Genomic DNA, 144,179 nt, shown 5'->3' on the forward strand with positions numbered 1-144,179 from the left:
ATGTGTTAATCTTATCAAAATGTACAGCCAGTTGTTTTTTCTTGTAGTAGATATAGAACTGTTTTAAATGAAAGAAGTTCTTCCTCAGGAATTTTAACTGGGTAGTTTTGCAAAGTCAATTTACAGTAGAAACCTACGAAGCAATTGTATCTGTGGTCTCTATCAGAGTGAGACTCCTGATGGTTTTAATTTGTTCTTGTGCCACTTACAGTATTTACTGAATATCATTTCAGCTTTCTGACTAGTTGTCTCTGCTAAATTAATTTCTTACTGCAAATCAAAACATCACAGTTAATTCCTTCATTTCTATCCTAAAAAAGAAAAATGGAAGAAATTTCAAAATATCCTTTAAAAATTGAATGTGTTATTTGGCTGGGTCTGAAACATTGAGGAGCATACATAAATGAAATAAAATTCTCACAGTTATAACTTTATTTAGATGCTTCACACAAGTTAACACTGCAAACTCCTTAAATATTTATTAATTTTATTATAATTTTTTTTAATCATGGTTATTCTTCCTGGTTTTTCAATCCACTGTTCATGTTATAAAACTATGTGAAAAAGAAAAAAAGCACAAAACAAGCACATATGATGGTTGAAATCAGCATCACAAGGTTATCAACATGATAGATCAAATACTAGTAGTTATATTTTGGAATATATTTGGATTTTGAAGGTGCTGCAGTTGGGAAAAGATTTGAAAGCTAAGAAGGAAAAGCAGAATTTAAATCTATATAAATAGATTCTATATAATAGATTTCTACATGGAAATCTATAATTTAGATAACTGTTTCTCTTATTAAGGGTCCTTAACAATTAGTTGTTTTATACATTCTTAATTCATTAAAATATGAATTATTAATTCAAATTTATAGGTATTATTCTTAATTATTCTTGCTAACTGTTAAAGACCACAGATCTTATTCAGGTTTCCAAATGCAGGGTGAGCACTTCTTTCTTTCCTCAAAGAGACAAGTGCACTAATGCTAACTGGCTTTTTTTTTCCTTATTACTACAGGGTGAACATGGTGAGAGTGGATTTGATGGCACTGATGGAGAGCAGGTAATCATTAGTTTAAATGTGCAGTGCTATTAAAGACACCAACCTCAGGGTTCAAAGGTACAGATTTTGTGCCTTGAATGGGTTTTAATGCTGAACAGAAATTCTGTTGTTGGGTGTTTAGAATTCCATATCTGATTGAAGCTGGATTCTGCCAGACAAAACTTGAGAACCCGATTTAGCAGAAAGAACAACCATTAATTTTTTTCTTCTTTCTTTCCTCTGAGTCTAGGGAGAACATGGATTTCCTGGACCTTCTGGAGACAAAGGCAGCAGAGGAAAATGGGTGAAGTACTCTTTACAGTGCTTGCATTTTACTGAAACATCTTTCCAAAGTGTAATGCTGTCTGTAAAGCCTGTGAGTTGTTTTTAATAGCTGCCTGTTCTCTAATAAGCTGTCACTCCTGCTCTAAATCAGCACAGCTCCACTGACTTCAACAGATCTGGCCCTCCACTGCCACAGATACTATTTATACTTGTACCTGAATTGTTTGTGCTCTTTTTATGAATTTAGGGCATAAAAGGCCCCAGAGGAGAACCAGGTGAACGAGGAGAATCTGGTCTACGAGGAGATCATGTAAGTGCATTCCTTTATTTTTGTTATATTTCACTGATTTGCACCTCGATTTTGGGATGGAGATGTCTGAAATGTGATTTGAAGAGTTTTTCACAGTCCTAGACAGTGCAGTACTCTGCATGGAGAATGGTGTATTCTAGGAGTTCTGAACTTTTTAGATGTAGGTGGACTGATGTGTTCTGATATGTTGCTTGGAAGGAGGTTTTTAAGCCTCAGGGGTCTCACGCTTGTTTCATGAATTTTTGGTTTGTTTTTTTGTTTGTTTGTTTTTACCAGAGGCAACATAACTCCTTTTAGGGCTATTTATCATAGAATGGCTTGGGCTAAAAGGGACCTTAAAGATCAACTAGTTCCACACCCCCTGCCGTGGGCAGGGACACCTCACACTAGACCAGATTATCTGGTGAAAAGACCAGGTGAACTAGGTCAGTCTTCCTTGTTGGTTCCCACCCTGCAGAGGAATTTTAGATCACTTGAAAACCCTGTGCACTGACTCTTGGTTAGCAATTTATAATGATGCAAAAGCAAGTTACTTCTTCATGTACACATTTTTTCCTTGCATGCTCAAGAGACCTATATAAATGCACTCCCTGAGGACTAAAATTCCAGTGCAGACAGCACACTTCTTGTGCCACAACTTTGTCTTTTCACATATATTTCAAAGACTTTGTTCCAAACAATCATACATTGTGCTAACTCCTGTCTTTAATGCTTATATTGAAATGTTCAGGTGTCATGATAATTTGCCTCTTTGAGAGATAGAATTTCACCTGATCTAGTATTAAGTGGCTAAATGGAGCTCCATTCTAGTGTAACCCCCCATCTGAAATTCATGAGTTATTATCTTAACTCTATTAACTATATTGAATCAACCAGAATAGTTTCACATTTTCAGTTTAATTTGTTGCCCATTAGTAATTTTGCTTTTAATCTCTGAGGAAAAGAACTTTGTGGACTTTGCAGAACTTCCTATATAGTGTTCTTACAAGCAGCTTCATTTAAAATAGCCTTTTTAGTTCTTGCTGTCTGGAATTACAAATCTAATTAATTCTATTTCTGTATCCTGCCTCTGTAGTCAAAGTAATAAAGATGTGGTAACTGAAAATGCTGAGCTTTCCATTGATCTTTTTCAGGGAGATCCTGGAGCTAACAATAATGTTACTGGTCCAAAGGGTGAAAAAGGAAACCTAGCACCACAGGTAAGCATGTTGTTCTATTTTGTGGGGAGAGGATTTGCATAATTGCTAATTTCTATTGGCTGTCCAGTGACCCAGGAGGTTTTTGTTTGTTTGCATTTTGCCTTTAGTGTTTGTCTGCAACACAGAAAGCCTCAGGAACTGCTTGATACAGTAAAAAAAGATTAAAAAGTTTAAAAATGTTTACAAAGACTGTGGAAATATTCTCATAATATAGAGCTAAGGGAAAATATGAATTTCGTATAAATATATTATTCTACCACAAATTTACATCAGTAACCTGAGAGGCTTCAAGATATGGGTTGTAAGGATACTGTTGAAAATCGTGCTGGGAAAAATGCACAGGGTACCAACAGGCTGTACTCATTTTGTTAAGGAAGTGCTATTGCCTCAGGGTGGTGGGTAAACTTCATTTTGATCTGTAAATAGAGTAAAAGAGCTGGGATATGTCCTTTTATAGTGATGTTTGAGTTTTTTAGCAGGTGTTTGAGCAAAACTGCAAGAAAGGAAGCATAAAAGAAAAGTGCAGCTTGTGTTGCCATTACACTTTGTTTGGAAAGAATAAGAAAAGCTGATTAAGTAGTTGGACAGTAGTATATAAATGGTGGTGAAGAGAGCTTAAGTGGGTGGCAAACATATGAGAAAAATCCCCTATTTTAGAAGTCTGATTCTCCCTGAAAAAGTAGGGTTGTATGCACACATGTACTGCTTTCAGCAGTAGAAAAACTCTGAGGGTTACTTTTTGGAGAGTAATTGGGTTTTGATGACTCTTTGGAAGCAAATCTCATCTTATGTAGTCCAGCTGAAAGGCTGAAGTCAACAAAAATGATTTCAAGGAAGCCTTAATGTTGGCTGTTAGTAATTGGAAATCCAAAGCAGACATGATCTGTGTGGTTTATAATTTTTGACTAGAACAGCATTAGTATAACACAACTGATTGCAATGAAAATACTTAGAAGAAGAAGAAACAAAGAAGGAATGTATAAAGAAGAATGTGTATGTACAAGAAAAAGGAAAGAGTGTTTAAAGAGCTTGGTAATTACTTTGTTTTGCAGGGAGACCCAGGCCCACATGGAGTCCAAGGAGAGCAGGGTGATGCTGGCCCAGATGTAAGAATAGTAATCAATATGGGGTGGAAATAACTGATAAAAGATACAGTGGGGTTCCCACTGTAAAACCCATTTTTGTCTTCTTCCTGTTATCCCACCCTTCAAACTCCTGCAAGGAGAGGGAACAAAAATCTTCTTAAGTTTTCATAGTGAAACATATTTGGCTTCAAATTTAGTAGCTTATATATATTGCAATGTGTTTTCTTCTCTTTAAAATCAGGAATTTGCATTCCTGTTAATTTCAGGTCTGATTCATATGAAGTCACAAGACTTAAACTCCATTTCTTTTTCAATGAACCTTAATTGCTTCATGATTCCACCCTAGATAAATACATCTCTTCTTTCTGTCCATGACTACAAGTTTTCTATGTCTGTTCAAGCATACAGATAAGCTCATGGCAGCTGAGCTGCTCATTTTTAGTTCACTGGAGACTAGAAATTGTGAAGCCCCCTCTTCTAGGCTGTCAGAATGGTGCCTAATGCCAAAGTCTGGCATGATTACTCCTCAGTCAGGCTGCAAAAACATCCTAAAGGCCTCTGGTGATGTGAGGTTTAGCAGTAGCATTCACTAGAGCTGCTGAGCAGTGTGCAGCAGGAAGCGGTGCAAACCTCTGGTCTCACAGGGAGAGAAGAGGGCTTTTGTTCTGTTCTCACAGAAAAAAAGCCAAAGGGCAGCTGACTGGGAAGATGTTTTCCAGAATTTTGTTGAAATGTCTTCCCTCTGCACTCATTAAGGATCTAAAATCTTTCTGCTTTTTGGAAAGACTCGTGTAAGAATTTCTGTCCCAAATCCACCCTTTTCTCATTTTTTTACCTTAAATCTTTCTGTGAAAATAATCTTTCTTTAAGCTGTATTTGATTTTATTGTATATATAATGTGTTTTATGATAAACAGCTGTTTCACATATTGCTCAGTATTCTGGATGTAATCTCTCGTGCCACTCCTTCCTAGGGCGCAGCAGGTCGAAGAGGCCCTCCAGGTATAAAGGTGAGTGGCTGACACTGCAGCTACCTCTTTATATGCAGCTACATGGCCAGCCAGAGTGTTTGTTCCTCTTAAAGGAAAAATTTCATTGTGAGCCAACACACAAGTGTTTAATAATCAAAAGTCTCTTTCAAGCCTTTGACTCTCAGGTGGATATACTAGAGGCCCTCCTGACTTGAAGGATTTAGAATTGGAAAGGAGTTTTCATCAAAATAAAAGGACACTTACTTTTACTATTAGGGCAAGTATGGGAATGAAGCTAGAGAAAAGACTTTCACTAAAGATGACAGGAATGAGTAGTCAGGCTGCAAAGTCTTGACAGTTTATTCCTCCTTTGCTGCATGCACACAGAGATATGCATGATACACACATTCAGCACAGATAAAATTAGGGCAAGTTCTACATGATGCTTTGCTCAAAATAAACTTAACAGTGTTAACTGCAGCTCTGAAAGTTGGCTCAAAGCATATAATGTAATCAAGATTTTGGAAATAATTTCCCAAGTCAATATTTAAAAGTATATAGGATGTACAGAATGGGTCAAACCCACTGCATGCTGACTGATCATTCCAGGAAGATCCTCTGGTGGAAAAAGGCCTTGTGTCATTGAGAGATGACAATCTCTCTCTCATTGTTAGGTGGTAGCCTTGGTTCTCCTAGGCTTATACCCCACAGAGTCACAATGAAAGAAAGCTTTCCTGAGACGTACTTAGTAAAGACATCCCTGCAGTTCTCCTAAATGATGATTCAAATAATGTTCTTGGAAAAGAAAACTTGTTTATTCCAGAGTATGAGTTACAAAATACAGTTATCAAAGCAAATCTAAAGGCAGCTATATTCAAGGGTGGGTTAGTGCAAGTAAAAATTAAATTCTGGGTATTCTCAAGTACAGATTACATGATCATTCTAGAAACTCTTGCTTTAGCACAAGTGGTTCACATTTACCCAATCTCTCTGTAAAGTTGCTGACACAGATAAAGAAGATGGTATATGCCATGGTATAGCATTTCCCCTTTATCTTAGTGCATATAAACCCAAGGAAACATTACAATTTTGTGTATAACACTGTCAGTACCAGAAGGATGGAATATATCCTGAAGTCCTACCCTGTGTTGGAGTCTGGGGAAGAGGTAGAGTTGTAGCTTCTGAATGAAACTGCAAACCAGCATTTTGAGTAGGCCAAGTGTAAAATGTTAATAAATAATAGCAAGAACAACCACAGTGGTGCAATATAGAACATAAATTTCAGCAAAGGAAAAAGACTACTAGGAGGGGGAGTCTCTTTTATGGCAGTATTATTTCTTCAGCAGCACAATGTTTGATTTGTTTCTAATTTCTGGTCTTCCTGTTCCTCTCCTGTTGAGAGGTTTTGCTATACCTTTGTTGCTTTTTTCCTGTGTGTGGCAGCCAGGTAACACAGATTTTTTACATTTAGAGTTATTCAAATTAATATTTCACTGGGAAATGTCAGTCAGAAGTAAGAGTTCTGCAAGTTCCCTAAACTACAGTCTGGTCACTTCCCAGCTTTTTGCAGTGCACATGTATGTCTCGTGCCAAAACCCCTGTCTCCACCTGGTTTCTGAAAGCCCCAATTTGGATTTCACTTTGAGAATCCAGAATTTTCACTGAGGCATTGCAGATGGGAATATACTGGAAGATTTTGATACTGTCTGACAGCAGGGAGAAAGCACCATGCTTTGCCTATTGCCAGAATCAGCATAACTTGAAAGAATATGAGCTTTTTACAGTTGTTTCCTATTTCTATCTCAGAAATTCTTTATAGGGTTTATGAAGATATTTTAGATTAAAATATTGAAGAATGTTCAGCAATTCTGCCTCTTAATTATTCCAATCCTTGCTTGATCACTCAGAAATTCATTTCTTAGGTAGTTATGAAAATTGGTGCCTTTTTTGCTTTTCCCCATTGGATTGCAGCTGAACTCTGATGAATGTTTGCATTACTCTGTCAGGTTACAATAAAAATAAATAATCCAAGTAAGCTATGGGGGTAACAGGACCAAAACTGAAGTCAGTGGAAATCGATCTGTACCATATCTTGGTTGTACTGACAAGCACAAGAACTCTCATGTGGCTAGAAAATAAGAATGTTTAAATTGTTTAGTAAATTCACAGAGTACAGAATTAGTTTTTCAACTAATTGAACGTCAGTTGAGACAACCCTCTTCATCTCCATGGAAGCCCCCTCAGCCAATGGTGAGGCCACCCTTTTGTAAAATGGCAGGGAACAAGAGAAATGACTGAAACTCAGAGCAACAGAGAACTTTTAAACTGTTTTCATTCAGGTACTTGAGGATGAGCTTTGACTTCCAAAAGCATAATAAAAAAATATTTTTCTGGGTCAGTAGGCATTGAAAGGTAGGTATCAATCAATGATTGAATGCATGTAAATACTGTTCACTGAAAAGGTGTAAAAAAGGAATGGCAAAGAGAATTGCACACTCCTGTCTTCCACATCCCCTGGAGAAGCAAGATGGAGCAGGAAACCCTGCAATATGACAGTGGCATCCATCCTTGGGTGAGATTGTGGGTGTTGTGTCTTCCCACTGAGATCTCTTGCATGGCAGGATGTTACAAAGCTGCCACAGGGCACAGCTCTATCAGCAGAAGTTGTGAGAGCTTCGCTGTGAAGCTTTCCTGATGTCTCTGGGCCAGGAAGCAGAACTATTTAGTCCTGATGTTTGTGGGGACTTCAAGGACCCTTCCGTGGACCACAGCATCCTGCTTTGTAAGGAAATACGATATGGCCAGTCCCTCTGGAACAGGAAGCTTTTGTGCTGAAATGGAATAAAGAAGAATCTCTCTTTCAGGTAGATAAGATAGATATTGGTGATGATGTACTTAGGGACAAATAATCAAATTAGAGACAGTGAGACAGATTTACCCACCTAAGAGCTTGTTTTGGGTTTAGCTGTTAATAAAAGGCACTGAAATAATACCGTCATCAACAAAGTCATTAACTTCCCTTGCAGTCTGCATGAATACATTGCTGTTCACCATATCCTGAGAAGGACTCCTCCCAGGACTTGTAGTTCAAATTATCTGTAACTTTTTTGAAAAAGGTAGCCTCCTTTTATCACAATAGTTGAAACAACATAAAGAAGCACAGCTAGCCATACTTAACAGTCAGAAGTAGTCAGTGGGCAGAAGGAACAGGTATGGTGTGGTATCAGAGACGTGTTTGTCACAGACAAGAGCAACACTGCAGTCTGTGTGCTGGAAACAAAGCAAAATAGTGAAGAGCAAAAGGAGAATAAATTAAAGGAAGGCAAGAGAGAGAAGAAAAGAGAGGGGAGAAAAAAGGGCAACCACTTTTCTGAGTTTTGATTCAAAGTAAATTTAAGGAGCTGAAAACTTTATATTGGTTTTGGATTCTAGTAGAGTGTGCCTAAGTAATGTATCCATTTTCATTATAGTCAAAATTATTTTTGTGGAAATCTATTGCTACATGATTTTTTGCATCTGGAAATAACATATACTTACTGATGTTCCATTTTACAGTGTTCTTACTCTGGCTATAAATTAGCTTTCTTTTTTGCTTTTGGCTTTTTCTTCTGTTGTTATCTTTTGTTTCATTCATATGGTGGAGAATGAAAGTTCAGCCTTTAAATTCATTTTTCCTCAGAAGATTCTTTCCAGAACCATCTGTTTCCCAAGAATCTTCAGACACATGTTTGTGATTTCTGCAGTGAAAGGGGTTCTGCAAGGCCTGGAATATCTTGGTGCTAGTTGTCACCATTTTACTCAATCTAGAAGACAGTGAGTATTTCTTATGGATGTCAGCTAAACTGACTCATCCTCAGATGGCAGCCTTGTGGAGATGGGAGCTGGAAGAGTTTTTTTCCCATCATAAGGGAGATTTGATTTGCCTCACTGAATAACCAGAGTGAAAGATGGGGAGTAAAAATGGGTCTAATTCTAGTGTGATTGTGAAGTCACGATTCCCCCTCAGAGAATCCTTCTCCATGGGTAATGGGAAAGTTCTGCCCTTGTGGCCTGGCTTTATGACTTTGGGTCTTTGCAGTGGACAAGGGTAATTCCCAAATATTGCTGACACATGGTGTAAAATGTATTCAGCAAAGTAAAACTGACCTCTTCTGCTGAAGTTTTTAGATTCATCACACCGCCTAGAAAACTAAGGAAAAGCTACTCTTCTGCTTTTTATTTGAGTTTTCTTCAACAGGAATTTGAAGCTGTTGGAAAGCTGTTTGAGAGCATTGGGAAAGTTTCTATCAACTGATACTCTGTACAGATATGAAATTATTATATTTTGATGTGCAAATGACAGGTACTAATTTGTTTGGGTTTGTTGTTTTCTTGGGTTTTGTTTGGCAGGGTGAGCAAGGAGATCTGGGGGAAACAGGTTACTCAGGAGAAACTGGTCTTCCAGGCCCACAGGTAACTAACAGAATTTCTGAGTTGTTTTTATGTTAGTTATGGAGAAAATAAATTGTCAATCTTGGTATTTTGTTTGTATTTTGGAAAGCTTTGTTGACTTCGGCTAATGAGTATTATGAGTAAGACTTGTCCTTGGTAAATCTCTTCTGTAACCCTGGGGAATTAAATGTGGCAAGTTACATGGGTGCAAGTGAAACTAGAAGAGGAACATGAGTAGCAAAAATAAGTGATTTAGCCAACACATCTCCAACTTACATGATATTATCAAGCAGATATCTTCAAAATGAATTAATTAGAAATTGCTAGCAATAAATACATAAAATTTATTGCATTGACAAAACCAGTGAGAAAAGCTTTGTGTTTAAAAACTTTTCTAGGTGGAGTCATTTTGAAGAGAATAATCATGGCAGACTTACAGTAGCTTCTAGTTTAAAGATGCTCTTAAATACTCTAGAGATGCTTTTAACTTTACGTTTTAGGATGGAGAAGACATGCCTACTTAATAGTAGGTTGCTTATGGCTCCCTTGGTATCTTAGACACCTCAGTGAGTCTCTGAATCAGGCTGGCAGGCAGTGATTGTCTCAGCTGCTTAACACAGGCAAATTCTTAGAATGAAACAGCCAGAAGTTTTACCTGTAAGATAAGGCTTGTGAAACAGGCACTGGGATTCTGATTGTTGCAGCAATCTGATTGTCTTTGGAAGGCTGTTAACATTGAACTGACTTTTTGTTTCAATGGTTTCTTTACATCAGGGCCCAAGAGGACCACAAGGCATCAGAGGACCTCCAGGACCACAAGGCATGTCAGGCCCTCTGGTTAGCATTAAATAATATATTCCAGCTGTGCACGTTAGGCCTTTTCATTCTCGGTGTTGATGTTGTTCTTACAATGAGTTTTCAAAAAGCTCATAAAAAGTAGAAACCAAGGGCTTTTTGCTGTAATACTTAAGGAAACTGATTTGCAGCCTCATATGATAAAATAACAGCCCTGAAAATAGATTTAGGTGTGTGAATAGCAAGTGCCAGAGTGTGATGAGGTTGTAACTATTGAGCACTGCTGAACTTCTCACTTGTGTGATGCTGTTGATTCTGTGGATTCTTGTTCTGGAATTACACCATTGTAACTCAAGACTGGAATGTCCTATGCTGTCAGCCTTGGTCATCTGTTTCAGTCAAGTAATGATGCTCATGCTTACATACCCAATTATATATGTGCATTAATATATCTGTGCATATATGCATGTATTAACTAAGTATCTATGTAGATAGAAAATAACATTTATGTCATATTTGATAGCATGTTGAGAATTTTTTGGCAGTTGTACAGATGGCAGGAAATAAGTGGAATGATTGGTTGACCAGTAACTTACTTGTGTCCCTCAAAAGCCTAATATTTTTACTGATTCCATAGTAATTTCAAGCGGCAATGAATCCTTGAGTGCAGTGAGCCCTTGATTTTGTCATTGTGCGCCTTTTAACTGGTTCTTCTTATTACAGGGTAGTCTGGGAGCTCCAGGTTCACCTGGCTCTGTTGGAAAGTTAGGTGCAAGAGGAGCAAAGGTAAAAATTTTTAAAGTATCTAATTGCAGCAATCTAACAGTGTCATTCATTCAAGAATCTGACCAAAGAAGCATGGACTAACAAAGGGTTAGTTCCATACTGCGAAACGTGCAGAATGTTAAGTTTTTAAGATATTTTTAGCTTGCATGGCAAGACAAGTGATGTGCTCAAGGTAATCTTACACATATCAGAGCTATACTAAGAAGGTTTTAGTGTTGCCATGACCACTGTTGTAATTGCTCTTGTGGTGATGGTTCTGAATGAGACCTGGATTCTCACAAAATGGAGCAGAAGGCAGTATTGACCCTTGAATTTGTTCTATGATTCCTAGAATCTGCCCAATCCATTGAAAATACTCACCAGTGAATCATAGAATATCTTGTGGATAATGGTTGGAAGGGATCCATGAGAATCATCAAGTGCCACTCCCTACTTCTTGCAGGACTACTTAAAACTAAACCATAAAGAGCATCATCCATGCTGCTTGAACTCTGACAGGCTTTGTGCCATGATCACTTTTTTGGGGAGCCTGTTCCAGTGATTAACACTGGATCAGTGACTTCACCCTTGGGTGAAGAAGTTCTTCCTAACCTCCAATCTGACCTTCCCAGTTCAAAGAAGCTGCTTATGTTAACCTTGTTTTTCTAAAGATTCCAAACAAGTCCAAGGAAGCTTGACTGTTATGATGTCTGTTTTAGAGGAATGAGCATGTTGAGATGAACTGTATAGGCATGAAGTCAGACAGAAAGGCTAATAACTAACAGCTTGTTCACGTTAGAGTTCACTTACTTATAATAAATGTTATCCTTACTTTCCTTTCATTTATGTGTGTTGATATGTGAGATTTTATTTCATAAAAATAACTCAATTTAGGTGTTGTTGCATCTTTGAATCTAAAAATCACAAATAAAAAAAATCACCAGTTAGCTAAGCCTTTCAGCCTCTTTGAAGAGTTGTAGCATTTAGCTAAGCCTTTCAGCCTCTTTGAAGAGTTGTAGCATTTAGTGACAGAGAAGTACCAGAATGTCAAAGTGCTACTATGAAAAACATCACTGTGTGAAAACATATTAAAACAGTGACAAAAATTGGGAAGATATATAGGAATCTCCATCATACATTCCATTTTCTCAGTCTGGTTTCATGCTGTTTAATATTAAGGTCTTTGTTAGAAGAATGTTCAATGAGAAAGTGTAAACAAAAATGGAATTGAAGAAAAGAAACCTTGCAAGAGGACTAAGAACACAATGCAGACAGCCTGCCTGGGAAATATAATTTGCTATCAACAGGTGCTTCAGGCTGGTAGAATTCCAGAATATATCCTGCTACCATTAATATATATTTTTTCAAACTCCACTTTTTTTTTCGCTTGTAATTCTTTATAACAATGGGAGTTGTATTGAACAAAGGCCTTTGGGGTTTAGCCGCATGAATGCTCAGCATGTTCTGATTTGCCAAGTGCCTTCCAGTTCCACCACCAGGAACAGTCCATGAAACATGGTCTGTAATGGAAGGCTTTTGCCCAGCATCAAGTAATCTATAAAATGTATAGGCACACTTCAGGTTAAGAGACAAGTTTGTGTTTCAGAGAGAACTCTCCTGAATGAGCCAAACTAATGGTTTTTGTGTTTCAATTATAATAGGGTGAACCTGGTGACCCTGGAGAGAAGGGCCTAGTTGGACCACCTGGACAGAGAGGCATTCCTGTGAGTCTTTCTGCCATAATTCAGGACTCCTGTATTTTAATACCTATCCATCTGAATCAGTACCCTTCATTCCCTTCTATTTTCTCTATTTGATACCATTAAAATTATTTCACCTTTGGTTCTCAGTTTCCTTATGGACACCAGATTTCTTGTGGGCTAGAGAGAATATCTTTTCCCTCAAATTCTCTAAAAGTGAGAAAGTATGATAAATGTAGGGCACACAGTGGAAAGGAAATATGACCTCTGTCCTTGTTTTCCCTCTACAGTTTTTGCCATCATTGCTAGTGGTTTTAGATTGTGTTTTGGTAGCTTGTCCTACTTCATCAGTCTTAACAGCGTGGGCACCTCATTGTAATGGGACATCTTTATTCCAAAATGAAATTGGATATAAACCTAATCCTCTATTAAAAGCTAACTCATAGTATATTTAACCTACACAGGGCATGGATGGCAGAGATGCCTATGGTCCTGAAGGAAGCAAAGGAGCAAAGGTGAGTGCTTCAAGTCAGAGAATCTCTCAGTCTCCTTTCTACTGTGCCATCAAACATGACCATCCATATTTAATTAAAAAGAATGCCAAGTGCATTTCTATGGTTCGGTGAGAGGCTCAGGATTACCACAATCCTTGTGAGACATTTTTCCATAGGACATTGTTTTGAGGACCACTCACTCTTATTCTTTCCCTGATGTGTCTATATGTGGAGGATTGTACTTCTTGGAGTACACAGTCCTTTCTTCCCACTTCAGCCTGCCTGACCAGTCACTGTTACTGGCAAGTATTGGTAGGCCAGCCACTAAAGGACCTTTTAATTTTTCTTCTTTCAGAGGAGGGATTCCTCAACTACGAAGTTGGGGCTGATACGCTTCAAACACCGTTGCTGTTTTAATGTGAAATATTCTTCTTTGTTCTCCTAAGGTCAGCAGTAAAATCTGAGGATTAACTTCTGGATTCCTAAGAAATTCTTATCATTCCACTCACAGTGCTGAAAAAAAAAAAGTAATTAAATGCCTACATCCCTAAAATTGTGTAAGAATTCAGCTAAAATAAAAAGTATACAGAAAGTATGAGGTCAAAATCATGGCACCAGTGGATCAGTCCATGAGCAAAGTGGTCAGGATGTTGGAAACAGCTGCAGTTCTCCTTTCAAAGAGTTTGTGCAGTATTGCAACTAGTCCATTCTTGTTGCTTGTGAAACAGAAAGGGTCCAGTGAATCTCACTGGTAGGCCCATCTATTTCACTCTCCCTTTTTGTGGGAGAACCAGAGTGTTGCAGAAAGCTGCAGAAAAGATATGAAAGGCCTTCTAGGAGCCTCTCCAATAGATAAACTCCTTTTTCAAAAATGGCTTTTTGGTAAAATGGCTCTTGATATTTCTTATTTTCCAATCTCTTTTCTTACCTTCTTAGCTCTACCAATTTCCTTTGATGGCAGGGTTTCAAGGGTTACACATACTTTATATGCAAGAGGACAAGGACATACATAGGTAGTGTGAATTCTGGTGTTTAGGAAAGATACGCTTCACTTCTGATTGGTTTTTGTGAGAGCTTCTGTATTTCTCATGGGTGAACAAAGAACACACTAAAAACTGAAGTAACTGAAAACAGTTGATGACTTGACTTCTAGTAAGCCAAGAAAATATTATGGTATAATTTTTTAGTCTGGGTGGTACAAAATTTTGAAACTACATTCAAACACTGAATTCTGAATGTTATACTTTACTCATAATTGCTCCACATGAATTCCTCTACATGTTATTAGGAGGCATGAATAAGTTTTGATAAAACACTTACTTGAGAAATGGAATATTCTCAAAAATTTAGAAACTGTTGGAAATTCTTAAAATGCTGCTGTTTTAGATGAGCAAGGTATTAATCTAAAATGGTGTCATTTGAGACCAGACTAGCAGCCACTATTACTTGGATGAGTTCTAAAGCTGAGAATAATTTTGAAATTGTTTTTGGTTTAATGACATGAAACTCTAAGCAGATTACATCATTCCAGATTCTTACGAAGTCTTTGTCCTTTCTTTTCATAGGGAGAATCTGGATTCATAGGACATCCTGGTCCAGAGGTATGATTACATGGGCGTTTGCTTGCTTTTTGTCTTGTTTTACATTATTCTTATTTGGAAGAAGTTACCTATGTTTCTGTCTGTCTTCTCCTTTCCAACAAATTCTGGATTTCATTAATTTTCAGGGAGAAGAAGGAGATCAGGGCATTCCAGGAGCTGAAGGACCCAAAGGAATTAGGGGTAGAAGAGTAAGAATGATAAATCTGCTAACTCTGTGAGAGTTCTAAAAGTAAAACCCTTACACCCAAAGTGTTTCTTACCAAAAGTTTTTTTAATTGGTTCCCACACTAATCTTTTATTGCCATACCTTGGGCAAGAGGTCTTGAGAGAATGCAGGTCTAAATCTTTATTAGTGATGGTTGCTAATAATTCTTAGGAGTGGTAGTCTATGAAAATGCAGGATCCAACTCACAGTATTATTACAGAGTTTATCTGCCTGATAAAATTTGGTACTAGTGCATGCAATTATAAAGAATAAAACTTTTATTTCTATTTTTAGGGTAATGCTGGCACATCAGGTTCCCTGGGAGATCCAGGTGACCAAGGGCCATCAGGACCTATGGTAATTTTATTTTTTTTTAAATAAAATTTTTATTTTTAAAAATCACCCTTGAACTGCTCTTGAATTTACTATTAGATTGATGGAATATCTAATAGTGTTTCACATGGTAAACTATGCTTAATCGGTCTGGCAGTTGCCCAGAGTTATGTCTTGCTTGTGGGTGTGTGTGCACAGGAGCACCTGTTGGAAATAGAACTGCAACAATACAATGCTGGCCAGAATTTCTTCCATAGTACCTGGTATTGTCTTTAGGCTGGGTAAATATCTAATTAGAAGAACAGAAAATACTGAAATATAGAACTGAATAGATCTGCTGAAAGCCAATGCATTTTTTTTAATTTAAAAAGAAAAGCCATTTAAAATCAAACTTGAAGTTAAAGGCACTTATTTAAAGCTTAAATTGACTATAACCTGTTAATCCATAATACAAGTAGATGCCTTGATGTACTTTTCCAGTGTCTGTGTTCTGCATTTTATACAACAAAATGTTTTATTCTTTATCTAAGCAAATGAAAGGATTGTGGATTTCAGTAGGATTTAGGACTAGCCCTTTAGGTAGTTAGGAAAATCTCTGTATTTGTCTATCTTTACCCTGTGGCAATTCTGAAAATCAGCTCCACAGTGACCAGAAACAATCCCTACTGTTAGTGACTTTCTTGTTTACTTTCTTAAGCTTACTCTTTCAGTTTAAATGTGGAACATTACTGGTAACAGTATCTTCACCTGTAAAACATGGCCCACAGGATGTGTACAACTTAGAAAACATTTTTTTCCCTTCTCTTTACACGGTGTTGGTTAATGAATGTACCCATCCCAATTTATTCTATGATGCTGGGCACAGAATGGCTAAGAGTGCCTGCTGGAGTACATTGCCCTCTCTGCTACTTGGCCACTCACAAAATTTATGGATAGACAGATCTTGTGAGCTGATGATCCACAGCTGTAGGCCTTGCCAGTCCATGGTACAAGAAGTCTTCAGAGATATTTCAAGTTCAAGATCTCCTCTTCAAGTGTAGAAATGAGAATAGAGCTTGGGATGTATGGGCTTGGTGGGATTACTGCAGTAGCAGTGAATCAGTGAAGTGAGAAAGTGGGAACGCTGTAAGAAGTGGAAGAGATAGGAATGCAGGAAGAGGTACAGGTAGTAGTCAGGGCCAGCCAAGACAGGCTTGTTTCACCCATCCTTGGTGATTTGATTATCCAGTGTGTCAAATCTGCACAGCTCAGTCACCACCACTGTAGTGGTACGGTAGAGAGAGGGTAAGGAAAAGAAGTGCGATGTCTGCTGTATCTCAGTGCAGCTCCCTGAGACTAAGTGAAATTTTTCAGTAGTCTTCTTACGCATCTGAAATGCACACATGATGAATACTCTCAGGCTCCCTTGAAAATTAGTTATTTTTCCTGTATTTTATTCCTGTTATGAAGATTAAACAATACTTTTATTTTGAAAAAAAGATGCTTGGAGTGCTGTTATTTTCCCACAGCTCCCAAGAAGGTTGCAGAGTAGGCAAAGCTGTCATGATGTGTATGTGGTCTGTAGAACTGTGGGGTTTGTACTGTACAAGAGGAGAGTGAAAGCTTGTCACACACCAGATGTTGGAAAGTTATGTGAAGTGCAAATAACAGAACCATAGGAGAGAATCTGCTGTTTATAAAGGAACCCAGTTCTGAATTATGCTGGTCCTCAAGGGCAACAAGTATTGAACATTTCAAAACCATTAAGGAAAATGGACTGAGAAATAAATCTGACAAGTAGACTGCAACTCGAAGCAGGTCCACAGAAATCTGTGCTGGGAACTACTGTCTCCTTGTATTTCAAAGTCATAAACGGTTGTTGGGAAACACTGTTTGCCTGCATTTTCTTTGGGCTACAGAGTAATGGAAATGCATTATCAGGGTCTGATTTCTTCAACCTGTGTTTAATTTGTTTCAGGGTGCCAAGGGACCAGTGGGTACCATTTTAATGGAAGTAAGTAATCACCTTACAGCTGACTGTATACTGCATGGAATTATCTTTAGTACTCTGTTTGTAATCACTGACAGCAATGAGCACAATTAGCTGTTTTAAAACAGTATCTTTTCCATGTGCTTGTCTGAGTGTGCAGTGGGTTCTTCCATTCTGCAAGCAACCAAGGAATGAGAAACAATTATGCGTGTGGATTAACACCATGTGCTAGCTTTTGCAAACTGTTGGACCATTAATATTCATTTATCTGTTTCTTCATATCAGTTGACATACCAGCTCATGTTAGGGTTGCTTTTTCCCGTCTTGTAAAGGAAGGCATTTCTTCAGCAAGTTATTTTCACTGGGAATAGAAGTGCAGAATTTCTTCACAGTCCTAATCCCATGTAAAATGAACGCTTCTGAGTAAAGGCTTCATTAATCCTCTCATGGATGACTACCTGCAGGCAATACTGTTGCAGGTGTGCTCTATGTCCGGAGGGCATCCTCCTCTCCTTCATGGACCTCTCTTTTCCCATGTGAGTCACTACTGGAATGCGCATTGTTTGTGGAAGTGCCATTGACTGGTGACATCCTAGATCAATTTATTAAACAAAATGAAGAATGGATGGATGATTTCTTAATACTTCAGAACATCATTAAATGCCAACAGAATATGTCAAAAAAAATGTGCCTAGTTTCTGCAGCAAGAGGGGAGAGTCCCTGTGTTCCCTGCGCGGGGATTACTGTAACACGCGTGTATCAAACCAGGAGTCCCATGGAAAAGAAATATATATGGACGGATTCTTGGCAGATGTTTCAGAGATGTTTATTTCTCCAGCTGCATGGCCGGGGCTCTGCCGAGGAACCCTCACAGTCCGGGCTGAGGGTCCTTGCCTGCACAGGGAAATACAAACCAACCCATGGGGAACGAGGCTGACCAGGGGCAGGGAAACCCCGTGCCTCCCCCCACCATGTAGCCCTGGGAGAGGGGCCCTGAGGGAGGCACGAGGTTTCCCGAGCCCCTGCTCGGCCTCGTTCCCCATGGGTTGGTTTGTATTTCCCTGCGCGGGCAAGGACACTCAGCCCGGACTGTGAGGGTTCCTCGACAGAGCCCCGGCCATGTGGCTGGAGAAATAAACATCTCTGAAACATCTGCCAAGAATCCATCCATATATATTTCTTTTCCACGGGACTCCTGGTTTGATACACGCGTGTTACAGTAATCCCTGCTGTAACATCCCTGTACTACCTATTATTAAAAGGAACTGGACTCTGTGATTCTGGATTTACTGTAATGAAAATTATTTTAGGACCTGGGATACAACCTTCAGCTCAAACCAATAGTAAGATTCCCAGTCTGGGTTGGTCTGGGATTTGCCATTAATTCCTTTTTTCATTTTGATCCTGCAGCCTTGTGAACTTGTGAATTTTACCCGAAAAAACTGCCGTAAGTGGAGAACATCTTTTTTTACCTCTGATTCCACCTAGTCACTCTTCTTAAATGGAATAGCCTTCACTGAGAACCCTAAAACTGGTCGTTTGTATCTGGGTTCAGTTTGACTGGTAGTTGTTAATTGTGAAGGGGTTTCAGCAGGTGTATGAAGCAGATTTACACTTTTTGCTCATTTTTCCTATGTGTTTATTACAAAAACACTAACAAATATCTCTTTTCCTCATTAAAGATTAAATTAATCTTTGGCATTGTGCCAACACCCTTTGGGGAGTTCTCTTAGTGAAGACAGTATTTGTATATCAGCTGTCTTCCAGATTATGTGTGTTCATTATGTGTGCTCAGCAGAACCCAGGACAATTTTTTAAAATTCTTATCCAGTAAAATTGCACTGTTTCGCGTATTTGATTGTAAAAGAGGAATGTGGTCTTGCACTGACAGACTCTGTCAGTTGTCTGAACTTTTAGTCAGGCTCTTTATTGAAAGCAAATGAATATTTGAAATGATTTTAATATGAAATTATATGAAATTATTTTAATGCATATGAGTCCAAAATAATTTAATTGCTCTCCCTCTCTTCCTTCCAGCATGCGCATCAGGTAAGCCCACCTGCTCTCTGCACATCCATTCTTTTACAGACTTGAAGAAAAAAACTAACAATGTCTGAGTTGTGGAAAGGTTCTCACACAACTTTTCTGCTTCGATATACAGACGCATGTCCAGCTTATCCAACTGAAGTGGTATTTGCCTTGGATATGTCTGATGACGTTACACCAGCTGCATTTGAAAGAATGAGGAACATTGTTACGTTATTGCTGAAGACTGTTAAGATCAGTGAAAGCAATTGCCCAACAGGCGCTCGTGTCTCTGTTGTTTCTTTCAATACCAACATGCACTACCTCATCCGATTCTCAGAATTCCAAAAAAGCAACTTGCTGCTACAAGCAGTCCAGAGAATCCCTCTAGAGAGATCCACTGGAAAACGAAATATTGGGGCGGCCATGAGATTTGTTGCAAGAAATGTCTTCAAACGTGTTCGTCAGGGCATCCTCACAAGGAAAGTTGCCCTATTTTTTACCAGTGGTCCATCGCAGGATGATGTTGCCATCAGCACAGCTGTGCTTGAGTTGAGTGCCTTGGATATCACTCCAGTGGTTATTGCCTTCAGTGAAGTGCCAAATGTCAGACGTGCCTTCTCTGTAAGTATTGAAAACTGAGTCCGTCACCCATTTGCTGAGTATCTGCTAGGATTTGAGTGAATCCTATTCCCAAGCCACTAAGTTCTACAGGAACCGTCCAATCCCTTAATAGAAAGGTATACAGTAAATGTTACTATTTTAACAAAGAAACAGTGTTTCACTGGACTATAATGAGCACCATCTGACCTCTTTCTGCACATGAATTATAAATCACTTGTGCTTTTAGGGCAAATCAGAGAATTTTCATAATGCTGTGTTAATTTAACTTATTTACCCATGCCATTATACTCCTGAAGTTGTGACATGTAATAACTATGTAACTAACAAACTCTGGCCCTAGTTTCTAGAAAAATTAGTAGAAGGCTTCAGGCACACTAGGTTCTTTCAAAAGAACATTAGCAAGGCTCCTTTTGATGTCTTTAGTGCCATTAGTACAGGAGAAAATGATGAAATTTTGTTTTAAAATATGACTTCCTATGAAAGATAGCAAACAAAAATAAGCAGTCCATTTTACAAGGTACAAAAGGAAGGCAATTCTGAATTTATTTAAGGTTTCATGATATAGATTCTATGTTCTCTGTCTTTTCAATTTGTTTAATATCATCTGTGCTCAGTTTTAATAAATTTAGATAAAATCCTTTCCAGCTGTTATTTCCTCAAAATTTTCCTTCTAAAAGGAAATATGTTCACGTGTACACGATGGAAAGTGCAAAACTTGGAGTCTAAGCTCTGATCTAGCAACATCCAAGTCAGCCCTTTATTATTCATATTATATTTGTTCTCATGCAGCCTCATATTTCTTAGTTGATTCTTGTTTTTTTCTGGCTGAATGATAATTTAGCAGAATAAAAAATTTCTGCTGACATATGAGAAGGAAGCTTATAGTTTATTGCCTGGGTTGCTCCATAGGATAAGCAGGAGCAAGAATCAGTATTTTCTTTACTTAGTATAAGCAGATTAAAACTCTGAATGCATGTGATGACATCTGGTGACTTTACATAAATCAGCCTTCAGAGTAGAAAAGTTTAAAAGAGCTGCTTAGCAGGGGGAAAGGCAAAAAATTCTCTACCCAGCACTCCCTTAAATTTGAAATGATGGCAAGGCAATCAGCCTCACCACCACCCCCCAAGTAAATACAATTTCCCTTTTTCTTGCAGATGGATTTCTGCCCTTGCAGTTAAGAGTTGGTGTAATCTTTATGATCCTACAAGTCTGTAGCCACAGATACTTAATGGCTTTACTTTGCTTTAGGAACTTCAGTTTAGAGATCACTCACACAGTCATTGCCAATTCTAATTCCTTTGAAGAGTTCTATCTATAACATTCTTTACAGAATGTTAATCAGAATTTGTGTTGTGTATAACACACAAAGCTGAAGTTTAATGCAAAGAAGTAATTATTTCTTTGCTCACCATTATATCCTGTAATACTGTGATATTTTAGAGCCATTTTTATTTATCTTAGTCCACAAGGCAATGCTTTTCCATTGGATCACATTTGGATGAGGTTGGGTGGTGGTCAGTGAAATTGTAGAATTCTAGAGCTTCTTCAGGGTTCCTCAAGCAATTCTGTGGTCAAATCTTCTACTGTGAAAGATTCTTTCCTCAGATGATCACAGGAAACACATAGGTTGTTCTCATGCTAGAACTTTCTAATGCTAGAATTTTCTCTCCCAAGAAATCATCTTCACTCTTTGTCCCAGAAAGAGCTGAGATATCCTGTCCTTTTCTCTGTAGAAAAATAGCACCCATTAAGAAAAGGTGATAATCCTTCACTGGCACTAAAAAAAAAAAAAGAAAAAAGAAAAAGTCTTAATACATTTTGCCCATCTTCTAATGTTACTTTTGTGCCTGCTTTAAAACACAGATTGATGACACAAGAAGATTTCAGTTATTTGTTTGGGAAAGACAGCAGGATGAAAATTTGGAGGGCATCACATATTGTATACTTTGCTTTGGTAAGACATTTTACTAATTGCATCCGTTGTATTGGTCTATTTACCATTTCAATGACAAATCCTATAGCTTTTATTTTGCAAAGTAGTGATGGGGATTTTTTATGGTACACCTTAAACATGTCTGTGCTGAAATATAAAAGAAAAATATTAATGAACAACACATTGGTCAGAATCCTACTGCCATAAATGGTTCTACAAAGGAGTTTGCAGAGATGTGTTAAGACCAGTATGGTTGGTTGCATGGAGCAGCTCAGCCCAGCTCTGCCGCCCATGGGGGTGTCTGAGTGTTCCCATTACAGGTTGGCTACAAGACAGTGCAGTGGCTGTGTCTTGTCATCTCCAAGAGAAACTTCACTCCTTTACAGTGGAAACTTTACTCCCTTTTCTGTCTCTGACATTCCAGCTTCCAGCCAGTTGAACCCTTCTGCGACTGGGCCTTCTTGCCCTCTGTGACAGATCATTTTGTGTTTACAGAATACCACTGCTGAGGAGTTACAATTCTAACTTCCTCTTCAGTGGATGGTAAGAATTAGAATCTCAAAACCACAAAAGCTGTATAATTAATTTCTGTCTCAGCCATGTGAAATGAATTACTGTGTTTAGCATTCCCTTTTTAACAGAAATGCACTTAAAATAGCAGTATGATTTTGGGAAACCAGGCTCATTTGCTATAAATTCTACACTGTGAGAGGGGGAGAAACTACTAAATGATAATATGTCAAAATGTTAAACAATGACCTGAGATGAAAATTAGAGTTTGATTCTGTGTCCTTTACAATGTTTAGATTTGAACAGAAGAAAATTTCTCCGGGGAACTGTTATCTATGAAATTTTACCTTATGAATGTTTTTCTGCTCTTACGCATAAATAATTTCCCATGGTATCTCAAAAACTTCTTCATCTGTCATTCCTTGCTAGAACAAAAAGATTTCAAGCTCCCATGTTGTTGGCTGGTGGTTTTTTGTTTGTTGTTTGTTTGGGGGCTTTTTTTTGTTTGGTTTTTCTGGATCAAAGTTTAAGAATAATAAAAAAGATTTTTTGTAGTGGGCTGACCCTGTCTGGATGCCAGGCACTCACCAAAGCCTCTCTATCTTTCCCCTCAACAGCTGGGCAGGGGATAGAAAATATAATGAAGGGTTGATGAGTTGAGATAGGGACAGAGAGAGATCACTCATCAAACACTGCCATGGGCAAAACAAACTCTAATTAGAAATATTAATTGAATTTATTACTAACAAAATCAGAGCAGGATAATGAAAAGTAAAATTAGACCTTAAAAGCACCTTCCCCCCACCCCTCCCTCCTTCCCAGCTCTACCTTCTCCCCACCAGCAGCCCATGGAGATGGGGAATGGGGGTCATGGTCAGTTCATCACGCTTTGTTTCTGCCATTGCTCAGGGAGAGTGTGGGGTCCCACCCATGGGACATAGTTCTTCATGAACTTCTCCAACAGGAGATAGGAGTCCATCCCATGAGTAACAGTCTTCTGCAGACTGCTGCAATGTGAGTTCATCCCATGGGCAACAGTCCTCCCCAGACTGCTGCAGCATGGGTCACTCTTCCATGGGGTGCAGTCCTTCAGGCACAGGGTCACAAGTCTTGCCAGACAACCTGCTCCAGCCTTTCTCCATGGGTCTGCAGGTCCTTGCCAGGAACCTATTCCAGCATGTGCTTCCCACAGGTTCACAGCCTCCTCTCAGGCATCCACCTGCTCCAGCACGGGGTTCAGCCATAGGCTGCAGTTGGATCTCTGCATCCCCATGGATCTCCATGGGCTGCAGAGGCACAGCTGCCTCACCATGGTCTTCACCACAGGCTGAAGGGGAATGTCTGCTCTGGTACTTGGAGCACCTCCTCCCCCTCCTTCTACGCTAACCTGAAAGTCTGCAGAGTTGTTCCTGTCACATATTTCCACTCTGATTTTCTCTGGCCACAATTAAATCTGCACAATAGCTTTTTTCCTTCTTCTTGTTCTTAAATATGTTATCGCAGGGGCATTTCCACCATTTCTAATTGGCCTTGGCCAGTGGCATGTCTCTCTTGGAGCTGGCTGGCATTGGCTCTGCTGGACATGGAGGAAGCTTCCATCAGCTTCTTACAGAAGCCACCCCTGTAGCCCCCCCCACTGCCAAAACCTGGCCACACAAATGTTATACCGATCTGCAGGACTGTGTGAATTTTTTAATAAATCATTGGTTTTGTTGTATTGCTAAATAATTCAATGCCTATTGGCTCTTCCTCTCTAGATAAATGCAATCCAAGAACCAACTGTGAGGTGCCTTTTTCTCCCCTGGTTCAGATGGATATGGATATCACTTACATCATGGACAGCTCTCGCAGCATTAGCAGTGAAGAGTTTCAGAGAGCCAAAGACTTTGTGAGCAGCATGTTGGATCAGTTTGTCGTTTCCTCACAGCCAAACGAATCATATGGAGGCATCAGAGTGGCACTGGTGCAGCAGGCTCCCAGGGGCTTCCTGCCTGACAGAAACCAGACACCTGTGGCCTTGGAGTTTGATCTAGTCACATACAGCAATAAAGATTTGATGAAGAAACACATCCAAGAGTCTGTTCACCAACTGGAAGGGCCATCAGCCATTGCTTCTGCTCTACAGTGGACAGTTGAAAACGTGTTCTTTAAAGCCCCCAGACAAAGAACACACAGGGTCATATTTACAATAGTTGGAAGCAAAACAAGCACATGGGACAGAGAAAGGCTGAGAGAGATTTCACTCGGAGCCAAGTGCCAAGGATTCACCTTGTTCACTCTTGCACTTGGCAGAGATGTGAGTGACAATCAGCTGGTGGAGATGTCAAGCTCCCCCACAGACCAGCACTTACTGACAGTGGGCAGGCTTTCCACACCAGAGATGGTGTATGCTCAGAGGTTTAGCCGGGCATTCCTAAATCTTCTACAACGTAAGTATCACACAGTGGCATTTGCTTAAGTTATGGAATGAAAGACAAATGCTGTGTAGAAAAAGGTAGTCAGTATGTATATGTTATCATTCAGTTCCTGGTCATACTTAGCTGCTTATCTTTCATGATTAGTTTACCTTAGATGCTGGACATTAATGAAAGTGCCAGTAATGACAGAACAGCATTCTGTTCTTGTCTTAAGTAGTCTTTTCCCCTTAAGGTTTTATTTAATGTGTGTCTTTGTGGACTCCACTTTCACTAAAGATGGACCATTCTTCAGCTAAGAGAACACCATCATATTCCTGATTTAGGCCCACATTTCTCCTCAGACCGTTGGCAAATCCAGATTTACTGAGCTGTTTATGCCTATTTAGGCTTTTGGACAGGTACAGGATAAATATTTAGCACATTTGACCTTAACCTCTATACGGAGCAGAGAGAGGACTCACTTTTCAAGACACATTCATGCAGATTAGAAGGTCTTAGATGCTTTGACATGGAAACAAGAGAATATGAAAAAGGAAATCACCATTTATTTAAAATCCTCATCAGAAGCATATGCTTGGAGACATCAAATTTTCTATAGAAGGATAAATAGTGTATTACAGAGCAAGACAAAAGTATAAAAGATTGGTTTAGGAGTCATTCTCATCTAGCTGATCTCTATTATAATTTTTGTTTTCCTGGACATGGTGTCTGTCACTCAGCATATAGTGTGTTACTTAATGAAAGATGCAAATTCCAGTTCACAAAAACAGCCATGTAGTGTTTTTTATTAACCATATTGGGGTTTCATGGACTTTAAAACTCACCTGTGTTACCTGTGCTTTCTCACAGAAGAAATGAACAGTTATCCTTCACCTGAACTTCAAGAAGAGTGTGAAAACTTAGATCGAGGAGACGTACAACAGGAGGCATCTACGACAGAAAGGTTGGAAATCGCCAGTTTAACTTCTTGAGTGTGTACCTCTGAATGTAAGATTCATCCCTTTGGGTTAGTAGTTACATTCAAAGTAGTTATAATAGAAATAGGATTGGGGTCAAAATTTTTTCACATTTTTCAGAAGGAATGAACCAGATGCATTTTTCAAGGTCATATTGGTGCTTAAATATATTTTTTCCCCCCTATCCCTGGAAGGATGCCTTTTCCTGGAATGGCTGAAACTGGCTCCAGTCAAGTTTTGGAAGACGTGGAAAAAAATGAAAGTAGAGTCATGAAGAGTATGAAAGAGAACGCCAAAGAACCTGTATACACAATGCCAGAAATGAGAGATGATTATGAGGAGAATGAACATTTCACAGAGAAAGATCCTAAAAGGGAAAAGCCTCAAGAGTGTGGAAAAGCTCAGGAGAAGAACAAGAAAAACTTAAAGGCAACAGTAGAAACTAGAGGTGCCTGTAATGATTATGGTATGATTCTAGAATATGAAAATCTCTTTTAATTCAGTAAAAAGACTAAATTGTGAAGGACTCAGTTGAATACTTTTAAAAGAGGAAGAATTCCCAATTACATTTTTCCAAAGCTTTTAGTCACCATATATTAGTATTCAGTCCAAATCTGTATAGTAGTTAAAGACTGAATTACAGGTGTCATTATAACTTCAGTTTTGATTTATAACTTTTTGTAATAATATCATATAAAGTTCTAATCCGCCTTACTAAAACAGTCAGTCATTTTAAAATCCCCAAGTTGCACTGCAATTAGTGAGTTACTCCTGCTGCTAATTTAGCTGAACGTGGAGGAGCTAAATATATCTCTGCTACAGTCTGTTCCTGTAGGAAGAACAGGATCCATCAGCAGAGGTGTCAAAATAGATATACTTCATGTTTTTGACTTTGTTTCCTAATGATGCATTTTTCATTGCAGATTTGCCATTAGATATAGGTATGGGAAGCTGATTGTGAGATTATTTGTCACTGATGTTCTTTTAATACTATTGAGTGTTTTTCTTGTTAAAACTACAATTAGAGAGAATTTATGTGAAAATAAATGAAAAGGTATCTGGACAGTTCGGGGTGTGGTTGCTCATTTTTACAGCTGTTATCCATTTGTTTTTCATCTCTCTCCACTCAAGAATGGTTCTGGAAATGTCTGGTAGCCTCATTCATGATGAGAGAGGATTAGTAACAGGAAGATATAAATGAATATATAAATAAAATATTTCCTTTGAGGAAGTAGTCATGGTCACTGCATTTCAGTGAGAAATGACCCAAGTCACTTATGAGAGATGTATGAACTGCCTTTTCCAATCCTGTGTTGTAGTTAGTGACCCAACAGTTTACTTCTAAAAACATGTACCCCAGTTCCAGAACTTGCCTTTTGAGAGATGTACTTTGTGCTCATCTCTTGCTTGAAATTTTTGCTTTTCAGTTGGTTAGGAGAAGGTTATATCATTTTAAATCTTTAAAATGTATTGTTATTGGTGTATTTCTTTATTTCTCAGTTCTTCCTCTTTAATGTTGTACTGACACCAAAGTCTAGAGCTGCCTTTCTGTCTTCTTTTGAGTAACTCCAAATATAAATTGGTGAAAGATGATTTGATCTGTTCTTACTGAATACCAGATTGCTACAAAGTATGCTTCTCTCACCTGCTTTGCTAATTTACGCAGTTTGAATCTGTAATACTCTTGGATTTGGCTAAGAGACTACCATGGATAGTTTAACAATCTATGTATATTAATTTATGAAATTTTATTCATGGATACCAGTATAAGAAATTGGAATAAAGAAGAGGGGAATTATTAAAAAGTTTATTCCACTAATCCCTATGGACCAGGTATATTTATTTTAGAATCATTTAAATAAAAACTTTATGTTAGAAAAGTAAACACCTTTTAGCATTCCTTCTGTTTATGGCAATGAAAATCTTGTTGTTTCAGAAATTCTTTCTGGGTAAAGATACCATGAAAAGAGGGTCTTCACGCTGACACTGTGGGGTTATAGATGAATACTTAGTGAATCTTTATAAGACCTTGAAGACTGGCTACTTTTGTCTGACAGTTTGCACTGAACATTACTTTTCCCTGAATTTACGATTCTGAGAAGGGTGGACTTTTCTTTCATTAAATCTGTCTCTTATTTCCCTTTTCCAGATGCATGTGACCTTGTTCAAGATAGCGGAGAATGTCAGAATTACATTTTGAAGTGGTACTACAACAAAGAGCAGAAAATGTGTGGTCAGTTCTGGTATGGGGGCTGTGGAGGCAATAAAAATAGATTTGAAACACAAGAAGAATGTGGATTCTTGTGTATAGAGTCTTCCTAGTGCAGAGACACTTAAATTACATTCGTTCATCAGTTAGACTCTCAGGTTGATGTGGAAAAGGCATTCAGAGAGGAAGCTTTACATAACCACTTGGCTCCTGTATTTCAGTTGAAAGAAATACTTGATTGTAAAGTTATTATCTGGTAACATAACTGTGAAAATAAAATTTAGGCTATTTCTCTGTTGATCTAACATGTTGAGTATTGAGAAACTCTTTTTAGCCAACAGTGCATTGTTTAAAAGGCATAAAAGTATTGAAGCTTGACTTTCTTCCATAAATACAAAAATGTACACTTTCTGAATATACTGCATAAAATAAAGCAGTGCATCAGAGAATTACACAAAATAATATCAAATGCAAGACACTAACATCAAAATGTTTTGATGTGTTTGCTTACATTTATCCTGCTTATAGAAAATACCAGAAAGCATTTAGATCTGACAGAATTCCTAGAACTTAATTCACTTAACAGGATTTAAGAGATTTATTACCATAGAGTCATTCTTGGCTTCTTTTTTTTTTTTTTTCCCTTCGGAATAATCCAATATGTGAATAAAATCAATCATTCTCAAATGTGTTACTTCTGCTGTTAGTTCTTGAAACAGGTGTAAGCATATTCTCATGGTGTGGCTTTCCACTGGTAAATAAGCATTGGTCCCCTTTCCTTGTTACCAGATGTTAGACAAGTGCTTTTATTTTAGAACATTAGATTTTCATGGCTGCTCTCGAGTGAAAGAAAATATCCTGAGGACATCTGATTGAGGATAATAAATGCAGTGCCCTGCAGAAGGGTAGGACTTAGCTGAAATCTCATACTCTGATGACTTACCCAAACTCTGTTGTTGCCCACTTTATGGCTGTAGAAGTCACGGTGCATTTAACTTTGTCACCATAGGCCATTCTGCAGAGATGGCTGTACTCACCTGGGATTTTGTTCTTTGCTGGATTCACTTACAAGATACAAGAATAGATCTAGCATGAATAGATCTATATGCTCCCTTGAAAAAAAGAAAAAAGATTAAACTGGAAGAAGAGCTGTAAAAATTATGCAGAAAATGTTTCTTACTGAAGAAATAAAGTGAAATAATGACATATATTCCATACATGAAAATGGATGTCACTGGATATAAAATAATATGTGCCAGCTTTCCTTAAACAAAATTTTAAATTTCCCTTTAAAAATACTGGGTTTGCTCTGATTCAGAGGAATCCCATGCATGACAGGGAGCCCTCCCTAGCAGAATGGAAGGGCTGGTTATACTACTGACTCTATGGAAAGGAGTTCTTGTCCACTTGTAGAAGAAGCTAGCAGGGAATTAATTCTATGATCAGTATTAGAGGGGCCCTGCCTCCATCCGGGTGAAGGAGAGGGATAACTGGGTTCGCTGAACTGTGTGGATTTGATGGCCCACCATATCAGCCCCACAGGAGTACAAGGCTTTAGTAGACACTGGTGCACAGTGTGTCCTAATGCCATCAAGGTATGCAGGAGCACAAGTCATTTGTGTTCCTGGAGAGACAGGAGGATCCCAGCAGCTGACTCTGTTGGAGTCTGAGATTAGCCTTCAACTGGGCATGAGTGGTGAAAGCATCCCATTGTGACTAGACCAGAGGGTCCATACATCCCTGGCATAGACTGGCTCAGGAGAGGGTATTCCAAGGACCCAAGAAGGTATTGGAGAGCTTTCAGTGTAGCTGTCCTGGAGACAGAGGAAATTAAACAGCTGTCTGCCTTACCTGGTCTCTTGGACGGCGCACGTGTCATGTTGCTGAAGGCTGGAGAACAATAGGTGCCAATCACTACCACAGCAGTGCACCAGAAGCAATATTGTATCAACTAAGACTCCATGATTTCCACCCATAAACTGATTTGTTGACTGAAGAGCCCAGGAGTGATCAGCAGGACCTGCTCGCCCTTCAACAGCCCCATGTGTCCAGTGAGAAAGCCTAATGGAGGATGGAGGCTGACAGCAGACTACTGTGGCTTGAATGAAGTCATGCCACTGCTCAGCACCACTGGACCAGACATGCTGAACTTCCATATGAACTGCAGTCAAAGGCAGCCAAGTGCTGTGCCAAAATTAACATTTGCTAATGCCTTTTTCTCAGTCCCTTTGGCGGCAGAGTGCAGGGCACACTTTGTTTCACTTGGAGGTATTATTGTATACCTGAAATCAACTGCCCCAGGGGTAGAAAAGAAGCCCTACTGCCATGGACTGATGCAGACTGCACTGGAGCAGGGTGAAGCTGCAGAACACCTGCAGTACATTGATGATACCATTGTGTGGGGCAATACAGCAGAAAAAGTTTTTGCGAAAGGGAAGAAAATAGTCCAAATCCTTTTGAAATCCAGTTTTGCCATAAAACAAAGTAGAGTGAAGGGACCTGCACAGGAGATCCAGATTTTTAGGTGCTTCTCCTGGCACCCTGATTATCTGTGTTGGACTGGATGTTCTGAGGGAGGCTTTCCTGGGCACATCATGCAACTAATGCTACATGGAGTAAGTGGGTCACATTGATCACATAATGAGTTCAAATAAGGAACCCCAGTCATCCAGGAATTTTGGAAGTGATCATGGACTGGCCAGAAGGCAAAGATTTTGGAATGTCACCTGAGGAGGAGATAATACATGCTGTAAAGGCCTCACTATATAATAAGTTAGCAGAATATGAGAAGCAATATGCCTTCTTTACTGGATGGAACCTGCCATCCTGTGAGAAGGCATCAGATACGGAAAGCCACTGTGTGGAGTCCCCTACTACAAGTCACAGAAACTGCTGAAGGAGAAGGTGAATCGAGTCAATTTGCAGAGGTCAAAGCCATCCAGCTGGATTTAGACTCTGCCAAATAGAAAAAGTGGTCAATCCTTTTTACTGATTCCTGGATGCTGGCAAGTGCCCTGTGGGCCTGCCTGCAGCAGTGGAAGCAAAATAACTGACACCAGAGGGCTAAGCCCATCTGGGCTGCCGTATTGTGGCAAAGTACTGCTGCCTGGGTGGAGAATCTGGTTGTGCAGGTACATCATGTAGATGCTCATGCACCCAAGAGTCAGGCCACTGAAAAATGTGAGAACAACCAGCAGCTGCCAAGACTGCCAAGACAGGTGGATTTGGATTGGCAGCATAAGCATGAATTATTTCTATCTCACTGGGCCCATGACACCTCGGGACATCAAGGAAGAAATAGGTGGGCTTGTGACTGAGGAGTGGACTTAACCATAGACATTATCCATGGATGTGAAAAATGCAATTAAGCAAGCCAGGCTGTTAAAACCTCTTTGGTACAGAGGACAATGACTGAAATACAAGTATGGGGAGGCCTGGCATATTGACTATGTCACACTCCATAACCCATGACGGCAAGTGCCATGTGCTTACAATGGTAGAAACAACCACCAGATGGCTGGAAACATACCCTGTGCCCCATGCCGCTGCCCAGGACACTATCATGGGCCTTGAAAAGCAAATCTTAGGGGAGCACAGTACTCCAGAAAGAAATGAATCAGTGGAACTCATTTCCAAAACCATCTCATAGATACTTGGGCCAAAGAACATGGCATTTGAGTGGGTGTATCACATTCCCTATCATACAGCAACCCCTGGAAAGATAAAACAATGTAATGGACTGTTAAAGACTGCACGGAGAGCAATGGGTGGTGGGACCTTCAAATACTGGCATTTAGCATTTAGTGAAGGCTGCCTGGTTGGTGAACACCAGGGAATCTGCCAATCAGACTGGCCCTGACCAGTCAAAAATTTACATACTGTAGAAGGGGATAGAATTCCTGTAGTGTATATTAAAATGTGATGAGGAAAACTGCCCGAGTTATTCTTACCTTAGGCAAGGCAAGCCCTTTCTACACTAGTCCCAGCAGCTAGAAGGGACTAACATGGTTTAACCCCAGCCAGCAACTAAGCCCCACGCAGCCAAGGAAGAGAACTGAGAATGTAAAAGGGAGAAAACTCAAGGGTTGGGACAAAGGCAGTTTAATAGGTGAAGCAAAAGCCATGCACGCAAGGAAAGCAAAACAAGGAATTCGTTCAACACTTCTCATGAGCAGGCAGGTGTTCAGCCATCCTCAGGAAGGCAGAACTACCTCATATGTAATGGTTACTTGGGAAGGTAAATCCCATCACTCTGAACATCTCCTTTTTGTTCTTCCCCAGCTTTAGATGCTGAGCATGTTGCCATGTGGTATAGAATATCCCTTGGATCAGTGTGGATTGGCTGTCCCAGCTGTGTCCCCTCCCAACTTCTTGTGCCTCTCCAGTTTTCTGGAGCTTTCTGGCATGGTGGGGTGAGAAACAGAAAAGGCCTTGACTCTGTGCAAGCACTGCTCTGCAATAACCAAAACATCCCTGACTTATCAACAGTGTTTTCATCACAAACCCAAAACTGACCTCTATACCAGCTACTGTGAAGAAAATCAGTTTTACCCCAGCCAACAAACACTAGCACATGCTCCACCCCTATAGGCACTGGGTTGACCACGGCTGGATGTCAGGTGACCACCAAAGCCACTCTTCATACTCTTTCCCTGCTCCAGTGTGGGGTCCCTCCCATGGGGTGCAGTCCTGTGGAAAGAGGCTGCTCCAGCATGGGACCCCTACAGAGTCACCAGTCCTGCCAGCAAATCTGCTCCAACATGGACTCTTCTCTCCAAGGGAACAGCTTTCTAGATGTTCAAAATTTTGGTCTATTTCTAGACCAAATAAGGTCTCTGTGCCTTTTTTACAGCCCTGCATAAAACTGCACTTCTCTAGATGGATTATGTTATAGTTGTCATCAGCTATTCTTGCCTGTCTCACCTCTTCCCCTCAACTAGGCCAAATCCCCGAGCAAAGTTTTAGTTACTGTAGAATTCTAGTAGCAGTCTTTGATAGAGTTTTGTAACAGCTGATCATTTCATGCCTGGATAATTACAGTGCAGATGTCTGTCAGGCCTGTCAGGTGAAGAAACTGTCCAAGCGCTTGAAGGTGTTTTTAATGTTGTATCAGGCTGTCCATCAATGAAAAATCCAAGAGTTTACACAAGCCAAGAAACTGATTTGTGAGAGTAACACCACTCTGGGGTCTTTAGTCAAAGGAGGTTTCTCTGCATATACGAGTTCTTCTAGGTGACACCTTCTGCACATTTGTATCACCTTTGCTTTGTCAAGGTCAATGTTCCCTGACTGTTTTACCCTCACAGAGTGGTCTTTGTGCTCTTTTCTTTGCATGGTATGTCTTCTGCTCTTGGGACCTGACCTTTTTCAGGAGATGAAAGAAGAGAGAAGGAAGTTTCCAACAGTCTCTGAACCTCTGGGGCAATTATTTCACAGCCTCATGGCAGTGCTCCTCTCCAACAACTCTGCAGGACAGCCTGTTAGCAGGTGTACATCACTGTGTCTGTCACAGGAAGCAAAAAAAATGATTCAAATGACTTCAGAGGCAGCTGGCATAAGTCCAACTCACATCAAATATGAATGCACCTTCTGGACAATACACAACTTTGCCACGTCCATCTACCATTTCCCGAGTCAAGCAGTGTAGTGAAGCATTTTGTATGACCCATTTCTGCCCAGATTGCTTTCTTTCTGGGTGAGTGCATGTTTCATGTTCCAGGGATGTCTATCTGCAGATTTTAAGATCTTAGGGAAAATCTTTTTACTTCCAAATCCCCTTCTTGCTTTTTGAAAAAAACAAAGTAAATAAATAAATATAAGAATCTTATTGTTAGCTCTTAAGTGTGTCTAATGGAAGATCATATCAGTTTCATCTGAGAAATACGGTATTTGATTGTGAAAACCAGGGACTGCTTGATGATTTCTTCAAATTAAAACACTTGTTAGGAGGAAGCTGTGTATTACACCTTTCCAGATATTTATTGCTAGCCCGTAGAAATAGCTGAGAACACAGCTATTGGAAAACCAATTAACTGCAATCTACAGCAAGGGAGGTCAAGGGTTTACTGTAACAGAGTCGTGAAGGACAATGTTCTCTAGTGGGATCCAAGTGGGAAATACCATATAATTTCTCTTCTTTAATTAGTTTTCTTGTCTAATTTAATCCACAGCTTTAAGTTCTGAGATTCTCTTATCTTTACACTTTCTGTGACAAGAAATCTCTGAGTTGCTACAGAATTCCCAAGGTAAGGCAGTGCTAGCAGCCACAGCCCCAGGAAAGGGCACATCTGAAGGGCCCTCAAGAGCCAAATCTGTAACTGCTAAAATTGAAATTGCAAGTCAGAACTGCCAGCACTGGCAAAAAAAAAGATGTTCTAGTAGTTGAAGACCATGTTGCAATTATCTTATCCCTGTTCTGTTCCTGCCTCCCTATCTCAGCTGTGCCTAGATAACCCCCAGTATCTGTAATGGAGTGCAGGAGACTTTTCCAGAGTCCTTAGATCAGCCGAGCCTGAGCTCATGAGGAAGTTAAGTCCTTGGCTGTAGCCTTGCTGAGGTTTTAAAAGAGCCATCAGCTTTATGTCCAGAAATATGCATTGCAGTAGTTTGCACTGACAATTGTTTCCTAGTGACTTGGATACACATACATGTGTTTTATACACATATCTTTATGAAATATTATACTAATAATCCTGCAAAATAAATGTTTTGTTGTAGCAAGTGTTCTGTTATCAGTAGACTCATAGGAATCAATTCTTCTCAACTAAAATAAATTCACATAAATCGAACCTCAGAGCACAGTCTCGCCCACTAAAATTAGTGGAACTAAAATCACCACTCAATATTTTATAAAAAGATTTTCACCACATATTACTTTAAAAAACAAGATGAAAACCTTTTATGGAAAATAGTGGTATTTCAATATAAGATACCCAACCTTCTTGAAATCACAAACATGCCCATTTATTAAGGATTAATAACTGTTCAAGACACATTTTTTTAAAATAGCTACCATTTGATTAATAGGTGGCTAGTTAAGTGTTTTCCACTTTCCTCCAAATTGGGGAAAAAAAAAAAGCAGGATGCATCTGGAGTTCAATAGAGCCAGCTTTTCCTGGTACACATGCATGTTAAAATCCAGCTTCTTCAGCTTTCTGACTGTGGCAATTCTTTTCACCTCCCTCAGAGAGAACCACCAGGACCAAAAGGAAGACAAGGGAACATGGGATAACCAGTTAAAAAAGGTTTAAAGGTTAAACAAAAATTCTGAAAATACTATGTAATTATGATTTTAAATAATTCTTCAGTGTTTTTATGACATATTTTTCTAACTTTTGCCATCATTTTTCTTTTCGTGGGTGCAAGGATTTTTTGGGAAAAGGGTACAGTGTTACTCTAGATAGTCTAAATTTGTCCATGCAATATTTTTTAGGGTTTTCTCTTGCAATAATTGAAGATTTTGAGAGTTTTGCAGAGATGTCAGTGAGTGTTAAGTCAATGTTACTTTTTTTTAAGCTTTGTGCAGATTGCTGCAGTGCCCACTTTGTGGTTTTGCCTAGGAAACACATGGGAAATCTAACTGCAAGCATTAATTCCTGTGTTTAGGGGTTTTTTCTTCCTTTTTTTTTTCTGGTTGGTTGGTTGGTTGGTTATGTGAAAAATTCATGCACCTTTTTATTATTTCAGGAACAATGGGGAGGATGGGAGTGATGGCATTAGAGGAGAAGAGATACATTATTGTCTTTCTTTTGCCTTCTTGACCTCAAAGTTACTGAGTGGTAAAAATGAAATAATGTACTTTATTTTGTCTCTAAGAGATCTCTTGGGGTTCCTGGAAAGAAAGGAGAAAAGGGTGACTTTGGATATCAGTAACACTTAGTCATCTTTTATTGGTCAGGATTTGGATTTAAGAACAACAGTATGGCTATTTCATGAAACTGTCCCTGTGAGAAATGTCTTTAATAAACTCTCAAGCACAAGGCACAACTTTTTACCATGAAGTTATTTGCACTTCCTTTTGTTTGAATTTCTATCAGAAGAGATATTACAGGACTTAAAATACTTTTTTGCTCTTCTGAAAAAGGGCAAACTACTGATGAATAGCCAGTGGGTAGTTTTGAAAACAGGATATATATTCAGTAGAAGAGGACAGTGTAGGACAGGGATAAAAACAGACAAGATTGTTGCAGTGGACTTTATCAGAAGGTGATTATTAACACGTGTGCAATGCTCTATAATAACTACTTGGTACCTCACTTCCAGATAAAGCTTTCGTACCCTTTCTGTCCTTACAGAGGTGCTGAAGGATACACAGAGCTATATATGTTCCAAATACTGCACAGATAAAACTGCAAGTTTTAGGTATTTATAGCTTGCATGTAAGTATTGTTAGATATATAAAATTTCTTTTTTCATTTATTTCTGTCATCTTCCACCACCAGGCCTAGTGCTCAGCAAGTCTTTCCCCGTGATTACAGTAGTAAGTGATTTTTTAGTGTCCATACACAAGATTTTATTTCAAGACCATTACCACTGCATGGTTTCAGGAGTACTGTCTTTGAGTTGTTTTTGCTGTGTTGATTGCTAGTTCTTTCTCTGTCTGCAGTGTTCAATGATGAAATCAGACTGAATAGATAGTTCCTCTGGAATCTTCATTGACATCTGTAAATGCAAGGAAGTATGATATACATAAGAGGAAGATGTAAAGAAAAAGTTAAACCTTTTCGATACGATGAACTGCTGAACAGCATGGCTTGGTGACACTGTGGGCAGACCTCTGAACCCAAAGCTTTCTAGTAACTTGTCATTTGTATATGGAGTAAAGAAGAGTAAGAAGTACTTCATGTTCCCACAGTTTGCTGACTGATATACATTCCCCCATAGATGTAGAAAATCTGCCAGAGGCTTGTTCTTGTTGATATCACTGGATATTTTCAATGTTCTGTGCACAGAAATTGCCTTTAATATTTTCTCCAATATTTTTACTTACACAGAAATTAAGGAGCAATTAGAAGTTTTGTTAAATAAATTGAACTGACAGCTCTTCCATGTTCTCATGGGAAATCAGTGTGCGCTTCAGTAAACAAGTAGATAAATCACACTTTGGAAGCAGCCCACTTCTGCCACAGACAGTATTACTTGGAGAAAATACACCACAGTCAAAAGGATAGTTGAGGCAGATTAAAAAGAGGAGTACTTTCAGTTGTGTGAAACAAGATGTTGCAAGTCTTTTGTTATCTTATGATGCTGCAGCAAAGGAACAGCTGCACCTCATTTTCCTTTTTTGCAGTAAAAAATTGTTGACTGGTCATTGTGCAAGTTTGATTTGGGGTTTCTATGCAAACCTATGACTAATATTTTGTGTTCCATATCCTTGTGTTTCAGGGGGAAAATGCTGTCATAATTTCTTGAGAAGCTTGCATTTTTTATCAGAAGAACTTCTTGTCACATTTTAATTGCATTTTTTCCAACTAATTAGGGTAAACCTGGAGACAAGGGACTTGCAGGAGAAACGTGCACTAAAAATATATAGAGGCAGAATGACAAGTACATCATCATTGATATCCTTTAATGGATTTTTTTTAACAGGTTCCTCCTTTATGTGTGCTGATTGCACATTCGTATTGATTTTTAAATGTTATGTCTGTCATTTGCAAAAGCTGTTAATGCTCTGTCCCTGTGTAAGTCACACTTAGCAGAAGCAATGACCATCTCTGGATATCCTACTATATGTGTTCCAGTTCACCTTCCTTTTTTGCCTTGGGTAAAAAACTGCTGTAGAAGAAATTATCTGGTTTAAGAGCAGTGTGATGGTCACTTTCATTCCCCATTAACTTCTTTGTCCTGTTTTTTTCTCGCTTCTTATTCATTTCTCTCTCCTTTTTCTTCACAAGCTTTTCCACGGCTGAATAGTAACTTCAGATGTTCTCTGCTATGACAGGGGCTGACGAGGGCTGGCTGCTCCCTGCTGAAGCATGTGCTAATATTATTTTAGGGACTGTATTTTTAAATGGACTTTGAACATATTGAATGAATAACTCAGTTAACAAAAATGAGCTGAACTACTAGAAGAAAATTGGTGCTTTGATGTTATCCATCCAGGTTGTTCATCTCTTAAAAGTGAAAATGGTGTCAGACCTGATGCTCTTCTTTCTTATTTCTCATTTGCAGTTAATTCAGTGGAACTTAAGCATGTAGCAAATAAGGGAAGAAGGAAAGAAATCTGTTAATTTCCAATTAAAAAAAAAATCATGACACCTCTGTATGTTGTTTGAATACCACATATGTAACATGTAACATTCATAGGGCTATTCCAGGACCTGCTGCTCTGCAAGACAGTTGAAGTGACAGGGGATCTCCAGGATGCAGGGCAAGACCAGACTCCAAATATTTTCCCATTAGTGGAACCTATGCTTGTTCTTTTTCATTTTTAAGGGAAAATAAGGAATGAAACAAAACGTTTTCTTCCTGTTGTGGTGGTCTGGAGTGGTAATTTGTGCAATGTCCTGACAACTTCCAATGATGCAAATGGTAAATTGTAATTTACAATATTGTAAATTGCATGATTGTGTTACACTGTGAACTTCAATATTTTATTAAATAAAGAAGACTGTGAATCCATCTTTATGTAAGCACAAATCAGGTTCTTCTGAATGCAAGTGGGTAATTGTTTACCTATAAATGTAATTTTCAGAAGTCACCAGCTAAATGCATGATTTGTGTGTATTTGAAAAGTGTACCTGACTCATACTTAGAACCTTTCCTTTTCACTGATGCAAAGGATAATGATTACTGTAATTTTTGATTGTCAGTAGCACAGTAAATTTTGCAATTATGTGTTCCTAACAAACCCTTTAGGAGTACCATTGTGGGAATTCAACAGTATGTATCTTTAGTCTCAAATGAAAGAGGCTCACTTTAGAAAGGTTTATTTCCTCTTTGACTTTCGCTTTGCAAGTTCAACACAGTATAAAAGACAGATTGGGTTCATTTTTCTCTCATTAATTGTTACCATTGCTAAGAAGTCTGCAGCTCTTGCTAAGGTAGTATTTTCCCTGTACATCTTTCTACAGATGATATACTGTGAATTTCTTACAGCTTCAAAATAGGTGTAAAGGTGAAATGAATTGCAACAGTCATGTTCAAAAATTTCTGTAAGTACTAGAGGTCTGTCCTCACAAACAAAAACCCATATGTTTTCTCAACCTAAATGATTTTAACATATATATGTATACATATATATGTGTATATATATATATAAACAAGAAATTAAAATAACAAATAACAGCTAGTGAAACCTTCAGTTCTACTGTAGAATTTCAATATCCCCAAATCATAGTAGACATTAAATAAAATATATAAAAATGTATAATTACAAATGTGTATAATTAGCTCTTGGCTTTGATTGGTTTTTTTCACCCATGATTAGTAAAATATCTGAGCAGTTGAGAGAGATGAGGAGAACATAACTATAAATTTTTTCTTTTTTTTTTTTTTAAGGGGAATAAATGACTGAATGGACAAGCCTGATTTTCTGCACATATCTCAAGCAACGTCCATGTTACAAACACAGACAATGCACCACCTCCCTAAGTAATCATGTGCTGATGTATGGCTCTTTTGTTCTTGTCCACAGCCATGTGAACTCATTACCTACATCTACAAACCCAGGTATAAGAATTCAATCCTGTTTTGATATTGTAAACCTGAGTAATCACTTGCTTTCTTCCCTGATTTATTAATATCACATTGATTCTGTGTTCAGCACACCTGTGAATTTATGGTCTTAGCAGGCAGGTATTTGAAAAATGATGTTAGGGCTGAGTATTTTACTGAAGTTACTGTAGCATAATTTATTAGAAATGTTAAATGTCTTGGTATCCAGTGGTCCCAGTTGCCATGAGGTAAGTTTGCATTATTTTTCCTAGTCTATCTCTCTTAATTCCTTAGGAGTTGATTGTGCTAAATACTGTGAGTTCCTACAACAAGAAGTATTCTTATTTTTTTAAACTCTGAGAGAAACCTCTAAATGAAAATGTTTAGTGTGGAGTAGGCCCAGGTCCTACTTGTCCTTTTACTCCGTTCTCCAATAAAACCAAAAGGAATTTAGCAAGCATACATAGCAGTGGAATTCAATAATGCATCTTAAGTCACTGAAAGCTTTATAATCTGTAGAACTGTGGAAAATAAATTCAGTGTATGTTCCAACAGTGATTTCAGCTTTTTTTTTTGAAAACTCATTGGATGCAACATTTTTCAATTTAACTTTCTTTTCTCTTTTTTAACTTCCTGGCATGGTAAGTACTTCTTACTCCTATGTTACTGATACTAATGGTACTGTTTATTTGTCAGATTGACCTAGCAGGATCTGACAAGCTGTGAACTACTTTGCCTGTATAACGGTAGGCCCCACTTAACCAAACATTCTGAGATATGTGTTTCCTTCACAGGGGTAAAATCCTTCATTGAGTCAGGTGTTTACTGAGCTGCAGGTTCAGTTTGCTCATCCATGTGTAGGTAGGAGAAAATGAAGTGAAAAACAACATTTTAAACTGGATGTAGTTTCTTCAAATCTTTTATATATCACAAATTTCTATTTACAAGAAAGACTATGGGTCTTCTTAGAGGCTTGTATCTTTTTCAGTGATAATTTATTTAACCCCATTGGTAAGGCTATTGCTGGCAATAATGAAGTAGTACAAGTTCCTCCTTTGTAATTTCCCCCTGTTCTTTATGTTCCTGTGCTTATTATTTTTTATAATTTCTTTCCGCTTATCCGTGAGAGATACAGCTTGTGTTATCCTTCTCTGACCTTTCATCATTCTAATTGACTTGCAGCTTCAGCACTGCAGATTGTCTTCCTTGTCCCTTCTCTGACCTTCTTTTCTGTTTAACTTCACTCCCACCAGTTCCTCCACTGCTTCACACTGAGCTGACAAATAATTTTATCACACCTATCATTTAAAACTTTCTCCTCTTTATTTGTTCTGATTTCAATACTGCTCTCCTTTGTTTTGCTTTATGGGTTTTTTGTTGTTGTTTTTTTTCCCTAACTATACTCAGTACTTGGTGTGTTCCATGCCCAAATGTGTCTGATACCAGTTATGTATAGGAAAAGATAATGGAACCCCTGTCCTACACTGAATTTGGCTGGAATGGTGAGTCAGTAATCTCTTCCCTTCATGAGTGCTAGATAAATGATCTTATTGTTACTGTAGTTATGATGCCTGCTGTAGCCTGTGATTTTTTGAATTACATTTTTCTTCATGATGCAGCACAGTATTTTCTTCAACACTATTTCTGCTTATAGATGTAATATAATGGCTGGAGTAATTACAAGATGAAATGTGTTTTACTACAGAAATGTCACATTCATTATAAAGCCTGAACAGTTCTCTTAGTAATAATGCAGTAATAATAGCATCAAATCAGTATCTGAGCCACACAGCAGTACTTGAATTAGTGTAGGCCTGCACTGTGCCACAGAGGAGCTTTAAAAGGGAGTATTGTGTGATGAAATTGCAGGGTACAGCTATACACCCCAATGCAGACAGTTACAAGCTCCCTCTGAGCTCAGCAGGGCAGATCCTTCCTCTGCAGGCACACTCAGCTAGGAGGCACAGGCTGCAGCAGGTTTGCATTACCAGAGGTTGAGTGCAGGTGAATGTGAGCCTGCCAGAAGTTGGACAAAACCAAGATAATTTCTACCCCTGTTGTTGTCCTGTGCTTAGGTGGTGCTGGAAAAGCACCTTCTTTTCTCTACTGCAGCTTATCCATCTGTAAATAGTGCTAATATAATTTAGCACTATTTTTCAAATATCTTTGTAAAACATTTTCGCAGAAAAAAGCAATTTTTACTCTTCTGTGCTTCACTTCAGTATACATTGGGCAGATTTTTGTCTAGCTCCCCATGTTTCTCTGTGCTTGTATCCAGTGTGGGATGTAGTTTAGCATTGTGCTATATGGCTTTTGTGTGCATTACTCTCTGCATCTGAGATGCAAGAGAACAAAATAATTTGGGGGTGTTTTTTGTTTCCTGCTACTCTGTTACCACCGCCTTATCTACTGCTCGGAGTTTCACAACAAGAATATGCTACTCAATGCACTGAAAAATATTTCTCACCAGAGATCCTCCAGTGAACAGGACACTGGATGTGTGATGAGATTCATTCCCATTAATGTTTTCAGGAAAACTCTACAAGGTACTAAAGTGAGAAAAATAGCTGTGATTTACAGCCATGGACCAGCTTCTTCTGTTAAAAGAAGCTGTTATGGAGAGCTGTTACGGGGATGAGTGCAGTAGAAGTCATTCCAGTAGTTATTATGAAGTGTCCTGTTTTGAGGGACTGCATGAAGAAGGGGTTGGTGTGGAGCTTCTGCTTCATGAGAAAAACTGCAAAATGCCTCTGCTTGCCTGTTCTGGTGCAGAGCCATCTTCTCACATGTAGATGTTCTGACCTACTTTTACCTATGAGTGAATGCAGATTCACTTTACAAAATGAGTTCTCAGAAAGGAGTAGCACTCTGCCACCTGATGTGCTTTCCTCTTGTGGTCTTAGTTCCCATTCTCTGTCATTTATTTTAAAGAAAATGGATGGGAGGCTGATAACTGGGCTTCTTCCATCTTGCTTTAGGAGCACAGGGCAGGGAAGATACGCCAGGAGAAGGGACCCTGTAAGGTAGTGAGACTGACACAGTTCATGCAGTGTTTTCACAAAAGAGAAACCGAAACGGCATGAGCATAGGAAGTCTTTGGAGCTGGAAGACATGGACCAGCTGAGCAGCCTGGCTACTCAGTTGGATGTTGTCATCCACATTGCAAATCTCTCCTATCCATTGTTGCAAAAGATGCATTAGTTGTATTGTTAAGTTAGATGGCCTTTATCACTGATGACTTCAAAATCCTCAAGCCAAAGAACTTCTTCTCTTGCAAAGTTTGAGCTGAAATCAATAGTGTCCATAGAGCAGCTAATGAAAATACAAAACCTCTTCTGAGGTGTTTTCTACCTTTTTCTTATATTTTAAGTAATAAAGCTCAAAATTATTAGTAGTCACGTTGCTCTTACCAGGGCATTTTGTAGAATTACTATAGGTAGACTCTCTTTCTAACGTAAATTGCTACATGCAGTAAGTTCACTAAAATATGGATTATATGTTTTATTATTTTGCTGTTTAGTTTCTGGAAGGATTTTATACTCCTGTCACATGCTGTAAAAAAAAATGTTAGAAAGGAGTTCATAACTGTAGTGGTTCATTTAATACTGCCAAGTGGCCCTACAGGGAAATATGATCCGTATATTATAAATGTCCTAGGAAATAATGTAATTTCATTCTAGCTGAAAAAGACCAAATATCATAACATATAGTTGACATTAAAGAACATGTTGTGGAATGAGGGTGTATTTCTATGAAAAAATGTAAAAAAGAATGTCCAATAACTATGAAGTTTGTATTGAGAGTAAACTATTGTTCTGTCTGATTGGAATGAGTAAAAGGATATATGAAGAAATAATTTTCAGAAGGACACGGAAGGTTTTTACATTAAGAAAATTGAGTTAGTGATTTAGATTCTGTTAATGCTCACCAAAAATAATATGTGGTCTTGCAGAAGTTATACTAATACTGCTATGTAGGAAAGATTTTAGGAATTTAAAGAGTGTATTCTTCCTTTTTGCCCTATATCATAAAGAAAACCACTTGTTTTAACATTTATTAGGTAGTGTTTCTCTAGCACACAGTTGAAACTCATGGAGCAATGTCCAAGATCCTTAGGTTTTCATTCTGACTGGCATAATTAAATAATATTATCTGGGAAAAAGACTTCCATGTCACGCATAGTCTGTGAAAAGTCTATGTTAGGTACAGTGTAACTCGTGTGAAAAACCCCAAAGGATAATTGTGTTTCTCATTAAGACTGAATTATTTAGTCCCATTCTGGTGGTTTCTATTGCAGATGAGTTATTTGAAATGGAAACCTCTTCCTTTTCCTCAAGTGTCATGCTCAGCTTAGAGGTTAACAGGTGAGAGACTGAAGTTGACTGAATATTTCTGTTCTTGTTCATATGCCTCAGGCCTCCTCATGAGAGCAAGGCCAGCAGGAGCTGACCTGCCACTTCTTTCACATTCACTAGATTTTACTTATTTCCTAAAGCACTTTTTGTCTTCATCCAAAAAGGTGTGACTTTTATTTAAAACCAATGCATTAAAGAAAAAAAAAGTTTTAAAATACCACCACAAAAGATTATGTAATTTGCTAAAGTTTTGTGTACTCTGGCATCCAGCACAGTTTTAGACTTTGTTCACCTTGCAAAATCACTACAAGGTGCCAGTGGTCACTGCTGCTGCTTCCTCTGTGTCACGTCCTGGGCAGATAGGGAGTTCACTGTCTTTCTTTTTCTTGTAAAGATGTGAGGAAGTTCATTTCAAGCTGCGTCTGTTAGAGCAGTGGTGTGAGGGCAGACACAGACAGGGTATGGCAGAACTAGTTTGGCTGTTTCAGATCTTTCCATAAGGATAAACAGCAGTTGTCTGGAGACAAAGTTCATTGGCAAGAGTGAAAGTGATCCAAAAAACTGCTACCAAATGACCTGGAAGCCTCACAGGGGTTCTGTGAGATTCTGGCCATTACATTCCCTGTATATATGATAATGAACTCAAAAATCCTGCCTTTGTTTATTCTAAAGAGAAGAGTTATTGGAGTAACTCCTGAAAATTGTTCTGTCAGATATTGGGGATCATATGTTTTATCGATCATGTATTTTATATTCATCATATAGCTAAAGAGGAAGTTCACCCATCATCAGGGTTGTTTAAATACAGAAAATGCAAGTGGAACTGAGTTCAGAATTCATTCTAACACCTAATTTTCTTACTACTATAAAAATATAAACTTTGCCTGTCAAATGAGAATGAGAACAGTCTTGTGATTGTCTGTATCCTTTACAAAGTGTGTTAAATTGGGAATATAGAACATATTAAAAGACATTGAGCAAAAAATCAGAACACCTAAATAAGGAAATAAATAAGTAAGGTATAAATATAATCCTCACATTCATCTAAATGTTTATTTAGATCCTTCATTTTTTTCATTCAAGTCTTCCTATTGATCAGTGCAGAATCAGACCACCATAGCATTCATATATATATATGTATGGTCTTTGTTATAAGTGTATAAAATCAACCCAGTCGCTTAATTTGCTGCTACTCTTGGATAAAGGCCAAAACTTTGCCAAAATCTTCCAAATTCCACAAAACTAATGAATTTTTTTACTGTTTTCTGAACAGGAGAGGACAAGTACACACCAGAAGAGCCCAAGGAAAAGTGTAATAGACTCCACTTTCAGAATAAAAGAGCTGTGTAAGTCCATTAAATAATTATTCGGACATCAGGGGTTAATAGTGGATGAGATTTGCTCTCAGAGCACTGTCCTTATTGGGTATTTTCAACAAGCTTTTTGTTTGATTGGTAAAATTCTGCTTGATTTGCAAAGAGGAAGAGTGGAACTGGACTATAAAAAATACACTAAAAATTGACATCATACCCTGTTTGAAAAGGTCTAAAATGGTTGTGCATAATTAATGACATCCCTTGTGTTATTTCTGTGTTTATTCTGAGCTTTACAGTCCCATGAAACTAGTCATTGTGCTCCTCTGAAGATTTCCAAATGCCATAACATTTTAATATTAAAGTGCTCCTTTCTTTTGTTGTTGTTGTTACACGAAGGCATAAATACAATGAGAAAAGAGAAGTCAAAACTGAGGAAATCAGTCACTGCTGGCGTCCAGTTTTGTGATTCCTCCTGCCAAAGGCATCGGTTGATTCTGAAACTGAATCAAAGTGGAAAGGGCTCACTTTCAATGCAGAGATTCACTGCCCACTAGGACACACACTGGAAAATGCTGCAAAAGGACTGCAGAGCCAGAGTTCTGATCAGCAAAAAAAAAGATGAAGGCATTATGAAACATGAAGTTTCCAAGCCATTGTCTTCACAACTAAGAACAGTGTGAAAGTTCCTAACACTTTCCTGGTTCCCATTACTACTGTATAGAAGGATCTCTGTTATGTAGGCAGGCACATTGTCTTCTTACAGCTACTTGTTAGGGCAGCTTTAGCACAAACCTGGAGAAGAATTTGAATTCTTGCATTAGAAAGAATAGTGGTAATAATAGGCAAAACAAAAGATTTTGAAAGCCTGCTCTTGGAGGAAAATAGCTGGACCAGCTGGTTGAGAGTTCTTGTTTCCATTTTCTTGTGTTTAGAAACACCATCTCTTATTTGCAGTTACCCCGTTTTGAGTTTTCTCTCGCAGCAGTTCACATTACAATGGATCATGGCTGATAATAGCAGTATTATTGACTTGTAAAAATCGACTTTGGTTTTGCTCCTGTTTCAAGCTGTTCTTTTCATTACTTTTCTCCTTCTCTATTTGCAAGTGAATGATTCGTGTAAACCTCCATCCATTTTCTGAGTGAATCCTCTCTAAGGGGAACAAAAAGCCTGATGCTTTTCCACTCACCTGCTGTGAGCTAGCCTTTTAAAGTACAAGGTTGTGTTTTGGTTTGTCTCAGCTCCATGCTGTTTCCAAGACTTAGGTGAATAAAAACTGAACTGCAGAGCAGGTATCAAAATAGTCAATAGCTGCTTAGAGAAAAGGAGTGGATCTTCTTCAAGAAAAAGTCCTACAAATCATTCTTAGCTTTTTCTTGAATTGCATTTCCTGAGAATGAGTTTTGGGGTTTGCAATCAAATGTTAAAACATGCTTTGTAACTTTTATTCTGAATTCTTTCTAGCTTTCATGCCTTTCCCATGGTGTGAATTCCAACCACAGATACTACATTATAAGAAGAAAATTGCTAGCACCATAAAGAGATGAAATGGCTTTTCCTTGCAATTTTCTGCTATTCACTGTCCCTTCAGAATGCATCAGCAATGTTTGCTGAAATCATGATCTGATGATGGCTCTTCTAAAAACTTGCAGAAGAGAAGTCATTTTTAGCAGTTCTGCTATGAAAGAGGAGACCAGAAGGCAGGGATTTCAGGTCCTTCAGACAGAGAGTTGGAGAGATATATCAAATTAATTGCAGGTGGAGTACATGGATTCTCCAGTTTCCATATCTTTAGTTTTTCTTTTTTTTTCTCATGCATTCTTAAGAGAAGAAAGGGGATTATGTTTTGCTGTTAGGGACTTCAGTGCTCCACAGGGATGAGAAATATTTTATTCCCATCTATTTCCATCACAGGCTCCTATAGGAGCACTCTTTAAATCTGCAAGCTCGACCAAGCATGTGAATTGGGAAGAGATTCCCTCAATGAAATATCCGGTATCTTGAAAAAAAAGAGGATGCAGAAGATGGGGAGAAATAACCAAAGAAATAAGTTTCTGTCTTCATAAGCCTGTGTTTGTGTTTGTTTTGCTTGTTAGGTGTCTGGGAAGGGGAGAAGGAATGTGCTCTCCTTAAAGGGCACTCAGTAACCCGAAGACAGGCAGAAGCCATTCATGATTTTACTCTGAAAGTACACTGCATTCCAGAGAGATGTCTGTTTCTCTTCAATGTTTCCAAGAGTTACAGACCAAGGTCACTAGAAAGATACTTTGTTTTGAAATTACAGTACCTGTTCCTCATGCTTCAGACAAATAAAATATCTCCATTACTTTCAGAAACCTGAAAATATACTTGAGCTCTTATGTTAATATGTAGCCTCTATACTGCACAGGTGAGGCTATTGAGAAGCTGCATCCTACCACAGTCCATCTGGTTCTATACTGGTGTTAATTGGTTTGCAAGGCGCCATGAAGTTTGTGTTTTACTTTTGGTTTTGTTGTTGTTGTTGTTGTTAATAAACTACATTGCAGGGTTTCCATTTATCCTGATGGCTCTGCTATAACATGTATATCCTTCCTTATTATAATGTTCTGCACAAAAATCATCCACAGGACAATTTCTTTCAGATGAAAGAGAACTGTGAAATAAAAATTAAATTTGTCATATTTGTGAGACAGCATGTGTGTATCCCCTTTGCAATTTACAGCCTCGTCTATGTATCACAATATGGAATTGTCCCTCAGAGGTATAGGAATCTGGAATAGTGAGGATAAAGTGCAAGGAAGAAAGAATATTCTTTGTCTTCCAAGAAAGCTTGTGAAGAGCTGGGCTGTAATGGAGTTCTGGTACAGAAAAGCAGAAGAGATTTGTAGGGAGACAACACTGTAGTTTTATTTGAGTTATGTAATTTCAAGTCATCATAAAAATGGAAAACGTGTTGACTGCTCAAATGTTGCACATTTCATGAAGCTTCAGATAATTGTTTTAATAAATTAACAGCAAGAAATGAGCATGTGCCATAACTCTTTATAGCTTATTAATTGTAATACATTCAACACAGAATATCAGCTTCTTTCTATAGATGAGTCAATTCTGATATCATTTAAATTACCAACTACTTCATTTATTAAACTTTTTAATGTGGAATTTTGCTGTATCCAAGGTGACATGGAAGAATTGTAGTACAAAACAAAAAAAAATTTAGCAATCAGAATTGCCAGTAAAAATACTTTAGATATGTCATATAATACTGGGTTTCTTGCTGATCTAAACTTCTCCTAAATATAAGCTACTGAACCTATTTTACAGAAGGAGACTAACAGTAACTTTATAGAATAGATTCATTTTCTTATAATTTCTGTAAAAGAATAATTGGATCTGGATATTCTTAAAGGACTGGTTACTGTTTCCTTCATTAAGTTATAAGGTGAGTATGGGGGAATAAGGAAACTGCACATTCTCCATTCTACAGTTACAAGAAGTCTTTTCTAAAGTATTTGTTATTTGTTCATTCAAATGGAGGGAAAAAAAGTTAATACTCTGATTGGAATAGTTGTGTCCTTAGCCAGGCTGGGCAAGGAAGGAGGAAAAGGATAGAAAGTGGGGCTCTCCCACTCTGTTCTCTGCCATCACCCCAGCTGTCCTGATTCTGCTTATAATGGTATTCTCAGCACCTTTTCCTCTTCTCTCTCCTTGCTCTTTCACAGCACAGTTAAATATTGAAATCCATTCTTAGTTCTACCAGTTCTTGTTCTTTCAAACCATTCTCTTTTCTCTCCCAGTCAAAATATTTCAAAAAAAAGGATCATTTATAGTAAGAAATTTGCATCTATTTTAACTATTTCACAAAAACCAAAACCAAACAAAAAAATCATCAAACTACTTGGAGACATCTTAATTCTGTGACGCAGCTGAAGTTGTTTGATCCCTGTGCCCCTGTCCTTGTGAAGTTGACCATTGGTTCTTACTTCACACATCTTAGCATGTCTAGCACAGAATTACTTGGACTTTTTTGGTAATGATTGCACTGTAAGATGTAAGGAAGCTCTAAAATGAAGTGGATGCATAGAATTATCCATGGCCATGGCTGGGTATATGTGATGTGTCTCTTGGACTGCAGGTTGCATCTGAGCTCACACCCTGCTTTTCCTCTTAACAGACCATTAAATTTGTCTCTAACCTCTGTACTGCGGTCATCTCTGTAAAGTCTGCAGGAAATTCACAACTTTGAGACCTCTACCTTTCTGTCACGTTTAGTTGAAATTGGCCAACACATTCACAGTTCCGCTCTGGCAAGAATAAACAGACAGACACTTGTAACAATATCAACCTCATTTTCATTGGAAAGAAGGCTAGAAAAGAACTGTAGAAAAGCAGAATTGGTACACTCCACCCTTCCTTCTCAAAATGGTCAGATTTTCATTGTACATGTGGAAAACTTGCTTTTAAAGACTTTCTTTTTAAAGCTAGCCCAGGTTATGAGATTGTGAAGAATTTTACAGGATGTCATATTTTTAAACTGAAAATGAAACATGGACTGAAGCAAGAAGTAGATTTCCAGCTAACCTTCTTTGACTAAACTGTCAAATAAAAGCTGGGCCAGAAATTTATTTCGTAATTTATGTCATACATGATTCAACCCGTGGTTCTGGATCCTGAGTCCTTTGTGCTTGCTGTGAAGGTAAACCACAGGACTACTTATGACTGTATGATTTCCTGTGGCTGATTTGTACTAACTCGCTCTGGCTTTTTGATTATTTTTTTTCCCTCTTTTGAGAAAACATTCACAAAATACAATACAGTATAAAATACTCATTTTCTCCAAGCAAAACAGAAAAACTAATAGGTGTTCCAGCGTGGCCTGTTTTGTATGATACTTTGATATGCATGGAGTTCCAAAGCATGTGTTACTTTTCAGTATGAGGAGTGAACTGGGCTCCTGTGTGATGGAAAAGTGTCATTGAATGCCAGGGGCTTTTTCTTTCACTCAGTCTTTTTACAGTTTAGGACATAATGGCCTTTTCTTGCCTCAGTCTGAGATTAAAATTTTGGCTTGTGCTAGTTAATACAAAGCTATACATTTATGCATGTTACATTTTTATTGCAAGATGAGGATTTATGAATTTTAAAAGTCATGTGTTCTGTCTCCCTTGGCAATACCCTTTTCATTCTGCCCTGCATAGTTAACTCAGCTGGCATTTAGAAATAGATTCTTTTCAAAATTTGCTTTGCATCCAGGAGAATTTTCTGACTTTACACATTATTTCTGTTTTCACTTTTGCTACCTTTTATTCTTGGTTTTTTTTCATTTTCAGATGCTAAGGCACTCTTGCAATTTTTGTTTGAGAAATCATTCTTTTAAAACCATGCACAAGTGAGAGATCAAAAAGAAGGATTTAAAAAATGTTGTTTGAAATAGATGCCTTAACTCACGCACCCCAAAACTCCAAGAAGTAGTAATAAAAATGGGTATGTCCAAACCTGGTTTGTAATATACTCAGGAGATGAATCAGAGAAGAATAAACTGCATTCTGGTGGCTGCTGCTGGCAGATGGTTATGGCTTGACTTTCATTTCCAACCTTTTCCTAAACATTCTGCTTTTGACTCAAGCACAGATTCCACTGAGATCGTGTAAACTGTGCCAGAAGTGGACCCTCTAAACTGCATCTCACAGGCAGATGTGATATTTACATGGAACTGCCAAGGTAGATCTCATATTGAAGAGATTAGTGGGAAGCCCAAGCTCCTATTTTTTGAATGAAAAACTTTGACATTCTGAAAACAATAGAAGATGATTTTGTCCTTGCCATCACTCCTCCTGAATATGGCAAGTTCTATAATTTACAGTAACTCATGTTAATTCATCTATTCATTAATTCATTTCAGATTCAGTGGTGATTATTTTAATGAGGTAAATAACAAAGAGGTGTTTTCTTCTTGCAAAGTCACCTTTTCATACAGTGTGTACATGGATGAAGTTGATTTCATTTGCAGATTAGTCCATCTGACCCCATTGCCTTCAAAGATGTAATATTCTCCTTCTGATCATCTGCAACACTAACATCAACCATCCTTGATTTGGGATTTGAGAGCGAGTTCTTTCTGTTACTCAGCTTGCTTGCATAATTTTCAGGTCTTTTTCTCCCCTGTGATTTTTAGACATACTGTCCTTGCCCTTCCTTTCCACAAATCCTTGAAAGATCACTTTCTTTGGCAGTGCCTTTCTTTTCCGTGTATCTAAGAATTTTAACTTCTTTCTCCTAATTATGCTAGCAAGGCCTCTTGTGATATAGTCTCTTCCCAAGAGACTATACTTGGTATCTCTTATCAAATCACTTCTATGTAATACCAATGTAATGTAATAATATTCTATTTCAGTTTCTTCTAGTCTCTGATTCACTCATTCAAAACCCAGCTTTTACAGATATATGTAGATGATGATTTTATGTGTAATTGTCTCCTTTGAAGCTGACACTTTGAAGAAATCAATGAGCTATGGAAATAATAAGGTGAGAAAACAGGCTTCATTTCAGTTGTTATCCCTATCCTGCATTCTAGGAGATGACTGCCAAAGTGGTGTCAGCTGGAAGAGAAGAGTCTCTTGGAGGCTCCAACCAGCACAGCACAAACTCATTACAGTGCAAGATGAAAACCAGTGATTTTTAACACTTTATTTTTCCCTCTCCTTGCAGGAGAAGAAAATCTGGACTGTTATTTCCACAGGTAAAAATAGAACTTTTCCTTCTCGTTTCAGAGCTGCTGCCAGCTTTACTTTACTGGTAGTGCTAATGTTTTCTTCCTCCCAGAATCCATGGCACCTTGGTGCCTTATGGCAGCTGGTCTAATTTTGACAAGAAGTAAATTACCTGAGCAAAGCCAAGTCTTTGCTTTTTCTGTGGTGAGGATATACTAGCCCATGAGTATTTAAAGTTGGAAGGAAAGGGGATTTGTGATTCTGGCTGAATTTTTACAATCTCAGCCAGGTAATTCATAACAGTATTGGTAACATCAAACCGCTTCTGTTTTCATGGAAACTGAATTCCATTCAGGAAGTTGTTTTAATAAAAATACAATTTTCACTCCCATTTTACAGAAACCTGTGTGCACACAAATAAAATTTCATTATTTTTTCACAGGCCACCCCTGTCAGAAAATTCATTCTGGAGTTATTGCAAAAATCACAACTTTAATTTTCAATATGGCATTTTTGTATATAGCAGTTTTGTGACCAGTTGCCCTTAATGGATTCTTTTTTGCTCTGAATGTACTTAAGTATTATTTGAACACAGGCAAACCTTGGTGTTCACAACAGCCCAAAAGTATGAGTTTCATCATTTAATTACATGCTTTATGAAATAGTACGTTCTTTTGTACTTGTTTATCTCATCTTTTATGTGATACTCTGTAGTTCTTGCATTAAGAGCATGAGCAAACAGTTATTTCCTATTCAGTGTTTCCTGCCATTGCTTATTTACAGATCTGTTACATCTTTCTTCTGTTTTCCAGATGCTGACTCTGAGTCTAGTTAACTGTTCTTTATATGGAAACCATTCTTTACCCACAATAGGCCTCTCTCTCTGTGCCTCCCACAGTTGTATTATATATATTTTCATTATTAAGGGGAAGCGCTACACACATTATTCACAGTAAGAGGGCACCATGGATTTGTTTGCTGGTATATTATCCTGTTCTTTCCCTTATAATGTCTAACATTTGCTGTAACTTCTGGATCAATACCGAGTATTTAGTTAATCTTTTTATAGGACTGTCTGTTATAACTCCAACATTTTTTCCCTGAACAGGACTATGTATGCAGAACTCCTTCAGGACTGCTCATTATGTAGACAAAGTTAAGGGTGGGATGTGCTTACCATGTACACCATTTTTACCTGCAAATAATTTAATTTTACATGGGATATTCAGCCATTCACTGTAATGAAATCCTTATGTAAAATTTTTACAGTCAGTTTTCATTCCTACTGCTTCAAGTAACTTACTGTCTTCAGCAACTTTGGGCATATTGCCATTCCTTTCTCTTTTCTAAGTCACTGATAAACATATGAATGACTGACAGCTTTACTGGGAAAATGGATCTATTCATGATATCACATATTGTGTCTTAACTAGTATTAAATAGTATTTAATTTACCAACCATCTTTAACAATGTTAGTCTGTGGGAATATTTTGTATAAGATGACAACATTAATTATTTTTGGATGGCATTCATTGGGGAACTTGTCAAAAGCCTTCTGAAAAAGCAAGACAATCAGCCAGATATGTATTGTTCACATGGCTAGCAATTCTTTCAAAGATAAGCTTATGATAAAAGACTTTACCTTACATGTTGGCTCTTCCTTGGTAGAGCACATTTATTGATGTCGTTACCACTTCTGCTCTTTTATATAATTCATAGTAGTTTGCCTACTGCATACATTAGGCTGGTCTCAAAACTCCCCAAGATTTTTCTTTGAGATCTGGTGTGAATTCTGACAGTTTCGACTTTTTTAATACTAGAGCAGTTTTAAGCAAGAGGCTCCAAACCATAGTTAGCAGTTCGGCTGTTTCTTTCCCGATGCCCTTTAAAACATATACTCTTTTGGATGAGAATTATTTGCTCTTGGCAATTTACTCCTGATTGAAACCTCTCCTACCAACCTGGCAGATGTTTCAGGCAGAGAGATGCTGTGGCACATCACATACGTGTGCAGAAAAAGGACAGGATTCTAGTATAGGAACCCCCTGAAATCCTCCATGCTGAGCACAAAGTACCCATCTAATTATCTGCCGTTGCCTTGTTTTGTTTGAAATCTTCTTTTGCATCTTACTCAATTATTGGCCAAACAGAAACTGTCAGATTCTCCTTCCCAATATATTTGGAAAGAAGTTTATTATTTGTTTTTAAATTTTTCAGAATGCTTTCCGGAGAATATATTTTGCCTTGCTATATTGTATTTTACATATGGTTTCCAAAGCCTATTTTTCTGTGATTTCCATTTTAGTGTGACTTACGACTTTTGAAAGGCTTCCTTTACCTAATACTGGTCTTTAATATGTTACTGTGAACGCGTTATCTGAAAATATTATCCTTGTTTAAATGTCACACAGAAGTAGGATGTCATCATCATCATGGCAGTTAAATGGAGTCTTTTGTGGTTGTGCTTTCCACCTTTGCAGCTTCTGTAATTTCCTTTAGCACAGATGGAATTGCCGTTCTGGTAGGAAAATCTATGCCTTCTTTTGATGGGATTCTGCTGCTTCAGCCTCCCTTTTGAGTTTTGCCAAGCTCTGCTCCAGGCCTAATCTGAGGATAAAAAGCTTCTATTGACATGAACCCAGAAGAAACGTCACTGCAAATATCATGCCCTTTCACATCCGTTCTCCGCTCCCCTTGCCTTTCCTTTAAATATTTCATCAAAACCTGTCTAACTGTAACTGTCAGCAGTGTGGTATAATTTTAGTTTAAGACCATCTTTCCCGAAGGAGCTACAAATGATTCCCCCGTACTCACTGAATCTCAGTTCTGCCTCCGTACACCGCTTCCCTGGCCAGACATTGTCTCTTTTGGGGAGTGTACGTGATTCTGGAAAGCTATTTTGGAAAATAATATTGTGACAGTACTGGGCCTTTACCTCCTTGTTAAAAGCTCAATTTTTGACTCCATAACATGTTTCCCATTGTTTTGTCTGTGATACCTGCCCACACAATGATTACCTGCCCCAATGAACTGGGCCTCCTTCAGATTTCCTAAGAGTCCATCTGAATACCTTGCTCTGTGTTTGCACAGCAACCAGACAAGCCACCCTCTATTATTCCGTGGCATTACAAACCTGGCTATCACCAGTCAAATGCTATCAGCAGGGAGCCCCATTCCTCGTTTTATTCCCTGCTTCAATCCTGCTTCATTTGGATTGGTTTGTCTTTTTGCTTTCCAGACCTGTCTGAATTTTCTTGTTTTGACTTAACTCTGCTCCTAAGGATGGTGACAACACCAGCTTGTTGCCCTTGCAGTTAAACTGCCCTTTATCCACTTGAAGGCCTTACCTGGCTCACTCTATGCTCTACCTGGACCATGGGAATTTTCCGGCTCACACATTTACCTATGTGGCAAGACTCCTATACCAAAGATAACCTAACAAGTCTGCCTTCCTTGATAAGCCATGAACTGCTTCTATTTAGTTAAGCATGGTTAGTTTTGCTGTCACAATGTCCTGTATCTTTGTGCAAAATTCCTAAGACAGTTTTGCACTTCAGGCTTTGGGATTGGTTTAGCCAGCTACTTGAAATGTGTTTTGAACTGTGGTTGAAGCACCAAGCTCTTGAGCTCTAAGATGCTTTTGATGAAATATTGATGAAATCTGCTGAGTTTTATCTGCTACTTCTCTAGCTTTGGGAGGGATAACAGGGACTGAACCAATGTTGCTACTCTGAGAAAGATTAAAGACAGGTCCTGAACTACTGGGTAAATCAGCAATTCCACTTAAGCCAGAAGCCTTCCTTGTTACAGGAAACAGTAAGTTAGTAGTTGAAAAATCCATGTTACTAATAGAGTAGTATTCTATAAGATGTAAGAGTTTTTTAAAATATTATTGAATATAATTTTGTTTTCTTTTTCCCCCTTTGCATCTGTCTACAGTGCAGCAGTGCCCCGCATGCATGGTTGCCTTTTCCTAACCCTGATCTAAAAGGTGCTCCTGAGTTTAAATAATCCAGCTCTGATTTTAAAAGTTTGGGACTACAGGCAACACCAGAGAAGACCTTACTGTCTTCCTGGACTGTGACCCCGCAACTTTTTTCCATGTGATCAGTCTTGGTGCAGTTTTTTGTGGGTCTGTGGGTCAAAATGGTATTGAACATGAGAGAAAAATGCCTCCTTTTATTAATCCTTGTGGTCTGTGACCCTTTGCTCTTGGTTTAGGTATGCCAGCATGTCCTGTGCCTCCCACTGATGTTTGCCTTGGACTTTCACTCAGAAGCTACACCTCAAATATTTAAAATAATGAAAGAAATTATAACTCTAGTAGGCAATGTCACCGAACTCAGATACAACAACCTCCCCGTAGGAGCCAGTCATTGTTGTCTCCTACACCTTGGCTGTCTACAGCCAGGTCTGCTTCTCAGAGTCCTGCAACAGCAATAAACACCTCAAAGGTCATAAAAACCCCGAACTACCAGAGATCCTCAAGTGGACATAATATTGGCAATGCAGTGAGGACATTGACAGAAACTTTTTCAAGTGAATGATGCAAGGTCCTAACAGAAGAAAGAGCTGTGTATTTCAGCCAGATCCCAACACAAATACAGTATTAAAAACTGCAATCCTGAAGTACTGCAAGTTGGACATTTGTAAGTGTATTTTTGCAAGTCGTGCCTTTAATCGTCCTGCCTTTTCTTATAAGGTTGTATAAACTCCTGTGTCCTCTGACTCCCTCATAATTTGGATTACTCCCTTGAATTGCTGGCTGTGCTGAGTCCTGAAGGGATTCAAGGCTCCTCACCAGGGGAGTGTATTTCTGACTTTTACTACATTTGTTTCTCTTTCAACCTTGAGCTATGCACCCATGGAGTAATTCCACCTTACTGCTGCTTTCTATTCCATTTAGTATCCATGTATCCATGGTATCAGTGTAAGCTCCTGTGAAAGGCTGTCTAATATCAGGTGAGAATGCTGTATTTTAAATTAAAATTTATAAACTCTGGGGAATATATTCCTTCTAGATGTGACTGGGTAAACATGGAATTGACCTTAAGATTAAATGGGTGCATATTGTGGGGTTTGGATCAGAATTTGTTAGATAAAAATTTGTATACAATAAACCCTCAAATATATGATTCACAAAGATCACCAAATAAGGTTGAAACTGAGTGGAAGACATAGTATTTTTCTACCAAGACATGCAGAAACCATTTTCTCTAGAACAACTGAACTGTTCCAAGCTGCTACCAGCTCTGGCAGCTCTAGGACATAGTTTCTAGCTGCACCAGACGAGGTTGAGGCTGGACATAGCAAGGAATTTCTTCACAGAAAGAGTGATTAAACATTGGAATGGGCTGCCCAGAGAAGTGGTAGAGTCACTTCCCTGAAGGTGTTCAAGAAAAGATTGGACATGGCACTCAGTGCCACGGTCTTGTTGACAAAGTGGTGACTGGTCAAAGGTTGGACTTGATGATCTCAGAGATATTTTCCAACCTAATTGATTCTGTGGTTCTAGCAGCTCACTTACATAAATTCAATTACATCAGGCATTCAAATCAACAATGTCTACACTCACCTAAAATATATTAAAAACCCCCTTCATATTTGATCTAGATATTATTAACAGACTGCCATCTCTTAAGCAAAATGCTTCTGAACTATCTATAAACACCAAGAGTAAAAAGAATCAGGAGTCAACTAAGGTGTATTATAACACCAGAGATAGAGGAGCTACTGAAACTGTAACTGCTGTGCTGCTTGAAAATACTGACATTTCTTAAGGCTGGAGCAAAGCTCATTTCCCTACAAGTGGTCCCACTGAAGCCCAACGAGATTTCTTGTAAAAATTGACATCCTTATTTTTTAACTCCACAACATTACTATATATGGGCAAAAGCCTCACTCAGACATAGTTTACTGGTTATGATGGTTCATTGCTTTTCCTGGTTTATGACCTTTTAAATGATCACTAGAAATCATTTTAACATTGTGGAGATAAGGTTATATTGCAAATTCTTTTTAATACTCTACACACCATTCAAGAGGCCTGTGTTTCATACTACTTAAAATGTCTTCTAAGCTTCATATGGTGTCAGTGGATTATAACACCTGAAAATGAAACCTGATCTGCTTCTTTCATCAAACTATTTTGTCAATGGACAAAACCATTAACCAAGCAATGCAGCCAAAGAGGTGGTTCCCTTCACCATGTGTATAAGGACCTGTTCAGAGCTGCACACCAAATGGATACAGCAGCAGAACAAGCTTGACTTACCACCCTCTTCCTTGCTACTCTGCGATATAAGTGAACTGAGAAAACCTTCCTTATTCCCGAATTCATACAACATAAAGGGACAGCACCAGCTCCTCTATACAAAGCAAAGAAAAAACTTTTTCCAGCATAACAGTGAGCAGAAATTACAAGGTCTGCAAAGAAATGTCACACTGTTCTTGAGCTCACTTCCTCTTCTGAACTTGTTACACTTCGGGCAATGTCTACCTACTACACTAAATTATCCAAGTAATGCACTCTCTAATGAAAAGCAGGCAGAGTCTTTTTCCACTGAATTCTGAGAGTTTTTAAACAAGTCATTATTTCATGTGTTGTCTCTTCAAAGAACCCAGTTCACAAGTTAAGAGCATTCCCTGCTTCCATCAGAAACTCTGTAGAGAAGTAGGCTTCCATTTTTTCTCCAGCTACACTCAAGAAACACCTATCAAATTAGTGCTGTTTGTTGTCAGTGGCCTTCTGAGTCCATCCATGCAGATGGGGTCAATCACCTGTTTTAGGGGGAAAAGTAGTCTGGAAATGCAGGTTAGTAAAGTTAAAGTCTGAAAAAGATTTGGGTATATGAAAAACTGGATCAGAGAGAGTGGTGGGAGAGTGGTGAGAACATTTACTGCCCCTGTCGGACATTCAGGACTTCCTCTCACATGAACATTCCATGACGAAAAGTACTTCCTGCTGAAAGCCATATTTTGTCTCTATTTGATATCCATACTGAATGACAGAGAACATCATCCTGGTGGTGAGGTTAGCCTTAGACTCAAGTTTAAAGCAAGCTGGATGCAAAGCACAGTTGAGGATTGACACAAGGCTAAGCTGATCTCAAATGACAAGGAACAGCCCAATGGCTCTGGCAGCTGAGACTGCGGAATCACTGCAGAGGAACCACGGATGTAAAGAAACCCAAGCACCAAACAGGGAAGCTCAAGTGGACTTTATTATAGTTATTAGAATGTACAGGGACATTAGTGCACTGGTTCTTATTTAATTTCTCAGATTCAACACAGGAGCAGCTAGACACCAGCTCTTTGCTTTGTGCACATTTAGAATGTGTCATTTGGGATGTCCTTAAATAATTTCCTGAAAGATTCTTGAAGAACAATGCAGTCAAAACCAGGCTAAGTGATTTCTTCATAGATTCCTTGGTATCTCAAGGAAATGCTATGGATATGAAAAAGCTTTAATATAAGAAGTGATTAGGAAGTGCCAACAGGGTGGTAGGATACAGGTAACTGATTTTATCATCACTTCTATAGTTTTTAAAGTCCATTCCATTCCATTAACTGGAAACAGTCCTTGAAAACTTCATTATAACACTATTTCTTTATTACAAATATTTACATACCATATATTAATACAACTTTTATTTCCACACTTTAACAATCCCATCCCTTGACGCAGTTACTATAAACCCTTGTGTGGTCTGGAAAGTCGCAATATCTGTGATAATATCGTGATGTCCAACTGGGAGAGACTCTGGACCCTTCCGAGGGGTCTCATCAGTGGGCCCCAGCTTTTGTTTGTTCTGAATTTCCTGTATAAAAACAAAGTGAGAAATACTATTTACAGAAGAGTGAGCATTTGCAAAGAGTAACTGTCACCCATATTAGGTTATCAGTGTAAGAAGACCTCTTCAAACAAAACCTCTTCAAACAAAAAACCAATCAAACGAAAATGCCCAACCATACAACCTCACATCCTTTGACAGTTTTATCAGGATTACTCCTTGGTTCATTTCTTTTCATCAAACACAACCTAAGTCTTAATCTGAACTGACATTATAGCTCTTCGATTAGGTAAACAGTGGGGTTTTTTCTCATATTTATTTCAATGACACTAAGATTTGATATTCCAATAGGGGGGAAAAAAGTTAAACAAACAGATACATCTTGGTTCCCCAAAGTTTTTATAAAAACTGGTTCAACAGCATGAATGTAATTCAGAAGTTTGAGAAGAAGCACTAAAAAACCAGTACACTGGGTAGACCCCTACTGACTTTTTTTAGTCACCTTTGAAGTAGCACTCAATTTGTCGAACTGAAACAAAGCATTGTGCTATTTAACAACTAGCAACACTGCCAGTTGCAAAAGTCACTCTGAAAGATGTAACAAAAACTGCAGCATTTAGCTACTGTATTTTCCTGGTGCCAGTACATCTCACATTGCCTTGCTAAGATCCTACTCAAAAGACATTTCAAACACTGATCAAAACCAGAAGTGCTAGAAGACTAAATTTCAATATCCCAAAAGAAACATATGACTCTGGCTTCTGCATGCAAGTAGTGCTTGGTGAGTCCAACTCTGTCAAAAACAAATTATGTTTTTCTTGTAAAGTAACTTCTTCCAAGCTGCCTGAAAATGCAATGCTGACACCATCCACAAAAAGTAAAAGTGAGGGAGTTATAATTAAAGACATCATGCAATGAATAAAATCCATAGGGTAGGGCCATCCAAAAGGCAAGCAGAATAGGTGTCTATCAAACAAAGCAAAATACCTGAACCACCTCTGTGCCCTCAATTATCTTCCTGTAGTAGGAAACAGACGGGCAATTAGAACTTCCAGCAACAACATATGATCTCTCAGGGTAGGCTAGATCCCAAAACCTAAACATGAAGAAACAAAATCAAGGTGAGATGTTCAATTTTATCAGCTTAAAATAGCTGCTTAGAAGTGGTCATGCTCTTATGATGAAAGAGTGGGCACAAATGCTATCTGCTTTCTACACTTAGTGGAAGGGAGTGCTGCAGAGAAATCTACACTCATATCAAGCTCACACATGAGTTATTTTTTAGTTTTTGTCATGCAGCCCATTAAGAATTTTACAGAAGGATACACATTGTGTTTCAGAGTCCACATTGTGTTTCACACAAGCACCAAGTTCTGCAGCATTTTTGCTGAGAACAAGTTCCTCAGCTCACTGATGTTTACTAATGAACACATGTTCAGTATTACTGTTTTGGCTTCTGAGAGATTACTTAAGCAATGCTTGGCAAAATTTAGTACAAAATTTAGCAGGGGTGGAGGGGAGGGTGACAAACAAGAAAGTTGTTTAGTTTCATTACCTTATTTTCATGTCCGAGCCTGCTGTCAGTAATATGGGATTACCAGAAGCTGGACTACAGTATATTCCATGGATGCTGTGAGGAGAAGGCTAGCAGGGAAAAGGGATATATAAAAATAACTTATCACCAATAGCTGTCACCATGCTTCAGAAAGGGAATGTATTCCTTGCCACATTCATCCACCCAATTTCCAAATCTTTCCGGCAAATGCCAAGTCACTTTAATGGGCCACATCTTTATATATCAATGTAAATTGCTCCCTTACACTTTACAGAGCAATGCAACAGTTAGGCCTCCATAACGTTTTTCTTTTTAATCTTGGAAATTACATTCTCAATGATGAGAAATCATTCTTAAAAGAATCAGGCAGGCAAATCCTACTGAAAAGCACATGGATGCTTACATTTTTAGGCTATGAAGGCGTTAAGGGACAGATATAGAACAGAAAACTATCTTAGATCACAGAGCTCCCTGTGTGAAAAGGGCAGGACTAAAATGAACTCAACCTGCAATCTTTGTAGCATGTACAAACTTAAGTAGATTCCAGATATGCATTTACAACATTTATGGAAGAGGCTGTAGTTATTTTTGTCTATGTATTTGTGAACGATATTACAGATTGCTCCTTCCCTACTTAACTCCTTAAAGAAGAGCCACTTCATGCTTTCAACTAGCAGTTAAGTGTAGTAGTGGCATTATATTACAGAAAGAATGTGTAACAGAGCAGATGCTTACAGAAATATGCATAGTCCCAGGAACAGCAAGTAAAAATAAGTACAAGATGCCACACCATGAATTTTGGCTTTCTCATAATCTTTACAGGCTTGACAGCTCACTGGTTTTCTAAGAACATGAGTGGGTATAACAAGTGAGGTTTACAAGTACATTCCATAGACAGTGGAAGGTACCAATGAAGATTCAAGTTACACTGATGTTTTACAAAGGGGATTAAATTCTGACAAGTAAAACAAAGATAGTGCCAAAATTAATGCCAGGGCAAGTTCTGTACTGATGCACAGCATGGAGTCTAAGGTTGTTCTAACTCTGGCTACACAACAGAAACTGGAAAAGAAAGAGACCAGACCTGCAGTTCTGAAAGAGGTGGTGCACTGCTGGCCCACAGAGTGAAGCGTCGATCACCAGTTTCCATATCCCACATGGAGACTTCATTATTGCCTTGAACAGCTACAGGAAAGAAAAAGCCAATGCAAAAAGTACAAAACAGGTTGTGTGGTTCTTGCTATTTGCTCTACTGACATCACATAGAGGGTATGACATAGAGACACTCTCCGTTTGCTCCCTGCAGCATTTGTGTCAGTCTTGCTTTAGTACTTTGGTTTTACTGCTTGAAAGCAGCTTCACTATAATTAAAAGTGCCTGATTAAAGATCAAAGAGTTTAAAGGGAACCTGATTTAACCCCCAACCCTTTAAAAAAAATTTATGAAACCCTCACTTTCCTCCCTAGATAACTTCTCAGCCTTCTTTGAGAAGGATAGATGGTTTGTTCAGCATAGTCATCAGGGACTTCAGAGAATACTTCTATGCAGGTAAGAAAGCAATCCAAAGTGACAGAGTTTAGTAGCTAAAATGAAGTTCCCCACTCATGTGGACAGGTAAAGAATTCAGTTCAAGGGATTGTTTACAAGCCTGGCAGTAACCTAGCAGGCAAGGACTTTTTAATAATAATCCGAAATTATGAACTTTGTCACTCATTTAGCCTTTAGCTGGGAGGAAATAACTAGAAAGCACGGTGAAGCTTGCTTTATTTGCATGTTTTTTCAAGAAATTTGTTTTATCTCCCAGGGTGGTTAATAACTCAAAATAGGAAGTGAAGCCTCAGAAGAAAGTAAAATATGAAACTCAAATTACTCTTATTTTACAGCAACTTAATACATTTTGTTATTGTAGGATTAGTTTAAGCTACTTGTCAATTTCAGAATGTGTTCCTGACACAAAAATATAAAAGTCTATGACAGTGCCACATGCAGTGAGGATGAAGCAGCTGTGAGCACATCAGATGAGGAATCTTGGAGATTTCCAGAAGGTCTAACCCATGACACAGCTGGCTTAGATTGAAGGGGGAATTGGAATGGGAAACCTTCAGTCTTTGCTCTATAGAAGGTGGTGGCAGATTTCCCATCAACTTCAATACATATCATCAGTTTAAGTTTTATCTTTTACAACATTTTGTGCTTAAAAAGGGATGGGGTAGACAGCACACAGGGAGGGCCACTCATGAGAGTTGTGACGCTCAGAAGATGAGAACTGTCTGTCATTCTGACAATGGCTAAACCCTACTGTTTTTCTTTTCAACTCCCCACCAGGGCTTGAAGCAGAAGCTGAAAGAAAAGCTGCTTTAATCACAACCTCTGGCAGTTGTGAGGTAAATTTAAGACATCTTTTACCTGCAATTACCCAGGACTGATAGACAGGATGCATGAGCAGGCGTCTGATTCGGGCCTTGGAAGGATGAGAGTGGCTGGAGATAGGTAACTGAAACCTCATGTCCCAGCACGCCATGGTACCATTGCTTGTTCCTGGCGAGAAAAAGCTCTCCTTAGTCAGAGGGATAAATATATGAGTTTTTGTCCTTATCTTTGTGTGCTGTTCCTAGCGAGATGGCCTTCAGCCTCAAGTACTTAGCAGGCAGAGTGCTTCCCAAAAATAGGTGAGAAGGTATTTCTCTCCTCTTGTTTGAGAAAAGCATACGCTAGTAAAATCAGATCAAGAAAAAGCTTGAGCTATAGTTACTGTAAGAGAAAGCCATAAGGAAGAGGGGGTAGGGAAGAGAGAGTGAAACTAACAAGAAATACAGGCTTACCAATACACAGCCAGCATTGGTGTATGTCCACAGCAAATGAAGTTATGAGGCCTAACTTCAAATCGTGTTTCAGCGTCCAAGCATTGCTGCTAGATCGCAAATCCCATCCAACCAGAGATCCATTAACTGTCCCATAAGCCAGTACTGACTGGGCTCCTGAATTGAAGTGATGCATATCTACCACACAGCCATCATCCTTCAGATCTAACGACCTGGATTAAAAGAATAAACTTAATTTAGACACAGGTATGATTCCCTCCAAGTTTAAGACTCCTTCCCATAGCTTATGCTGAGCAGCTTTTTTCTCTTTGTGTCACTTCTCAAGGCATCTGCCAGAAACAACTTTCTGATTTTAGTACAATGGATGCTTATGCTCTCTCAAATCTCTCTGCTGATAGGACCTGGAAGGCTGTCAGCAGCTCTTTGTAAACATAAACACAGCTCTGTGCTCTGGGTCAGGGTAATCCCAGGCTGGGTGGAGAATACACTGAGACCAGCCCTAAGCAAAAAGGTTTGGGGATGTTGGCTGAGGAGAAGCTCAGCATGATCCAGCAATGCGTGCTCACAGCCAAAAAAGTCACCCACAACAAAAGAATCAAAAGTGTGGGCAGCAGGTTGTGGGAGATGATTCTCCCTCTCTGCTCCACACTTGTGACACCCCACCAGTAGTACTGTGAGTACTTTCTGAGGCCTGGACATATCTCTCACTCAAACTGGAAGATTAAGCTGTAGCATCAGTGCCAAATTTTCAAACACTGCTCATATGGAGGTAAGAAAGAGCTAAACCAAGCCCAAGGACTCCCCTAAATAGTATCTCATTACCCCTATCTCTACCACCTTATCACATTAAGAGCCTGAGAGGAAAAATTGCAGGTCTGAGGCCAAATCACATGCTGTACATCTGTAAACATTTATCTAATGACCTGCAAAAGAACCTTCAAAATTACTTTGTTAAGTATTAAGGTTATAACAAAGGAACTAACCAATCCCAGTACATAAATAAAACAACTGACAACTATTCAGAATGGCTGTTTCAAGTTCATAATGCCTTCAGTGACATAGGACAAATATCCTAGAGCTAAGAACTGTCAGCTCTGCACAGTTGCCTTTCAACCCTTCTTTATGAAGCAGGATAAGAACATGGATTACAGCCTTCCAGTATAGTCTGGGCTCAGCCAGCAAGAAGCCTAGAGCAAATTAAAGGATCTATCTGAGGAATATACTAACAGCTTGAGCTCAGTGTGTGGTAAGATTTAACTGCTTTAAAGACATACCTGCTTTGTATTGGATGAATTTTAGGAGATTTAGGGAGCTTTGAGGCTTCAATACCAAGAAGCTGGATGGCACCATTATCTGAAGCTATAGCCAAGTAATGCGAGCCTTGGCAAAAAGTAAGTGTCTTTACATGTCCTCCAATCCGAGAGTATGTCAAAATTGATCTAAACAGGACAGAGAGAAATAGGGGGAGAGAAAAAAAGGGATTATTTTTGATGGTACTTAAAAAAAAAAGTTACTTCTCTTAAACACCTACTTAAAACCAATGGTTCTTGAGAGAGCTCTGAAAATAACATTTTCTAGCTGTTCCAAAATGAGAAAGCAAAAAAGCCAGTGTTGGCTTTAAACAACAACACCAGAATATATTTATATATGTACAGAAGTGAAATCAAAAGGCCTGTAATTATTATTGCTACAGAGCAGTCCCATTGCATTTTTTCTTTTATTAACTAATTGAAACAGCATCTAGTATTATAGATGCAAGCCAAGAGGAACACCAATATATCTCCTTATTGATATTTCCAGCACATCCACAAGTAATTAGTATTCTGCTCCCCGCTCTACTTTATTTTTCACTCTCAAAGTGCAGCCCCAAACACCATGGGTTTTTAAAGTACCTGGTTGTAGTGGTTTTTCCTTCCATTTTTTGGCTGTTCCAGACCTTCACTGTGCCATCATTTGAGCAAGTGGCAAAAATGGAGTGCTCATCAGAGACTCGAATGCGATTCACTGCAGACTTGTGTTCATGAAGGTGAGCTACCAACAACCCTTTGGGACGCCATCCTACAGGGAAAACAAAACCACAACCTAATTAGGAACATGCAAGTCCCCCTAGATCCATCCACTAACAGCTATATCAGGATACAGTCATTACAGCTGCAAAGCACAGACAGCACTAAAAACAGTGTTAAGGCATTTTAAATATTAAAGGCAAAAGCCTACTTGCTCAATTCTAAATTAAACAATAGGTCATAGGTGTTTTGCACAGTAAACACATTTCCTAAACTAAGAATTTCCTCTTTTCCTCATCCTTTGCATGTTTTCCATGAAAGGATGATATCTTGACTCTATATATATATATATATATAGAGTATATAGTATATATATAGAGTATATATATATATATATATATATATATATATATATAAAATTTTTTATCTAATAACCTCAGTGGCCTGTGATCTACCTGGAGGTGGGGGCTTGCTCTCCCACTCAGCATTCTCCATCATCTGTTTGGCAAGTCTCTCTGCATTACACTGCTCTCTCTTCTGCTGGATCAGCTGCTGCAGCTCAGTTTTGCAGGTAGTGATGCGCAGCTGGTGTGCAGATGGGGATGCTGTGCTGCTCAAGGCCTGCAGGGTTGGTTTCCTGGGCTGGACAACTGCTCCATCAGATGCCTGTAAGAAATCAGCCCTTAAAAATATATGCCTTACATTTTACACACAGATAAATCCCCCTTGTAAGATTTCTGGGTCATACACAGGGAATAAAAATGGAAAAATCTTTTTTATTGAATCAATTAGCAATGAATTAGCATTAAAAAAAATCATGCTCGCATGAAGACAATTAAAAATAGTGAAAATTATTATTTATATAAAAGATTAACAATTCTCTTATTCTACCCTGTTTACCTACTCTGTTCTGTATTCTATCTAAAGAAACTGTAATGTGCTGTGCACATCTCTTAACGTGAATATTACAGAGGCAGGTATTGCTCTCAAGACTAACAGAATGAAAGGTCAGATCTCAAATTCATTTACACTGGGCTTTAAAAACCAAAGTGTGAAGTGTTTCCCTCATAGTTCAGAGTAGTCACACTCATTTAAAGCTAGCAGAAGTTAATCTCCAACTAGAACCCAAACAGAAAACAGTGTTCAGTGTCAATAGACACCCCCAGCCCATTCTTCTCTAGCCAGTACTAAGTATTACAGGTACAGGATGTCTAAATGCAGCTGTAATTTCCAAGTTAAAATCATGGTATCTCTTCCTCACAACATGTGTCAGGGCATGCAACTTGAGGAAACGCCTTCTCTGCCAGAAAAGTTTACATAATAATTGTCTAATCCACAAAGCCCCATCTCTTTGTGCAAAGCATCTATTTGTTAATGAAGCTCTTCTGTTCAAGAGACTAAACTTACTTCAATCCTCTCTCAGCTCCTATTTTAAAAGTAAGAACTTGAAAGTCAGCAAATTTGCTGAAGAAACCAGGCAATAGCATGGCCAGTGTCAAATAACCTCCAAACAAAACAAGAACATCACATCCCTATAGTTCCACTTGACTTTAAAACAATTGAATCATTGCAGTTTAAAATGAGAACATAGTATTTTTCAGGTATACCTGAGGAGAGGATGACAAAGTGGCACAAATGCCAGCTGAGGACTCTGAACGAAGTGGTTTCCCAGCTTGGATGGCTTCAGGATCTGTAGTTTGCCCATGTCCTTTGGATATTGGCTGGGAGATGTTTGTTGGTTCCAGGGACCCAAACATGCTTTTCCATTCTTCATTTACATTTGAATCTTGCTTTACATGCTTTCTAGCTATAAGCAGTTTGGAGGGAGGGAGGGAGAAGGTGGGAGAAGAAGAAAAAAAACAACCCACCCAACATTATCATGACAACATTCACTCAGGATTGTCAGTACTTTGAGACTTCATGGAAGTCTAATGTTTACATGCCGGACTGTTATTTATGTACAGAGAAAACCCTACTGCTATGTTGTGGAGGTCAGCTGACAAGCATTTATGAGGGAAACAAAACAAAGCACCTGCCACGTGTGTTCACATCTTCTTAATCCTACAGTTGACTCATGTAATAAATCATTTCACTAGAGGGAAAGCTTACATCTAGAGGACTGCAGGATTAGACTCCACCATATGACAAATTTTTCTTATAGAATCATGGAGGGTTTGGATTGGAAGGGACCTGCAAAGGTCCTTTAGTCCAACCACGCTGCAATGAGCAGGGACATCAAGAATAAATTTGTAACAGCACAGTATGCAAATCATTGCTAGTGTCAAATACAATCAGTTTTCCATCACAATTGCGACATCACCTGTAGATTTAAGTATGTTATCTCTTTAAACAGGAAATTTATTTATTTTCAGCATTCCTTTAGAGTCACTTAGAACTGTAAAATATAGACAGAAAAATAAAAACATGGGGCAAATTAAATTTGGACAAAGTCAGTGAAGAAGAGTTAAAGGCATGAAGACTTTGAGGGTAACAGCTTTGAGTGAAACAAATTAGTTCAAATATAGACTTCATATACACCAAGTTTTAAATCATGTTGACTCCTGATTCAAGGATATGCAAAAAAACGTAAAATCCTACAATTCTGTACTTTCTTTTAAAATTATATGCAAATCAGCCTAACTCTGGAAATCAGATGGTAATAGCTATAGGCTTTACAGATATTTCTGTATTTTTATATGTAAAAACACAGAACCTACCAGTGATGTAATAAAGGAGGAAACTACAAGCTTAAGAGAGTAAAGAGGAAGCTCAAACTGTCTGGTAAAGAAGAATTTTGAGGATGCAGAGAACTGGAATAGTTAGCAGCAGGTGGATTTCAAATCTGAACAAGGAAATGAAAGAGGTTTTTTGAGCTGAAAGAGGAGCAAGCAAAAAGGTAAAAATGGGAATGGATAAACGATGAAGAACCCTAGGGCCAAAAAGTGTGTACTTGGGTGAGCAACAGCTGGCAACTCTGTTGCCAGAGGAAACTTCCAGTTTTTTTCTCAGGCTACCTCAAGAAAACACCCAGGATTTTCAGTTAAAGAGCTTAGCACTTGTTTAAAGGAAAAAGAGGGAGAAGAATTGTAGTCTTCAACATTTACACTGTTGCCATGAGTCACTTGAGTCCTATTTGTCACAACCAGCTGAACAACTGCACATGCAGTCAAAATAATTTAAAGTATTCTCAGGAGAAAAAATAATCCCCATCTTTCAATGACCAGAGAACATTCCACCACCTCACATTTCAAACAGAAGCAGTAATTTTCCTATTGCAAACTTAGTGAGGATGGTGATAGTCATGTAGGCTGATTTACTGAAAACACCCTGAAAGAAAGGCTATACTTCATCTATATAGATCACAAAATATACTAACCACGTTTGTCATCAGACTCCTGCTTTGTTTTAACAAGATCCACTTGTCTTCCAGTTATTCCCAGAGCTGACAAGTCAATCACCCCTTTCTGACTGCTGTCATGCAGGTGGCTCTGATCCACAATATTGGCTTTAGCTTTATTAGATTTTAACATAAAGTCCTTCAGTGCTAACAGTTTGTCTTCTTCCTCCTCAGTCATCCCCTACAGAATAAAAGAAAAGGTAATATTACTCACTTTTAACAATAACATGCATCAAGGCATGAAGATTTAAGAAGCAATAAAATTAATGACTGGCTCAGAAGTGGTAGGAAAGAGCACATCCTCAGAATTCAAAGCATTGGCCCATTACTCATACAAAACATAAGGCAAGCTGCTGCAGTGTAAGAATATTTTTCCTCCTAAGGAATGGGGCTAAGAATAGTGAAAGGGCAGAATAGAATTTAATGCTGGATCACTATCTGGTACAATCTGCTTAGCTGCCACCTAGACCATGCTTACAGCCCACAAGCCATAGGGGAAAAAAACCTACGCAGGCACAGTCCTTTTTCTTCCCAGTTCTCACCTTGGGTGGGTGATTCTTTATGTTTCCCTCTTCACACATAAGCCTCAAGACTTTCCAGCTCCATTTGCTTTTGGCACCACACGTCTAGCACTTTGACAAATACATACTCTTTATGCAGCACAATGCACAGCAATGCTCTGTAATGCTGCCGCATCAGATGCATCAGAACTTTGAGACTGATAGACATTTTTTAAAGACCTAGGTTGTATTTGTATTTCTCTATATCTGGCAGATCTTCTAAAAATCTTTAAGTTCTGAACAACTTGTCCCACAAGCATATACTGAAATCAGTGAAGTTAATGGCTTGGAGGATCAGAACCTCACACTGGGAGTCCCTCACAGCAGCAGCTGCAAGGTCAGGGTTTGTGGAGTTGTACAGAGCTCAATTGTCTCAAGCCTGACTTTTAAAGTACAAATAAAATGCAATTACTTGTGAAAGAAGCTTCTTCAACAGCTGTGCAATGGCAGGGTCCTCGGGGGGCGGGCACTCAGAGAGAGCTCCACTTCTCTTCTTTTGACGCAAGTGAAGGTGTCGGAAGAGGCTTGTGATATCCTTTGATCTTAAGACATAATCAAATATGGAACGACTGACAGGCTCCTTAAGTACACTTAACAGGACTATTTCTTTGTCTACCTGCAATTCAAAACAACAGACCAGTCAACATGATGACATCCACATAAATTGTACAAACCATCTAGATTCAACTGGTCTCCTTTCTTGAAAACAAGATCTGTGTTGGTCATATCAGACTTTCTCCATTTTCTTTCCCTCTTTCCTATAAAGTGCTTCTCATAGCTTGCTGTCTACATGAGAAACAACTTCAAAATGAGAGTAAGGACTTCATTACAATCCAACTTAATGTTACCCAGTACTTGCCTGCTAAATATAGTGTTGCATAGCAAAGAAAAGATTTATATACTAAAATGAAGCAGAAAAGATTTATATACTAAAATGAAACATGAAGTGAGCAAGATAGATTTATCAATCAATGCCTAAAACACAGCACAAAGAACATGTAAACAAGGAAAAATGTTATTATAGAATGAGGAAAAATGTTATTACAGTGAAGTTCCCATCTGCAAGGTTTACAACAAAATGTTAAACACAGGATGCATTCCTCAGCGTAAGTACTGCAACTATTATCTATTTAAACACCTGAGAAGTGCAGTCTACAGGTCCTGAAGTTGTATGCCAAGATGTCTGTAAGATCGTATTACCAGCATCAGGCAGGTCATTCCTGGACATGCACTGATATGAAATGGCTTCATTCATTCATGCTGAGCATTGTGCCCTGACCCTTGGCAAAACACTGAAACACAGAAGCAGTGCTGGTGATATCACAAGCACAGCAATCACTACCTAACAGACTGGTCTTGTAGAAGAAAGCACAGAACATAAACCCACTTGTTTCACAGCCAGCTTTTCATGACTTTCAGACTCCTATAAACCAGCACAATATTGCTAGAGTTTGACTATAAACAAGACAGAAGAGGCTTGAATCAAAAACATACCTGTTGATTTTACGCTTTGTAAAATGTTTTGCATTTTGCAACAAATTTGAGACAACAGTCTTTAAAACATGGAAAACAATGGCCATTCTATCAATCTGCCAGCAGAGATCAAAAATCTGTAATTGCCTGTAATCTTAACTGAAGAAAAAGTAATCTAATATTCTTATAGCCAGGACCATGGCCAAGACAAACTTAAGAATCATAGCTAGTCAAGATATATTCCCATTAATACTGTTTGAAGTATTACCTGGATTATTGGTTGTGTGATAAAAGGATGGAGGTATGGCATTAGCTTGCAGTAGACATCAGCAATATTCAAATACTGTGCTACCACAGTGATAAATCCAACTGCACCATAACATATCCAAAGATTAGGGTGACACAGGAATGGTGCTGAAATAAAAATAGGCTGTTAAAATACATCATTCATACAGCAGAGAGATCATCCTGCATATGGCAGCCTGTGATGTAATTTCCTTCTGATAGAATTACTCCCAAACTGAGCCTTCCCTCCTCCAGAGCACCAAGGTGAAAACATTCATACAAAGGAAATTATTTCATGGATTTCACTGTGCTCATGCTGCTCAGTTTCCTTGCTCTGGCCAAAAAGCATATTTTCCCTATTTATTCATTTCAATCCCTAATTGTTAACTACAGATTTGCAATGGAGACAAATCCAAAAACAAATATCAACCACATTCTGACAATTACAGTGAATCCTAATACTGGTGGGTTTTTTTTTTCTTTCTAAGTGAATACTTTATTCCTTCCTGCTTTCCCTCTCTTCCTTGAAGAGTCTTATTATATTCTGAAGAGTATAGTATAGTATAGTATAGTATAGTATAGTATAGTATAGTATAGTATAGTATAGTATAGTATAATATAGTATAGTCTCTGAAGAGTCTACTTATATTCTAAGATTATGAGACTCAAAAGTCCCTCTATGTGGGCTTTAAGAAGTTGTTGTCAAGCCACTGTATCTAGTCATGAGACATAATCACAGATCATCTGCCCCAAATTCTGAGTGCATTTGAAAAACTGTAACACTAAGAAGAAGCAGACTACATCTCAAAAGATCATTTGGTATTTTTTTTTCCATAGCTGGTAAATCTTGGGCACATCTAAATTAAATGGATAAGCCTGATAAGGAAGGAGAGACCAACTCTGCAACCACGAGTGTATTGAGTTAATGGGTTTTTATGGTGTTAGAGTAAGAAAGGATCATGATTGTCTGAATTCTCTCATCTTCAAATGCTAATCTGTAAGCATTTGCAAGTTATGTGCCTGCTGGACTACCAGAAGCAATCAGGATGTTTTCTTTATAGGAGGTTGCCATGTAGAACAAGGAAAGCTCTTAAAGCAGAAAGTTTTTGGACTAATCTGAGAATATACTTCCAATTTGTTCTACCAAAACAATTATTTTAGATTCCTGAGCACTAATTTGGTTCAACTAGCAGTAGCTCCTTACCACAATTTTGTTTAGATTCTAAAACAGCCCTGCACATTTGCATTCTGGACAGCTAAGCTGACAGTGTAGCTTTATGTAGCATTGAGATTTCTTTACTACGAAAACAAGGTATTCTCCAGTATTCCAACTTACCAATATCACAAGCAAACTCATAAATATGGGGCTTTTGCAAGAGCCCCAGCTGGCACATACAAGTAAGAGCATTGAGGGCTTTATAAATGACAAATTCTTCAGCATCACTGAGACCTTGCTGAAGCAGAGGTTTGAGTATTGATGAGCTTTGCCAGCCAACATAAGCAGCAACACCTGAAACATAAAAAGAACATATAAAAATCCAAAGCAAATTGATAAACACCAGAAAACGCTGTCTTCCCATCAGAATTGAGAGCAAACATAAAATAACTATCATATCTAATCTTATAGGGTAATAATCAATATACTTGTTCATGTCTTAAAGCTGGACTTTGCAACCTTTTGCTAAAAGGAAGGGAGAAAGAAGAGAGAAATCCCCTCAGTGACCCTGTTACAGAAGGGCATCTGCTCCCAGCTACAGGCAGCAGTGCCTGCACTTACTTAAACACCAGTTAGAGAGATCAGTTTTAAAGATGTGCAAAAGCTTGAAATAAAATAAAAATATAATTTTAGAACTTTATCTTAATTCTTCTGTGGATGTTTTGAACAGATACTAGGAGAGGAGTTAAAAATACAGGTTACATGTCTTCACTTTTAATTGCTTCACATCTCTCTCTATGTCTTTTGCAAAAAGCCAGGACACTCTGACCTGTGCTTTGGCTTCTCCATTGCTCCTTCTAAATAATTTCTGATAAGTTATCAACATCACCTCTTGGCAGTTGGGAAGGTTTTCTTGACCCACAAAACCTGAGCACTGACTGTCAGCAACAGTCATGTGGAATTATTTCCAACACACATGAAGCATTAGATATACTCAACAGCTGATGTCATTACTGGTAAAATATTTTTTTAACTGCTATGAAGTTTTCTGAAGTGATGGGAATCTTTAGATGAGGTTTTAAGGCACTAAAAAAACTTTTCCAGTTATAAGTTTAGCATATGCTAATCCATAGTTTTCATCATATGAACAGATTTACTGAAGTTAATGGGACCATGTACACATGTGAAGTGATGCATCTACGATAGAGCTTGCAGAAATCCTAGTATTCACTTGCCATAATTTAGCTTTTCAAGCTAGTGGCTGTAGCAGAGATTCAAAGACAAAAAAAAGCATTTAAATTCCAATTTTTTAATGTTAACCTACCCTAGACTTAAATGCCTCAGCCTCATTTGTATTAACTATTTGTATCTACATTGTTTCATCTTCACTCCCTAAAAAAACATTTCCACCCAATAATTCAAAAAAGTCTTTTTTTATAAATTCTAGAAATATTTATTAAAAATGACTTTTATATGACTTATTTTTTCATATCCTGTAAACTGTTAATTTATTTACATTATTTTCTTTCTACTCTATTTATCTGAAACCAAACACTTACCAACAATGCTGTCAAAGAAAGCTCCTCGAAGATGCCAGTCATTCTTGTCATTTAAGAAAGTGATCATATGAGACAGAAGAACATCATTGGCTTTTTGACGTCCAAAGAACACACACAGACGTGTTATTCCATTTTCCATCAGTGTTTGTTTCACAATATTCTCTGGGTCACTTAGCAAAGTCACAACTTTCTGCTGGACCATTTCATGCAAGGCTTGCAACTCTGCAAGGAGCAACAGGATGAACATTTTGGCTGATGAGAAACAGCATGTGCATGTGTACCACCTGCTGCTAAAGGAGTTACAGTGACAGGTCATCCTGAAGAACACCAGACTCAGTAAGATGGGCAATGCAACAGAACCTCAACAGCTCCAACAAGGGCTTACCAAAGACTTCAGGCTAAGCATGAGGCAGTGACAAAGAGTAGAGAAATGTGAGACATTTTTACCCAGATCAATTTATTCTAAACTTGTTGCAACTTCCACTAAGATGATTCTGCTCATTTTATACATACAGGTGATATGCAAATGTGAAGAAGCATCAGAATGACTCAGCAGCAACATTACCACAGTAAGCAAGGTGCTCTGAGGCAATTTTGGTTTGATATGTTTGACTATGAGTTTCAAAATTTGTGAACTGACAACAGATCAAGAGTATGTTTTTAGTTAGGCAGATAGATTCACTTCATTAAGCATACAGAGAGGAATATAAGAACATTTGAAAAAGTGAGTGCTTCCCATTTCATTAAATTTCTGCAGTTACCCTAACAATACTGATGAAAAATTTGATGGCCTTGCCTATGGCATCTACTCCATGACACAATTAAAAAAATATTTCTGCTAAATGTAAATAACAGATTGTTAATGCACTGGCTATTATTGAAAACTGTACCAGACAGGATCTCAAACAAATAACACAAAAATTTCAGCTACTGCTGCACCAGGTTTGAGGGGTGATTATCATTTGCCTGCAGTCAGAAGTCCAGCTAATTTGCTATCACGACCCACATGAAAAATCTGCCTCCTGGGTTCAAATTTCTCATGCTTGGTTTCTGAAAAAGTGAAAATAACAGAACTACTCAAGTTTCTTTCTTCCTTGTGTTACTTCCTTCATCTCCAAGCTATCTCAAGGGATAGGGGACAGCATTTCTGAGAAATACAGCCCATACTATGGAGCTTCCTCTCTCACTCCTCAGCAATTCTAAGTACCCCATGGCTTATGTGAAGGAACTTGAAGAGGATCTTTTATATTTCATTTTAGGAGGTTCATTGCTGTTTTATTTTGAAGTATCATCCTGCAACTAGTTAAGAGACAATTGTCTTTTCCCCAAATGGAATATGTGCAGGATGTTTACCAGCTCTGATTAGTCACAGATGGATCTACTTAGCCCAGAAGAGAAATGACAGTTTTTAACCACAAACTCTTCCCAGCTTAGAAGACTTGCCCAGCATTCTTCTGGGAATTTATGCAACACTAAAAGGCACTGGAGATGACACACAGGTCACTTATTACCATTTGTCTTTCTGAAGGGAAAGGAAAGGAAAACCCATCCTTAGGATTTTAACTCATTCTCTGTGTTAGTTATAATACAAAGTTACAGTAATGTTACTGCCAAATGGAATCCACCCATTTAGTTTGGCCAGGCAAAAAGACAAGAATTGTGAGGTGTAGGGACAGAAAATGAAGAATGACTAAAAAATACAGCACTATGACTATGCTAGAATGTGACAGGTTTTCCAAAGCTAACAGTGCTTCCCACACCAACAGAAGCAGTATTTGGAACACAGGAGTGTTTTTGCAGCTGACTTGTTTATGAGACAAGCTGGAAGTGAAGCTGGACATGCAACCAGGCAGTCAGCATCACAGTCAAATACCTTGAGGACCACTGGAGAAGAAGAATATGTTCATTTTTATACTTTTTTGTCTCTCACAACATTAAGAGCAGAGGTATCTGTCTCTGCATGAAGCTGTAACACACACACTTTGATACTGGTCAAGGCAAAACATTCTTCCCATTTAACAGGAAGGCTAAGATTTGAGAGATGAGACAGATCAGTGCTAGCTGGGAGCTTTGGCCCATGATTTGCTATTATAAGCAGGAAAAAAGTGACATTACCTGTGTCATAGTTATCACTAGGGTGAGATGTTTCATCCATTTCTTCACCATTTGGTTCATTTTCCATATTCAGATTTTTCAGCTGTACTAACTCCAGAAATCTCAGAGCTGTTTCTGCCAACAATGCTATGTTTTCTGCAACGGAAAACACTTTGGTTAAGAATTGTTCTACTTTGCCCATTTACATCAGTCTGATGATCCCCCTGAAGAGAGATTATAGCCACTGACAACACCAGACATGATGGGCAAACAGGACTGAAACTACACAGCATGCTCTGGTCAACCCACTTCTGTTGACTCCCAGCAAAGCTACCAATACATCAAATTACACAGTACTTTTGTCATGTAAACAAGTGGAAAAATCCTAATGGTATTAGGTGTAACAAAGACTAATTTAACACTTCTAGAACTGGCCCTAAATGCCACTTAATCTCAGTTTAGAGACTAAATAACTTGATAGACTGTAAAGGCCAAATAGCCTGAATTACCTAACATTGCCACATAGTAGAGTGCAGCAAAGTAACAACAAACCACCAGACCAGGGTAAGTATCCTAGGGAATAACAACTTGTTACGCTGGAATCCATTTTTAGAACATTTGTAAGGGTATCCATCCAGACGATTTGGCACCGTTTTGCACCATTTGGAAGCTGCTGAAGCAACTCAGGCTGCATTATATGGGTCAGGCCACTGCTGGCACAGGAACAATGACATCAAGGCACAAGTCCCACTTAAAGCAGCCGTTCTGAGTGTCATCCAAAACAACAGCAACATGCCAATGGAGCCTGTCCACAGCCCAGACTAAATCCTCTTAAGTCACAAGTCCAACCACTTCCAAAAGTGTACCATAGTAACAGAGGTTACCTCAGTTAGACTACCTTTAAATACATCTATGTATTTGAAATTTAAATTGATCATGGTGACCACAAGCAATTGGTTCTATTCATTAAGTATACAAAGTATTCAATACTAGTTTTATCAGTTTACTTAGTAAATAAAAGAAGAACATCACTGAGCACATTTACAACTAAAAAAATCCCCAAACCCAGAACTAAAACAACACACCTGAAAATGTGCTAGTCATAGAAAGTAAGGGTACATAGTAAATACCAAACATGGGCATGACTACAAAGCTTCTTCCTGAACTGTGCAGAACTCATGTATCTGAATAACATCTGAAGAAAACATCTGTTACAGTGTAAGCCAGTTTATTACACAGCAAATAATCTAATTTCAGCCACTGCATTTCAAATTTCATTTTGTGGGAAAACAACTCTGCAGCCCAGCAACACATTGATGCTTTAAGTTACTTTTGTATTTATTCAGTTCCACCAGGCCATTTTAAGTAAACAATCAGAGCTAATGCAATGTGAGTACAGGTGCCATTAGCTGCAGTCATTTCTGAGACTTCTGGCGAGTTTTACTGACAGAAACAGTTAAGAGAATACAGAAAAGCTCAAGATTTGGAGTTTTGACTGGATGTCCTCTTACCAGCATATGCAAGTCTGACGATGGTGGCTTCATCCTGGGCCAGGTGTGCAATGCCTGGCAGAATGTATTCTGGGTAAATGTTAATATCATTGCGTGGCACCTCTTTGACGAGAGCAAGAACTTTAGTTAGTGTCCTCACAGATTCTGCCCTCACCCTGGGCACAGAGTCGTTGCTGAAATGTAACAGATAAGGAGTAATACGATCCAGAAGAATCTCTACACTTAATCTTGGTGCTAAATGAAGAATCAGCTCCAAAGCAGCCAGTTTTGAATCACAGTATTTGAGAGTCTGTAAACAGGATGTTATCACAGACACTAGAATAACCAGCCCATTCTCTTTTGTCTCTCCCTCGGCCTTCTCTGTGCGATCGTGCCCACAGAGATTGTGAATGATGTTGTCCAGATCTTTACGTATGACCAATATACGCTCATCTGCTGACACAAATGTTTCCTTGGCAAACTGGGCCATGTAAGGCTGAAGGAAAGTGTAAAATATTTCGGGAAATGCATTGTTACGTTGCTGTTTCAAATAATCTTCGGCTGCTAAACGTTTATCTGGCTCTCGATGGATCATCTGAGTGACCTTGAGAAAGGCAGAAGTAGGAGGGAAAGATTAAAGGTTTAGACATTTGTAATACAAAAACATCAAAACCCAAACCTAACCAATAAGCAATCTGTCACAGAAGCAGGTGAACTACAAACAGAACACACAGATGGTTCAAATTCTGTAGTCCATCCTTACCAGTTCTCTGATACTGCGGTCTTCAATTTTATTTAGGACTTGATCAGGGGAAAAGAGGCCATTTCTGTAAGCCAAAAGCTGGGATAAATCAAACAAGGGTACACCTTCTGTGAAAAGCTCTGCTATTACACAACCTGGGAAACAAAAATAAAAGAAAAAAAGATGTCAGAGGATTATAAACAGATGTTTTAACTTTGTTTTCTATATGCAGACAAGAACAAACCCTAAACAACTCATTGCTTGATGAAAAATAAGGCAAACAAGTTGCCAAATTAATTTGCAGAAAGGAGATAACATCTCAAGCTCCAAAACATGGCTTTTATACTTGACGCCTGAAATATGTCCCAAGTAATATATTTCAAGCATGTCAACAGCAGAAGAGTTTGCAATTAGGAAACATGGGGCAGTGACTTCAGCCACCTGCCAGCTGGAAAATCCATCACTAGAAAAGGAGCTCACATCACTGTCACGTGGAAGAAGAGTGTGGTAAGTCAGCACGGATTGGGCAGTAGGTCAAAATTAAGCAACCCTTTTACAGAAGGTAAAGAAATAACTTCTGCTCCCACAGCTGATGCTAGGAGACAGCATATATTCACTCACACAAGACTGCCAAACACAGACCCCTGTGTTGTGTACACAACACAAAGTACCTCTTCAAAGAACCCACTCCTGCAGTTTGCTCCCAGAGTCTGCTTTATTAGTGAAGTGTCCAGAAAGTCTGGCCATAAGAGCAACCTGTAAAATGAAGTACTCATTTCTTTTAAATTCATATTTTCACTCTCTTTAAGGGAGAAAAAAACCCAAAAAACAAGGGCTAAACTCGTGGCTTTCAAACTGCCCAAGATAAGCCAAGACTCAAGGCAGTCTCCCACAGTCAAACTCTAACAAGTATTTGCGACTGGGACTATGCTCCCACCTCCTGCCTGTGGGGAAAAGGAAAGGAAAATGGGCTTCTAGAGCCAATATTGCCAAATTATCCCGAAAGCTGTCTCAGTCCCCCCAGAACTGGACCACTGACTGGTTCCTCCTCTCAGGCCCCATGAGGCACATGCTTCTGTCACAAAAAGATGATGGTCTGTGCCTTCCAGAACCACCTCTTTCCTAGAGCATAGTTGAACCATAACAGAATAGTTTGTGATTTCCCTCCTCAGACAATAGTGATATACATAAATTATGTAGTGTACTGTGTCATGTCAGTATTTTTCCGTGAATGAGCTCTTTGCTTAAAATAAGCAAGTTTTTTAACATGCTGATCTCCAAGCCTGCTGTAAAAAAAAAAAAAAAAAAGACCCCAAAAAAGGACCCAAACTCTTCTGCACTGCATTACGGTCAGAAACAACACACAAGTCTCTCCTGATAGTTCCAAGTACCTGCAGAAAAGATATCCATTGCACGTTTTAACTCCCCTCTTGTTCGCTGATTGCTATTTGCCAAGTCTACCAAAGGAGTTGAAGGGTCCCGCATGTTTTCCAGCTCCGTGGCAAACATGCTGCCATCAACAAAGCGCTCAGGAGCGATGTAACACGTTCTCCTTCGTGATGTGTCAAAGAAATAATTGAAGTCAGCAGGATTGTCTTCAGGAAGGTAAGTTGGTTTAAAACTGGCAAAGTCAGTTAGAAGAACCCAGTTCCAGCTGGTCACCATGATGTTCTCTGTTTTAATATCCCCGTGGCGGACTCCAGATTTGTGCGCTTGGTCCACTGCAGTGAGGATCTGGAAAGCAATCCACCTTTTCTCAATGTTGTTCAGGAATGGCCTGGTACTAATTCGGTCATAAAGGTTGTCCCGTACATACTGTCTGAAAAGCATGGCGGCCTTCTCGGACAGGGTGGCTTTCTGGAAGGGGAGGCAGTTCTGTGCCGAGTGTAACCTTATCTTCAGCTCCTCCAGCTCCTGCTTGTAGCTCGTCAGGGGTAAGGTCGGATCCTGAATGGCAAACACCTTCACGACCACCAGCCCCTCCCGGTGCTTGGCTCGGGCCACCTTGAAGAAGCGGGTGCTGCCCAGGCTCTTGTCATACTCGAAGTCGTGGATGTCCGAGAAGTAGCTGTCCACCGATAGTATCTGCGAGGGGGCGATGCCAGCCAGCTGGTTCCCCATGGCGGCACCTCCTCCGGCCGCAGGCACCGCGCCGGGGCTCTCGCGCGTCTGCCTGCGGACAAACACAGCGCGGATCTCAGGCAGTCCCGGGTCCGCCCCGCTGCCCGGGCCCGCGGGCCGCGCTCCCCGCCCCGAGCGGGCCCGGCCGCCGCCGCTGCCCAGGCCCCACCGCCGGGCCGGCCCCAGGGGCGCGGGTCCCCCCGCAGCACTCACCGGCCCAGGCGGAGCCGGGACCCCCGACCCCGGAGGCGGCGAGAGGGAGCGAGGCGGGACTCGGGGCGGGACTCGGGGCGGCGGAACCGGCACCGCGGGCCGGGCGGGGAAGGGGCGGTGCCGTGAGCTCACATCCTGCGCCCGGCCGGCGGCACCCGGGCTGTCCCCGAGAGTCCGCGGTGGTGCCTGCGCGGTGACACCATTCCGACTCTTCCCGCGACCTGGTCTCGTGGCCTCCTGATGAACCTGATGAACTTTTTTTTTTTTTTCCCTTCTGGCTCCGTTCCCTGGAGGAGTTTCTTCTTGTTTTGTGCTCTGCAATGGGAAGAAGATAGGGCTGTAGCTTTTAAGTGATGTGTTCAGGCCGGCTTTAGGTTGTTTTTGTCTATTTGTTTAGCCATGTTAAGGGAGAGCTGTGGGAGTGCAGCGTCTCCTGTAAGCCTGGTGCTGAGCTGGCTCAAGCAGTGCGGGTCGGAAGGTGCCTGCGGGAGATGGGGGGTGCTGGTGGAACGCGCCTCAGGAGCATCAGTCAGGACCTTCTCTCGGCAAACAGGAAAACAGCTGCCATGCTTCCATCTCCTGGTGCTTAGCACTGGGTGCCTGTAGGAGGAACGCTTTTTCAGGTGGCTTCACTACGAGGTCTGTCCTGACAGGGTTTGGTATATCTGAAATACGAGGAAAAAGGCTTTTCGTGATAAACAAAATCATTGCCTTTCTCACAGTTTAATCTGAAAGTGCTTGAGAGCAAAGACAAACCCAGGGCAGAGTTTGTTCATTCTTCCCTTTGCCTTTTCCCTTTGCCATGTTCTTTCTTTGCTACCTATGATACATTACTAAAGACGTGATATTTGGGTCTCATAGACCAGTGCCTGTATACTCAAACCTTTCCTGAATACAAGACTGCCACCGGCCATGTGTGAGGTCACTTAATCATGCAGTCTTCAAAGTGGTTTGGGTTGTGCTAGTGAGAGTTTCTTGCCAGCGGGACTCTCACATCAGTAATGGACACCTGGAGAGTTAGCCTGTCCCAGGGTAGAAATCTTAGCCCAGGCCTGGGGTTATGGTTAGGACTAGGATCAGGGTGAGAAGAGCGAGAAATAAGGGAACCTTCTGGCATTTGACTGGTGCCTAGGCACAGTTCCTTCTAGGGTCATAACTGTCATGCAATTTTTTCCCTTTGGAATCCCATGATCTGGACCTAACTTCCATTCACAATACCTTTACCTGGAGTGCTGGCAGGGTAGGCATCACGGGCTGCCCAGGGGAATTTGGAAGAGAAGGCAAATAACTCAGTTTTCTGCTCTCCTAGAAGCTTGGCAGGTTGGCTTCGTGCTGTAACACTGTAAACAGCACTGTTTAGCTCCTGTCATAGTGGGTAGGGAAGGGAATGTGGAGTGGTAACTATTGTGCTTCCTTTTTGACTTTGAAACAGACAGTGTGCTAATGGTACCCTGTTACGATCCTTCCTAATCACTTAAAACTTCATTCCCTCATTTTAGGGCATAACATGGGTGGAGAAAGCTGTGTAAGGAGAAAATTGAGTGGCTGCTAAAAGTCTGGCTAAGTTGGATGTTGATTGTCTTGTAAGTTCTAAAAAGGTAATTGGAAAATCTTCATGGACTTGTCTGCAAAACAGTTACACAGGTGTTGCTCTCTCTAATGGAGAAAGTAAATGGATTCAAAGCAGAAAGATTTTCTCAGTTCCATCTGTCAGCCCCTGCAGCTTAGCTGTGCTCTCCTGCCTTTGATCATAGGAGTTAGGTTCCGTTTCCAAAAGAGGGTAGGGCTTTTTCATAGCCAGGGCTCTTTGTAGCTGCCTCAGGCAGACTTTGCTCGGAGCTGAGCCGTTAGCTGCTGTCTCTGAGCTAAGACATATTTATTGCCTTTGCCTGCGGTTGTGATGGGCTAGGGTCATGCTTCAAGACAGTTTTTCAGCCACCTGTGTCAGGATGATAGCCTCCACAGTACTGCCAGGTGTACAGCATCTGTGGGCACAGGTGCTGAGAGAGATACAACAGCACATTTTCATGCTCTGTAATTGGAGTTAAGCTAAACTGGCTGCAACAAATAGAGAAGGTGCATTTGTGGCTTCAGAGCAATAAAATGGACACAAAAAGTGAAGTGTATATATGCTCTTCTCCTTCAACTCCTCCTCTTCCTAGGTCACATACTGTTTAGGTGCTCCTCCAAAAAAAAAAAAACAAAGAGAAAGGAAAACTTAGGATTTCACTGTGGCATCTTTGGTCAGCATTTCTTCAGAAGTATATATGAAGTAAAAATAGACACTTAGCTTTAGGTGTTGATCATGCTGAAGTTAACAGAAATTATATAAGCTGCCGAATACATTGTCATCTTTTTCCTTGACTTCCAAATCTGTTTCCTTTCTAAAGCAAACATCCTTGGGTATCTATGCAAATGCAGTGCCTTTCATCATTTCTGGAAAATGTCAGAACTCTGCTGCTTCTGCAGAGCTGAGCTTAGAAAAAGAAAAGCAAAGAGCTGTCAGAAGTCTCCTTTAAATCATGGGTGAGGACTGGAAATTGCCTGGAAACTGATTGGGCTCAGTGGTGTGTCCTATGGATCTCTAACACTCTTGCTCCAAGAATTTGTCCCTATTCATTCATTCCAGGGCTTATGGAAATGTTTGTCATGTGAAACCAAAACTGTTTTGAAAGAAGAAAGGAGATTTAATGAATCTTTAATCTAAAGCATCTTGGAATAAGAACAAAGCTTCTGAAATGCTCAAATTTGTATATTTTACGGAAAAGGGCTTGGAAGGTTTTAATTTCTTATGATTCTCTATGCCAGCATTTTGGGAAATTTTTTCCTTTAAAAATGGTTCATTAATATGTCAGTTGACTTTCTAGGAATGGTGCTTTTTAAATTACTAATTTGCAAAGGGATTAAAGATCTGTCCATATCTCCCCTGATTAGTATGTGTGTACATTTTAAAACATTCTGCAGTACCATTCTGTGCTATCACGTCTTGTGACACTCTGTCCTGCTGATTTAGCAACACTTCACTGCTTGCAATATGGCACTGATCCCAGGGACTTAAATGGGTGAGAGAAATGGTTTATAGAACAGTTTCTTTAAAAGTACCTAAGGCAGAAGAACTGCCTCAAGTTTAGTCTGCAGGCTGATGCACTGACAAATTTGTTCCCTAGTCATGTGCTAATTGTTTTGGAATGAGAATCACTTGCTCCTGGATCCTTCTACCAAAGCAGCATGTACAAAATTAATTTCACAAAACTCAACAACAGACCATATGGAAGGGGAAAATGGTATTTAAACAAAGTTGATTTCAGTCACTAACAAATTGTGTTGTAGATGTCAGTCCCTTGCACTCCTACACCATGTACTCAGAAGCATCCAGTCATGTGTGATACTTTCATACACAATCTTCTATTAATGTTTCATTCAGACCAAGTTCAGTATTTCTGCCACACAGTAAGTTAAATTGCACTAGCACACATGCCCACCACTGGGTTATACTGGTGCAGTTTTCTTCTGTGTCTGCAGCTACTTTTAACTTTGGGAATTAAAAAGAGAAAGCTGGAAATTGTAGAGGTGAGCTCTATTACATACCTTAAAAAGCTAAGCCTTAAACATACCTGCAAGCTGTGGATAGTTCTCATAACCATCCCCTTTCAGGGAGAGTAGAGCAGGAAGAGTGCTTTGCTTTTTTTCTTTTACAGAACAGTGGAAATTCACTGAGGAAAATATTGCCCTGCTTTGAGCTTCAAATGAAATTTGAGTAACTCTTTAATCTCAGGAACTAAACTGTGTAAATTTTCCCTTTCCTACATTTGATTCTTCTGCCTGAGACTCAGAAATGGCTCTTCTGTATTAGCCACAAGTCAGCTAATGGTCATCTTTTGTTGGACTAAGTCAGCTGCAGCGCCAAACACCTCATGCTTTTAATTATCTTGTATTTTAGTTTTCGTTTAGCCTAAGCTCCAATGCCAAACATATATTTAATGAAATTAGTGTAATTTAATTTTAATTTAATTTTATTTTTTCCTTTGTTTTGTTTATTATGGTTTTGTTTGGTTTATTTTATTTGATTTTTAAATTTTATTTTATTTCATTTTATTTTATACAGAGACTAGCTAGTCTTCCTTTGAAATCTGGGGCACAAATTCCAAACTGTGCTCTTGGGCACAGATTTACCATGTTCTTCAATGAAGATACCAGCCCTGTGCTAAATGAGCTGTTGTCTGCCAGATCCAGATTTGGTCTTGGCTGTGACCCCTCAGAAATGCCAAGTGTTTCCAAGGAAGCAGGCCTCTGCTGGAAGCTGAGAGGTTTGTGTGTTTCATCTGTTTATTTTGTGTGCTGATGAGAATTTGGGAGGGTGTAACAGAGTGGCCATGACAATTAGGAAACATGTTTTAGATGGGCAGGTTTTATGGAAAGTGGATGCCTTTCCAAAACAATTGTAACTCACCATTTCCAGGGCTTTGGTTTCCCATGCCCCACTTGTTCCTGTCTCAGGAGGAAATAATTTTACCAAGACATAGAAGAGACTGTTCAAAGCATCTGCTGACAAAAGGCTGAGTATCATGTTGCAAATTCATGTCCTCATTTGCCAGAATTGTAGAGGCAAAAGATAGCACAGAACTAGAGTTGAACATTAAATTTCCCAGCAAAAACCAGCTAGCAGGTGCTAGTTGCTGTGAAATCTGGATGAAATTATGTGATTCCTCCCTTGCAAGGGAGATGATGATGTGAGACTGAGCTCTTTGGGAACAGGTAAGCTTTTGAGAAAGCCTACTGAGAAAGGTCAGGTGTTAAGCTTGCTTGGCACACAACTGTCAGAAGAATTGGAATGGCAACATCTGGGGAGCTGATGCAGGGCTGGGAATATCTGGCTGGTCAGTGGTGTTAGTTATGGGAATGTCAGGAGAGAGGACAGTGAAATAGTTATGGTCAGTCCCATAACTGGGTATTATTGTCCTCCAGGCCCGTGTGTGAGAGTAGCCACAGTAATCCTGGGTTTTCCCCAGGAAAAAGGACTGAGAACAGAATCCCTGCTCTTCATGATCTCCTCATGTGGACATACAGCATTAAAACCAGGTGCACCTTATTCTTTCAGTGACAACTTTCTGGCAGAGGCAGAAGCAGTAATGTTTATACTGTGATAGCAAACAGTGCCCTTTCTTCTCTACTCTTGCCCATCCCCACTGAAACAGTAAAATATCAGGAAAATTCACTGCTAGAGTCTGTCTTGCTGCAGTCAGATTGTGTTTAGCTCTAAATCCTGGTCTGACTACAACTAATACTGTCAAAGACTTTGGTTTTTCAAATTTGAGAGAAAAACGGTGGACTCAGGCCCATCTTTAGTGGAGGATCTATTATCAGATGCCAGGGGTAGTTAGATCAGAACATAATTACATACATCAGTGCAATTTTCAGATGTTAGTCATTCTTCCCTAATGGTGAAATGCGTGACAGTTTCAGGTTTTGATTGGCACCTCCATTACCTGCTCTCAGTAAACAGATTATTGGCCTCTTTTTTTTTTTAATAGAAATTTGCCATCTTCACCTTGCCCATAGTCTTGTTTCCCAGCCTGCTCTAATGTGTGCTGCTACTAATAAATGAGCAGCTGCCATGGCTACTGTAGCCATACAAAGAAAAGCTCTTCAGCTTTTAAGGAGTGGCTGGAGGCCGGTAATTAACCACAGCTTCACTCCTTGCACTCGAAGCGCCTGGAAAGCAATACACCGGGCTTCCCGGTGGATTTTCCTTTCATCAGCACTTACTTCAAGCATTGCAATGTCGCTGCCAGTTCTGGCTGCAGCAAGAGAGTAAGAAAAAGCAAGGCAAATCCAGTTATAATTAAGCTGGAGATAACAAAGGGATCTTAAAAATATAATAGCAGATTAATCTTTGGAGAACTTCCTTCTCCTGCTTCCTTTCCCCCATTTCAGGCTTTGCTCCTTCGTGCTGTTTTCTGTTCACTGCTTCAAGAAATGCATCTCTAATGCATCCAGGAGTAGGAGGGTGTTCACCAAACAATCTTGGCTCTTTTCATACTAATGCATTGCCATTTATGCATCTTAATCCACTGGTCCTCTATTTCCGAAGAATTCCTGATATTTTAGAGCTATTTAAAAATAATTTTTTAGCGTGCAGGGTAAATCACATCCTGCTATGTAGCAGATTGTTATTTGTCTGTCAGCCTACAGTAAGAGGTCTGATTTCTACCCACTGACTTCACTGCAAAGTTCTCAGTTGCCTCTAATTAGGGTAAAATTGGGTCCAAGAGTGATAAATTGTATCTTCTCCAGCACAGAAGAGCGTACCCTGACTTTCAGCCGTATCAATCTGTTTGCAAACAACAGTGAAATTCTTTTTGGCTCTCACTGAGCCATGGCAACATGATAGGCTCTTAGACCTGTAGATTGGATTTCAGGTCAGAAATTGCTACTTCCAGCTAGTTTGAATTTTATAGAGGGAGGCAAAAATTCAGCGAGAAACTTGCTGCAAACCTATACATCCTGGGCAAGGTGTAGGCCAAGAACTGCAGCCTCTTTGTCTCAATAACAAAAAACTCTTACCAGGAAAGCTACTGGTATTGCTTTATTGGAGTATATTTTATTTCTGTCTCTCTCGCTTCATGTCTCATTCAGAGATTATTCCCTTGTCTCAGAAATTCAAACCATTAGTAGTTGCTCTTTAAAGGTCGACAATAATTTTAAATTGCTATAAAATTAATCTGAAGCTGAAGTTGCAATTTCACTCATACTCCTACTGCTCAAGGAGTATATTTTAAAGTGTTTGAGGCTTTGGGCCAAGTATTGGTATAAATCAAAATAAATACTTGGCTGACTTGCTTAGGTAGCTTCCTTTGGCAATCTGTTTCTAGCTCACAGTTTGGCCTTCTTTGCAGCTGAGATACCTGGTTCTTTTTCTGCCAGCTTTTTTTTTTGTAGTTGTTTGTTTTTGCTCTTGTTTTTGGTTGCTGTTTTTGCATTTTCTGTCTGAAGCAAAAAGTATCTTGGTTCAACTGTCTGACATTGCACTTCATGATTTCTCAACACTCCAGCAAGAGTTTTCAAGCTTTCTTGACTTTTGGCACTGCAATCCACATGTTTAAAAAAATACTGCTTTTTACCTAACTTGTGTAGGTCTCTATAATTAATTTTTTTCCAAGACAAAGAATTATGGTGATAACTGCTGGCATTGACTCACACTGCTGTTTGTGCCCAGCCTGCTCACTGACTGACTTCTGTCAGGCTGCTAATGTTAGGTTAGCGAGACTCTGCAGGAAAATAAGCTTCTTAAAGATGCCCTTCTTTTAAACATCCTCATAGGTTTCAGTCCATCTTCGTCCCTTCCCCAACCTCTCCTGATTCCCGAACTGTGTTTTCTGTGGCCTCACTCCTAAGGCATGTTTGAGCCTTGCATAATACCTGACTGGGGAGGAGGCAAATAGTGATGAAAGCCAGCTGCCTCAGCCAGCTGGGGAACTGAGTTCTGGGGAAGCAGTTTTTGTCCTTGGTCTCCACCACCCCCTTCTGCACCAGTACTGACTGTGGGAGCCAGCTCAGTAACTACAGCTGAGGAACTACGGCTGACTTGGGATGACTGGATTCCTCTTGAGAGCTTAAGTTCCAGCTGTTCTCTGGGCTTCTGCAGCCTTTAGAAAGGATGAGTGGGATGTTTTGTTGTCCTGTTGTTTTCAACTGATTTAAGTATCTTTTAAACTTGGGGACACTTAGGGATAACAAGTGAAGTGAAACAGTTGTCTTAGCATCTTTTGAAAATACTTCAAACAGCAGCAGAGTGCAACTTACAGGGAAAATATTTCCCATTTTGGGGTGATTGTGTTTGCAACCCTGGGTCATTTAGAGAATCTCTCAGCATGCACAGTGCAGACCACCAGGAAAAAAAAAAAAAGAAAAAGGAGGAGCTAAACAGCTGAATTTTCTACTGTAGGAGCATGCACTGTCTGGTCAATACATTCATTTTGAAAAACAGCACTATTGCAACTCATCCTGGTCAAAATCTGAGTGGTGAAAGAGTAGTAAGACTGAACTGGTGGGTAGGAATTGCATCTGCACTGTTCAGTGCTTGCTCCAGCTCTGAGACTGGGAGGAGACTTCAAGCTCCTCTTGGGCCATACTTCTGCTGTGAAGCCATCTGATGGTAAAAATACAGTAGGAAAGACCAACTGGAGAGTTACAGCAGGTTATTAGGAAATGTGCCTGTGTAAGAAAATTCTTTTTCTTTGCACCACAGAGCCAGGCAGGCTCCTTGTCTTTGTGCTTTTTGGCTATAGGGACAGATTCTGCCTCATACAAGAGCAATGTTGATTATCTCAAAATACTTGCAGAGGAGCAAAGCACAGCCAAGACCCACTCTCCACCATGTGCTGCTGATCAGCTGGCACAACAGCATTGTATGAAGAAAACATTTTTTCTTCCTTCAGTAAAACACCCATTCTTCCTTCAGTAAAAAGCCCATTGCATTAGAAGCAGCAGGATGAATTCTGCTATGCTTCTATCTTAGTAATTGTGTATTAGGGTATACACAAGCTAATTTTAAAGTGAGATTTTTCATTCCCAGCCTGTGAAACATTCTGTTTTCCAGCTGCTGGAAAATAACATGAGTTGATCCTGTAATGAACTCTCTCATGTAAGAATTGCCTCATTACCACTAAACGTTGACAGCTCTTAGATTTGTGTTCTACTTCATAAATTCTAAAAAGCAGCTCAATGTATTTAGAAGCTATTTCCTTGTTTTAAAAGGAACCAGAGTCTATTCCAGGACCCAAGCCAGATCCCTTAGAGTTTAAATGAAGATAGATTGCCATGAACTTATTTCAGAAGATGAAGAAAAAGTTTTTGCAGAGCAATTTTCCTTTCCTTTCCTTTCCTTTCCTTTCCTTTCCTTTCCTTTCCTTTCCTTTCCTTTCCTTTCCTTTCCTTTCCTTTCCTTTCCTTTCCTTTCCTTTCCTTTCCTTTCCTTTCCTTTCCTTTCCTTTCCTTTCCTTTCCTTTCCTTTCCTTTCCTTTCCTTTCCTTTCCTTTCCTTTCCTTTCCTTTCCTTTCCTTTCCTTTCCTTTCCTTTCCTTTCCTTTCCTTTCCTTTCCTTTCCTTTCCTTTCCTTTCCTTTCCTTTCCTTTCCTTTCCTTTCCTTTCCTTTCCTTTCCTTTCCTTTCCTTTCCTTTCCTTTCCCTGTTCCTAAAGAACAGTGAATAAGTCCACAAAATTGCACTATTGTGTGTGCCTACTAGTCAAGTATGACTATAATTTTTTTTCCATTGAAAAAGGCAATAAAAGGCCAGAATCCATTCTCCCTGATTCTACATACCAACTCCGCAGGGCTCAATTCACTCTAAAATAAAGTGGAGCTGCTTTGGAAGAGCTAATGATGAGGTCTGGAGGGTTTCTCCCATCAATTTTTAATTTGAATATAATCCATGTCAATGCTGAGCACTTTAGGTCAGCTCTGCTATCAAACAATGAAAATCTCTTCTAATCGTGGTGGGTGGTTACTGTGATTTTTCATTTTTATTGGCAGCCTGAAGTAGTGAATAGGAAAAAGAGGCAATTTTATTTTCCTACCTAGACAGGTATAGGCAGAGCAGCACAACAAATTTGTACTGTTATTCATGTTGCATATGCCCATAAGAAATAGAAGGGAATTTGCTATAGGCTGCAAAAGTAGTTCACAAAAATAAAGTTGCCAGGGAGAAACATCAGTTTTGAACTGTGTACCTTCCAAATGTCTGGGAATTCGCCTGGGCAAAACAGTAATGTTGGATCTTAATAGACAGTGGTACACACGTGTTGGGTTTAACTAATAAATCTTTCCAGAAGGAGCTGCAGAAGATAAAAATCCATAATGAAGTTGGGCACATTTCTCATTTCCCATTGAAATCTGTCTGTTTCCACCATGTCCAGGCAGATTTAAGCAGATGAAAGGGTCAACTAAACAATGATTGTATATGCACATAAATTAAGATATGAGAGTGTTCAGTAATTTATTTTAGCTATTAAAATGCTGCTGTGATTTTGACTTTGAGAAAGGAAGAGCCTTCGAAGGATCAGAAGGCAGTATCTCATGGCAAACAACCAAAGCTGGATGAGTTCAAAGATGCAAGAGGATGTATTCAGTCTGTTGAAGAAGGAGCACGCAACTGTGTCCTAATAAAAAGAAATAATTTATTTGATCTTCTAGGGTTCTTTCCTTCATAATAAATTCAAGAGAGTATTTTTTGATGTTATGACTTCTTTTTTTCATAACATCTTTCAAAACCAGGTCTAGTGTCAAGAACCCCTCCTTTCCAGTGTGACATTTGGCTATTGGTTGGTTCATTACATTGGATCCCTTCTGCACTGCTCCTGGAGAATTGCACAGCAGACAGCTGGGAAAGCCATGGCTGGACCAGGACTGTGGGTTTCCCATCCATAGAGGACAGAAATCTGCAGAGAAGGAAAGCACCAGGTCTGACATGACAGTGCTGAGAAAAGCTTCTAGCTGAATTAATAGTTACACCAGGAAACTGTTGAATTCTCTATGGGGACTTGTTTTACTACCTAAACCCAGAATTCAATTTTGCTTGTCATGTCCTAGCTAGGAGTACATAAAACAGACTGAAATTCCAAGTGTGAGTATAATCAAATATTTAATCCTGGTACCCTATTCAGCCAATATTTAGTGTTCCTTTCAGTTTTAAGAAAAAAGTGGATTTTCCTCCAGTTTTTCCTCAGAAAACCTGTTATCAGTTATAATTTCTTATTGCAAGAAGGGCTGAGAAATTTGGCATCTGAACATCATCACCTTATGGCATGTTGTACCTGAACAAAAACATACCCCCACACTTCACAAAAGCAGAACCCATGGAAGGAACAGTTGTAGCACTTTGAAGTGCTATTTAGGCTGTCAATTCTCTTTCCATAAATGTTTTTAAATCAGGGATTTAAATTAAGCACTCACATTAATCGCTCTCAAACTAATCAGTGAATTGATTCCAAATCTGGCAGCCAGTCAGTGTTGATACAAGATTTGCTGCACGTATACTCACAAATTTTGTTTGCACGGTATTTTATTGCAAATATTAAAAGGCAAATGCAGTTGTCAATTATGAATGAAATTGAATCAGGATAAACTGAAGTATGAAACTGGTGTATATACACTCAGCAGCCTGTCGGCATGGACAAAACCACCTGTGATTTGACATCTTATTTGATAGATCTTCTTGTAAATAATAAATCATGTTTTCTTGAAAACATGAACCATGTTCATCATTTGAGATCCTTTACATTATTAACAGCTTGGCAGAGGGTTCAGAAGACAAAATAGCAGACAAAATATACAGGAGATCCTATATATTTTATATTAGGATTCCAGGCTGATCTTTTGTACACAGCCTTCCTATTTTAGTAGCAAATTTACATGATTTTGTATTAGACAGGAAAGTCGTGATCTTCTGTTTCTTGGGGCATTTTCATACTGGAAGTATTCTGAAATATGATTCGAACGACAAGAATCACAGAATGTCTTGTTGAAAGAAACATTTAAAGATCATCTAGTCCAACCCTCTGCCATGGACAAGGACACCTTTCATCAAACCGAGCGGCTCAGAGCCCATCCAACATGGCCTTGAGCATTTCCAATGATGAGGCACCCACAGCTTCTCTCAGAAACATTTCTCAGTGCCTCCCCACCCTCATCATTAAAAATGTCTTCCTTTTATCCAATCTAAATTGTCCCTCTTTCAGTTTAACACCATTGCCCCATGTCCTATCACTACAGGAAGGCTGGAATATTTTTTACTCAAGTAATGCCTGCAGTTTGCTATGTATTTCAGAAAGTGAGAGGTTTCCAGCAGTGCTCTTACATTTTTGCAGCTCCTGGAACTGATGTGCCAAGGAGTAAAGTTCTTCTCAGGTACAGTCTGGCTCAACATGGGTCCTAAAGAAGCCGTGGCAAAATAAGGCAAGAAAGACAAAAGGTACAAAGAGAATACAGACAACTCCTAAGCCACAAAATAATCCTATTCCTCCTCTGAAGACAGTAACACACAAAAATATGACTTTGTAGCTAAAGCTGGCTATTGTCTAGTCTTGACATGCTTAAAAAAATTATTTCCATGATGTAACCAACAATAACAGCCTGTTATCTGATGAAGACAGTTGTACCTTAAGAGCCTCATTGAGTGATGCCGAGCTGGGCCTGTGTGTTTACTCCCAAAAATGCTAAACGTTCCTGTGTAGGAAGGAAATTCCATATTCTCACTGCAGGAGCTTAGTGGGCAAAAAGAGGAAACCAAATAAAACATCACGATGGAAGAAAATAATTCTGAAGTTCAAGAAGCACAAAAAGACAGTGTACTCCTTTCTCCCAATCCTTTTTGTTATCTGAAATACACCTTCACAAAAACAGAGGGTTGCTGAGGCAGGGAAGAAAACTTGGCAGGAAAGGATTCACATCCATGCCTTTTTCCTGGTGCTGTAGTGAGCATGGGGAGGGTGGACATGGAGATGGGGGACAATGACACAGTCAGGGTTCTCTTGCACAATGGCCACTTAATCTTTGGCCCTAACAGTAGAAACTCTCTCCGCACCCTTCCAGTACAAGATCCATGGTCCTGAGTTCCCTGGGGCAGGTGTAGATGCTTCAAGAAGGATTACGAGCATCCTGTTCTTGCACACCCTAAAAATCCTCACATGAACAGCCAAGTTTGGCTTTTGGTCTGGAAATTACATGTGGGCTGCTGAAAGTAAAGCTATCATTAAATATTCATTATTTCCTTTCTAGAAGTAATTTATTCTTCTTACTTTTTTTCCCTCCCTCAAATAGACATCTTTTCCTCTGGTTTTTGTGGCAGATAACCAGCAGAGCTAGATGGAAATCGAGTTTGTGGCCTTATTTCTAGAGTGATTTGGATTGGTGGTGTATCACTGGAAGAAACAGCCATCCTAGCTACTAGGCAATTTTAGTAGTGATTTAGCCACTTTCCCCTTATTTATTGCGGACCTCTTTTCTTAGTTCTATGTTTTCTTGTTTTTAATCTAAATGTCCAGTTCATAGATATATAATTATTTACTGTAAACAAAACAGAGATTTCTTCCAATAGTGATTCATAATAATTATATAAAATATAAAAGGAAGAAAAACAGCCTGGTACCCTAGGGAACATATAATATCTGCAGCACATCTTCATTGCTCTAACCTGTACTCTTCAACACATAAGCTTACTGAAAGACCTGCAGAAACATCACACCTGCACATCTGATTAGTTAAAGCTAAACAAATCTGAGTGTTAATTCGGTAGAATCCTCTGAACTGGTAGACAGCCAACTCAATTAAACAGTTCTCCTGATAAAGAGACACAAAAATGCTTCTGAAAAGACTTGCCATGACATAAAGTAGCCATCAAAGTAAAACTACAGCAATAAGGAGATTACTCACAGCATTTAATTAGTCTTTGGTATTAATTTCCTTATTATGACCGGAATCTCTGTTTGTGATAGACGTTTGGCATTTCACACTGATTTAAGAGCTTGTAATACTTTGCTTCTGTATCACTGAATGAATATATCCCTGTTAAGCAGTTTCACTGTCATTAAGTATAATTGCACCAAATTAGCATCCATGGAAATGTCCTGGTTAAAAGTTTTTTCTATACCAGTGATTGTACACAAGTAACATAATTTAAAATTCCTGATTAAAAAAAAGGAAAGGAAACCTGAGCAATAGCTAAGAGAAGGAATTTTAGTTGATTTTCAGAAGAACAGGCAGGGAAGTGGCTTCACACCAGCATCTCCTGGGATAGGGAAGATTACATTTCTCAGCTAAGTCAACAGAGTTGTCATAGATTGCTATTTGACACAGGAGTTTCTCTAAAGGAGGCACATGACCATTGCAGTCCAGGCTTTGGCAGAGTCCTGATTTCCACAGAGCTTGGCTCTCTTGCTGAGTAGAAATTATCTGCAGTGGGTGTTTCTCTGGCTTCCTCTGTGCACCCTGCACAGGAACAGTTTGCCATACAAATTCTTCAAATGATCCTCTTAAGTATTAAAGTTGGGAGAAGGCTTTTTCCTTTCTGAGCTGTTATGTTTAACATCTAATTAGCCCATGATGTCAAGGCTAACATGATAACTCTGTAGGCCAGACATTTCTCATGAGGAGTAAGAAATAATTTAAAACCATCATTAGGAGCTGCAAGGTCTTGAAAATAGAAATTCTGTTCTCTTTATCTATAACTTTAGATAACTGTGCTACAGTATTCCTTCCAATTTAGTGATCATTTCTGGAGTTACTAGGTAAAATAACAAGCTGACATCTGTACTGTATCATATGCTTGAATACCTGTATGCAGAAAATGTCAAAGAACTATTTCAGATAACCAAGTGATTTAATGCTTGAGGGAATTTCCAGTATAATTAATAAGCATCTCAGGACATTAAACTGTTTGCTTAAGAAGGATTTTTGGTTAATTGAAATTCACTAACTAAGGTTACATAGAATGCAGAGCAACTTTTAGTTAGGCCTTGAAGTGTTGCACTGAAGGGTGTTTCAGAGGATTATTTGAAAAAATGTTTTTTACATCAAATTGTTTGCCTGTTAATTATCCTAATTACTAGCTATTTTATTATCTTTATTATTGTGTAAGCTAACCTGAGAGAAAATTATCTTTCTTTTTTATACAAAAGGAAGAGTAAGAGTTGATCATTACGTACATACAGACAAACTTTGAGTAAAAAAACCTTAAGATTCCATTGGTGCTGAAGCATGTTAAAGTATTATTAATTCACATTCATGCGCACAAATTGAACAAACATATATTTCAAAACTATCCTGATACAATCTATCTTTAACTGTGTGCTTCAATCAAAGTACCAGGACTGTGTTAGAAGGGAAGGAAGAAGGAATCCCAGACGGAGGAATCTTCTCTGATCATGTCTTTTCCCAGCCTCTGTTCAAACCCAGATATCTGCAATCAAGTACTTCATGGTTAATTTTGACAACATTCTTATTTTAATTTTCTTAACAAATTGCAGGATGAATGAATCACAGGAGGCGCATTTTGACCAACAGATTACTCAGCTTAACTGACCACTAGATTGGTCCATGTGCCGCTGAAGAAATTTCCATATATATATGGATAATTTCCATCCCTGAAAATCTTTGGTTACAGAGCAAACAAGCACAGTGAGGAATAATACACACAAGATTTAGGACTCAGCAATAGTCTATGTCGATGTTTCCAGCCTTTACCAGTTGAAGAACAAGCCAAAATTTAAGCAAAGAAAGATTTATCTTACTTGGTTTTTTGTCATAATTGGTTTCTTGTATAACTAAATAACAAGTGCATTGAAATGTGATCATTCACACTTTCATTTTTTATACTATCATTTTTGTTCATTTGTTTGCTTGTATTTGGCTGTATATTTCACTAACATTAAGGGATTTTAAATTGTTTGGTAAGTGTGCCATCTAAGATATGATCGACAATAGTGAAAAAATGTTGAGGAGCACTCAACTAGGAAACTTCTACAAGTCCTTTCTATCCATTTCCTCTACAACTCTTTGATATGCAGTCGTTTGCAAATAGTTGTTCTTTGGCACTCGACTTGAACCATTCACTTCTGAGCGGTAAGAAGGAGGATACAAAACCTTCCCCTGCATTCCCCTGCTCTGTTTACACTGTTAAGCTAGGGGCAAACAGAAATGTTTATTGCTGCTGTCTGCAGCCTGTTCATCCAAATTTCATTATTTCAGTGACCTTTCTTGTAGTAGCTGTGTGTAATGTTTGTAAAAGCAAATTTTGAGGCAAGGGATTTGTCTATAAATTCTCATTTCCTTCTACCTGTTTTATTTCTGATTAAATGTTCTGATTGACAAATTAAGTGTAATTGCTTTAAAAAACAGCCTTGATACATGCTGCCTTACAACTAATTCTTTATGAGGTGTTTGTGAACTCGGAGTCACTATGAATGTCAGCATGGGAAATATATTTAATCTTTCTGCACAGCTGTTTTTATCAACCTTTTCCTCAACCATTAACAAGCAGCTGATAAAGTCCTCAGGGGAACTTGCAGTGACACATACTGAAATTGGTTTGCCCAACCTATCCCTTCTTTTGCCTAGTGGAAGGTTAATGCTTTAAATTGGTCAGAGAGCTTGAGAAGATGGACTAATTCAGGAGCAGTTACACAAGTGATAAGAGGTATGACCTTGTCCCACAATCTGGTCTGAAATTAGAAGGCAACTCATTTCACTGGAAACAAGGCCTGTCTTCTAATGCTGGGATGAATTTTGTGATTTGCTAATTTATAGCAATGGCTCAGCTGCTCTAGATGGAAATTCCGACTCACAACCTGTGGTGTTGGAGTGAAAGCTTCTCTGGACTCAGGCCCAGAGGGAAGCCAAAGCACAGGGATTGAATTAAAACCTTTGGACAAGCGGAGATACGTGAAGCCACACCAAAGTGAAATAGAAATACAGATTTTTGACTTTTAGTAGAAATATATGCTGAGTGCCTTAAACATTAAAAAGCTGTAGCAGAGACCTTAAACACAATTCTTACTGCAGCAGTGTTACCTTTGATCAGAATTCTTTTATTTTAGACAAAATATAGATAGAACTATACTGTTCACATTTTTTAGATGGAGTGTTCACATAAACAATAAGAGCTGATAGAAACTGTATACTCAAATCTGTGTAATACCTATGTAACACTTGTGTGAGACTTACAACTGTTAGAATTAGACCAGGATAGGTTAAGAAAAGGAAAACTAGAATAGTGTGTTAATCTTATTGGTCAATTAACAAATATAATCCACACTTCTGTAAGAAAAGAATTAGATAATAGAAGAAACTAGAATTAGAAGAAGAAGATGTTTTTTGCCTGCTCTTTGCCTGCTACTGCTGTTGCTGCTTGGCCCTATCATGTAACCCCCTTGAACTCTGCCTTCAAGAAAGCTATGAGACTATGAAATAAAGAACTTAGCAGAACAGCAGTCTTCTCTGCTCTCTTACCCTGGTCTGAGAAGGAAGGGTGTCCCATCAAAAACTCAACACTGTGGGTTGCAGGTGAAGGCAGGGTAAAACACTTCCCACCCATCTGCAAGATCCAAAGAAAGGCTATAACTTTGTAAATGCTATTCGTGACTAATTCCTGGTGCTATTCCTTTAAAAAGACTGGGTTGAAAACCTTCTATCATAAAATTGATAAAGGCATTTCCATTATTATCAGTACAATTGGAATTTTATGCTGAAGAGGGAGAAATGTAATTTCAGAGTGGCTTCTTTGATAGTAGAGACTGTATGCCCATGATTTACCTAGGAAATTATTTTTCTAGTGCGTGGGAATTCCTGTTTTTCATTTCAGTCAAAATTGCTCTGTTGACAATATTTACTCATGACACATTGCACTACAAGACAGATTTTCTTTGCTGTGTTTACTCGACAAAAGTCATTCAGTGGGACAGTTGATATTAATAAATAAATGATATTTAGGGTAGAATGTTTGAATTGTCCTTTGGCTGAAAGAGCATGGGAGTGCTGCTGATTGTTGTTCATTCCAGCCATTTTGAACTTAAAAGGTACTGAAGAGTTCTTCAGTTCTGGAAATACATATGCTTTTGAGGGACAAAAAGGATAATATTGTAAATGACCTTTTTTATCGGAGTTCTGTGACCTAGAAAAGAATATTGCAAGAGTGACAAGTGTGTTCCTGTGAATTTATGGCCATGCTCATAAATGGCATCCCTCACAACATTATTGGAGGTACTGTGGATTTACATAGAATTGTTTAAGTTGGAAAACACCTTCAAGATTGAGTCCAGCCATTGCAGACATTTGCAGGAGGTGTACAAAGTAAAGCCTTTTATTTGCAGCCAAGATGTAAGATGTGCCATGCTCTTGTAAAATACCTGTTTTCCCTTCTAGTGTCCCTTCAGCTTTTGGAAGAGAGGATCACAGCTGAATCTAAGAATGGAAGTAAGGCTTGGTTTTCAGACAATGCTTGTGGTAAACACTCCTTACGTTACCTGTTTATCTACTTCTACGCCACTTATATGTGACCTGTATGTATGTAACCACCACTGGACAAAATACATGAGGTAATTTTGCAGCTCAGTTACCTTTCTTAGTTAAAAACTAGAATCTAGGGCAGTGGGCAGGAAGAGTTTTTATATATGACTGTTCAATCATCACTATGCAATGAATCAGTAGTGACAAAATCCACTTCACAGAACAGTGATGTTCATTTCATCGCAGTGGCCGTGATGAGACTGAGTGGGTACTGGGACTTAAAGAACTTCTTACCCTTCAGTGAGATTTGGCCTGTATTTTCAGCTGCCTGAGATTCATATCTCATGAGTAGACAGCTCCTTACAAATGCATCAGATAAATTATGCACAAACACTCTATCTTAGGCAAAAACCCCCAGACACAAATGCTGCCTTCCTTTTCCCCAAAAGTGCTTGTTTTTATCCACACAATCTTCTCCTATCTCATACAGTACATTTACTTTATTTCCATTAATAGGCACTCTGTGCACTCATTTCATCGAGGGAATGAAATAGCCCATACTGTTGAATGATATTCTGATACAGTAAAAATAAATGCAGATGTTTTCTATATGCAGGCTTCCCAGGTGGTTAATTGACAGTCTACACCAATGTTGTTTTTTGGCACTGTTAATAATTTTTTTTTTGTGATTTGTGTCATAATGCATTTATTTACAGAATCTATCATTGCATTGACAGAGGGGAGTACAGTGTGCTTTTCGTAAAGTCAGTCTGACATTGTTATTTAAAGCAGAGTCCAAGGCTTACGAAGAAGATATCCCATGAGGTGATAAGGGAAATTGCATTGAGACAACAGAGCAGGAGGTTAGCTTCCTGCACTCTGGAATGGAGAGATATGAGAAGCAAAACAGAACAGTAGTAAATCCCAGGGTAATGACATCATGTTATTTCATGGAATGCCATGGAAAAACAAATGGAAGGAGAATAGTAATGTCTTACACATGCACTGTAAGCATCTATAGGCAAATTGAATGACCCATGTGCTGAAGATGGGTTTTAAATAGAAAAATGGGGGAAGAGAGGGGTGAGATGCCCTGCTAGCTCCAGTTGTGACACCACTAACTCCACTAGAAACCCTGTCTTGAAATGATCTCCTGAGAGTATGAAATGCAACTCTTCATTCTCCCACTCAAAAACCATAGCAGCTCAAAAGCTCAAGAGCAATGTTCTGTGTACAGGGAGCCCTTGAGATGACTCTTGACAGAGAACACCTGAAATGGAATCATAAGGAAAATAGAGGCTTCCTTTTTCTTCAGTGTTTTAAACCAGCAGAGCACCTGGCATCAGCTTTGTGCATCAGAAAGGGAAGTGGGTATCATCTCTTACAAGATAAGCTGCTGTTGGGGAGAAGCCTGAAGGTGCTTCCAGCAGCTCGGGGTGGGCTGGGAATGTGCAGCATTTGAGGCCTTAAGGTGGGCCTTGTGGCATTTACTCCCAGCTAACTTTGCCAACAAGCTCTCATGCTACATCCCTGAATATTTTTTCTTGGTGTTACAAGGTTTCCTGCACTTCAAAAGGCAATACAACTAAGGTATAATAACAGAGCATCCTCATCCCATTGCCCATTCCCATTGCAGAGACATGGGGAAAAGTCCCTGTGTTTGACATTATCAGTGGACGATATCATTCTGCTGATCTCTTGATCTGTCCCAGCTCTGCAGTATTATTTTTCAAATTTCCCCATAATCCATAGAGATAGTGAGCATTTCCCAGTTATATGCTGCACTGAACACTCCAAATACAGTGACTGTAAGGCAATTTTCTTTTCTGTCTGACAAATTGTGTACTGTTTCTCTATCAGGGAACCTTGACTGAGTCTGGAAACAGCATTTGAGCATATTTGGTGTATTGTATCGATCAAAACGGGGAGAAAGCCGAAGAAGGCGTTCTCCATAGAAACACAAGGTTACAGTGGGAACACCGAGTCTTCTCTTGCTGATAAATGGCACTGACACTGTGATTGCTCTGCTCATGTAGTCTCTGGAGGTGTCTCTATGCAATAAATTTTTTACTAACATGCCCCTTTACTGTCCTTTTTTAATCTGCTCAACACTTTGGCTGCCAGATTTTACGTAAGTGAAACACACTGTATCATTTTTTCCCAAGAGTAGTTTTCTTAATATCTCTAAGCCCCAAATTTTATATTTGCATGTGAGCACAGTAGTATCAAATCATTCAAAGCAACTGATACTTCTAGACCTACCCCAGATCAAGGTCTGTTCTCAGTTACCAGTGAGAATTCAGCAGTAATTTAGCTACAGAAATTTATAGTTTCTGCTTTTTAGAGTGATTCGTAAAGGAATTCAACAGCCAGAGGAATGATAAGAAGGGGAGCTCATTGCTACAGGATGCTACAGGTACCAGCAGTTTATATGGACTCTTAGAGGAATTAGAGAAATTCATGCACAAATAATTAATCTGGCCAAACCACTACACATGCCTAAAGAGACCCCTCCTGATGCAGGATCTCCATGACCTAGAGATTGCTGGAAGCTGACAAAAGTACCTGGGGGAAGCAATGCTGTGTTCCTGCTCTGCTCTCAAGTCAGTTGTGTGTGCATCTGCTAAAAGCTCTTGCAGGAAGCAGGTCCCAGGGGACACATCCTCTGACTCGGTGCGGCTGCTCTTGTGAACCACTTCAGGCAAACAGTGAGACCTGCAAAGAGAACGCCCAGAACTGTAACTTGTGGTAGAAGAAGACAACAATACTCCTTCTGTTGGCAGAAATGTGTGAGGACAGTCTCTCAACTCATGTGAGGGCCCTGAGGGCACCCTCTACCCCTGATGGGGGTTTGACTGCCAGGGCTCAGGGCCATTATAGTGCCCTGTGACAGAGCTGCTGGTCTTAGGGACTCAGTGCTGCTGGTTGGTAGGACTCAGTGAGGTCTCTCCTCACCTGCCATTCACCCAGGATCTGGTTTTAAACTCAGGCTCTGGCTCCTTGGGTCCCAACCAGTCTACATTGCAGCTGCATCATGGTCATGCCCATGCTTGGCTGTGGACCCTTCTGATGGACTGCCCCTGACCCATGAATTGGCTTCCCAGCCTAACCCCAGAGCTACCTCATCACCCACGGACTTTCTGTGCCTGGCTGTCCTCTTCCAGCCTGCCCTGCTCCCTCCATGAGGGCAGTGGGATGAGCGCTGGCTGGGGGGCCCATGCCCTCCCAGCTCACAGATCCTCCATGGCTCACAGCTACCCACCTCTTACCTTGAGAGCTCACTCCGTTGCTGTGCCACACCAGTAGCCCACTCTGGGGTGCCATGAGCAGGTTGTTGACCCAGTCTGTGATCCATTGCAGGTGATGAAAGGTTGATGTTTTGTTGACCTCTGGTTTTTATGCACCTTTAGCTGTGAGGCACAGGCACACCCTTCAGCAGGCACACACCCCACTCCCTAGCTGCTTGCCTTTTGTCAAGTGAATCTAGCACATGTGGTCCCCCACACTGGGAGAAAAAGTAATAGGTCTGACAGTCATATGCTTGATTACACAGCACCATGATTTTATAATTCAATTACATCTTTACAGAGATTCTCTTACAAGAATTTATAAGGTTGAAGGTTGCCATGCTAAACACAAAGGTTAAGGGTATTTATGGGCATGGCTGCTCAATGAACTTCAGTAATAATTGTAAAGTGACTCAGACATGTTTTGCCTGGGGTTTCTAGAAGTTTGTCAGAGGGTCCTTTTGACTTCAAAGAGAGAAAGATAATAAAATGGCCTGGGCTGAAACATGGCTCATGGCTCGCTTGTAGTCATAAGCTAGGATAATGAAGATCACTCAGCTACCAACAGGTTGTGTGTATCAACATATGCAGTGTTGAGTTGAGAGAAGTTAATAACACAGCAAACTCTGCAACTGGAATCTGTTCATCTAATTTGCCCCATGAGACAGAAAATCGGTTGCAGGTTTTCTCTTCCTGCCTTCCTTCCTTGAGAATTCACTGGCAGAGGAAGCCAGTGTCAAGCAGCCCTGACAGATTATCATTTCTGTGCACAAAACACATAATTCAGGTTTCATCACCCTTTCCTGTCAACAAGTTTCAGTCTGTTGGGGAATGATCATTTCTATGTTACCTTCTGCCTCTGCTAGAATTGAACCATGTTCAGGCTCAGGATGAGAAAATACATATAGCAAATCATTTAGACAAATTGCCTCCCGGGTAAACCATCAACTTATAGTAACAAAACTTTTAAACATTTAATATTGCATCTGCTCTGTGATTTGATTCACCGTAATTTTTGTTTTAATAAAAAATCCATTTATTCTTCTCTATAGTATGTCACATTTCTGTTTCACCCTCTCTATAACTGTGATGCTCTTTTACTCACACATTTGGAGCACTTTTCCTGCCTTTTCACAGTTTCACCTCATTGGGCCTAACCTCAGAACCTCGCGTTGTTTCTCTCTGGCTGATCAACTGATGTTTCATCCCTTTCCTTCTTCGAAGGAGTAAGTTGGGGATTTTCTAAGTCACTACATGTTGATTCATTTGTATGTTTACTAATTCTGTTTCTATTTCCTTTTTACATCTATATCCTCCCCTTGTGTTTTAGGTCAAAGGCATTATAAATGAATTAACAATTGTTACCCTGCCTGCCAGGATAACTGCTTATAAAAGTCTGGTTTCTAATTCCTTAGGGAGGGACCTTTGCCCTGAAGCATACAGTTTGATATCCCAGCCTGCACCCTTCCTAATGAATGTTCCTATTATACACTTACTTGTTCAATCTTCCTTTGAATCTCAGTAACATTTGACCTCTGAGATGGCATGCAGAAAAAAAAATTCCACATTTTAATCACTTCCTATTTTATTCAAAAGAAAACCTATTTAAAAAACAGACTTCCTTCCTGTGTTTCAGATGTACCTTGTTCTTCCATACTTTCATTTCCCTGTGTCTATCTCCTGCCAGCTCTAAACAGTTTGCATCTTTTCAGTCCTTCATATAAAAGCTTTTGTGGGACTATTCATGACCATTGTCTGTCTCATGTCTTTGCATTCCTGCAGCTGGTTTTTGTGAGATGATGATAAATCTGGCTATGGGTGCTCTCAGTTAGACACATCCTTAGTTTGTAAAACAGAAAAAAATACAGCCCTCTCTTATTCTCCAGGCACACTTTTTTGATCATCTGTGCATAATGTGGGCAATAGCTTCTTCTTGATGTCTTTAAAGTGACTGTATATCCTCTGCACTAGAGATCCAGGCTATCCAAAGCTGACAGATAATTCAATCCTAAAATAATTTTTGGAGTGTGTACAAGGCAGAAAGAAGAGATTGACATGTAGCTACTAGGAAGAGTGTCCTTTGATATATAAACAGATAAAGTTTAAACCAGACATAATTTTTCAGAATCCATTTTCTGAATGTCTTTTTACTTTCAAATACCATTCTTCAAGTCATGTTTGCCAATTTCACAACATGAAATTCAGAGCCTGTTGGGCAAGCTTTTCTTCTAAACTATCATGCTGATTCTTCCTTTTAGTTGCATGTAGGTTTCCAACACATTCTTCTTTAAATCTGATCAATAGATAAATGAACTGCCCTGAGAGACAGATATTTTAAAATGGAATCTCTTATAAAGCATTTATCTCTTATAAATCGCTAATATATCATCTTTTCAGAAGATGATAAGCAGCAGAATTATTAATTGCACCTGGAGTTTCAGGTGCTCAGCAATTTGTCTATACTCTCCACCAGCTATCAAATGACATATATGCTTTCAATTAGATCCTTTACACCCTGTCAGTGGCAGGATTCACATTCTCCACTGTAGGGTAAGGCACATTTCATGCACTCACACCATCTCCTCTCCTTGCTTGCTTAACTCACATGCCTCAAATACGAGATCTTCACAGAGACAAGAGGAAAAAAAAAAATCTAGAATTACCTAGCAGTACTCTCCTTAAATCATATACTAGGCTAGGTCTCTTCAAGTGAGAGGAAGGGAACCTAAGGTGAGCCTTGATAAAAGCCAGTATTGCAGTTCTTTTCCTTTCCTCTGTGGTGTGTAGTACTCATATAAGAAAAATGTTCCTAGGGGAACATTTGGAAGGGCCTTGGAAAAGGAAGAGAGTTATAGACCATGAGAAGATGGTGAAAAAAGGTTATTTTTATCTCTCAACTGTTGAATTATCTTGAGAATGATAGCTACATTTAGAAAGAAAATGTTTTGCATAGGTATGAAGCCATAAGAAAATATAGCAGAATAAATTGTGCAACAAGTTTGAGGAGTAAAGTTAAATTGCTAGAAGGGGCTACTTCCACTTTAGTGAAGAGACTCCTTAATTTCAAGGAGAAAGTTGTATGCCAAGTCTGGCAGAACACATATTTGATTTCCGTGTTATCTTTCACTAGTCTTATGAGGGGAATATTCTGAAAAGCTAATGCTAAGTGTTGGAAGGTGAGTTGCTGGAATCAGTCTGAGAAAGACTTTCCTGTTTTCCTACAGTCTCTTATGGGGCTCCTAGCAAGTATGAGTCTTGTACGCCTAAGTACACCTGAGTATCTAGTCCTTGGTGTCCACAATGCAATTTCTGTAAAACTTGCACTTGAATAAGGGAGGGTTTCCTCAGTAATCTGACCTTGCATGTCTCTGACTATGCCTTAAACAAATGCACTCATTTGCGACCTGGACTGTAGTGTAAGTGTTCTCCACCTTAAGCAAACCTCCAGTGAAAGTACTTTTGCTTAGGGCTCTTCTGAGTAAGATATGGAAACTCTTCAGATGAGTCCTCTTTGGAGCTAAAAGTGTTGTGTGTCTGAAAAAAGGAAAACTAACGAGTAAAAGCCCCCTTCTTCCACCCTTCAGGCATTTTCTGCTGGCTAGGAGCTGAGTGGGTTTTTGGACGGGCTACTTTCCCGTGTTTGAAGGCAAACTTGAGTATAGTGCAACAATGCTATAGGAAGATTAACTGTGCTAGACAGATGAGACTGTGGTGATGTAATGAGTTGAACCTTGGATGAAAGATGTGTGAAAAAGCTCAGCTGGCTGCCAGATTCACAAGCAGTGAACTTCAGCCCAGCCTTTCTAGCCCCACTGCTCCATCAAGTGCCCTAAAACTAACCCACAGTCCATCAGTGCAGTGGAGAAGAGGTTTTTGTGCTCCTTTGAGACATATGTGAATAATTAGTTGAACTTTTATGTTCAGACTAAGTTAATAAGCTGCAGTATATTATGTGTTTAGTAGACAAGTGAAAACACAGTGGATTTCTGTTATCTAACTCTACCATGGCTTCTTGTTGCTATGTGTGGGAAGCTCTTTCAGGAAGAATTCTGTAGGAAAAAAGCTCTTCTTGGCTTCATAAACCTGTAATGTGAATATAGAATTGCCTGGGCTACAATGTCAGGATAATTAACAATGAAACACCTGTGGTGAGGGAGCTATCAAATGGGATATCTCTGAATCAGTATTGGGTCTGGTATTAATTAATGAAAGCACTAATTAAGGTTTCTATTAAACAATCTGGAAGACAAAATGAAGCACGCATTGATCAAATTTGTAGAGGTTAGACTCAAGCTACAGAATGATTGATCAAGAGATTTTAGAGCAAGAGGCAAATTTTAAATAGGGTGAGATTTTAATTTAGATAAATTTAAACAATGCACTAGAGGGTGACACTTTATAAAATGGAAGGCTGCTGATTAGAGCTCATTAACACAAAGAACTAAGAGAGTGGGTAACAAATGGGGCCCAAATCCCAATACTGTGGAGCTTTAAAAAGACAAATAGCTTTCCTGGCTGTACAGAGAGTAAAAGGTAGGTCGTTTGTAGGACAGTGTCCATAAGAATATCTCTTCTGTGTTCCTAGTGTGGCAAAATGGGTGTAAATCTCCAACCTGTTATCCATGTGAAATTAACCCTTTGATTGTGAACTCCAGGTTGGATGGTAAAGGAATTAAGTTTCTGAAAGCTGTGCTGGGCTGATAAATCTGTGCACACAGCCTCTGAGAGGCATGTGAGCACAGTGTGTTCCACTGGCAGCCGACCTCTCAGCATTGTGACACCTGATCACACACTCTGCATATGATCCATTGACTTCCGATGCATTCCTTTACTTGGTACAGTGCAATGGGAGGAAACTGCTTTGGTTGAGGAAAACACAGCAGGACACAAGCATAGGCATCTCAGCCTCTGTCTACCATCTTATCAACCTGTTCTTTCCGGTTCCTGCAAAACTGAGTATTTGACAATATCATCTGACTGGGCAGGGTAAATTGTTTGAACATGAATAGTGTATCCAAGGGAAGAAGTTTTGAGAAATGAGTGCTGGGTTTTGAGCCTTATTTTACACCTGGGGTCCCTCTTCTCTAAGAGTGACATCATCTAGATTGAAGCCCTGGCAAAGCAGAAGTACCATTGCAGCCAGTTGCTCCCCATGACTTTGTATTCTTGGGAAATAAGGAAGAAAAGGGGGAAGCAAACTGCTTCATGCATGTTTGGGAGAGGTAGAAAAAGGTCTGAAAATACTTCAGCATCTAGGAGGAATTATGGACCAGTTATCTGGTGCAACAGTTTCAAGTAAGCTATTGGCAACCAGACTTGTAGTGTATGTAGTTGGTTGATGCCTGTGGGAATGCCTCTACACAAGAGTGCTGTATTATGTTTGAGAAGCATTCTGGAAACTCCGGCAAATTTTCTTGCAATGAAATGAAATATTATATTTTGGCACTGCATCAGCAATGAATCTATATATTTGGGAATCAGTTTACTGGTGACATTTCTTTAAGCTTATCTTCTTTCTTTAAAAAGCACTTACTTTTACGTAGAATTAATGATGCCATTTGCATATCCATAGGGGTTTTTTATAGTAATAGCTTATAATTGCACAGAATTATAGAATAGCTGAGGTTGGAAGGGACTCCTTGGAGATCATGTAGTACAATACCACACTCAAAGCAAAGTCAGAAAGAGCAGACTGCTCAGGACTGATTGCAAGGCTTTGAACATGCCCAAAGTTGAAGACTCCACAACCCTTTTAGCAGCAGGTTTCAATGCTTCATCACTATAACAGTGGTTTAATAAACAAATAATTATACTTAGATGGAACTTTCTGCTTTTCAGTTCCTGCCCATTTCCTCCAGCCCTTTCACAGGGTACTGCTGAGAAGTCAGGCTCCTCTGCCTTCATTTTAGTCTCTCAGGTGTTTATGCATATGAAGAAGATCCCTCTGAGCCTGCCCTTCTCCAGACTAAACAGTCCCAGCTCTCTCAGTTTCTCCTCCCATAATAGATGTTCCAGTCCCTTAATTATCTTAATGGCTCTTTTCTGGACATGCTCCAGTACAATCATGTCTTTTTTGGACTAGGGATACTGTGACTGGACATGGAACTAAAATTGAAGCACTAAAATCCTAGAAAATCTAAATTAGTGATGCATATCAAAGATAGAGTTTGCATCATTCAAAATTAAAAAAAAAAAGGTATTGGATCAAGTTTTAACTAGAATTGAACTAATAAATCCTTCTCAAAAATACAGAAAATTAGATTAGTTGAAAATGTTGGACTAACAGCTCTGCTGGAGTTACTATTATTTATCAAAGCAGTGAGGTGGGGGGAGATGGGGGAAGAAGCAAATTCTCATTCTGACAGTACACAAAACCAAAATGCAATACTTGCTTTATGCATATAGGATATGCTTCAAGGACCCCAATGCCATGGCTTCCTTGGAAGTTTGCAGTGAAAGGCTTTAGAATGTGAAGGTCTCTGGTTGAGATGCCAAGATGGCAGGAGAAGACAATTAAACAGCTCACAATGAGCAAGAATTACACATTGCTGCCTGTCCTGCTGCCAGCAGCTTGCACTGAGTAGGACAAAGTCTATGTTTGTTGATCAGCTCCTCAAATGTGTTTTCAGGGTGGGGACATTGTGTGTATATGTATGTGGTACCTGCATGTATATAGTTGTACACATACACCTATGTAGATGCATACATATCTCTGCTTTGGTGTGGGTTTTTTTCACTCAATGAAAAGAGAATTATTTGCTACTTTTACACTGGATCTGGATGCTGTTTGTGGATTTTGGCTGCTAGTGATTTATTACTGTCACTAGAGAAGCTTATAATACAGTGCAGGTGTTGTCGAAGTGCTGTGTTGGAGATGTTCAATTCACCTTCACTGATAGCCCAAAAATTAGTTGAACAAATAGGTTAGTGCTATTCCTGTTGATACTGGATAGTTGCCAGGCCAGAGCTGAGGAGTTTAGTCTCAGTTGTTTGCTGTTTTCTGAGCACATTATGTATCATTATTTTAGTATAAATTTGATTCATTCCTAGGTAGAGTCAAAATCTTTAAATTTCTTTCGTTTTCTTTTAAATATGTGGCATGAGAAGTGAGGGGATTTCTTTGATAAAAACACAGGGTACAACAAGAAACTGTTCTTTCAGGTGTCAGAACGCATGTTTGGAGATTTTGTCACATTATTTTACACCAGAGAAAGGAGACTTTTTCACTAAAACCCCTAAACTAAAACATTCTGACAGCTGATATTGTATGTTGAAAGCTTGTCATTGCTTTCTTTGGCTTGTTACTGCTTTTCTTAAAGGGGGTGGAAGGAGGGAGAACATTTGTGATATGTACCACTGACTTACTCTTGACAATGCAAGTATTTCCTAACTAAGAAATATTTATCTCAGTTTCAATAAAGAATTTAGGTGCTAATCAAGGAAATGTAGAATTCTGATATTTGCCAAGGCCAAGGTATGGTGCAACCAGGTGGTGCTGTCCTACACTTCTGAGGTTCCATCCATCTGGATTACTGCAGATGTCTGCTTTGTGCTCCCTAAGCACCCATATGCAACGTAGAAGGGGTGAGTGTACAAGTGCCTGCTGAAACACTGTTGTTTGGCTAATCTGAAACAAGCCTAGGGTGCTTCATTCTTCTGAAAGAGCTTGGTCATGCACTTCAGAACTTTGCAAAGAAGCATTTTCAGCCTGGTATGATTTTGCAGTGAATGGCATAAACCGTAACACTGTGATTTTAGGTAAAAGTCTGAGGTTATACAAAAAAAATATACATCCTAGTATATGTCATTTTAAAGCAACCACTACAGCAAGGTGGAGCACAGTGTTTTCCCCTACTTGACTCTTTTATGCCTGTGGCTTGAGTTTTTGGTTTTACTATTCTTGTCCTTCTGCTCGTGGTGATCCTGGCTTTGCAGAGCAATTAAAATTCCCATGCTACGATGTGTCACTGATCTTCGTAACATCCCGCCCGGCTTCACAGTAGCGAGTGTACTTGGCAATTTACAGCTCTGACAACTCCAGTTTTCTTCCTCTGCTGCTCAGGTGGTCAGAGTGACACAAGTGCCAACAAATTTTATAAAGCACAGGAGCAGTGTTTCTGACTCAGCAGGGCTTTGTACCAAAGTGAGGGCAGGAGAGGTATTGTGCCGAGAGCCCAAAATTGGCTGGCATCTCTCTCGATAGGAAGTGAGACAGGAAGATCACCTTGTAAGCAGGCCTGGTGCCATCCAAGCAGATGGGCTGAAGTATAAGCAGCAAACAGTCATTTAGGAACACAAAAAGGATTTGTTGAAGGCACATTTCCAAGCATGAAATGTCAGAATGGTTGCCTGTGTCAAGCAGCAAACCTGAAGGGAGGGATATGTGCAAGTAGTGTGGGATGAGTTAACACTGAAAACAAATATGTAAATCTGTCTTGGATTCTTTCCTGAATCCATTGAAGGATTTTTTTTTTTTTTTTTTTTGTAGCTGTGAGACCTAGAAAGGAGGAGTGGGAGAAGAGTCCTGCAAAGCAATATTATTTCCCTACCATGTGAATCACTTTCTACAAACTGTGCTGACAAGGTAAAGAAATTATTTCTTTTGCCTCCCACAAATGTTGATGCACAGGAGGCACGTAACATTCTCTGCCTAGTTAGTCTTTAGCAGCTGTATTTAATAGTTTCAGGATAAATTCTGTAGTATTAGCCAAGATCTAAATAATAGAATTATAGAATGGCCTGGGTTGGGAGTGACCTTAAAATAATTTATTACACACAGAAACGCACCTCGGGAAAGACTTAAAAAACTTGCAGTTAGTGGCTGGGGAGTTGTAGCGAGGACTGAATTGCTTCACTGTAATAAGAACCCAGCCCTGTGACTTTTATACATAAAATGTCAGCAACAACAAAAGAGAGAGGGAGACATCCACCCAAACTTCCATAACTCTGAAACTCAAGAACTTAGGATGATAATTGTTGGAAATGTGCTTTTCTGCTTTTTCCATCCACTACAAAAGCAGACAAATACTTGTCTGCTGATCAAAGGTGCAAAGTAGAGAAGGGGTCATAAAGACAAATGTAATGACTTGAAAGGAAATAAGTTTGCAGGTAAGATTCAAGGCAAAGCCCCCAGCTGCAAGCTAAGCTTTATCTGAGCTTGCACTGTTAGGCTCTGTAACTGGTGCCTTGCAGTTCCAGTTTAGAAAGTGGGGAATGAAAGAAAGCATTAATCTGACTGAAATCCACATAACAGGATTGTGTGTGAAACAAAAGTGAAACCAGACAGTGCAGTCGGTGAAATACAGCTTGAGGAGGAGGGGTGAATGTGCTGGAAGCAGCAGTTCCCTAGCCTCTTTACTGCAGCTGAACAAGCTTGAAGAGGCATTAGGCGTTAGGAGGGGTAGGAAAAATCAGGACCTAGTTACTCTTATTTGATTTTTGCAGCAGAACGTTCTCACCCGAAGTAGAGCTGTTCGAGCAGGCTGCCAGGGAAATGATTTGCATTTGGTAGGACTGCCCCTCAGTTCCTGCAGTTCGCACTGCCCTTGTGGCACTTTAACACTAGTCATTTGTTGGAGGCTCTGCATTTGATGTTTTGATTTTCACCAGTTGCTCTGCAGAAAAGGATTGTTCAACAGTCGAGGACTACGAGTCTTTGGGAAGAGGCAGAAAACATGCATTCAGAACTCCAGACAGGAAAGCAGTAAGAGAAATTGCCTAAATTATGGATAATCTGCTGCATAAGTCTGTCTTCTCCTGTTTTATAAAGCTTCCTATCCATGCAGTTTGGAAACTTGTATCGACAGTGAAAGCCAAGAGGATTCAAGAAAAGGTAAAAACAAATTAAAAAAAACCCAACAACTTAATTTGTAACCTTGGGGAGTGACCTAGCTATATCTTAAAGGGGAGGATCAGAAGTTTAGCTGCACTGCTTTTTAAATGTCAGTAACTGTGAGTAATGGTGCTATTTAGGATTTTATGACAGCACTATGAATTTGAAACAATTTGCTCTGAGAACAAATAAGTTTTGATTCTGAGGAAATTACTGGACAATTAAAGTGATTGGGGTCTGAGACCATGAAGACTTAAGTAGTCATTGCCTGCCTCTTGAGGATCACAGAAGTCCATATTTCACTGCTGTCATGAGTTCTTTTCAGTGTAATTCCAGTTCATCTTGAACCACTCATCTCCCTACTAGCTGGGTAAAATAATTGTTAAACTTCCTTATATTCAAGATAGTCTTGAATCTGCTTGCTATGCTAAGGCAGGTATATTTGCCAAAATTAATTCCTAAATAGGTATATAAAATATACCAGACTTTCCCTCTTTTAACTCTTCTCTTAGCCATGAGCTTTATGCTGTGCTGTTCTCTGTTCTGTAAGGGCTTTACCTTTGCTAAGAGATTTCCATTCTTCTGAGGTCAGGTGTAGGCACTGGTCATAATTTGGGCCCTGCGTCACGTAAATATGTTAAATAAAATGTTGCATTCTTGGCAGTAGTGCTTGTAACCTGATTTCTTAAATGTTTTGATAGATCATAATTTCTTGAGTTAAATGCAACATGAATATCCTTAGGAGATCTGAATTGTAATCTGAGGCTGTTGCTGTTTCACAGGGAAATGGAAGCTGTTTAGCATGGGCGGGAGGAGAAGGGGTGAGTCTGGAATGAGGCCATCTCTGATGAGTTACTGTTCCTTTTCATCCAATATGTCCCGGATATTAAGCTGTGTGATGAGCATTCAGAAGAACTCTATAACAAGAGCTGAAATTCTGCATTCCTTTGAAACAGTTAAACTTCTATGTTCTCTCTGTGCTAAATGATGCTGAATAGCATACTTCTCCAAATCAGAGGTCATCAGGCAAAGAAAGACACATTCCTTTGCCATGATATATTTTGGAAAAAAAAGTACCAGGGCTGTAACTGGTGGGGGGTGGGTGGGAGGGAAATCTGCTTTTCCTGTTTTGGTACAGTAATGTTCATTATTTTCTTTTTCTTGCTCCTAATGTTTTTACAATGGCTAACAGCTCAAGCACTACATGCTTAAAGAAACATTGTGTTCATTCTCCTTGGGTTTGTCAGATGTTGGCAGGGCTGATACCACATAGTAACACTTGCTGCTTTGACTCTACAAACACAGAGTGCAGTTTTGCTCTGGAAGCTGCCCTGCATGGTGTTGAAAATAAGCTCTTTATTTCTGAGGATCACATTCTTTTATTTAGCAGGGTAAGTCTTTGGGATGGTTTGCTTAATACTGACTGAATGTCTTTTAATAAATGTTATCAGTAGATGCTTTTTTTCTTCGAGGGTTTTTGTTGTTTTCTCCCTATTCACCCTTTACTGATCTCAGTGGGCATTAAATTAAAGCCACAGAGAGCTTAGCACATGCTAACTGTGCTATTGTCATGTTCTGTTCTGATATATTTTGTCTGATGCACATAGTGATGCTTGTCCAGTCACAGAGGCAAAAATCACAAGCAAAGGATGCTGCAGCAGGGCTAGTTGGCTAATAACTTTTGAGTTATCAAGATTTGTCCTGACAGCTGAACTTCAGAGGATGCACAGGCCAGTTGTAACTTAAACATTCATTGGTGGAGTTGAATGAGAGAATTAGAGATTGAATTAGAGAGCAAACTGTAACTTGATGCTAAATTTAATCATTCCGCTTGCACAAGGATGTGAATATCTTTAGTGCAATATACTTCTGGCACTGCTGCTTCCACTGCTGGAAGAAATCCATTTAATCAAAACAAGCATTGATGTCGTTATTAGCATGTTAGTCCCAAGACACAAAGCTTTATCAATATAAAATGAACTGAATGTGGTGCTACTATTCATTGTCTTTACATTGCTTGATATTGTGCACTGAATGTAATGAGGCTTCTTGAAGAACTGCTGTTCACTGTGATGTTCCAGAAAAGTTGTGCATCCTAGGAGACTTGTTCTCTGATCAAACATTAGAAATGAAATACAACATTAAAATAAGTGTAATGGCTACAATCTGAGGTTAGCTTTGCAAGCTCACTTTAATGAGTTGCAATTTCCTCTGGAAACTGACAAGTAAAAAATCCTGTTTACCAGTTGCTTAGAAACTGATCATCAGTAAGAACATTAGACATCAAATATTTCAGTAAAAACTAAAGCTGTAGTTTATTGTTCAGAAACAACAGATTCTGGAAATTACCACAGATTTTCATGAAGTCCAAGATATAAACAGATTATAAGAAGGACGTGTACAGATAAGAACATCCAGACTTATACTAAGAAGGATAAACTTGGTCACTTCAGGTATACAAATATGGTTTAAGAAGACTATTTCAACACTGGCAGTGTATTAAATGTTTCCTTTCTTGGATCACCTTCTGGAATCATTCCTTACTGAAGGCCTGGGAGCTTGGACTTCAGGGAGTATCAGTATGATCCAATAATGGAATTATTTATGATCTTTGAGATTTTTTTCCTTATTTTTAATTCAAACTTGAATGTTTTAAAGCACAGAAATCTGAAAGCTTTTTAACAAGTCTTATAGAAAAGGTATGAAAATGTGTTTTGTGACTACATGGTGGAGTTTCTTTGAGAGCAAGTGACATTTTAACAGCATAGTTGAGTTTAGGAGGTAATTCTGGCTAAAAAAGGCTTTTATCTAGACCTCTATAGCTATTTCTTAGGGGAATATGTATTTTTTTTAAGAGTAATTCTTATCTAATTCTGTACATGGAATTTTTCCATTAAAATGATTATGATTAAATTCTTGGAATGTAGGAGGTTTTCAATATTAATTCAGTCTGAGTAGGAAATGAAACATGCCACTTATTTTCTTGTCAAACATAAAAGGCCTATTGTTTCAACACATTTAAGAGGCCTCTCTGCTTAGATAAAAAACAATAGAAGGCATGTATGTGGCTTATTTAATGGTGTTTATGCTGGCAGGATTATCTCCTTTCCTTGAAGTCATTTTTCAATTCACTTGGCAAAGCAAGAAATGATTTTCTTTTGTCTTTGTTGCTAGTTAGAGTATATCTCATTAACATTTGAGGAAATTACTTTTCAAGAGTATTGTAAGGTTACCTCTTTCCAAAACATGGCCATAAAACTTAGACTTCCTGTTTAAAATTCCAGCTGGACTCAGATAAAATCTTTTCGTGGAAGAAATTACAGGATGCTTTTTTCATTCACGATCAGTTTCCAAAGGGCATGTGACCAATGCTAAAGCAAATGGAGGGACCATCATTTTATGATGAGAAACCACCATCTTTCCTCCTGAATCCCAGCAGTAAACAGACATTTTTTACATCCTTTCCAGCCAATGCTGTTTTAGAATTATTGCTCAGCTACACACCAGCTAAAAAGATGAATGCTAAAATAATTTCTCTAGCTAATAGTTCATGCATAAGACTGATAGCATCAATGAAGTTCTACACAGGAAAATTAACAGATGAGGCTTTGTCCTTTAGGGAAACCACCAAGTGAGCTTTGGGAGTTCTGAACTGAGGCAGCACAGAGTGATTTGTACATTGTGCTTGGCATTGAGAGTAGGTGTCTTTAACAATTAAAAGAGCTGCTTTGGCAGAACCCTTTTTAGCCTCTTTTCTGAAGGAAGTGAGCTGTATCTGTCCCTTTCCCCCAGTAACTGCAGAACTCCTGGATAGAGAGTCTCAAAGATGTAAAACACCCACACAATGAAAATGAGGCTGGTTGGTAAGAGGGGAAGCATCCTATTAAAACTGCCTTTAAGAGCAGCATTGCATCAAAGAGATGACGCAGGGGAGAACAATCAGCGGTACTTTGTGCACTGGAAAAGCTCCCATCAGGGCTTGCACCTCTCAAATATTCAAGAGAATAATTCCCGAAGCCTGTCCTGGAGAACATAACTGACAATATCCTTGACTCGTATCCCTGGTAGTGGTTGATTGTTGAAGCTCAGTCAGTTTACAAGTCAGTCAACTAGAGGACACCAGACTGCTGGAGACCAGGCAGGACACTCCCCTATTCATGAGAGAGCTATTGCCATTAAAACATATTTGTCTTCCTCAAGTTCACTAATCAAATTGATTTAGAAAGCAGTGACTGAATTGGGAATTGAATTGGATAATAGCATCTATGCTGAGTTGCAGTAAGCTGTGTTTCCTTCAAATCCCTGTTCTAACTGTCATGGGCACGATTTGTAGGTCCTTCTAAGGTCTGAGTAGGAACAGAGTACAGATCCTCTTGTGAGTATGTTCTCCTAACAGAGCTTATCAGATGCTTGCTTGTTTAGTGCATTGTTCTTTTGCCTTATCTTTTGCTTTCCTCAAAAATGGCAACTCTGTTCAAGTCAAGGTCTTATCTCAAAGTAATTGAGGAATTAACACTATCTTTGAGGAAGACAGTGCTCACAAAGGATGGGTTTTTAATCAAGGAGAAAAAAGCTCACAGGTTGCATGCAAATAGGATATAAGGTACCACCTTTCAATCTGTGTTTAACATCTAGAACAATTTATCTGTTGTCAGCCCATACTCTGAAATTGTGGTTAGAAGTGCTTATAAAAGACTTTATACAGATGAAATAGAGGCTATAGTCCTTGTGCACAGTTTACAGGTGGAAGTTCTCTGTTACATATACAGTCAGACTGAAATGAAGAAATAATTCCTTACAGCTTTAAAATCTACATTAGCTGAATCAAATTGTCACTGTTCAACTTTGTCTGTAAATGCAGTTGTTGTACATCAAGCAACATTAATGTAACTGAATCGGACACATGTTTGACACACAGTTTTTGAAATTACAGGACTACAGGCATTTTAAGTACACATTTCAGGTGACAATATGGGACTTTTGCAAGAATCAGCTCTTCCAAGTGGGAAAGACTTCAGACATCTAGTTAGTTGGCCTGGAGATGAGATACTGTGGATGCAGCTAAAGGGTCTGAACAGGACATGACTTTATCCAGTAAAAGATCTGGCAGCTTTTGCTGAAATAGCTGGCACTTCATCTCTGCTCTGAGATGAACAATACCTCCCATTGCACAGAGGTTAACCTCTAGCTGGAAGTGATGCTGTCTCTTAGTGTGAAGAGACGTCTCTCTCTGGAGAGATGGGATCTGTGGTTGCTAGTGTTGTAACAGTGATAATGCTTGTATTATGGCTGTGATAGTTCAAGTGCTACTACTAGCTTACAAAAAAACAAGAAAGAAAAGAGAGAGGAACTCTGGCTTTGTTTTGCTTTTCTAAAGGTTTCTGTATCTCAAGATACAGGTGTAGGTGCCTCAGGTTTACAGTGTAAGTTATCTATGAAATATATGGGTATTACAGATGACATAGTACTTCTCTACTAGGACAGCTAAGAAATCTGTATAGCTATTAATGAAAAGATCATTGTAATGGCTTTATAATGTTCAGTTAAGTTTGCTTAATAACAGTGGTATTTTTATTTTTTGGTATGCAAAAACTAATGTATATGTTAAATTTGAGATGACACTTTGAAAATGCTGCTTGCTTTGAATGACTAAGGCACTCTGATTTTTGTGGTTAAACAGAGGCTTGACTCATTTTTCTAATGAAAATTTTTCCCTCATTTCTCTTATTTGTGTTCTGAAGCATAAAAAGCTCTGAGTGCTGTGTATCCCTGGGATGCTGTATGTCCAGAATCTAAAACATTTTGATTCTCTGGGGCTGATGGATATTATGTTGTTTAATATTTTATGCTTAAATCCATTGCGTCAAAACAATTACTATGATCTAACTGTTCCTTGCTGTTCACAAAATCATTTGGAAACTCTAGGTCTTCTGATAGAGATGAGTAGATCAGGTATCTTCTTTGTCACATTAGCTTCTCCTAAGCTCATTTAGATCAACATTTGAGAGACTGCATCAGAACAAATCCTCATTTGGTCCGATTTGTCTTTCCACTAGACTTCCTCCTGTAGTCATATGGAAATTCCTGTCAGGAATGTATGAAGTTTTCCAAGGATTTACAGATTCTTGTTTTTTTACCCAAAGTAGAATTTCTGCTTGAATTATGATCAGTGGCATCAAAGCTTGAATGTTTTGCCTCCTCAGATAAACCTCTGTGTTGAATTACCATCTTATATTTCAACCACAGGCTGGGTCTCCATTGCTTTTTATCAGACATGACTAGACAAGTTTTCAAGCATATGTGATGTCTATCTATATAGACACTTTTTAAGATGAGCAGGTTTTGGTGTTGCCATAAGAAGCCAGCAACTAATACAAACCACTTGAAGAAACCACTAGGCTAAGCAAGGATCCTAATTCTAAGGCACTGAGCTTCTGCCTTTTCCACAAAAGCAAAAAGATGTTTTCCAAACAGAAAACATAGAACTTATCTAGCTGCTGATGGACTGTGGCAGCTCTTGCCTAATGGTTTATTCAAATTCTTATTTTAATATGTTGAAAATGTATTAATCTATATGGTCAATGCTTACCTATTTTTGGAGTCTAAGTTTGATATGATCTTCTGAAGAAATCTTACATCATTGACATTTTAAATAGGATTGTATTACATTTCCTGAAATACTGTTTTTAATTTAGGCACTTTTTGTGACATAGATATCACATCAATCAGATGTGGCCAAGTTGGATGGGGCCCTGAGCAACCTGGTCCAGTGAAAGGTGTCCCTGCCCAGGGAAGTTGGAACAAGATGATGTTTAAGGTCCCTTCCAACCCAAACAATTCTGTGTTTCTACAGTTCTTCACTTAGGCAGTATCATGACTGAAAGGTTGTTGCTGACAGCTGTTGCTGGGGAAAGGAGGGGAGTGGGGCAGGCGGACTGCCACTTCTCAAATCCAGTGAAACGAAAACCTTAACAGAATAGGCTGTGCAGTAGAAAGCTTGTCTCTCTTTAATCCTTAAGCTCAACTTTTACAGCTTTATTTAAATAACTGGTAGAACAGTACATGTAAACACAAGTATGTCAAGGATTGAACGCCAAGAGAAAAGATTAGAGAACTAAGATATATTCAATTACTGAAGCTTTATTTGAGTACAAATGAAACAAATTATTTGCAACTAAAAAAAATCTGTCTTATTCTCCTGTTTCCTCTCTTTTTCATATAAGAATATGTCTGCCAGATACAGATGGATTAGATTTACTTTTTGGAGCCTTCATGTTAGCATTTCTAATGTCATGGAAAGACAAGGAACCCAACAAAGCTTAGGGAGCATTTAAAGTTTTGAGACAGTCAAACAAAACAGATGCCTAATTCCTGTTTTCTTAACTGAATTTCCTCAGCTGTGCCCTGTCAAATCAGCTTCTTGCACCATCAGATGTACCGAACCTGCGCCACAGTTAAGAGGTACTGTGCTCATGTGCACTCAGTAACACATGTATTTATTTACATTTCTCCCCAGGAAATTAGACAGAAACACAGCAGCGCTAGTTTTTTACCATGTTTTAAAAATAATCAGAGCAGAAACTGCTCAAGAGGCATTAAAAAGGGCTAGGTGAAAATGCTTTTGAATGTTTGAAATTCCAGGACTGTCAATTGCAACAATTACAAAAATGATTTAGCCTTTCAAATTCTGATTTCTTTTCAGAGAAATTTCATTTGGCCTTTATATTCAAGTTTTGAGGTTCATGCTTTCCAGATTTTCTATGCAACTAAAAGGATTAGAAGCCTTTTTCAGCACAGGCAAACTTCTTTGATATAATGGCGCCGTTCCACGTACCAGCTTGTAATATCAAACAATACGATATTAAAGCCCAGGAACTACAAAAGCTTAAACACAGCAGTGTTATAGGCATTAGGCTTTGGGTTGTAACCTTCCTCTGGCATTCTTGCCATGTCAAGCCTTTCTATGGTACTTGCTTTGCATCCACAGGAAGTAAGTTTTAGGCAGCTACAGCCGAAGCCCAGCCCTGAAGACAAAGCGGGGAACCTGAAATAGTAAAAGCAATCTTAATAATAGTGATTGTCTTTCATAGTAACACATGACATTTTCACTGAGGGCTAAAATAAAAGAATATTTGCAGCCATCCTATATCTAGGACTCAGAAGTGCTGGCCTTGCTGCTAGAAACTTTTAAACCTGACCAAATTTCGTGTAGCTGCTCCTTCAGTTACAGTGCTGCAAAGAGCTCTGTGTTTGAGCAGGGCTAATTTCACGTGGAAGGACAGGATGTCATGCCACAGCTATTTAAAAGGTTGCTTGGAATTACTGTCGCCAATGACTAAGCTGCTTCAAAATAATTTAAATGTATCAAAAAAAGAAAATAGTTCTGTTTAAAGAGAAGTGCTTGTGAAGCTTGCATACCTGCAATAAATCTGAGACTCATCAGAAAATATTTGCTAAGAAGTTCCCATTGGGATCAGAAGCCATTGTGTGCAGAGATGCAAAAATGAAGTCACTTGTTTTTTTCTTCAGTGTGGATGTATTTCTTTAGGTGGCCTAGGGCTTGGTGGGGCAAATGGTGCTATTCCTTTTGCCACAAACTGCAAAAGGAAATGCTGTTTTAGAGGTTTTGGCAAGTCTGAAAATGGACTTTATTTTTCCTCACCAATTTTCAGTTTCTCTGCTACAGTTCTGCATTCTTTATGCTTTGACCCTGGGAGCAGTATCTTGATTACACTCTGTAGGATGTAACAGCTTAATTGCTGCAAAGCTTAATTTATTCAAACCTAGCTCTCTCTCTTTAGATGTCACAGTGAGGCTATGGTTTAGGATAAAACAGACTTTATAAACAGGAAAAACTGCAACACTAAGGTTAGTTTATTCTGCATCCTTTATAATCTGTCCCTGGAAGTGAAAAACAGCATCACACTGTACATAAATGTTGAAGATGTGAGGCCATTAAAAAACAAAGATCAACTTTTGAAAAAGGGAAAACAATTGGGAGTGAAAATTGTGGGAGATATGGAAGATGAATTCTTAAAAGCACCTGGTTTACTGAAATCTGTATCTACTGAAGAACATAATCCAGGAGTCCTGTTTTGCAACTTCAAGGGAAGCAAAATCAAGATTTTGGTTCTCAATGCGTACACACATAAGCAATTTCTGATTAATCCACATTGCTACTACAATGCTTCCAATGATTGTTTTGTTTTGTTTTTTCCCTGGATGGATGATTTTCCACAGGTGAATGACTGATGAATCAGAGACATTTATATCTTGGTATCTTTTTATTTCAGCATATTAAGTAAGTCATAGATATATGGCTGGATAGATATATTATTTGACATAACCTAATAGTAGATAAACTAATGATAAACAGATTAATGATTAAGTAAATCATAGGTATAATAGGAATAATAGAAATATAAAATGTACAGTATATTTGATGTGATGTGATAAGTATGTTCTCATAACAGTATCTTAATACAACTTAAGATAACCTTCTGACCTTAAATATATTGTATGACATATGAAAGATCTAGGATGGAAATCATGCCTCTCATTAGATATCAAAACATTCTGGTCAAGTTTTAAAATAGTATATAGGAAATTCAGGGTTAAAATTTAAGATGAACTTCAAATAGGAAACAAGATTTTTGATGATTTATCACTACCAGTTTCTGTACTCTATTTATAGAGTTGTATCCTCACAACTCCTCAACAGATCTGGATTAGGCTGGAGGCCCTCAAAGATGGAATGGGAACTGCCTAATTTTTTTTCCTGAATGAGAAATGGGTTATTTTTTTCTTCCTTCTGGATAGGCAGTTGTCATGCTGAATTGTACCAAATGTCCCCACTAGCCAGAGGGTGGGGAGGAGGGCCTACGATACGAGTTTTGACTCTTTTTAAATTAAATCCTCCTCGGGTGCTTCTTGGCTTGTTGCAGATGCACAGAATGCAGCTGATGTTAGCTGCTGAATTAGTGGGAGACAGAGGCACACCTCAGGGCCCTTTTAACCTTCCCATTGCGACAGCCTGCTAGAATATACTCTCCCAATTTATATAATACAGCTGTAGGGTTTATCCCTCCCATATCCACTCCTGTCACTTTCAGCTGGGGCTGTATGCAACCTTTGGTGATGATGGACTGAATACCTAATCTATTATTTAGAGTTAGGCTACTAAAGATGGTGATGTTGCTGGGAAATATTTTAGCACCTCTTTTCAAGGCAGACAGGAGCCTTCTGTGAAATGTGTGTTTTTTAATTCCCTAGTGCTGAAGTTTGATATTCATTAGCAGTGGTATGGAAGCACTCCTGAACACTTGTTCCCACCTCCACTTCATCCTAGCACAAGCTTGTGTAGCTGGATAGGGGATGAGGTCAGAAGAACCTTGTTAAATTTGGGTATTTTACTAAGTTTCTAAATGTTACATAACCTGTGTGTGCAGTTTTTATTCCTCCCCTTGCAGCCTTTTTGTTGACTTTGACTAAGAAAGCATCTGAATACATATTTAGTCTTTCAATTCACCAGCTGGGCCTATCTTAAAGTTAGGGGTCTTTATGATAGAGCACATAGTTGCAATAGAAGCACACTACATTAATTGCTTTTATCAGTAACCTTTACCAGCTTTAAAAATGTGACCTCAGACCACTCTTTTTAAGACATGAGGGAGGAAAAAAAATCCTCTGTATATTTGACTTCCATTTACATACAAGTTGTATTAATACTGAAAATAAAAAGGTATATGGGCTCTCCTGTAAAACAAAAGTTTGTAACAAATTCCTCCCAACCTGAAAAGCTGCCACAGTCTTTCGCTTGATAACATTTTTTGGCTCTGAGTCTGAATAAAATATCACAGCCCATCATATTATGCTTAAGTGTGTTATCAAACAAATCATCTTATTCTTGCCAGAAGCTGAAATCCTGTAACTAAGTAAACATCTGTTTATTAACTGCCAGCTCCTTACTGAGTATTACCTTTACCCTGTTTTGCTCTCACCCATGGTCTTGGAGAAGAATTTCCAAGAGAGAGTTGGCAAGCCTACTTGTCTGTAATATATGCAGCATTCCTGAAATTCTTGGCACATTAGCCTTGAATCAATTCAAATGAAAGTACTTTGCTGTTTCTGTTTTTTTTTAGCCGTTTATAGTTTCATTGTCAAAATGTCTTTATTCTCCACCACAGACATCTTGCTATAATGTAACTGAAATAATTTAAAAGTAAATGGGGTGCCTTCTTTGCCATGTAATAAATTGCAGTACTCCTTCAGAAAGACATAAACATTTACTAGGGAAGAGTTTTCCACCTTCTGCTGTATTCAGGCCACAACAGGATGGTAGCTGCAGCTGGCAATGCGGAGCAGTGGAGCCTTTGTCCTGTAGCAGACATCCTAACAAGGCATTTTGCCTGCCTCAGCCAAGACTTCCAATAGTAGCTTGCTTCACCGCATATTCCAATTATAGAGCACATGTTTCTTGGCTGTCTTTAACAGGCAAAGTGAAACTAGATCTTTACTTCACAAAATGTCTCTGGAAATGTGAAGCCTCCAGTAAATAGGATAGAGGCACTTGAGAGAGCTTCCACATTAGTAGTGAAACTTTTACTGGAGCAGTCAGCTTTGAAAACAGTCACTGAGGGTAAAACAGAAACAGCTGAAGAGCTCTGTGTGTCTTAAATAAAGGGAAGGGAAACCTCTCTGGAAAATGCACAATTAATACTTTTAACTATTTCAGAATGGTGCAGCTGAAGGAAGAAATAGTAGGTGAGTATTGAATATGTGGATGAGAAGGAAGGTATGAGAGAAGAAAAGTATGGAAGATTTAATGCAGGTTTGAGATAAATTGAGAGCTATGGTCAGAAAAGTGAATTAATTTAGTCTTTTCCTGAAGGATAGATTAAACCTGATTTTCTTGAATGATCTGAGTATACATTCACAACAGCTCAAACTGATAAAAGGTTTTAGTCCTGTGACTGCTCCACACTGCCTTCCTGCACTAGTTCTGAGAATTCAGCAGTAGAGCCTTTTTTGAGATAGGCTTTCTTCCTGGCTAGATCAGTCCTCCTGAGCTGGGTTACTAAGAGAGGAGAGTGTCAGGGCCATGCAGAACTTGGCACAAGCAAAAAGGCAACCACAGAAGCCTGATTTTATGTCAACTTAAACTGCTGTGGTGCTGCACCCCTTCTCTGAATGTATGATATTGGTAGGGATGCTACTTAGGGATGGGATGACAGGGTTAAATTCAAGTGGTTTAAAAATCAGTGAAATACAATTTAAGACTACCACAAACCAAAGTTCTTTAATTAGCATAATTGCACAGTGTCAAGACAGGGCTGAGTTAAGGTAATTTGAAAATGTAGTTATGTTTCTTACATCTTAACATGCTCAGAATTATAAAATTAAATGAGCACTTATTTCCTTTGGGAAAATGGTATCATTTTTCTTCTTTTAAACTTGAACTGTTTTTATACATACACACACATACACATACACACACACACTCACAAACATCTGAACTTTAGGTGTAATTGCCTTGGGTTTTCCTCTGGAGAATTCTATTTGGAGATGAGGTGATTGCTTCTATCTGCTTCTATCTGCTGTTGAACAGCATGGATGGAAAGGATGTGGAGATGAAATTTGCAACACAGGCTTTACAAATGATGTGTCATTTAAAGTGTGTAAATTAGAAGGTCCAGTATCATTCCTCCCCTGTCCCAACTCCAGTCATACAAGTACTCTGTAGAGGACTGTAAAAGCACTGGTGACTTTTTGACTTCCAGATGAAAGACAACAAAAAATGAGATTAAATCAAATGAAAACCCATCTTACCAGAAGCAAATTGTTTTCTACCATGAAAGCTAATTTATGCTCAGTGTATTGAGGGCTGTTTGAATTATACCTAAAGCAAAGCAAGCGAGCAGTGGAGAAACCTGTTTTGACAGAAGGAACATATATGAAACCTTTCTGACCCAAACTGAAGTGCCATAGAAAGCTTTGTCCTTATTAAAATACTATCAGAAAAATCTCTTGTTATAATGTATAAATAAATTCTCATGAGATTAACAAAATTTGTAATAGATTTCAGTAACACTCAACTCTGACAGACTTTAAACAAATGCATCTTCAGAAGGATACTATAAAAGGATACTTTAAAAGGATCTGGAAGCTCACTTGTTCAGAGCAACAAGTATTTCAAGGGCTGTTATGGTCTAAAAGTGACTTCAACAGGATTCTGTGTAATAAATCTCTAATCTGTGAACAATGCAGTTATAGGTATCCTTGTTATGTTTAAAACACATTTTACTATTTTGGTAGTGCTGTAACACAAGGGAGCCATTGAGATGAAGATGAATTGATTGACATCCCAAAGACTAAACCAAACTTGAAGTTCAGCTTGCATATAAACAAGCTGCAGGTTAAAGCCTATCTGTTTAATGCCATTAGACTGAATTCTCCCTTCTTTGCTTCCAACTGATTGATGACACTTCCTGGAACTTAATGTATTTACTACTTTTTAATTTTTTCAAGCTTCCCAGAGGCCTTTAATTGTTCTGAAGAAATAGAAAAACAGCTAAAAACAGCCTTTTGGGTTGCTTCTAGATTCAGCACACAGAAGCTATGTATGCTTTTTTACAGATGCCTATTAAAAAAACCAACACGTAAACAAAACATAGACAACCAATTTCTTAGCCCTAAAAGCCTAAGGGACCATAAAAAGAACTGAAAGCAGCAGTGCCTATTCATGCACCCCATACCTGTTCCAGCGTCTTGGCTATGCCAGAACAACCACTTCTGATTTAATTAGAGAAGTCTGTATTCACTGATGTGCTGGGTTATTCCAGACATGAATCAGTTCCCACATGAACTTAGCTGTGGGTCAGTTTGTGGTTGTGGGTCTGAAATAATCTAGTGGCTGCCTGCTGCTGACAGCCCTTCACAGAAGGCAAAGTCTGACTTGGCCATTGATAGGAGGTAAATTACGAGAATTCTGTGGGGAAAAGGACAGGGAGGGGATGGAAAAGGACAGGGAGGGGATGGAGTGGTGGTGTGGTGGTGGTTGGGTAGCAGGAACTCTTTTTTGTTGATGCAGAATGCTAAGGTGGTGCTGTGTGGCACTGAAACCTTGCAACACAGCAAGAGAAGGAGAATGCCTGGGGCAGGGGGCTGCTTAAGTTGCCATTGTACGCTCATGAAACTTCACTCTCCTGAATACAAAACATTTTCCAGAAGGTTTGCTTGCTTTTATGAAGTATTTTCTGGACTGTGAACTAGAAAGACAAAATGCTGAGCTATCAACCACCAGTGTTGAGTCTTTTTTCCCCCCAAAACCTATCAGTATTGCATATCCTTTCAAGCACTGCTTTTTTTTTAAAAAAAGAGATTCCTAACTGTGACATTTAAGGACTGTTTTTGTATATTTTTCTGGTTTGTATACGTATTTTCACTGGAATTATTCTGTTTGGGCTAGACATGTTTGCTCACTGGAAATTCAGAGGAAAATTTTATTGCAAGATTTTTTTTCAAGATTAAAAGAAGTAAAACAAATATTATTGTAATTTGTGAGTACAACTGGCTACAACAGGTTACTGTAAGCAAAGCCTTTTTTTAAAATTTCAGACTTATCTCTGCAATCATATTTTAATAATGTGCTTTGGTTTGCCAAATAATGCCTTTGCCACACACTTTAATGAGGCTTCCTGAAGATATTAAGGCTGTCCTAATCCTCTTGTGTATCAAACTCACATTAAGGATGGGATTTTTGAAGAAACAATATTTAGCAGCAGTTGTAAATAAAATACTTTGAGCATTGTCTATTAAACAGCCACTGTTTGCAGGTGTGGAATATGGCAGAAACTGTAATATAATTTTCAAGGATGGATATAGTCCTTGTATAATGCTGAAGAGGCGCTTCCCAGCTGCCTGGCACCATCACAGGCTGTAATATTGGCAGATGTACATAATGTGAAAGAGATTAAGCCTCAAAGATGAAACTTTTTTAGGTGTTGCTGTAGAGTAGGACTTGCTTTTGACTTCTCTTCTTGTGAGATACGTGAACACAGTTCTTAGTTACTTAATATGCAGACTTTGTCACAGATATTTAGGTCTCAATTGTGAACAAGCTCAGTAATGTTCAGGAACTCCCAACCTTCTCCCCAAAACTTTTCACGATGTAAAGAAGTCCAAACATGTTGTGGATGTAAACAGTATTAGGACCTACAGGCTTTGGTTTTTTTCTTCATGAAACATTTACCTAAGTTTTTAATATTTAATGATAACATATGATATAGAAAGGAAGAGCTGCCTGTTTTAACAAAGTAACTAAATGTTTTTCTTGTTGGGTGCATCAGTTTTGTGTTGAAATTGTGGCATTATAACTGTGAGCATGTCATGAGTATCTTGGAATGGTTCTTAGTTTGCCTTACATACAAGTTAACAGAAGTGCTGTCTTGGAAGACAGTCACTGCCACTTGTAGTGGGATACTTCACAGAGTAACCATGGAGACCCTCAAGTAACATGTTAACTTTATGGGACAGGTCAGAAATTATGTAGTAGGTAATCTCAAATTTAACCTGTCTGTTGTCATCTTAATTTCCTGAATGCAAATATCTGGAGCCTTTACTTTAGGGCAACACTTCTAACTCTTCTTTACCTCTCAAAATATATTGACAAATCTGTATTACATTAGCACTCAAAATTATCTTCGAGAGCTTCAAAAGAAGCAAGGATGCTCTTTAGCTTCAAGAGGCATGCTATTATGAGTTGTGAGATTTATTTGAAATGTTAAAATTCAGTTCTGTTAAATGCTGCTTATGAACTGACAAAGACTGAGTTTGGTTTCTTCTGCTGCTTAAGAAAAACAAAGCCAAGGTGACAGGTTGTTAATCATGAGATGTCTATGCAAGTGCTTTTTTCAGTCCATGTTGTCACTGTTCCTTTAGAAATGGGATGTAAAGCCTACAATTAGCTCATCTTCATTAGATTTTGACCTTGAAAGTTGAAAGGCATTTTGTTCTTACTAGTAGTGTATATCATAAATTAAAATTAATCATCTCAGTGGAAGTTACTTTTACTTAAAAACTTCCCCAGATGAAGAGCTCAGCATCACAACAGTAGTTTCAAATAATATTCCTTTGGTGTCTAGATAAGCATAATTGAGTTGAAAAAGCATTTTTTTTCCCCCAGAATTCAACTAGTTACTAGGGCTGGTGGTTTCATGATTGGTAGCTAAAACCTACCTTTAAAAGTAGTTACCTGATGTGTTTAAGATTTTGCTTTGAGTTGATTTTTTTTTTCTGCTAACATTTACAAGAATAGGATAATGTGGTGGTGCACAACCAACCAGGGCTACCAGCCTAGACTTGACTGTACTATAACTCTAAGAGGAGCTACCTAAGGCCTTAAGATGACACTAGGGAGATTCCCATTATTAGGAAGAATAAAAAAAAAAAAAAAAAAAAAATCACTTTTAGGATGATCAGGCATTGGAATAGGCTGCCATCAAGGGGGGTGGTGCAGACACCACCCCTGGAAGTGTTCAAGAGGCGTCTGGATTTGGCACTGAGTGTTACGGTTTAGGGGTCTCAGTGGTAGTGCTGCCTGCACAGTTGGACTGGATCATCTGCAAGGTCTCTCCCAAGCCTTGATGATTCTGATTCTACTCCATGTGCGTGACCCCGGTTTTCACGGGAGGGCAGCAGAGCAGCACTCTGAGGCGAGCGGGAATGACGGGGTTGTTTTCCCACGCCAGGAGGGCCGGGTTTGGCTCCCGGCGCTGGCGCCGGGCCCGGCGGGGCCGAGGGCACGGGCCGGGCCCCTCAGCACAGCCCGGTGCTCCTCGCTCCCCGCGCCGGCCGCTCAACGCCGCTCCCGGATCCGCCTTCTCGCGGCACCGTGCGGCTGCTGCCCAGGCAGAGGCGAGGTGGGCACCGGGCGGGCGCTTCCATGGCTCCCTGCAGGGGCTGGGCGTTCACACGCGTTTATTTTCAGCCGCGGCGCGGCTCGGCTCCCGCAGCCTGCAGAGCTGCCCCGTGAAGCCGCTCCGGGGCACAGAACACCGGCCCCGCGCGGCTGCCAGGGGGGAGCGGGCGCTGCCAGCGGGGGCGTGGGCGGCGGGCGTGTGTGGGCTCCGCCCGCCCTTCCGCCGCGGCGCCCCGCCCCGTCCGCCGCCTCTGCCCGCGGAAGTGAGCGGAGCGGGGATGCGGCCGCGCCGCCCCGGCACACCGAGGTGAGAGGCGCGGCCGGGCGGCGGGGCCGGGGCGGCGGCCGTGCTGGAGCTGCCGCTTGCGCCTCTCTGCGCTGCCACAGCCGCCTCCCCCGCGCTGCCCCGCGGCCTGCGCTACGGTGCGGGCGGGGCCGGGGCGGCCGAAGGGGGCTGCGGGCGGGGGTCGCTTCGGGCAGGCAACGCTTTCCTTCGCCGCTTCCCGGTCTCCCGCCTGGCGCCGAGGATGCGGGGTGCGGGCAGAGCGGGGAAGGGGGGGTTACTTGGGGTGAGGGTTTATTTTTAGGAGCGAACGCCCCTCCCCGGGCGGGACGAGGCTGTTGGAGGCGCTGGTGGCGAGGGGGAAGCGGCGGCGCTGCTCCTCCGTGTTGCTGTAGCTGCTGGGCGGCTAATCCTAATCCTCATCCTCGGTGGTCTCTGACAGCTCTGCGGGCTCCCTCTGTGTGCGTGAGCTGCTCTGCGCTAGGCAGTTTATACGGGTTTAGTTTTATTTTGTTTCTTTTCTTTATAATTTTTTCCTCTTTTAGCGTTGGTTTCTCTTGCAGATGTTGCTGCAGGTGGGGGCAAAGGGAGCACTGTGATTGCCTGGGATCTTGGGGCATTTCTCTCTTCACCTTTCCGCTCCCGCTCCAGCGCTGCTGTTGCTAAAGACTTTTGTAACTATCGACTCAAGTACAATTTCGATGGAAAATGAAGGTAAAGGTCTCATCAGACTCACTGACTTCATTGGAGCTAAGAGGATTTTTGCATGCAATTTGGTGACAACTCCTACTGGTGCGTGTGTATGTTTTACCGTTCCAGGGGTTCGCAGGGTTGCTCTCGTGTGTTAATCTTGTGGTAGGGATTTTGGTCTGCATTTTGAGATTTAAGATTTGTAGCATCATCGTTTTTCTTTATTTCTGCTGCTTCTTGTAGAACTAATTGTCAGACAGATTTTATTCTCTCTTGACAGCTTCTTAAAACATCTATTGTGCGTTTTAATGCTTTATGTGTTTGTAATAGAAACATTTTATTTAGACAGAAGCTTCTTGGTATTAGTTGCTTGGTATTTGCTTAGATTATATGATTCTCTTAAACATCTATTTCAGGATGAAATTGAGAAGTATTAGTTGCATTTTACTTTGAAATATTTTGTGGCTTTATACGTTCTTGAAAATTACTCAAATTTGCTCTCTTGGACAGTATTTAATTAAAAAGTGATGCTGAAGTTTTGAGTACTGAAAGAAGTTGTTCTATTTTGCTTTCTTCTTCTTGTCTAGTTTGGAAATTACTTGATCTGGGGAATTACTTCAATTTTTTAGTGTCAGCCTTCAGTTTGTGCTCTGGGAACCTTGAAAGCCCCTTTGCATTGTGACAGTGACTGTGAACTTAATTGCTTTTTTTTTCTTTTTGTTTGTTTCTCTTTCTATGTGACTCTTTATGTTGAAAATCTCTAAAATTTATTATTTTTATTATTATACATGTAGGAAAAAAACCATTGATTGCCCCCCCCCCCCCTTAGGTCATCACTTTTCTTCAAACGTTGGTGGGGGTTTAGGTGGTTACTGGATTTCCTTTGCTATAGGTTGTTACATGAGATGTTAGGTGCTCCTTTTCCCCCCACCCCAAAAGAGGGCTGCTTTTTTAATACTTTGACTTGAATGAAGAACTGAATTGAGACTGTGGGGTAGACTTAGGTTATTTTTTATGGTTGGATATTGTTCTGTTCTGAAATATGGTTGTCGTGGATGACTGGAACGTTGTGGTAATTGTGAAGTGGAACACATGTTGAAAACTGTATGGGTTGCTTTCACCTGGCATTTCAGAACTTTTTTCTAACTTTAAAATCATGTTAGAATATTTTAAATTCTATTGATCATGTCTTCCAACTGGATATTTGTGCAAAAGAACGTGGACGTTGTTAGGTGGCAGGAATTTTGAAGTGCACAGAGCACCTCTAGGAGATTGGTCTTTGTTTTTAGAGGCTGGATAGCTGACAGAAGTGGGGTCGGTGCCTTTGCAGTTCAGTCACTGTTGCAAGTGAAAGGGTTTTGAATGGGCAACGCCCGGGAGCGGGGGAAGGCAAGCAGGGATAATACCGATGAATAGAATTACACTAAGGGCAAAAAAGGTATCTGTGTGCCAAAACCCAAATGGCAGAAAGACTTTTAATGCCTTACACTTCTGTTATCAAATAAATAGTATATCATAGATGTAGTGTGCAGTCGAGTTGTGTGTGATAGTGTGGCTCATTCTTCCAAATGAACAAAGATGGCATTTCTTATGGAATAAATAAACGATGCATAAAAATTAGTTATATTTGTATGATAGAAATAATATTAAAAAAGCTTTATCTTGGGGAAAATACTTTAAAATATGATCAGATGCATATTTCAAAGGCAGAAATAAAGGCTGTGATTTATTGAAGGTTTTCAAAATGGGGTAAGCTTATGGGAGTAGGAGAAAATGATGTGTGATAAAAAGACTGAAGTGGTTCTCTGAACACATGAATGACTTCTCCTCTATTTCTTCTCCCACACCCCTCCATCTCATAATTAATTGAGATGGGCATGGATATTTACAACTGTGTACTGTCTGTTTTTGTGTTCTTGGTATTTCTGAGCCCTTCTTTTTCTAAAACTTGACATTTTGAGGCAGCTAGACACAACAGCTTTTGTATTGGAACTTTTCAGCACTCTTGAGGCTCCTTAATGTATTTTCTCCTGGTGACAGCTGAATAATCTTTGTAATCTTGTAGAACAAAGATTGCATTTAGAATATTTTTGGGCTTTTTTTTTTTTCTTCAAGTATGTGTTTGAAAGGTCTCTTAGGTTTAGATATTGAGCAAGAGATGGCAGATTGTTGTGTGTGGTTTTTTTTTTTTTCCCTCCTGTATTTGAATGAATGTTCAAGATTGGGAAGTGGTGAGATGGTTTAGAAAACTGATGTTTTGCTGTGTTACTTCACTACTCATAAACAGTATTGTATGTTTATGTCTAGGCTAGTTAATGTTTTGTCCTGGACTTTGTGGTTCCTGTTTCTTGTGTTGGGTTGATTGAACTTCCGCAAAAATCCGTGTTTCTCATGGTAGTGAGGAAGAGACAATTTCCCATCATAGGGAGATTTCTGCTTGGTCATAAAACTATGAGTTAGAGGAATGATGTTTGTATTTCCATTTGGAAAGATGGAGTTTAGTGACTTCTTTCCATCGGAGGAGCTTTTTCTTAAACTGTAGGCAGTTAGGGAAATCTTGTATGGACAGAACATGATTTTGTAATTTCTGCCTTTTAGCAGAAAAATAAAGAACAATTCAGATTTCCTAGACTTTGAGCTTCTTTGAGGTCAGACCATGACCACAAAACGAATTGTTAAATAGGAGTACTGTTTTGTTATCAAGACCTTAGGCAGTATTTGTTTTCATATTGTTAAGAGCCTAATGGAAGAGGTCAAAGTAGCATTTTCCTGCAGAAAAGATTTTCCCAAAATTGTATGGAAGGTTGGTACAAAAATTCAGACCAGACTTGCTGCATGTAATAAAACATTGTGTGGTGATTCAGAAATCCTCCTTAATCCTCATTGTTTTGAGTCCTAGTTAACTTTAGCTAATCTTCAAAGATGGTGGTTAACTTCAGCCTATAGTCTGTAGTAATTTCAGGATAATTTTGATGATTGCATGAATAGGGAGATAAAAGTGTTTTGTTTCTTAGAAAAAGGTACTTTAGTTGTTCATAAAATCCTGACAAATTAATAATTTCTCTTGTGCTTGCAGTGCAGTTGAATTTCCTACTGGGTTTCATGGGTGGTGGTTTTGGTTTTGGTGTTCTTTTTAATGATGAAAATGGTCTTACTTGCTAAACTATCAGATTGAAGATCAGTGAATAGGTTTTGGGGGCAGTGAGTTTTAGCACCCTGGGCTGGCTCATCATGGATTAGGCAGCCGTAAGTACTGAGGAAGGGGTGGAGCGTGTGTACATGCAACAGACAACAGGGGGAAGGGATGCCTGCGGCAGCAGTGGCTTGAAAACAAATTAAATGGTTCCAGAGTGGCATCATCAGTTGTTCATTAAGTAATATCCAAAATAATCAGATAGAAATTTTGCGATGGAAAATGTTGGAGATTCTGAAATGGACTTGGTGTTATCACAGCAGTTCAAGTTCCTTTTGGAATGTAGATGATTTCTTAACAAAATAATAGGTGAAACAAGAAATTTGATATTCATTGATCATCGTTTTTTACTATCTGCAGCTTGCAGATAGCTAGAAACCAATACTTTACACTTATGTTGACAGAAGTCACATTTTTTTAACTTGGGGGTTAAGGCAAGAGAAGCGAATTTTTCTCTTTTTTTTAAAAAAGAAGTGTGAGTCTTCACTAAAGACCAATTTCATTCCTATATTTAAACAGTACTTCGATAACTTAAATAACTGCTAAATTAATATAGCTCAGCCTTGCATTAGGAACATGCATTTCCTTTATAAATGCACAGTCAGAGTCGTCTTTTAATCTGGTTGATGGAGCATTAGATAGTTTTCACCTTTTCTTTCCCCTTTTTTCCCATGCAGGTAAGTTGGAAATGTTAATGTATAATAACCTAGAGTGATTTAACGTGGTGGCAGTGTGAGTTCAGATGTTGCAGAATGTATGTTTAGTTATTTTGCTCCCTTTGTAACTTCTTTACTTGAAGAATCTGTGGCATAATCTCGTGGTGAGTCAGGAGAAGCATTGCTGTAAGGAGAATGCAGACAGTTCTTAGGGCAGCTAATTCAACAAAAGAGAAACAAACATTTTCACTTGGATTTTTTTTGGTGATGAGTGACAAATACACGGTGATTTCGAGCATCTTGGGGTGCATTTCTGTAGGACTGAATAAAAGGGTCTCCTTATTGCTGAAAGAAGATCCTGCTCTGACTCGTGTTCCTGCGCTAGTGTTGTGTTGACTCTTGTTGTTGAGTTTGTCTGTCTTGTGGGCTTGGCAGAAGGTTAGCCTAGCCCTTCCTTCCCCTTGCCCTTGTTGGGCAGCTTTCTGTTGAGTGGGACAATGGAATGGGTTCATGAAGTGTTCAGGTAATGTTGAAGAAGGGGAGGGACAGACAAGTGAGACCTGTTAGCTTGACTCAGTTCCTTATGTAATCATAGGTTCCATTCAGTATCAATTCACCCAGAGACCACGGCAGAATTTTGCAGGAGTGGCATAAGTTAATAAATAGATTTTTAGTTTTGATTGGGTGGAAGAGTTGAGATGATACCTAATTGACACTGGGTGATAAAATTGACATTTGCAGTGTGGTTTATAGAAGCTAGAAGGAATGATAAAGTTACAATTCAGGGAAGAGAGGGAAAATAAAATAGAGTAATCAAGGTATAAATTTGGGCAAGCATCTGTTTCTAGTTATTTGTTTTGTAAACATTCTGCTCTAAACAATTAGAAAGGATAAAATGGATAATGGGTTAGCAGATGCCATCTACAGAGGCTTTACAAAGGCTTTTAAAGTATTTTTAAGTCATAAATTTTCAGCAGCACTTTTTTCTGCATACATAATTCACAAAAAAGAAGCTTTGTGAATACAGTGTTGCTGCTTTCTTGATAGTAATCATAAGAAAGCTTATTACCATAAGTAGAGTAATTATGCAGTGAGTTATGTTTGCATTTAAATTGACACTGACACTAGCTTGGTCCTGAGAAGTGTTGTAAACAGTAAGTTCAGTATTTTTTTACTTAGAAATTAATTTTGTTGCATTATGAAGTGACTGCATATCTGTCAAGGATATAATCAACTATGGGGTCTTGAAGCTTCATTATTTTAAACAAATACTGAGAAAATATTTTTATTTGTGTTTTTGCTTAATACCATTATATGACAACTAAATTCTGCATGTCATGGATACATTAGTAACATATCACAGAGTGATAAAGTTCTTTATTTTAGTGTTTGCCATTCAAGTGACATCCTTGATTCAGAGAAGCTCAGCACTTCAGAGTGTTATGAGATACAAGCAGACTGTTGGAGAGGAGCCATATGATCTTATTTCTAAGCTTAAATGTTCCTTTCTAGAAAGTTAGTGACTCTCTGGCAAGATAAATTACTGATACTTAGACCCAAAGTCTTTTTGGCCTGTAACTTCTAAAGGGTTTCCCGTGAATCAGGATTTCAGCTGAAGCAGGAGCTGGTTAGAGTCAAATGTGGGATGGCCAGCAGTACTCTCTTCCTTGGGCAATGAGTTTCTGAACTGATCCAGTTCTGTTATATGTAAACTTTGCTCTCATCAAGGCACTAGCATTGATTTGATCATTTTAGAGTGTGCTTAGGATTGTTTATTTTTTTTTTGTTCTTCTGATTAATAAGTAATGACAAATGTAAGAAATGTTCAAGCAGACTTTTCCAGTGTCCAAGGGTTTTTTTGAACAGGGAGATCAAAAACTGAATATTTTGGCCAACCAACTATAGATAGGTCTGATGTGTTTGTCAATGCCTTCTTGGTAAAGCTGATACCACCTCCAGGCTTTCAGCACTGAGGCTTTAAATTCACCATTGTATATCCTCCAGAGTATGCATAAATGCTCTAAATGGTAAATCTTTTGTAGAAATGAAATAGAAAATGTGTTTGGCATTCTTAAGTTTCCACTGTATTATACATTAAATAAGGTAAAGCAAGATAAAGTGATGTTGGAGGTTTAGTTGGGTTTTTTGTTGCCATCGTTCTGACAGTGCACAGCACTGCAGTCAGGTTCAGGTATGGTTATTTTTGTGAAATGTTTTCTCTAGCTAGAGAGCAGCAGTTATCACTCACAAGGTTTGCAAGATAACCACATGGTGTATGCAATGATTACAGCAAACTGCCCATCTTTACTCTTTGCTGGTAGCCTCAGTTGAACTACATGTCCTACTTTCTGTTTTTTAAATTAAAGAAGACATGAGGAAACATCCTGAAAGAGTAAAACGTATTCCAGGTTGTGGAGACATGTTTCTCAGAGAGTGTTCTTGGAAAGTATTTTTAGGACCTGAAAATAGTTCTTGAGCTTTATAGACTATTGTAGAGTTAATAAATTGCATGTTAAGTGGAGCATCTTACTCTTTATTACACTGCCTGAAGTAGATGGGGTTGGGGATACGTCGCTTAAATATTTTACGACTTTCAAGCTAGGACAAACCTTGAGATTTAAAATGCTCAGTGCCAGTATTCGATTTCTGTTTCTTAGTTGATCAGAAATGCCAAAGTGTTGTGTATCAAGAAGTATGGTTCTGCATTATGGCTGTTTCATGGCCATAGTGAAAGTCCTAAGCCCTGCTGAAGTGGTGTACTGGAATATGAGGCAGAGGATTTTTCAGGCTTACAGGGCAGCTTAGCAGGTTGTTCTCATAATTTGGGTCTTTATCTTTCTTTGGTAAATGGGTGATGTCTATTGCCCGTTTTCTATAAAGTATTATGAAATTACACACAATAGCAAGGGGCTGATACTATGTGACTTCCCTCCTCAGAATAAAATTACTCTGCAAGGAGAACTCATTAATGCAAATTAGTGTTTCTTTCCTTCTGGGTTTTTTTAGGGTCAGAACTTTTCTATGTGAACGTCCTTTGATGTGGGGGCTCCTGGTAAATGTTTTAACTAAAATACTGTTGAATAGGAGCAAATTTTTTTTGACTGTTAGAATACAGGGTTGCTGCAGCTGTTTCCCCAGAAGTGAAAAATCATCACACTTTTCCAGAGGAGTACATTCAAAAAAAGACAGTAGACAGAAACTTCAAAGCCTTCAAAAAGTATTTATTTTTCTGGGCAAACAGTGCCTAGTAGAAAACAAGAGGCTTATTAGTTTGCAGACTTCAGTCTTTTGTGGGGTGGGAAGGGACAGTTCTTTGCAGTGACAAGTAAAGTACTCTTTTTGCAAATCGGTCGTGGATGTTTGTGTTTAATAAGTGTTGGCACTTCTTGTTCTAAAAAACACAGCATTATTTCCCACAGAGATATATGTCAGAGTTCAGTGCTCTCTGACCAGGTTTTTTTAGATAATCCACCTAAGGAAGGTGCAACACTGAATATTAGGGCAACAAAGCTGGTGAAGGGTCTGAAGCATAAGTCCTATGAGGAGCAGCTGAGGGAGCTGGGGTTGTTTAGCCTGGAGAAAAGGAGGCTCAGGGGAGACCTTATTGCCCTCTAGAACTACCTGAAATTAGGGTGTAGCCAGGTGTGGCTTGGTCTCTTCTCCCAGACAACTCATGACAGGACAAGAGGACACAGCCTCAAGTGGTGTCCAGGGAAGGTTTAGGTTGGACATCAGGAGGAATTTCTTCACAGAAAGGGTGATTACGCATTGGAATGGGCTGCCCAGGGAGGTGGTGAAGTCACTGTCCCTGGAGGTATTTAAGGAGAGACTGAATGTGGCACTCAGTTCTGTGGTCGAGTCAACATAGTGGTGTTTGGTCATAGGTTGGGCCCTGATCTCAGAGGTCTTTTCCAACCTAGTTGATTCTGTGATATCAAATGTGTGTGTTTGAAGATACCTGATGTTATGTGGGTTTTTTGATTTAGGAGAACAACACATTCATATTATGTTTTCAGTATACTTTATAAGTATAGTTTGTAATTAGCAAAATGTAGAAATTGCAGTACACAGTTCAATCACAATACCAATGTGATTCCCATTTCCTGTCACTGTAATATCTGCACCATTGTGATGCTGGGCATCCCTCATCTCCAGAAAGGATCATGTGGGTTGAGACCCCATATGGTGCTCCTGAAATTTTGTCAGTGGTTCAGTGCATGTGGTCACTGAGCAACATGAGCCTGACCAGCATGGGAGGGGATGCAAACTCAGACATTAGCATTCTTTTGATGAAATTGAGAAGAAATATTGATACCAGTTGATCCACTCAGCTGACTGAGGTGTTTATCCAAAGCAAAGGCCATCCTCCAGTGTAGAGGTCAAGTCAGCCTCTTTGTAACAGCTGTAGTTTGTCACACCCTGCATTATTTCCTGAGCTTCATAGGTGCTTCACCCTTGCTCATCTCCTCCAAGCCTTCTGTTACAGGGCTTTTTTGGTCAGTCACTGTACTTGAGTATTTATCATATCTAAATTTACAGTGTTTTGAGGCTCATTTGAGAAGTTGCTTGTTGAGGTTCAATCACAGTTGGTCTTCATGATTAAATCACATATGAGGTACAAACAACTGTATTAATTAGAGTAGTTTGTAAAGATGAGGCCTTCCTCAATGTAACTTCGAATTTTATGCACATAATTAAGATGTAGATAGATTAATTCAAAAGCCAAGAATAAGACATTAAAAATCAGAGTTTATTTAAGGTAAATTTGTAGCCTGACTGCATTTATAGTTTGTGACATTGATTGCACTGAGTTTTCTTTATTTTATTAAATCTTTATTTGCCACACTCAGCTGCTTCTGCCTGCTTGTTCTGCTAGCATAACTGGTGAATTTCTCTGGAGATTTAATTCCTGTTAAAATCTGGTGTAATTTCACTGATAAAATTGACTCATAGTCATAACCATGTTGAGAATTGCTGGTTTCAAAACGGTCTGAGTGCTCTTTGTTTGCTCCTCTCTGCCTTACCTCCACTTTTTGAATCCTGCTGTGCTTCAGGGGTTTGCTTCTGGCTGTACAGTTGTTCTAGGATTTACTCTATTAAGTGTGCCTAATGACTTTTTTGTGTGTGTGTGTGCCTGGCTTTTTGTGTCTTGTCATCACTTGGCCATGGTTCTGTGGCTGGGACCTGTATTGAGGTTCCAGAAGCATCTTGCCTTCCCTACAAAAGGGGGAGGGAAAGATGGCATAAACATCTAGTGAAATAGATATTTTTAGGGTCATTGTTAGCTAGTGACTCAGTAGAATCACAGTTGTGATGCTGAGCAATGATCTATTGAAACAGAGAGCTTGATGATGCTTAACATAGATGAGATGGATATGCTTTAGAGAAGACAGTTAAAAATTTGCATCTCCAAAACCTATGGTCACAATGTCCGAATGAGTGGGAGAGGATTTTTGCACTTATTCTTCATATCTGATGAAACTGACAGAAAAAAGTGTTACTTCCATTCTGGGTGGAGTCTTTTTCTTAAAGATTCCTTTCACAGCCAAGAGTCTTTGCCTAGTGGGAACTATGTCCAAAGTCTGTGTACATCCACAGGGAGAGATGCACAGATCTCTGTGCCCATTGACATCTAGTTGATATCTAGTCCTGTATGCTTACAGGGTTCCAGACAGTTCAGGAGAGGTAAGTGCTTGGTATTTAAGTATCTTACTGTGTGCACAGGTGTCTGCAGAAGTTGATCTGTGTTGCCCCTATGCACCTGTTATCCTGGCTCCAAATTGTACAGACTTGGAGAAGAACATGCTTCTTATGATCTGAGCTTTTTAAACCTTTCAGTGTATATCACACATGGTTTGATCATACAGAAAATTCAGGAAATGGGAAGCTTGTAAGTTTCAGTCTGGTGTTCAGTGAAATACCTTTTATTATATTGTTGAACACTACTGTTTTCTTCATTGTGGGGAAGGTAGATAAAAAATGAAACCTAATTCTTACAGAGGGTGAGGAAATCTTGATTCTTTTGGGATCCCAGTAAGAAAGGCATGAACACTTGAAAGGCAGATCACTACTAATAAATGAGAAAAGGCAATAGCAAGGTGTAAAATTGTATGTCCTTTCTGATGCTGGGAATCCTGAGATGATACATCTTTGGAAGGATCTCTGGTCAGGGCATGGCACACTGTAGGTCTTGTTTGCTCATTGGTCATTAGTACTGTTACGGGGTTTTACAGTACGGAATCATCCATCACTGATAGTAGTTGGGCCTGGAATGAGGGCTTTGAAGTGTCCCGTGGACAACGTGCTCTAATATCCTAACCTCATTATTAAAACTGCAGTTCCTGAGCAAGGTGCATATAATATTTCAAGTGTGAAAGACAGCATACTGTTCACATACTTAAAATGAAATACACATTGATTAGTTACACATTGATTATGTGGACATTCATTAATTGTGCTATTGATTGGACACAGCATGACTCAGTAACGATCACATGGTATCCATGATAATCAAGTACCTGATGTGGATCACTGACTGCTCACACAATAATAATCTTACAGGCAGATCATTACAAACAAGTTGAAAGGTCTTTGTAGTACTTGAATTGGCTTGAAAGGGGTTCACTTTTACAGGGGCTGATGGGACAGATTCAGGCAGACTTAGTGAGTTGTTCAGATGGACCTGAACATTCAGAAGGAATCTGAAACAATCAGAATTTGTTTCAGTACCTCAACTTAAATTTCATTGTTTTGTGAACATCCAGGATTTTTTTTCACTTTTGCTGTTCTCTATAGATTTATTTCTCTACTACATTTGTATTTCGTACTTGCAGGTCAGTTGAGTAGCTTTATGGAACATTTGCAGGGCTTTATATTAGGTAATTAGCCAAAGTGTTTTGGTCACCAGTTTGTCTAAAAATAGACTTTGCTATGAGAGTGTTCTGAATTTTTAGACTGCTCTTGGTGAATGTGGATCCTACCATTTGCATTTTCTGAGCAAGAAGATCTAAAGTTCCCCTTGAAAATAATTGTAACAGTATACTGATGTCAGTAAGCCCTACTGATGGATAATAGACTCATTTTGCTAAGCTGAGAAAAACAATGGTAGAGATAAGTTGTTGGTACTTCGTATTGGTCACAGTAGAAGGAAGCTAGGCAGGCTCTTATAGCTTATGAGGAAGAAGAAACAGTAACACACCACTCTTAACTAGTTAACTAAATTTTTCTTCAGTGAAAACAGAACGGAAGTCTGAATTTCTGGTAGTGTAATCCTTCCAGACAAATTTGTATTAATTTTGATAAACATCCTTTGGTCACAGTTCCATGGTTGTATGATTGATGCATATTTCTTGGCCTAGAAATGATGGTGTGTACCTTGGAAGTGGTCCAAGAAAAGCCCTTCCTGAGGCAGTGATTTATTTTTGTTATTCAGCATCCTACTGCTTTGTTCCTTGGTGGAAATAGTTGCAAGTGGGGAATGGAAAGCTGTAGGCATAGAAGCTTCAATGGTTGTGCTGCCTATCTGGTATCTAACATTGGCCAGTATAACGTCTTAGCCCGCGTTTTCTTTATCCATATAAAAACTTGGCCTGCAATGAAATACTGAACTATTTTAAGGTATCAACTGATGAATGACAGAAAATTAATTGCTGCATAGGATGGAAAGAAATCTTGCTGTATGTGGGTTGTCTCCTTTAGTGCAGAGCTCTGTGGTTCTGGGAATAGCTTCTGTTAGATACCTTAAAAGGTGTTGCGGAGGCCCAGATCTCTGCTGTGCAGATCTGGGCAGCAGTGCAAAGGACTGTAGGGAGCACTTGCCAACAGTATTGAATAAGTAGTTTATCTTGTTTTGTGGAAGTAATGCATAGTAAAGGCAAAATCATTTGCTTGAATACAGTTATTGTGGTCCAGCAGATAGCAAGCACAGCTGTTTTTCAGACCTAAATCTGTTGATGTAGCCCACTTTATATTTTGTGAGGGGAACAGTGGTTGGTTTCTCATTGGCTAAGGAATTGAAATTTAATTTGTGGCAATGTTGGATATTTGAAGCTGTTCTTTTCTGAACTACAAATGTAGTTTAATCTACAAAGATTGTAAGGGGTTTTTAGAAACTAGATGAGGATCCATCCAGAATTATTGTACAATGGGTAATTTTGCTCTGGTGAAAGGAGCTGGTTATAAAAAGACTTTCTGAGCCTTTATCTTTCTGATCCTATATCAGATTTTCTCTGTAGATTTTTTTTTTTTTACCACATACAGTACAGCATTCTTCATAAATGTGGGAGATAATACGAATGAAATACGTTCAAAATGACTGGCTTTTTGAGTGCTGCAAAAAGGTTGTCAAAATAAGCTTTGTTGTTGCACTGTAGTTCTGTGCTAATGAAGATTTATTTGGAAAACAAACCTGATCTCTGAGAGAACCCTAACATTTCTGTTTAAGGATATTTAAATTCTTAAAATGATCTTAAATAACATGTTATTAGACTTCCTGAAGTCTTAATTGATAATATTAGGGAAATGACCAGTTATGTGTCCTTTTTTGTAGTTGTTTGTGTTTAGCAGCGATGTCAGTTGCTAGAGGGAAAAAGATTTTTCTCATCCCTAAAATTTGTAATGGCTGTCAGTTCATTTCTGCCTGCCCTTACTGGGAAAGCATGGTTGCTCAGCACTTTTGTTGAGAATGTGGAGTCATCTTGGTCAAAGTCATATGTTTGTGGGCTTGTTTTGGAAGAGCACTTAGGCTTAATGGTTTTCTGCCCTAAACTGTTGTTTGGAAGTGATAGAGAAAATGAGCTACAATAGAAGAGTACATGGCCAACAGTGTGCAGTATAGAAAATGAAGATTGTCATTCTTTTTGTAGGACATAAAATACTGGAATCTTTTAATGTGTTGTCATCTTTAGGTACTTGCATTTTAAGTCTCAGCACCCATAGAGGAGATACATACAATACAGTAATTATTTCCTAAAGCATAAACCCACCAATTGAAATTCTGTGCAAGTATAATGTGAAAACCATTTCTGTGGTCTGCATGTTTGCATGTTAGGTCTCTTCCAGTTAATGGAGGGTGGATGTGTGTGCAGCATGAAGTATTAATTGTGGGTGCAGTGAGATAGTCAGCAGGAAAAAAGAGCTTCAAACTCCAGCTTCCCATATAAACAAAAATCAGAAACTCCGAAGTTTCATTAAATATCAAAGCAATGCTGACCTATGCAATCAATGTTGCTATTACGCTCTTCTGCAGTTCACAAAATTTTAGCTTCCTAAAATTACAGAAAACATTACTTTTTATAGCATTGATTTGAAGCTTTTGTGCTGTAGTCAAGTTCTAGTGCTTCACTTGCATCTGTACTCTTGTTTGAGGTTTTCTTAATGGTGATTCTCCTTTCTTTATGTACAAGAAAATGTAAATAGGCCTGCTTAGACCACCTTCATTAATGAGTAGAAAGTAGGAGCAGGGAGTGAAATTTATGTGGAGCGACTTTCTGACTAGATATTGATGATAATGATAATGATAAAGGATTAGTAAGCTATTTTACTGTTAGGATCTTTGCCATCACTGAACACGTCGTTACAGAAATTAGTGCATGTCCAGTGTTTTATTACTGGAGGTGGTAACTGCATGAAAATAAGCTGAATTGTAGATTATTTAAGTGCAATGTTTATAAAAAAACTACCTTTGAATGGTATTAATACTTAATTGCTCTGGCATGTGTTGTTTGAAACTAAACATTAGCACTCCCCTTCAGACTTTGGTTTTGTTTCTAGGTTGCACGTCTTCAAAAAATCCCTGATGGTGACAATGAGACAATGATTCCTGTACTGTCTTCAAAAAAAGCAAGTGAATTGCCAGTTGATGAAGTAGCAAGTATTCTGCAAGTAAGTAATTTTTTTCATATAGAATGCACTGATATTACCAAACAATTAAGTTTGATATTTCTTAAGGACAGATCTTGTAATTGAAAGTTGATGCATTATCATGCTGTTTGATATTAGGTATTATCTGCTTTTAAAAGCAAGTTGGTTTTTACATTGTTGCTAGAAATGCTCTAATCTCTTAACATAAAAAAAAAATTGGGCATATGCAGGGGGAGTGGGATTCAACTTGAAAATATTTGGATTTGTCTGCTTTGAAAATTGTGACTTTATTAATAAAATCTGGGAGTCAATC

General features: G+C 39.1%; 3 protein-coding genes and 1 long non-coding RNA gene across 9 annotated transcripts in view; 3 read left to right on the forward strand and 1 right to left on the reverse strand.

Annotated features, from left to right (window-relative positions):
• The first annotated feature begins 1,018 nt into the window (after positions 1-1,018).
• On the forward strand, positions 1,019-1,641 carry LOC138105729 (uncharacterized). Its single transcript, XR_011148647.1, has 3 exons — positions 1,019-1,066; positions 1,296-1,349; positions 1,578-1,641. It is a non-coding gene; the product is annotated as an uncharacterized lncRNA (long non-coding RNA).
• A 7,003-nt stretch (positions 1,642-8,644) lies between these two features.
• LOC138105134 (collagen alpha-4(VI) chain-like) lies at positions 8,645-26,153 on the forward strand. Its single transcript, XM_069004785.1, has 16 exons — positions 8,645-8,707; positions 9,284-9,346; positions 10,100-10,162; positions 10,844-10,906; positions 12,547-12,609; positions 13,050-13,100; positions 14,645-14,680; positions 14,806-14,868; positions 15,180-15,242; positions 17,176-17,211; positions 18,598-18,634; positions 19,349-19,836; positions 21,703-21,793; positions 24,040-24,711; positions 25,549-25,642; positions 25,850-26,153. Exons 3-16 carry the CDS (start codon positions 10,148-10,150, stop codon positions 26,151-26,153), a joined length of 2,076 nt encoding a protein of 691 aa, XP_068860886.1. The 5' UTR covers positions 8,645-8,707; positions 9,284-9,346; positions 10,100-10,147.
• A 32,935-nt stretch (positions 26,154-59,088) lies between these two features.
• On the reverse strand, positions 59,089-81,192 carry PIK3R4 (phosphoinositide-3-kinase regulatory subunit 4). Its single transcript, XM_069007438.1, has 20 exons — positions 81,150-81,192; positions 80,207-80,988; positions 78,837-78,970; positions 78,095-78,677; positions 76,605-76,739; positions 74,490-74,711; positions 73,111-73,284; positions 71,758-71,903; positions 70,429-70,632; positions 69,436-69,637; positions 67,667-67,866; positions 66,515-66,725; positions 65,946-66,111; positions 65,328-65,492; positions 64,054-64,265; positions 63,638-63,769; positions 62,316-62,416; positions 61,232-61,320; positions 60,664-60,772; positions 59,089-59,703 (listed from the first exon to the last, which is right to left on the reverse strand). The coding sequence occupies exons 2-20, from the start codon at positions 80,934-80,936 to the stop codon at positions 59,533-59,535; spliced, it is 4,086 nt and encodes a 1,361-aa protein (XP_068863539.1). The 5' UTR covers positions 80,937-80,988; positions 81,150-81,192; the 3' UTR covers positions 59,089-59,532.
• Positions 81,193-111,971: 30,779 nt separating this feature from the next.
• ATP2C1 (ATPase secretory pathway Ca2+ transporting 1) overlaps positions 111,972-144,179 on the forward strand; it is a 62,102-nt gene continuing 29,894 nt past the window's right edge. Inside the window, exons 1-3 of one of the 6 annotated variants that reach the window (XM_069007443.1) lie at positions 129,070-129,184; positions 130,030-130,180; positions 143,777-143,887. In XM_069007443.1, the coding sequence (XP_068863544.1) occupies positions 130,175-130,180; positions 143,777-143,887 (117 nt within the window). In that variant the 5' untranslated portion in view covers positions 129,070-129,184; positions 130,030-130,174. Of the gene's footprint in view, positions 112,266-113,491; positions 113,657-129,069; positions 129,185-129,412; positions 129,491-129,805; positions 129,928-130,029; positions 130,259-143,776; positions 143,888-144,179 lie in introns of those variants that run through there. The other 5 variants (XM_069007442.1, XM_069007444.1, XM_069007441.1 and 2 more) reach the window with 5 other exon arrangements.

This window comes from Aphelocoma coerulescens, chromosome 2 (genome assembly GCF_041296385.1).
Source record: "Aphelocoma coerulescens isolate FSJ_1873_10779 chromosome 2, UR_Acoe_1.0, whole genome shotgun sequence".
Taxonomy (NCBI): Eukaryota; Metazoa; Chordata; class Aves; order Passeriformes; family Corvidae; genus Aphelocoma; species Aphelocoma coerulescens.

Excerpts from the sequence above, each read along its gene's own strand:
- LOC138105134 (XM_069004785.1), top strand. Across the intron at positions 13,101-14,644 it reads AAGGAAGCAAAGGAGCAAAG|GGAGAATCTGGATTCATAGG; the intron begins GTGAGTGCTTCA and ends TTCTTTTCATAG. Across the intron at positions 21,794-24,039 it reads ATATTGTATACTTTGCTTTG|ATAAATGCAATCCAAGAACC; the intron begins GTAAGACATTTT and ends CTTCCTCTCTAG.
- PIK3R4 (XM_069007438.1), bottom strand. The coding sequence starts at position 80,936 with ATGGGGAACCAGCTGGCTGGCATCGCCCCCTCGCAGATACTATCGGTG. Across the intron at positions 78,971-80,206 it reads AATGGATATCTTTTCTGCAG|GTTGTGTAATAGCAGAGCTT; the intron begins GTACTTGGAACT and ends TTTGTTTCCCAG. Across the intron at positions 59,704-60,663 it reads AGGGCACAGAGGTGGTTCAG|GAAATTCAGAACAAACAAAA; the intron begins GTATTTTGCTTT and ends GTTTTTATACAG.